At 45.4% G+C, this 120,457-nt stretch overlaps 1 protein-coding gene and 1 pseudogene across 1 annotated transcript; both read right to left on the reverse strand.

The window, feature by feature from the left end:
* Nucleotides 1-38,063: 38,063 nt before the first annotated feature.
* Nucleotides 38,064-104,216, reverse strand: ACSL3 (acyl-CoA synthetase long chain family member 3). Its single transcript, XM_077885377.1, has 16 exons — nt 104,121-104,216; nt 85,184-85,242; nt 65,662-66,079; nt 58,312-58,489; nt 57,027-57,136; nt 56,007-56,145; nt 53,457-53,607; nt 52,134-52,257; nt 51,849-51,920; nt 50,188-50,327; nt 48,703-48,875; nt 46,823-46,897; nt 45,567-45,758; nt 44,328-44,442; nt 42,692-42,849; nt 38,064-38,785 (listed from the first exon to the last, which is right to left on the reverse strand). The coding sequence occupies exons 3-16, from the start codon at nt 66,037-66,039 to the stop codon at nt 38,628-38,630; spliced, it is 2,163 nt and encodes a 720-aa protein (XP_077741503.1). The 5' UTR covers nt 66,040-66,079; nt 85,184-85,242; nt 104,121-104,216; the 3' UTR covers nt 38,064-38,627.
* On the reverse strand, nt 56,195-56,307 carry LOC144306286 (U4 spliceosomal RNA; annotated as a pseudogene).
* Nucleotides 104,217-120,457: the final 16,241 nt, after the last annotated feature.

Genomic DNA, 120,457 nt, shown 5'->3' on the forward strand with positions numbered 1-120,457 from the left:
TTAATGTTGAGATGCATTATTGCCTTTATTACAATTAAAACGCATTATTGCTTTTTAACATTGAGATGCAGGTTTTAAATGGCCTGAAAATTGGCATTATCCTTTCATGTTTGGCTAGTCCCTTCTCCAGCACATGTAAGAGGTTGCTCTGTTGGATCCTTTGAGACACGCCAGCATAGTCGTACTTTTGCACAGCTGGAGACAAAACCACCCCACATTGGCCATAAAGACCCAGTCTGTTCCTATTCTCAGCATTCAAGAGTCTCTTCCACAGAGAGAAGACAGAAGGGAGCCAAAGTCCCAATGTTGACGTCTCTTTTTAGTTGATTTTCCTTTAACTACAGCTATTGATTCTTTTCTAGCACCAGAGAAATCGTTTGTGGTCATGTCTATATGGCGAAAAATAACAGACACTTTCTCAAACACTAGCTAGAACAGTTTTAATAGTTTCCATGGCCAATGTGAATCATACTGCAAGTGAGGCAATAATAGTTTGATGCATATTTTTCGAATTAACGAATGGATGGATGGATTAAAACACGGAAAAACTCTGGAAAAGTCTAAATGACCTGGAATCCTCAATATGGTGAGAGACATGACAAGGGTCCCATCTGAATGTCATCTTCTACGGGACAGAAATGGGATTTTTTTTTTCAGAAATGGGATTTTACTTTAGCCAAGGCATTTGAAACCATGTGTTTTGGATAATCTTCTTAGACACAATCATTATTTGTATTTTAAGTCATTGAATGATTCTCAAGGACTTCATTCTGGCAAAAAGAGACATTGTTTATAATTCATCAGATGCATGTCACAGTATTTTGTATTCTGTAATTTTATCCTGAAATCCCAAGAGTCCCCACCACAGACTCTTTCTTTGTGGTACTGAGAAGTTTTTAACAGTGTAGGATTAAAGAAAGACTCTTCCAAGGGCACGTGACCACTATTGGAGATCCCACAGGTTCCGTGTGACTTGTTCCCATAGGATCACCACATACACATGTCATTCGGTATGGTTTATAAAGCTATAGGAGTTCAGAAAAGATAGTAATCAAATAAGGTCGCATTTAACTAATCTCTTTTCTTCTCCCACTTTCATCTCCTCTGAACACATTCAGGGATGCCTTCCATGACCGATGAGATCACGTGTGCATGGTTTATTCATCTAGGTCAATGTCATGAGAAAAATACCCAAAAGGTGTACAGTTACAATCTAATCATTGTAGTCATAATGTATTCAAACTCTTATGCTAATTTTATAACAGCCAAATGGAATTTGAACAGTGCAACTAATCTTCCTTTCAGGTCATTCCTATTACACACCACCCCACTGACCATCTGGCAATTGATTTCAGGGAATTATTGAACATTATTTTATAGCCTGCCCTGAGACCACCAAGGGAATTTGACAGAAATGGAAAAACAATTATTAATTTGTAGGCCTAATATTCATAGATTTCTAAGACTTTTAAAAACTATTCTTTCACCACACATTTACTCAGCTGCTATGTTCCCTTCATGGGACAATATATCAGACATCAAAGAATGAATAAGGCATACCCCTCAAGAAACACAGCACTGAACCAGAGGAGAAGCAGTGTACATGACCTATAACATAATGCCGACTGGTCGCCGTGGCCAAATGTCACTATGAGCGCTTTCAATGGACTCCGTCTAAAGAGAGATGTGCTCTAAGTGTATGATACACACCAGTTTTCAAAGAACTTGTTATAGCTCCTTTATAAATTTTGCATTGTTGCATGTTGAAATGATATTTTAGATATATTACATAAGGAAAGTATGTTATTAACTTTGCAATTTTTTCACCTCTTCTCATATGGCTACTGGGAAATCTTAATTTTATGTCTGGCGCAGTTTATATTTCTATTGGACTGCACTGATATAATGTATGTGCTACAGAAAGACTATTGTGGACAGAGGAAAAGCCTAGATTCTGCTGGGCAGAGATTTTGAAATTTAATGTTGGTCTCTAAGGGATGACTTTAAAAGAAGTTTGAGGAGAAAAACAAAATAGAAGAAGTCTGGGCAGCGTCACAGAGGCCTTAAAATACTTGGCGAGTCTTGGGTAGACCCGTGTGGGAGAAGAAGGGAAGCTGGTACCAAGCTGGGAAGCATATGGAGAACCACACGGGTAGGGTCTTGTCCATCCTAACAAAGAATCCAGCCCGATCCAGTGAAATAAGGAGCATCATCAAAGGTCTTTAAGCGGGTGGTTGACATGATCAGGCCTTGCTTATTCTAGGAGCAGAGAGAAGAGGCCAAGGAGGGTAGGTACCGGGAGAAGAAAGACCATTAGAAAATCATGCCAGGAATAATGAAGAGTTTGAAGAAGAGCAACGACAGGAAGAGCAGCCATGAGTGAGACATGGCAGCTAATTCTCAAAGCACCAAACGATATGGGGCTTACCTTGAGGCCAGAAGGACCGATTTTACCTTCCAAGCTTATGCTTATTTTCTATCTGCTAACAGCCTTTATTCTCATGGTCAACCAACGACAGAGGTTAAAATTACTGAGAGTCCTATTGCTTTTCAGACAGATTCTCTTGAATTCATGCCATTTCTAGTTCTTCAGGCATGCGTTTCATTCATCCTGAGTCCACAGAGACTGTAACAGCAACTTCTTGCTCAGTCATTCCATGTGGGTGCTTCCTCTTGAGACAGGCCCTTCCTTTTTCTCATGCCGTGCTATTGTTGCAAAAGACCAGACCATGTGGCCAGCCCTGGACTTGAATTGCTCTCCTTCCACTTTCCTTTTGCACAAAGGCCACTGAAATCTGTTCTATCATTCCTCGTTTGTTTACATAATAGCTACTTCAGTCTTCTGTCATGTTTTCATTTTCCCTTGGGGAGGAAAAATGCTACTCTCCCCGGGATTCATGAGAAAAAATGAGGAGTATAGTTCAATTAGCACTCGTCAGAAGCAAACATTGGCGTGTTCCAAGTAAGTAGCAAGACTTGAAGCTAGCAGAAAAATAAGTGGGGGCTGAGAAGGGGAGACGGAGGGCAATGGCACAGCAATAGTTTAGCCTAGTAAAGAGAGCTAGAAAGAGAAAGTGAAATATGTAATTGTATTGGGAAAAAAAGGAGTAGATGAAATGAGATTAAAACATATGCTCACGTACGCGCACACACGCACGCGCACACACACACACACTACAGCCACTGGCTATAGCTATAAAAATAAGAATCTTCATTTTTTTCTTTTTAATCAATATGTGTCTTTGTTCTCAAGAGTCTACTGGATGATCACCATCATTTCCAAATCTCCACAGCAGCTTTCTGAATGGAACCTCTTAGAGAGTCATGTGTAACAAAACGTGAAACTGACTCATGAAGTGAAATATCCGATTTCCAGACATCTCAGTGTATGACTCAAGTAGCAAGACCACATGATCTGATCGTAAGAAAGTGTAGGGGATTCCATTCTCTAAAGTAAACACTCAAAAGTATTTTGTACTCAGCTACTGACCAGCCAGGATATCCTAAAATACTGGTGGAGGCTGGGAAGCTGGAAACTGCCTAAATCAATCAGGGTTTCTTGGTTGCAAGCAACAGAAACAGACTCTGGCTGCAGTACGTTAAAAAAAAAAAAAGACAAATATTGAAAATCTATTGACTAATTCACAGAAGTGAAGGAAAAGCAGAAAGGTCAAATTTCAGAAAAGCCAGGAATCAGGGAAGCTCTGGAAAACTAGGTAGCAGGAAGCAAGGACTAATCTTTCTAGGAAACTAACATCAGTATTCATCAGGTCAACCCATAATCGTTCACATCACTCCACGTGATGTCTACACTCTAGGGAAAAAGCTTTTTTATCAGTACAGCTTGGATCACCCACCCACTTCTTGTCTAGGGAAGACCAGATTCCTTGACTGGCAGTTCCCTCCAAGCCTGAAAGCATCAGAGAAAGCATAGCTGAGTCCTCTGAAAGTAAGAAGAAGGGGAGCTGGGCAGGCAGAAGCAGCAGGTGTCCTCTACAGGATCTATGCCTTTTCTTTATGCACGCTACCCATTATTCTCACCCACCCACCTACGTGGTCCAACTTCAACCCACTTTCTCCAAGAAGTCTTTTCTGGATTTACAACCCCTACTGACCTCTTTCTCTTCTGAACATATACAATTCACACAGTGATTCATTCGGCAAGTATTTTCAAGCCTTCACTTTGTGCCTGGTGCTCACTCCATGGTGGCATACCCACTCTTCTGATGGTCCAGCTTCTCTCCATGATGCTTTCAGGTATAATTGTTCTCATTAGGGAACTCAATTAAGATAGTACAGCATTTATCTGTCATTTATCAATCTTTGTTACTATGATAGGTATCAACCTTAGGCCAAATGCTATAACTTAGATACAAGCTCTGAAATCATTTTAACAACCTCTACTACCCAACTACTGATAAAACCAAAGAGCTTAGCGATGCTTGCTGGACACATCAATTTGAACTCTAAGTGCTACAAACAGGGATCCTGAATTTGCACTTAATTTGTACTTATTCATCCAATCAATGAAAATGCCATTGAATGTTTTTTTTGTATAGGACACGTCCCTCAGCAGAGGTGACATACAACAGCACACACTGGCATACTTGTATCAGTTGTTAAAATAGTGAAAATTCCCATGCTGGATAGTAAATAGCCAATCCTGAGCCTCTAAGCACCTTATTACCATGCCACCCATCTCGCTTGCTATGACTCCACCTTCCCACGGTCCAGTGACGAAGGGTTCATCTTTGGCACAGGACCCCACTCCAGCCCTCAGGCCAGTGTCTGTTCTGATCCCTGTTGATAAATATTTCTAATATCACCCTTGTTTTAAGTACAATGCTGGGTATAAAGACAAGCAGGCTCTGTCTTTAAAGAACCTGAAGATGAGTACCACTAGCAATAAACAGGAACAAAGTAGACAAATCTTAAAAATCTTGTGTTGAGCAAAGGAAATCAGATAAAAAAGAAGCCCATATTGTATGATTCCATATATACAATGTTCTAGATCATAAAACAAATGACCTATGGTAATATAAATCAGAAGAGTATTTCATGGGGTGGAATGGAGGAGGAGAGTATGTTTAATGGCTTAAAATCTGTTTACTTTGTCGTATGTGAATTATATACATCAAAGAGTGCTTAAAGTCCAACAAGGAAGATAACACCTCCAAAGATTAGTTTAATGCCTATTAGAAAGCCAAAGTCCCATGAGAGGCACAGCCAGAGCCTGCACAGATGAGTGGTTATAACCATTTTCTCTTGGGCTGTGCACAACTGTCTAGATTTAAATCTTGTTCGGCATGACTGCAGGGAGGTTACTTTAGCTCTCTCAATTTTCTCATCTGTAAAATGGTGACAATAACACTAACAATCTAGATGTTGTTGTGAGTCAGATGTGTTACCCATTGAAAGAATTGAGGACATTCAGCATATGGTAGGTTCACAGAAAATGCTCACTATGAATAAGGTAATTGTTGGACTCCGTGTGAGGAAATTGCATCCCACTAAGAGACCACTGAGGAAGTAGCATTTGCACTAAGATTTGAAGAACTGATTATAAAATGTGACCACAGGGAGAAAAGATGCCATTATATGTGTGTGTGCTCATCTGGCCACTCCCATCCAAGAATCCTCTGCAGTGTCACCTCCTCAAGCAAGGGAGTGATCATCTCTTTGGCCATGGCATCACCCTATCTATATACTCTCATGCTGCACTCACTATACTTGCATTTAATAAAAAATAATCTATTAGTATTTAAGTATATATTTCATATTTATCCATCTTTTCCAGTAGACTAGAAGCTGCAGCTGGTCAAGATGCTCACTTCTATATTCCCAGGCTCTAGCACAGAAACCTGCAGGAATTATTATTAGTAAATGAATAAATAATAAATACATCATCTATTTTATATAAATCAAGTTATAACTTTACTCCATTTGAGCCAATTCAAAGTATGTTTATGTGAGGACCGGGCAGGCCAGAGTTCCTCTGTGGCTTTGGGTGCTAGCTCTCCCACCCTCTCCAGGTGAGCCCTGGGCAAGTTAGTGAAGTTCTTTATATGCCAGTCTCCTCACCTATAGACTAGGGGAGTTAAGAGTTCATCTACTTTGATTTGTTGTTACAAATAAGGGAATGTCTGTAAAGCATTTTTCACTGTACCTATCACATGGTTGGCACTCAAAAAATGGCAGTGTCATTATCATTCCCTTTTCCAATCTGGAGAGCTACATCACTCCACCCAGGATACCATTATGCCAAAAACATCAAAAAGTATTAAAACATTCCTGACTATACGCCTCCTTCTATCCGTCTTCTCAAATTCCTCCCCCCAAACCCCAAATGACAGGATGTGGACTAAGGCTGATATGCTTCATCTTCATCATATGTAGCTCACCCAAGAATGCATTGCAAAGAAATTTATCCCAATGCCAATCATTTGGCTCCCTTTTCTTTCTCCAACCCCAAGATCATATTTTCTTTAAATTTATTTATATGTTTGAGAGACAGCAAAAGAGAGAAAGAAAGCATGAGTGGAGGGAAGGGCAAATGGAGAGAATCTTCGAGCAGACTCCCAGCTGGAGCGCAGAGTCAGCCACGGGGCTCATCTTACAACCCGTGAGATCATGACCAGAGCCGAAACCCAAGAGTCAGACACAACCGACCGAGCCCCCCGGGTGCCCTAAGATCATATTTTCTAATGCTTTCCAATAGTGAGTTTGTGAGTTTTACAAAAGTATTTTAGAATGCATCAAAATCTCATTTTACACTTACATCAACCTTATTATAATATCTTTCGATATGAAGTTTAAAAATGAGAAATTGATGATATAATCTGTCCCAAGTTGCACATAGAGCAAAGATTGGGGCCAGAATTCCACAAATCCAAGTTTGCTGACTTCTGAACCCAACTTTCTTCAGCTTCCAGTCTAGAAGGAAGTTTCTGGAAATTTCTATAGTAAAATAATGACCTGAATGTCCTTTGGTCTGGCGGGGTATGATGAGGCTCAATGCCTGATTTTGTCTGACCCCCAGGTCTAAGCTCCCGGGAAATCAGATTGTATGTGATAAGCACAGCCTGAGGCTTCGAGATTTTAATTAGCCACTGGCCTAGTATGAGTATCTTGGAATAACAGCTCAGCTGAAGAAAGTCCAATCTCCAGGCAAAAAACATCACTGGAAAAACTCCCACCTTGAAGAGGTGGTGAGAATCCGTCACATTAGTAGAGAAAAATAAAAGTCCTAGAGGTGACAGTCCCCATGGTGGACCAGCTCAGATGATCTGGCCACCTGCCGGGCTCTGCTTCCATTTTTTTTTTTTTTCCCCTGCAATAAATTATATGCAGCTTCAATGCAGTGATGTCATTTTCCTTTTTGTCCTTGATTAATTATCTCCTTGGGTCACAAAATATAATAGCATGTTTTACATATATACATTTTCGAGTGTAATTGTAAGAGTTCTTTTTACCTTAAGAAAGATACTGCGTTCTTCTGCGAGGAAATCACTGTGAAAGCTGCTAGTACTCCTCAAGTCACAGCTGGGCACTCAATAAATGCCCAGAATCTGATGAAATTTCTTTCTGGGTGCCTTTCAGGGCTTCACAACACGCACCGAGGCAAGCTTTGCTCCTGACCCCACCACGGTGCTAAATACACTCCATGGCAGAGCTTTCTCGAAGCCCTAGTCACTTGCCAACCCATTTTCTGACACATCAAAATACCATTAAGTAGAGTTCCAAAATCAGAATAATTAGACTATTTTTTACCACTGGAGAAATAAAACTAAAAACAACTCGTTAGAAAGGTTAAGAAACAGCCGTCTTGAGGGTTATCCAAAATACCATATCACTATTCAACATTTTCTCTGGGATGCTTTCCGTCTAAATATTGCAAGAAAAAAAATTACTCGTTCTACACATGAATATACATAGGGTCACAGGCTGGAATGTCACACACAGAAGCACTGACAGGGTCCCCCTCTGAAAAGAAGAAGGTGGACCAGACTGATGCTTCCCCCTTGGCATCTTCCCTCCCCAGAGCTGCCTGAGGAAATGCCATGATTTTAAAACGAAGTCTGTTTTTTGCCCAGATCCTAAATGTCTTTATTTGCACTCTGGAAATGCTGACGTCAATTGCCTTACAAATCCGGGGGTGGGGGTGGGGGTGGGGGGTGGGGGGAAGATCCCAGTTAATTGTAGTTGACAAGACAGTAGCATCTCTAATCATAGTAGGTACCAGCTTGTCCGCACGGTGGCCGTCGCCATAGTGACTTGTAAGGAAGGACAACATCTGCAGCTCCAGAAATTAAAGTGTCATGAACGGAGAGTGACTGCGTATCACTTAGCCAGGTGACCCCACACGGCAGCTTAGCCGGTGATTGGAGAGGGCTCCACGTCCCTCCAGGAGAAGCTAATAATCAGGTGAAATGGCCTCTGTGAGACCAGTTTTCTCAGGGCTTTTGCTTCTAGATCCCAACAGACTAGTAAACGGATCCCTTGGTCACTCTCAAGAGCAATTTTTCAGCCTTCGCTTTTTGGACAGTTTAGAAATGTTATGTCACGATAATTGACTCCTCGAATCCCTTTAGAGCCAAGTTTATAGTGACCTGTCCTATCCGTACGATAGCATGAACCACATTCATCTTTCCCCTTAGATGGTCCGATTCCAAAACAATCACACAGGGAATCGAAGTGTGCATTTTCTCACCTAAGAATATATATATATATATTCAGCACTTAAACAAATGAAAACAAATAGATGAATTTGTTTAAACCATTTCTACATGATGTAAATGTGTCTACAAATTAAAGATTGTTGGTAGAGTTTACAGAGCCCCGATGCTCCCTTCCACAGTGAAGGAGAAAATTGAGTCAGAAATGATCTATGTATGGTCGGCCCAGCTAGTTTCAGTGGCTCACAAGCCATACTCAGCTCCTCGGAGGCTTTTTATGAGGCAAATAGGCATAAGAATCAAATCCCTTCAGAGAAAGGATGTTAACTTTACTATACAGCCAGGAGAGAAGGAGTTCAAGTCTTAAGGACAGAAGTAATACTCTCCCTATATAAGACTAGACTGTGTTGTGAAGAAGAAGCACCACACGCCTTCTTTGGCAGAACATACTAGAAGGCAGTGAAATGGATGAGGAGGTTGGAGTATAGTGCTTCAACCAACCCGCACAGTGTTACCCTAATCCCATCATATATCCCAAGAGAAAGGGTCTCTGTAAAAATTAGAATATGGAAATATTAAAAAAAAAAAACGATGGAAAGCCTAGATTCCCCACAAAACCTTGCCCCAAAATGTACAACAGAAACACTCTTTTCGGCCAAGCTGAATGGCGTTTTTGCCTTTTATCCAGAAAAACAACAAAGGTCATGCAAGGGAACTATTATTCTTTCCTATCTTGGTACAAACTTTGGGGAAGAAAAGTGCACATTCGCAACCCGACACACAAATCTACATGTGCACGGTGGGTCCATAGGCCTTGGTGTGGCGCTGACATTCGGGTCCCAGGATTCAGCGAGTCTAGTATTTTTGTTTCTGTCAATATTTCTCAGTTGCCTGGGATAACCTGGAAGTTTCTAGCCTCTTTTCCCCAGTGGTTCTGTGTCAGGGAAGATAAGAGGAAGGAAATGAAAAGCCCTAACTGCACCTGCTGGCAGAGGAAGAGGCAGCAGAGGGGTTGCGGCTGAGGCCGGCAGGCAGTCCCCTGTCACCCGAGGGTCACCTGAGGTCCCTGCAGAGCGGAGGGCGCCTCCAGCCTTGCCGCCGGGGCTCTTGTGTCACCTGAGGCAGGGCAGACAAGACGCCGAGGAAGCCAGCATCCCTCCCGGGCTGGGCTCAGCACCTCGGAGCTCGCGGTCCCCGGCCTCGGCCTGGACACGGACGGACGCACCACGCGACACGCTAAGGGCAAGAGCCCCACGGAGGCTTTCAGAACAGCTGCTGCGACGCCCAAGTCCACAGAAAGGCCCTGGTGGTGGGCGGGGGGGGGGGGGGGGCCTTTTCATCACATGGTGTGGACCGAGCCCCAGGTGCCTGGTGGACATGAGGCCGCATGGAAGCGTCTGCTCTGGGATCACAGAGACGCCGGGACCCACAGAACCACCACGACCCAGGACAGAGGCAAACAGAAAATGGAAATACTGTGCTGCAGACATAACAGAGATCTCAAGTTACTCTCCAATATTACATTAGTTAAGGGGCTCCTGGGGGGCTCAGCGGCTGAGCATCTGCCCTGAGCCCAGGGCGTGACCCCGGGGTCCTGGGATCGAGTCCGCGGCGGGCTCCCCACAGGGAGCCTGCTTGTCCCTCTGGCCGGGTCTCTGCCTCTCTGTGCGTCTCTCATGAATAAATACAGAAAATCTTTAAAAATATATATATTGCATTAGTTCTGAGCCTCATGCGGTAAAGACCCCCTGCGTCACCCTCTTCTATGGTCCAGTTCCTAAGAGAGACGCTGGCGCATAAAAGTGCTCAAAACATTTCACAGGAAGAAACAAACAAATGCAGAGGACGTGGCTGACGTTTCCTCCACAACGAACTGCTCGTCGCAGAAGCGGCGCGGGCCGCGGTGGGATGTGCGCTCGCTGGGCCCGGCGTGTGGCCGCCCGACGCCGGCCGATCTCTGTCCCTGTGTCACCAGTTGGGCCGTAAATGCAGCGCAGGGCCTGGGGAAAATGTTCTGCTAACGGGAAGTTTTTGAGTCTATCGACTCCTTGGGCAGGCTGCACATGTGCATACTTTATTATTTAATTCTCACCTTGCGGGATCCCTGGGTGGCGCAGCGGTTTGGCGCCTGCCTTTGGCCCAGGGCGTGATCCTGGAGACCCGGGATCGAATCCCACATGGGGCTCCCGGTGCATGGAGCCTGCTTCTCCCTCTGCCTGTGTCTCTGCCTCTCTCTCTCTCTGTGTGACTTCATAAATAAATAAATAAATAAATAAATAAATAAATAAATAAATAAATAAAATAATAATTCTCACCTTGGGCTGGCGGTGGGAAGGTGGGCCCCAGGCAGGAGAGGCATCACGGGGAGCGGGGGGGCACCTGGAAGGTGGGACGCCGGCAGCACCTGGCCACTGCTGACATGGAACCGTATTTTGCCCAAATTCCAGTTCCAGGAACCCCAGGACCTTTGGGTGCCTGGCCCTGGAGGGAGCGCAGTGTGTGCAGTTATTGCGCACAGACAAGCGCCCGCTCGCGGAGCCCCCTCCCGAGCGGGAGCCAGGCTGGGGACACCGTGGTCCACCCGGCCCCACGCCCCGGGCTGGCACCTGTGCGCGGGGACAGAGGCGGCGCCCCGGGCTGGGCCCAGGCAGCGGCGGGCCACAAGGGCCGAGGCCCCAGCACGCGGGCCGCCCCCACCCTTCCCTGGGCTCCGGGCCACAGACGGCCGCGAGCCCCACCACCCTTCGGAAATCCTGGGAGCTGCTCCCTCTGGCCCCGAACCCCACACGAGCATAAAGACAGAGAGACTCGTTTCCCTGCCTCTGGGCCCCCACTGTTCGGGGCCACAGCCGGATGTCTTCCGAGTCCCCCCGACCCAGGCCCGAGTGGTCCACACTCTAGAGCTTGGCCCTCTACCCCGTTCACACCGAAGACGGGGGAAGAATTCCCCAGAGGGAAAAAAATATCACTTCCTCATCACAAAAATAAACTTCTGATGTTTGTCCTTAGGCTTGATGTTAAATGACATGACGTGTTTTTATGCCTTCGGTGACTGTTAAATACCCACTTTGTACCCAGCCCTCGGCGCTCGAGATCAAGTGGGCAGAGCACATCTGGCCATATGCTCCTTGGCGTTTCATCCAGACCGGAGCAAGGCATTGTGCGCGCAGTGGAATGAACCCCTCATTGTCCCCGGAGATACCGAGGAAATCTCCTTGGAAGCGGTGACGTTTGAGCCGGCTCTTAAGTGACGAATAGTAATTCTCTATGCAGTCAACAACAACAACAAAAAGGAAAGCACTTAGGAGGCTAAAGTAAGATTTCTTAAAATAAGAGAAGATGGGGAGTCACTTGCGTATTTAGGAAGCTGCATCCAGCAGCTCCCCAGAGGGAGAAGCCGGAGCCAGGAGGGCCCTAAGCTCTCTAGCTAGAGTCCCGGACAGTGTCTCAAGGAAACAGAGAAATGGAAGAGTCTCAAGTTAGAAAGCAGCCTGATCAAATCTGCATATTAAAAGGGATCCCAGAAAAAATAAATAAATAAAATAAAATAAAATAAAATAAAATAAAATAAAATAAAATAAAATAAGGGATCCCAGGACGCCTGGGTGGCTCAGCGGTTGAGTACCTGCCTTTGGCCCAGGGCATGACCCTGGAGTCCCCGGATTGAGTCCCACATCAGGCTCCCTGCAGGGTTCCTGCTTCCTCCTCTGCCTGCCTGTGTCTCTGCCTCTCTCTCTCTCTCTCTCTGTCTCTCATGAATAAATAAATAAAATATTTTAAAAATATATTTAAAAAATAAATAAATAAAATAAAAAGGATCCCTCGACAGATGATGGATAAAGAAGCTGTGGTCTGTGTATACGATGGAATATTACTCGGCCATCAGGAAGGATGAATGCCCACCATTTGCTTCGACGTGGATGGAACTGGAGGGTGTGACGCTGAGTGAAGTAAGTCAGTCGGAAAACGACAATCATCATATGGTTTCACTCATACAGAGAATATAAGAAATAGTGGAAGGGATTATAGGGGAAAGGAAGGGACCTGAGTGGGAAAAATCAGAGAGGGAGACAAACCATGAGAGACCCCTAACTCTGGGAAATGAACAAGGGGTGGTGGAAGGGCAGATGGGCTGGGGATGGGGTGACTGGGTGACGAGCACTGAGGGGGGCACTTGGCGGGATGAGCACTGGGGGTTATGCTGTATGTTGACAAATCAAACTCCAATAAAATATATATATGTATATATATATGAAAAAGGAAAAAATAAAATTTAAGAACAATAAATAAATAAATTAATTAATTAATTAATTTTAAAAAAGGATCCATCTGTCTGGCCGCGGTGCTAGGGATGATGGGGCTGGGGCCAGAGCAGAGACAGGACTACCAGGGAGGACACGCCGAGAGGTCCAGCCCGCGAGGGTGAGGCTCTGCGAGGCAGTGGCGTGAGTTTGGAGGAGGCAGCCTTATCTTCTTTGTGGCTTGGTGCTCGAGGTCATTTTTTTTCCCTGATACTACGATGTGGAGTCGGACAAGAGAATAGCTTCATCCTGAGGCAAAGGCTGTGTATATTTTTTTGCTCATCTTTATTAAAAATTATCTTGTCCTGAGCCTGAACTAGCCCCTTCCACACGAAGTGAGTGGTGGTGGTGGTGGTGGTGGTGGTGGTGGTAGTTCATCGTTGTTTTTTTTTTAAAGATTTTATTTATTTATTCATGAGAGGCACAGAGCCAGAGGCAGAGGGAGAAGCAGGCTCCATGCAGGGAGCCCGGTGTAGGACTCGATCCCAGGACCCCAGGATCACACCCTGAGCCGAAGGCAGACGCTCCACTGCTGAGCCACCCAGACGTCCCGAAAGTTCATCATTGTTGGTGAGATGGTGGTGACGGTGACATTGACGTCCATGTACAATATGAGATGAAACTTCAAATTATAGTGGATGAAGATTGTGCACCAATTATTCTCTTTGAGGTTATACCTTCAGGGATAAAGTGACCATTTTTGGTTGAGGCTACTCTTGCCCTCAACTAGGATGCCCCCCAGGTGAGGGGAGGAAGGACGGGACGGAGCCGTGGGCCCGATGTGTACAGGGTACAGCAGGAACGAGATAACTGGATACCACCCTCCGACGGCCTGGGCGTGTGCAGACTTGCCTGATTTTTATAAATGTAATTGAATCTCCCTCCAATTCTATTCTGGCTATCAGCTAACATTTTTTGACCATTTACAATAGGTCACAAACTATTCTAAGCTCTTCACATGCACCATCTCCTGTAATGTTTTCTAACGATCTACGGGTAGGTTTTCTTATGACCCCACTTTGCAGAAGCAGAAGCTGAGCCCCAGAGCCACTGCATAACTCGCTCAAGGTCACACAGCAAGTAATCCGTGATTCCCTGCAGGCCTGTTGACCCCAGACCCTTGACTCTTTTCCTCAACGCTGACACCGCCACTCATACGTGGGACAGAAGTAGGAGCAAGACCTTTGTACACATCCCTATCCAGGTGGCGACGCTGGAGAAGGGCCAGCCGGGTAAACAACGGTGAAACTCCGAGGTTGCAGAAAGTCAGAGGCGCACGTTACCTTCCAAGAGGCCGTTGCGACGTGGGGACGGGAGGGGGTCTTCCCAGGGCCACACAGAAGTGGCTCCCACGCTGCAAACTGAAATGCTGCAAAAAGTCTGCTATTTAAAGCACTTTGCTGGGGCGTCTAAGGGGGCTCAGTTAATGAAGCGTCTGCCTGGGGCTCAGGTCATGAGCCCTGGGTCCTGGGATCGAGGCCCCACGTCGGGCTCCCTGCTCAGTGGAGAGTCTGCTTCTCCCTCTCCCTCTGCTGGCCCCTCCCCCTGTTGTATGCTCTCTGCCAAATAAATAAATAAAATATTCTAAAAAAAATTTTTTTTAAAAAAACACTTTGCTGAGTGAGGGGGAAAATCAAAGCTCTTCGAATGAGGCATCAGAGCTACTGGAAACCCCACAAGAATCATCCCTGAGAGGAGCCTCTCTCCACCTCTGCTCCTCCTCCCGAGGACGCGGGCGAGGCCCAGTGACGAGGCCCAGTGACTAGGGGCGCAGGTGGAGGGAGAGGCGAGCGGCGGGCAGCGCCCGTCGGGAGCGCGGGAAGGCGTCGGGGGAGGGCAGGCGTCCAGAGGAAGTGGTTTTGTCCAAGCTCATCACGAGTAACAAAGGCTCTGGGAACACGACGGCGCCGTGGGAAGGTGAGTGACCCAGAACTTCCAATCTGTGCTCCTTGGGATCAGAAGACGTCTACGGACTCCGGCGGTTGTCACATTGGAGCCCCAGTAGATAAACAAGCCTTCCACATCTTAAAAATCTTCATGTTAGTCCAAAATCCAGCCTGGGCCCCTGGAGGCCCATTTTGTCGTGGCCTCAAGGCTCCTTCGCCCTCCCGGGCCTCGCCGCACGGACGTCGGCTCTCCAAACAGGCCGGGCCACTTTCGAAGACTGGAAGCAAAAGCAAGAGCAGAAAGACATGACAAGCACGCTTGGTGCGTTGCCAATGGAAGTTGTTCGTGTAAGGCGGGGGCGGTTCTCGCCGTCCGATCGCGTGTGAAAATCACGATCACCCGGGGTGCAAGAGGCTGGCGGGGCCTACGCCACCAGGCAGGTGGCCTCTGGGGTCCCCGTCGCCCTCGGCCTCAAGGCAGAAGCAGGACTGGAAAGGACGAGAGTCTTCTAAAGTTGTTCCGTGTTCGACCCCGGGGTCAAGGTTGGAGCCAGTGGGAGAAAAGCTAGTTAGCAATGTCACTTTCTTTAATCCGAGTTTTTTTATTTTACTTTATATGGGAACTTCTCTTTAATCTTACAACATGGAGACCTATTTTTAATCTTTTGAAAAACCCTTAAATTAATATTTGAGCCATCGGACCAGAAATAGAAACATGCTAGGCTCAGGAAATGATCCTGGATTCGTCCTGTATTATCTTGTCTTGTTTTCTTTTCAGTTGTTTGGGGTTTTGGGGTTTTTTTTTTGTTTTTTTGCTTTTTTTTTTTTTTTTTTTTTTTTGTCGTCCCTTCTGAACCTCTTTCCCTGCAACTTTTATCTGCAACCTGTTCGGTAAAGATGAGAGCAGCCCACTTTCGCAGATGAAACTGAGGGAAGGCTCTTTCCCCCCAGTGAGAGGCGGCCTCCCTCCATGAGCACAGGCTTAGCAGACCTACGCAGGACGCAGGACGGGGAACTGCTGTCACCATTCACACGGTTTTATCGTCTCTCCATTAGCCAGGTTTGAAGTCAGAGATAGTCTCGACTCTTCTGTCTTTTCACTGTCACCCTGAAATTAAGAGCGATTAACAGACAACCATTACACCAGGACAATATTCCACATCTGCCTTTACATTTACCTTTCATAACGTGAGCTGTACATTTGTTGGGTGCGTATGTCCACACTCCACACGGCACGCTTGGAATCTGTGCAGGTTTTTGTTTATGGGTAAAGCTATTAGAGAATGATAGTGAGGACGGGGAAAAACGAGTGGGGCGAGGAGTCTCAGGCCAGCTCACGACATCCTGGGGCACCTGGGGAGGACGGGGACAGAGGGTCTGAGCGCAGGAGGCCTCGTGGGACCCGCTCCCCGCCCTGGGTGGTGCCCAGCGTGCTCGTGTCGGGGCGGAGGCAGGCGGAGGAGCTGAAACCTGGCCGGAGGTTGTCCCGGAGGCCTTTGGCGCCCTTTGACCCAGTGCAGAAGCCACGCCTGTGAGCGCAGGGTCTCGGCAGGGCAGGCGCCCCCGGGCAGGGAGCAGAGCGGCTCCCGCAGGGGCCCAGCCGCACCCACAGTGGCTGCACAGCGGCTCCCCTGCCCATGGGGAGGGCCAGCGGGCACCCGGAGCGAACCGGATGGACGCCAGGCTGCCCCGACAGTTACAGCTGAGCTGCCTGTGCACGAATACCCTCCACGTGTGTCAACTCAGATCACTAACAAGCAGTCACTCCACCCTGTTTAAAACCTAGCATGCACTCCTGAAGCCTGACTTCTGCACAATGACAAAATGGTGTCATCTTGTTTTCCATTTAAAGTCTAAAATCGTCTGTGGCTTCCTGGAGAACGTGGTGTCCAGGCATCGGGGGTGGGGGGAAGCCTAAGGACAAAGACCCAGACATCTAATGGCCCAGGGTGCTCCCCAGGAGCCATCTCCACACTGAGCAGTGGGGGTGCCATCATGAGACCAGATGTCCTGGGCCGTTTTTCCAGCTGCAACCAGACACTGGTGCAGGCACTGCCTCTCCTGGGAGCACCATCTCGCCACCTGTCCAACTGTGGAGCCCTTGGCCATCGTCAAGGTGTAATAAGCTGAGGTGGCTTCCAAACTGTCAGGTGGGAAAGACCGTATCTGAACACCCGAAAAGTTTCCAAGCCCTTCCGCCGGAATGTCACGGCACATTTCCCATCACTTCATTTTTAAAACTATCTAAATGGAAGAGAGCAGTGGAACTCGATGGTCCTCCTAGGACATATATTTGCTAATTAGAAGAGCATCTACACAGACCAGAGAAGCAGCGCTAAACACATCTTCCAGATGCAGGATTCGCAAGTCTAGGGCCTGGAGTATGCAGACTGATCCACCGGCCTGGAAATTCTCAGGACCATACGGTTCAATCCGGCTTAAAACCTACTGTGCTGGCCTAGGCGCCCAACCGCCCAATCGCATTACCCCAAAGCACCAGGCCCCGGACACCGCGATGGGGGCATCGGCAACCCCCCTCCCCCGCCCAGGAAACACTGCTGGGTTTTAAAGTGCAGTGAGACCCGTAGGGCCATCAGGCTGGAGGCAGTCCGGACCATACTGTAGCTCCCAAAGACTCGTCACTACCCGAGATGATCTTAAAGTCCTTAAAATACCTTGGAATTCCCACGCCGTAATGGTCAGCAAATTCGGTGTTATGTATATTTCTCTTTTTTTTATTAAAGATCTTATGTATTTATTCATGAAAGACACAGAGAGAGGCAGAGACACAGGCAGAGGGAGAAGCAGGCTCCATGCAGGGAGCCCGATGGGGGACTCGTTCCCAGGACCCTGGGGTCACGCCCTGAGCCACAGGCAGACGCTCCACCGCTGAGCCCCAGGTGCCCCAGGTTAGGTATATTCGGTCCCCGAACAGTTCCTCCTTCCCACCTGCCCTCCCGGTCCCACTCCAACCACAGTATCCTCGTCCTCCTCTCACCCCCACCTGACTTCTCCCGGGCCCCTGATCTGCTGGTGGCGCCGCAACCGCCGCGCACAGGAGCTCACGTTCGGGATGGGGGAGGCCCCTGATGCAAACACAGGTCTGCAGGTGCTTCGCCCCGTGCAGTCCCCGCAGCCGTGCAGGCGGCTTCCGATCCGCAGGAATAACCCAAAGGGCGGAAGCAGACAGAGCTGAGCACCAACACCGCCTTGCTCGTCCTATCGAGCTTGCGTGGCTTCCAAAGTATTTGTTGAGCAACTTCTATAACCAGGCCCTGTTTCGAGTGGGGAGGACTCGACAGGGAGCAAAACAGAGTCTGTCCTAACGCTCTGGAAGCTCCTGGAGGCACTGAGGAGCCAGGTGCACCAAAGGCTCTTACAAACAATTGTTGAAACTCGCCCTACATCGCATGAAGATGTGCAGGTGGGATAAGAACACTTAACAGAAATGTTAAAACAGAAAGTTGAAACGTTCAACTTAGTCGGGGCCCCGGAGGGCTCAGGGGTTGAGCATCTGCCTTTGACTCAAGGCGTGACCCCGGGGTACTGGGATCGAGTCCCGCATTGGGCTCCCTGCTCAGAGGGGAGCCTGCTTCTCCCTCCGCCGTGATCTCTCGCTCTCTCTCTACCTCAAATAAATAAATACTATCTTTTTAAAAAATGTTAAACAGAGAGGGGGAAGCAAGCAATACAGGGAGGGATGTGGAGGCCAGTTGAGAGCGGTTCTTAATTACTTTAGATAAAAAAGGACAAGGACAGCGAGTGGGGAGGACAGTCTAGCCCCACAAGCAGACAGAACCTACACAGCAAAGTCCCGCCTTCTTCCCGGGTTTACAAGTGAGGCGGGCGACCTACAACTGGCTGGAGAAGCCCCAAGGTCCCTCCGAGCGAAGCGCCAGCATGCTCAGCATCCGGGGAGAGCTGGGGATTCTTCTCCAGGCCCCCCAGGATGAGCCCCCCACGGGCCCATTCCCGCCTGGCCCAGACAACGGGGTGACCGTCGGAGGCACCAGGGCAAACGCAGAGAAGAAAGGACCAAAGGCAGAAAAAGATGCTGACAGGTGCCCGAGGCTAAGGGACACCACTGGCTCTTCAACAAATGATCACGCAGAGCAAACCACTTCTGATGAGCCCGGCGCCCGGGGCAGGTTTCTGGGATGCGGCACGGGGATGGGCTCCTGTGCGAGCACTGCGCCTCCTCTGGATTTCTTTCTTTTCTTTTTTTTTTTTTTTTTTTTTTAAGATTTTCTATTTATTAATTCATGAGAGACACAGAGAGAGGCAGGGACACAGGCAGAGGGAGAAGCAGGTTCCCTGCGGGGAGCCTGATGCTGGTCTTGATCCTGGGACCCCGGGGTCACACCCTAGGTGGAGGCAGGTGCTCAACCACTGAGCTCCCCCCACCCATGGGCGCCCCCCTCTTGATTTCTCTAGCAGGTCAGCGAACAGCTTTCTCAAGACACCCACCCATTCTTCCCTGCTGGGTGTCTCCTGCTAGGCTTCTCCCCACGGTGGGCAGGGGGCTCCCTGAGGCACCAGGCCACTTCACCTGGTTTCTGCCCCAGCCGGAGCCTACGGCCACCAGACCTCCGCAGCCGTGGGGGAGCAGGTGTCCCCGCAGCCGGAGAGGACTCCAGTCCCACCGAGTCCCACCGTCGGGAGCCTGAGGCCTCACTGCTTCTCTGAGACAAGTAAACATCAAGTGTTTAAAATTCAAGCAGCCGTCTGAGCCCCGCGGCGTAGACAGCAGGCAGCAGAGGATGCGGCCGGAGCCCAGGGCAAGAGACGCAAGGTCGCGCTGCCCTGGGGTCCCATTAGTGGAAATACAACTTACAGGAAGGTAACGTCCTTCCAAGATGTTTGGAGGTTTCCTGGGTGATCATAAAAGTGCTGGCGGGCAGGCGAGGTTTTCAGAATATACGGCGGCTGCCCGAGAGCAACCGGGTTGGCGATGAGGCCCCCGTGGGCTCAGGAGCTTTCCTCGCCTCCTTAGCTGCTAATTAAGAAACCAGCTGCGGGTCAGGGGCTTGATGTTACCTGATGGGCCTCGGCCAAGCCTCGGTGGCGGTGGCCAAGAGCACTGGCGTGTTCTGGAGTTGATCTGGAACTGGGTTTCCTGCGGGGATGAGCTCGGATCATGTTATTCTTCCCGGAGCCTCTCCGCGGGCGCACGGAAGCCGCAGCTGAGCCCCAGGAATGAAGGCTTGGACCCTCCCGCATCCCCGGACCGTAGCCCACCAGCCCCCACCAGCTCAGCCGTCCTCGCCCGCACTTGGGTGCTGACTGGTAAGACGTGCGAGATTTGCAGGGCCAGGCTGCGGTGTGCCCGCTGCCTCCATCGCCACGATCACGTTAAAAGCTCAGAAAGGGCGGTGTACCAAAGGTGTTAAGAAAATCTAAATTTCAAGTCCGGCAGATCTGGTTTGACAGCTCACTTAGCCCCACACCAGCCTCAAGTAAGCTTCTTAACCCCTCTGAGCCTCCCTTTTACTCATCTGTAAAATGGTAGCAACGACAGTACCAACTCGTGGGTGCTTTGAGAATTAAACGAGATAAAGCACGTGGAAGGTTTAGTGCTGTGTCTGGTTCCTCCTAAGTGCTAATGGAAATGCCTTTATTATTCTCTGAAAACATCTTTCTAGTCAACCCTCTTTCTTTACAGAGTATAAACCACTTTGCAGTCATTGTACCACCCAGGGGGGAAAGAAGGGGTCTCTGCATCTGGAGGAAACCACAAATCAGATGGTCATATGTACAGATTTCTACCTTCCAGCGTAGAAGGCACTTTTTGATGGAGGCTGGTCGGGATCTCACAGGGAGCCTTTAGGCCCACATAGGACACATTCCTTGTCGCGCATCATTATATGGTGATAGTTCCAAAGTAAACCAAGATCGTTGAAGAGTGGTCCCCCATCAGTCTTGTTCTTTCTACTGCTAATGGAGAAGGATCTCTGAGATTGATGCCAGCATGTTGCCGCAAGAATAGACAGGGCAGGCACAAGGCCAACAAGGGATACCCTCCAAGCCGGGTGGGATTCACCAAGTTTGCATCATCATTAATGAAAAATGGCTGCAGCGGCAGAGCCATTCCTGGGAAACTCTCGGCTTTGCCCATCCCTGAAGAATAGAGTTATCCAGCCTTGCTTACCACACTCTGAAGGGTATGATATGAGAGATGGGCATTTCTTTGAGGCTGACAGACCTCAGAAGAGAGAAGGCCTGAAGTCGCATCACTTCAGGTGAATGACAGGTGCACATCAATACACAGAAACCACTTCGGTAAGCAGAGTCCCAGTCACTGGTTCTGACCTAGGCTGACCAGGTCGTCTGACACAGAATCATGGACCCAAGCACCAAGGGTGCTGAATGCCTGTGTTCACGGCCAAGACAAAGGGGAAGAATAAAAGAGAGAAAGGCAAAAATTTGCCACATGCTCAGGAGAAGTCATCCTAAAACAAAAAGCCAAGATATCGTTCTCAGCTGTCCCTCTGCTTTCATCTTACCATCTTCATTTAGATACCAATTTGTTGATTTTAAAAATGGAAAGTCATGGTCATCAAGTTACAGAACCTCATCCTTGTCTAAGACCTAGAACTCCTTCATGTCTATTAAAATTGGGCAAATAACTGCCAAATGCCAATGTGGAGTCCAGGGCTAGTCAGAACCACGTGGGGAACACTTACAAATTACAGATGCCATGAGGTTTCCCCACATGGACTGAGCTAGAAGTGTAGGGGTGGACCCATTTACTTAAGCACCCTGGTGATTGTGATGAGTGACCAACTTTGAGAACCCCTGGAATAGGCCATTTCATGACCAGCTTTACAGAATTTGCACCTAACACCAACTCCTCATTAACAGTCTTTCTTATAATACACCAATGGGGAGCTTGCCTCACAAGTTCCAAGAAGAAAATGTGACACCAAAAGCCAGTCCCTTCTACTTATCCAGGGGTTTTCCTGCTCCTTTGCTGCAAAAAGTCCCTTCCAACAATAGACAGAGCTAAAAGGCAACCTACAGAATGGAAGAGGATATTTCCAAATGACGTATCCCATAAAGGGTTGGTGTGCAAGATATCAAAAGAGCTTATCAAACTCAACACCCAAAACATAAATAACCTAATTAAAAATGGGCAGAAAACATGAATAGACATTTTTCCAAAGAAAACCCACAGATGGCCAACAGACACATGAAAAGATGCTCCACATCACTCATCACCAGAGAAATGCAGATCAAAACCACAATGAGACACCGCCTCACACGTGTCAGAATGGCTAAAATCAACAACACAAGAAGCAACAGGTGTTGGAGAGGACGTGGAGAAGAAGAAATCCTCCTGCTCTGTGGGTGGAATGCAAACTGGTGCAGCCACTCTGGAAAACAGTGTGGAAAAAAAAAAAAAAAGAAAAGAAAACAGTGTGGAGGGTCCTCAAAAATTAAAAATAGAACTACCCTACCATCCAGCAATTGCAGCACTAGGGTGTTTACCCAAAAAATAAAAAAATACTAATTTGGAGGGATACATGCACCCCGATGTTTACAGCAGCATTATCTACAAGAGCCAAACTATGGAAACCGCCCAAGTGTCCATCAATTGATGAATTAATTAAGAAGATGTAGTGTGTGTGTGAGTGTGTGTGTGTGTAATGCAATATTATTCAGCCATTTTAAAAAAAGAATGAAATCTTGCCATTTGCAAAGACATAGATGGAGGTAGAGAGCATGATGCTCTTGCAGAGCAAGTCAGGCAGAGAAAGACAAACACTCTATTGTTTCACTCGTGTGTGGAGTTTAAGAAACAAGACAGACAAGCAAAGGGAGAGAAAAGAAAGAGGCAAACCAAGACACAGACTCTTGACAATAGAGAACAAAGCGATGGTCACCAGAGGGGCAGGGGTGGGGCCATGTGTGGAATGGGTGATGGGGCTTCAGGAGGGCCACTTGTGATGCACCCCAGGTGACATGTGGGAGTGTTGAATCACTATCCTGTGCACCTGAAATTGATATTACATTGTATTGTCAACTAACTGGAATTTTACTAAAAACTTAAAAAAAAAAATTAAAAAAGGCCCTTCCAAAGTCCTAAGGCCTTCCACTTAACCTGGCCTTTCCCTTGAACTGTATCTGGACATCTCCCCTCTGAAGTGGAATCCAACGACCCCTTCTCATGCTGAACACGTTTCCTGTTGAGAGTCTTGTAAATGCAACATGAGTTTGTCCTCTGACCGTAGTGGCTGAATGTCCAGGAAAAGAATCGCTCCCATAGGTGCTCAGTGAAATTCCTAATGAGCCCGTGGAGTGGCTACTGCTTTAAAGTGAGAGAGAGAGAGTGGGAGAGAGAGCGGGAGAGAGCTGTATTTCAGGTGTGTGTGTGTGTGTGTGTGTGTGTGTGTGTGTTGTAGGGGAGAGAGATCTTGAGTCAGATTTAAGCAAAGCAATAAATTAATCTTTTATTCCAACAGGGGAAAAACAATCTGACCTTGTATCTGGAAGCGGGGTCAGCAGGGGGGAAGACAAGCTTCTCTTTTAACTTTTCAGAGCGATGCCAGGGGTGGGGAGGCTGGAGAGGTGAGGAGGGCAGAGGAGTAGTTTCACTTTTTAATCCCAGTTTTTAAAATGGTATATGCCGTGTATTGTGGGGCCTCAACCTCCTGAAATCATCTTTCAAAGGAAAAAAAAAAATGCTGTAATCTCTAGTCTTCCTTTGTGGGGAAGAAAGATGTCATGGAAACCACGCCTGTGCCTAAAACTGTCTCCTTGGCTCCAGATCTGGTGTCCACGCAGAGGCCTTTCATCAAGAATCCGGAGCCTGACCCCCGGCCCCGGGCCCACCCAGCCTCAGCGGCTCCCGATACTCTACCCGAGCCTGAGAGTCACGTTCTCCAGAAGCTTTTTCTCCCCTTTCCCCCTGAACGGTGGCCCCTGGGACCCCGAGCAGCGGGCTCGGCCCGGAGGCAGGGCTTTCCGGAGACGTTTGGGTGGGCCCGAGCGGGAGACGCGGGTGAGGGGTGTCGGCGGTGCCGAGCTAGGTAGGCCCAAGGGAGGGCAGGGCAGGGCAGGGCACCTGTGCTCACGGCAACCCCTGTGCCCAGCTGCTCGGGGGAATAACCTTGCCTTTGCCCTGACGCATCTCCTCCGCTCAGACACTCATCCCTGATCCACCACCAAAGCCTGTGGACCCAAAATACACCCAAGTGGGACCACTTCTCCCCACTTCCCTGCTGTCACCACTGACGGCCTGGCTACCGTGGTCTCTCTCCTGGAAACTTCCCTGGCCTCCACCCTGGTCTCCCCACTTCCACCTCCAACCCCTCTCAAAACGGCGGCCAGGCCACGCCACCTCTCCGTGGGGACTCCCCCAAAGGCCCCTATCAATCCCAGGGGGAGAGCCAGAGTTCTCACAGCATCTTCACGAGCTTTTACATGATCCACCTGCTTCCAAGTCCCCCCCCGCCCCCGTCTACGCCAACAGTGCGTCTACGACTCGTGCCCCACCCCTCGGCCCCTTGTGTCCGCATCCACACGGGCCTCCTGGCTCTTCCTTAGTCTGCCGGACACAGTCCACCTCAGGGCCTTTGCCTTTGCGGTGCCTCTCTCTAGAAGGTTCTTCCCCTGCAATCCCCACAACTTGCCCCATCAACCCTTCAGGTCTTACTGAGATGTCACCTTCTCAGAGAGGCCGTTGGTGGCCACACTCCGTAGAGCCGCGGGCTTCCCCGCCGCCTGCTGCCTTCCTGCCCCGCAGCGGGCAGCTCCGCCTGGCGAGCTGCTGCTTCTTAACTGCCCGGTTATCTGATCCTCCCAACGGGCCGCAAGCCCAGCCCTGGGCTCGGTTCTCCCCTCGCTGCGCCCGCAACACGCAGCAAGCGCTGTCCCCACAAAGGCCCGGGCTGAAGGACAGCCGAGCCCCCGGCGGGGCATCGAGATCCTGCAGGGCCAGGGGGTGCTCGCGTGCCCTGCTCGGTGTCGTGCTCTCCCCGTGCTTTCCCTTCTCCCGGACCCTGGTCCCTGCATAGAGCAGGTGCGAGATGAGGAGCTTTCATACAAAATAAGTGAAATTGCTCATTTCATTTAATTTATTGGGAACTCGATGTATTTTTAATCAGATTTTCAGTCTGAATGCTTAAAATGTCAAAGAGCATCTTTGCTGGGCCAAGGCTCCCCCCACCTCCCTCTCCGGCGCACCAGCCACCGACTCCGACCGCCAGAGGCCACCAACGGCCGGCGACAGGCAGAGCACGGGCTTCCCGCACCATCTTGTGGCCGACGGGGGAGCGACACTGCTGCGGGCTCTGTCCCGTCTGCTCCCTGCTCCGGGCCCCAGAGCAAGGCCACTTCTCTTCTCCCCATTCCCCGACGTCCGGAGCGCTTTGGGTCGGGGATTCTCATTCTTTTTCAGGGAAAAAAAAAAAAAATGGAGTGTCCTGGTGGCCCAAAGAGAGACCAGCAGGCCCCTGTGGCTTGGAGTCTTCCCACATGGCCCCTTCACCCGCACCCTCGGCCCTGGGTTGGGAGGCACCGAGGGTAGCGTCGGTCTCTAAGATCCGTGTCCTGGGACGTGTGACGTCACGGGCAGCTCCCCAAACTCATCTGCGGGGAGTTCCGACAGGTGCCTTTCATTCCACAATCAGAACTCAGACTTTTTTTTTTTTTTTTTAGATTTTATATATTTATTCACAGGAGACCCAGAGAGAGGCAGAGACCCAGGCAGAGGGAGAAGCAGGCTCCCTGCGAGGAGCCCGACGCGGGACTCATGCCCAGGACCCCGGGGTCACACCCTGAGCTGAAGGGAGATGCTTAACCACTCAGACACCCAGGTACCCCAGAACTCAGGGTTTAGATAGAAATACTCCCAGGAGAGGTAACAACTTAAAATTTCCAATCATACCCACCTACAGACTGGTGTGGAAGGGTGAGGCGGAGGGGAAAGGTCTGAAGGTGGACACCAAGGAGCAAGGCCTGTGACAAGGAAAGCCAGCAGAGCCTCTAAATTCGGCCCCACACCCCTCACGTTGTGTCCCCCTCCAGTGGCCTCTGCTTAGCAGGGTCTCAGGGCTCCCTCCCTCAAGCATCCATCCAGGAATAGGGATTAGGGGGCAGGGGAGGTCGCAGGGGGGTCTTCACTGGTGAGAATTCTACGTGAACATAACCTTGAGGCGGTCCCGTTACTCCCAGGAACCCCAGACAGTACTGGCCACCGCCACCCCAAGTTGTCCCCGGGAAAGGCTGCAGATGAAGAGCTATGATTTGAAATTAGCCCATGAATTGTCTGTTAGGGCTTGCACTTCTGACATCTGAGAAGGTTTCCTGAATCACGTTGGCCAAGGTTGGGGGATGGTTTGTGTCTGTGACATCAATAAAGCAATGAAAGAAAGCATGTGGAGTTTTCAGACCAGTGAGACTTTAGGCCACAATAGCTGAATTCCCATCAAAAGGAAAAGGGAAGAGAATAACCATTATTAAGAACCTATTTATGGAGAGGTATTACATACCTTTTCTCTATTTTTTTAAAGATTTTATGTATTTATTCGAGAGGGGGAGAGAGAGTGCGTGCTTGCAAGGGCGCAAGTACAGGGGTGGGGGGAAGCAGATGCCCACTGAGCAGGGAGCCCGATGTGGGGCTAGATCCCAGGACCCTGGGATCATGACCTGAGCAGAAGGCAGATGTTTAACTGGCGGAGCCACCCAGGGGCCCCTCTGTACCTTTCCATCTAAATTAATAACTCTCTTCAGAGGCTCTGTGACCGCGGGCCACTCACTTAACCTCTCTGAGCCTAGGCCTTCTCATCCATAAAATGATGCTGATGCTGTGAAGAACAGTCTGATGGTTCCTCAAAAAGCTAAATACAGAATTATTGTAGGACCCAGCAGGTCCACCCCGGGATGCACCCAGAAGAATGAACGCGGGAACTCAGACGATCATCTGTACACCAAAGCGCAAAGCAGCATTTCTCCCCATGACCCAAAAGGGGAAACAACCCAAACATGCGTCAAGAGAGGACTCAGTGCCCAAAATGCGGTATCAACATACAGAGAATCATTATTCAGCCTTAAAGGGAATGGAATTCTGATGCGGGCGACAAGGGGAGGAATCCTGACATGACACGAAGTGAGATGAGGCCGACAGGAACATGTGCGATGGCGCCTCTAGGAGCAGCAAGAATGGGCAAGTTCAGCTCATAGGGACAAAAAGTAGAATAGAGGTTAGTTACTAGGAGCTGGGGAGGGAAACGGGGAGTTAGTGCAGCGGGGGGCAGAGTTTGGTTGGGGAAGATGCAAGAATTCCATCAACGCACAGTGGCCACGGCGGCTCACGTGGATGCACCCAGTGCCGCAGCCCAGTCCACTCGAAAGTGGTGCAGATGGTAACTTAGCTGTTAAACGTATTTCACCACAACAGAAGCAATGGGGCTGAGTTGCTGCCCCAAGCCAAGGCTTTCCTAGCTCTGCATCAATCTGTGTCCTTTCCGCCATGTCCTCTCATTCCAAACGTTCTGAACTGTGGTTCTGTTGAGGATCAATCTGCAAAAAGTGTGAAGAGATGCCAATTAACTGGGTAGTTTTCTTGGTCCCTGAAGCGCGAAAAGGAAAAATAGTGCAATGGATTTTTTTCCAAATATGCAATATTACTTCTGGCTTTCCTCCGGAGCTGATCCCACCCCAGACCAGCTGTCTCCCCGGGGGAGGGGGGGCGGAGGTGGGAGGGCAAGGCAAGCAATTTCTCTTCTTCCTAGTTTTGATGAGAAAAGTCTCCACAATGTACATTTTTTTTCCTACTTACAATGTAAAAGGATAACTTTTTCCTCCAATGCTAATTGAGATGGAACATTCCAAGACCGAGAAAATGTCATGCTTTAGATGATGAGTAAGCTGGACATCATGGGAATGACAGTTGCAGGACACAGCCATTTGCCAAAAATGTGACCTATGGGATTTAAGGACCATGTCACGCTGCTCTGCTTGGACGGTTTTTATTTGGATGAGATTAAACCACCAATTTAGTTTTCTTTTGAGGGGGAAAAATGTTCCGAGAAAACCAGGGTGTGTAGAGGGGGCTGTGCACATGCAAGTGGACACACACTCACATGCTCAGAGCCAGGCAGAAGGAGGGAGAGGTGGCCCCTAACTCAGAGAACTCGGGAACTCACAGAGGAAATAACCTAGTCTTCCTAGTGAACAACAACAATGACAAAAAGAGCAAGAGAGAAAGGGAAAGGAATAGTTAGAGGCCCATGTTACGCTTCCACCTGGAAGAAAAGTGAGCCAAGGGGACTCTAGCTTTGAAAACAAGTTAGAGAATATGAATCTCCCCATGCAGGGCATTTACTCTACGGTCTTGTCACGTTCCAATCCAGCGAAAGAGCGTGGTCAAGACTAAAAATATAAAAGGTCACGAAACGGAGATGCAATTGGCTCTCCAGATGTGTGAGAAGTCCCACTGGCGAGGCTGGAGAAAATTGTAACACAGGACAGAAAGCGGTGCTGTGGCTCTGCTGATAAACATGTAGTGAGCACACACCACCCGAAGGATAGCGGGCCAGGCTCCAGGAGACGACGACTCAAACACTGTCCCTTCCCGGTGCTAGATTCTAATCTACTTTATGTTTTTCAGACATTTAGTCCCATAAACAGAAAACTGCCCTGATCCGAATAGCTAAAGAACTAGTAGAGAAAACAGGAATTCCAGTCTCGATGGAGGGTTGAAGGCGTGCTTTTAACGCACCACCTCCCCCCCTTCCTGGGTTCTCGCTAAAATGGAAGCAAGGAAATGTTAAAGGGCTTAAACCCACGACAGTAAAGACAAGAAAAGAAGAGCTGTTGCTGAGGCGAAGTCAACAAACACCTGGAAAGACAGAGGCTGGGCGGAGGGATGTTAAAACGAAGATGAAGGGAAATGACAACCTCGCATCTGCATGGAAGGAAGGACATTCCGGAAAATAAGCCAAACCCTCTGATGAGGTTCAGAACTCAGACGCAGCAGGCACGTCCAGGTAATGAACTGGACGGGGTCTGAGAAACAGCTGCCCTGCTCGCTGCTTCTGCTCTGTCCGCGGCCCCCCTCTAATAGTTAGATCGCAAATCCAACGGCGCCGCTGGGAGCACCTCTGCACTGCGGCTCTTCGGCCCCTCCACCCCGCAGAGGCAAACTCCTCCAACGGACGGGCTTGCCCACATACAGGATCTTTTTACTGCCTCACATCCTGAATGGACCCAAGGATGACGTTTCAGGATAGAGATTGTAATAGTCACTTTTTGAATGACTCCCACCAATATAAAGAAAAGCTGGATCGTGCACAAGAACTCAAAAAATGAAAACTCTAATTAGCAATTGTACTCAGAAAACAAAAATAGGATGCTATTATATACAGAAAGAAGAAAGTCATAGACCAAAATAAGAGCTACTGAAAATTTTTGAATTATCGCAAACAGAAAATTCATTACAAGGGTTGGGAAAATAAAATCTCTATGACTTCCCGAACATCAGGTCCCAAACTCTCAAGAGATTATAAAAACAAGGAGAGAGTAAAAATAAGAGACCTGTAGACTAATCCATGGATCCAGTATCAGCTAATAGGAGTTCCAGGAAAAGAGACCGGGAAGAGAAGAAATTGTCAAAGAAATGATACAAGACAGTTAGAAGTTAGAGGTGGGAATGAGGAGTCAGGTCGTGAGGAAAGATGTCACAGCCTTGTGACATGCTCAGCCTTGGAAGACATGTAGCATTCTTTTTTTGTTTTTTCTTTTTTAAGATTTTCTTATGTATTCATCCATGAGAGACACAGAGAGACGGAGACGCAGGCAGAGGGAGAAGCAGGCCCCTGGGGGGACCCGATGTAGGTCTCGATCCTGGGACCCCGGGGTCATGCCCTGGGCTCCCGGTGCCCCAATGTGCAGGATTCTGACCAGTGAGAAGCCAGATGTCAGTGCTGAGTAATCAAGGGCCGAGGTGTGGCCAGGGGTGACGGCCGCTTCCCCAGGACGTGGTCTCCAGACACAAAGCCCCTGAAGGGGGACTGGATGGAATCCAGTTGTGAGGAAACAGCCCGCAGATCTACAGATGTGCAGGCCCTGAGCCTGGGACAGAGGGACGCGAGCCTGGGACAGAGGGACGCGAGCCTGGGACAGAGGAGTTTGAGCCTAGGACAGAGGGACGTGAGCCTGGGACAGAGGAATGCTAGCCTGGGACAGAGGGGCCTGAGCCTGGGACAGAGGGACGCAAGCCTGGGACAGAGGGACGCAATCCTGGGGCAGAGGGATGCGAGCCTGGGATAGAGGGACGCGAGCCTGGGGAGAGGGATGTGAGCCTGGGACAGAGGGACGGGAGCATGGACAGAGGGATGCGAGCCTGGGACAAGAGGACGGGAGTGTGGAACAGAGGGACTTGAGCCTGGGACAGAGGGGCCTTCACCTGGGACAGAGGCACTTGAGCCTGGGAGAGAGGGACGTGAGCCTGGGACAGAGGGACATGATCCTGGGACAGAGGGACGTGAGCCCGGGACAGAGGGGCCTTCACCTGGGACAGAGAGACGTGAGCCTGGGACACAGGGATGTGAACCTGGGACAGAGGGACGCGATCCTGGGGCAGAGGGACTCGAGCCTTGGACAGAGGGACGCGAGCCTTGGACAGAGGGACGCGAGCCTGGGTCACAGGGACGGGAGCGTGGGTTAGAGGGACGCGAGCCTGGGACTGGGCCCCACGTGTGGCTCTGCGGGTGGGGTCGGGCAGAAGTCACCCAGCGCCCCGGGCTGAGGGCATCGCCGGGTCACCCCGGGCGCGGGGGGGGGGGGGGGGGGGGGAGGGGCTCGCGAGGAGCAAGGGGGCTGGCGCTGCTCCGGCTCTGACTCCCGCCAGCACCTCGCTCCGCTCGCGGCAAACGCCCGAGGGTCCCCGAGGCCTCTGGGAGAAGCTGGAAGGTGGGTGCAGCCTCGGGGTCAGGCGGCGCCACCACAGCCCCGCCTGTTGGCATCTTCCCTGTTGCAGCGGGGGCGCAGGAGGGCGGGGGGGGGGGCTCGCAGGGGCAGCGGGGGCTCAGGAGGGCGGTGGGGGGCTCGCAGGGGCAGCGGGGGCGCAGGAGGGCGGGGGGGGGGCTCGCAGGGGCAGCGGGGGCGCAGGAGGGCGGGCGGGGCTTGCAGGGGCAGCGGGGGCTTAGGAGGGGGGCCCAGGGGCATGGGGCGCAGGAGGGGGGGCTCCCAGGGCAGCGGGGCACGCGCCCTCTCAGCTCCCGCGGAGGCCAAGGGAGGGCGGGGGGCCGCCCGCTGGACACGCTGCCGTCGGGGTCCGCGAGGTCCCCGAGGTCCCCGAGCAGCCCCTCCGGGTCGGGGGCCGGGCGGCGAGCAGCGGTGCCGACCGAGGAGGAGCACGAAGGCCGCAGGCCCCGGGGGCAGCCCCGGCCCCTCCCCGGGCCTCGAGAGTGCGGGGCGTGGGCAGGGCGCGGCCGAGGGGCTCGGGGCGCACGAGCCCGCCCCGGGTCGGGGAGGCGCCGCACACCCGCCTCCGCCCGAGGCCCACGGAAGGCCGCAGAGTCCCGGTCCGTGGGTCCCGCGGCGGCGGCTGCTCGTCCGGCGGCGGAGGGCGGACGGCGGGTCGCGGGGCCGCCCCTCGAGTGGGCGAGGCGCCCTGGGGGGACGGCGGCGGCCTGGCGGCTCGGCCTGCGGAGCTCCCGCTGCGGCCCGGCAGCCGCGCTCCTGGAGCCCGCAGGTGGGGGCCGAGGCGGTGACCGTGACCCGGGCCGTGGCCGTGGCCGGGACCAGGTGGGGCACGCGGGGGCGCCCAGGGAGGGGCCCGCAGCCCGGGCTCGGAAGGCACCCGGCCAGCTGGCCCCCCTGCCCCGGCGCCCTGGAAGGCGGGCGAGCGGGACACGGGGCGGCTGTGTCACGGGGCTGGCGGAGCCCAGGTGCAGCCGTCGCGGACCTCCGTGAAGCTCAGGAGTAGGGCCGGGAGCTGGGGCGGGAGCTGGGGCTGGAGCTGGGCCGGGGAGCTGGGCCGGGAGCTGGGCCGGGGAGCTGGGCTGGAGCTGGGGCTGGAGCTGGGCCGGGGAGCTGGGCCGGGAGCTGGGCCGGGAGCTGGGCCGGGAGCTGGGCCGGGAGCTGGGGCGGGAGCTGGGGCGGGAGCTGGGGCTGGAGCTGGGCTGGGAGCTGGGGCGGGAGCTGGGCTGGAGCTGGGCTGGGAGCTGGGCTGGGAGCTGGGGCGGGAGCTGGGGCGGGAGCTGGGGCGGGAGCTGGGCCTGGAGCTGGGCCGGGAGCTGGGCCGGGGAGCTGGGGCGGGAGCTGGGGCGGGAGCTGGGGCTGGAGCTGGGGCTGGAGCTGGGGCTGGAGCTGGGCTGGGAGCTGGGGCGGGAGCTGGGCTGGAGCTGGGCTGGGAGCTGGGCCGGGGAGCTGGGCCGGGGAGCTGGGGCGGGAGCTGGGGCGGGAGCTGGGGCGGGAGCTGGGGCGGGAGCTGAGCTGGAGCTGGGCTGGGAGCTGGGCCGGGAGCTGGAGCAGGAGCTGGGCCGGGAGCTGGGGCCGGAGCTAAGGCGGGAGCTGGGGCGGGAGCTGAGCTGGGGAGCTGGGGCGGGAGCTGGGGCGGGAGCTGGGCTGGAGCTGGGCTGGGAGCTGGGCTGGAGCTGGGGCGGGAGCTGGGCTGGAGCTGGGCTGGGAGCTGGGCCGGGGAGCTGGGGCGGGAGCTGGGGCGGGAGCTGGGGCGGGAGCTGGGCTGGAGCTGGGGCTGGAGCTGGGCTGGAGCTGGGCTGGGAGCTGGGGCGGAGCTGGGGCAGGAGCTGGGCCGGGAGCTGGGCCGGGAGCTGGGGCGGGAGCTGGGCTGGAGCTGGGGCTGGAGCTGGGCCGGGGAGCTGGGCCGGGAGCTGGGCCGGGAGCTGGGCTGGAGCTGGGGCTGGAGCTGGGCCGGGGAGCTGGGCCGGGAGCTGGGCCGGGAGCTGGGCTGGAGCTGGGCTGGGAGCTGGGCTGGGAGCTGGGGCGGGAGCTGGGGCTGGAGCTGGGCTGGGAGCTGGGGCGGGAGCTGGGCTGGAGCTGGGCTGGGAGCTGGGCTGGGAGCTGGGGCGGGAGCTGGGGCGGGAGCTGGGGCGGGAGCTGGGGCTGGAGCTGGGCTGGGAGCTGGGCCGGGGAGCTGGGGCGGGAGCTGGGGCGGGAGCTGGGCTGGAGCTGGGGCTGGAGCTGGGGCTGGAGCTGGGGCTGGAGCTGGGCTGGGAGCTGGGGCGGGAGCTGGGCTGGGAGCTGGGCTGGGAGCTGGGCCGGGGAGCTGGGCCGGGGAGCTGGGGCGGGAGCTGGGGCGGGAGCTGGGGCGGGAGCTGAGCTGGAGCTGGGCCGGGAGCTGGGCCGGGAGCTGGAGCAGGGAGCTGGGGCCGGAGCTAAGGCGGGAGCTGGGGCGGGAGCTGAGCTGGGAGCTGGGCCGGGGAGCTGGGGCGGGAGCTGGGGCGGGAGCTGGGCTGGAGCTGGGGCGGGAGCTGGGCTGGAGCTGGGCTGGGAGCTGGGCTGGAGCTGGGGCGGGAGCTGGGCTGGAGCTGGGCTGGGAGCTGGGCCGGGGAGCTGGGCCGGGGAGCTGGGGCGGGAGCTGGGGCGGGAGCTGGGCTGGAGCTGGGGCTGGAGCTGGGCTGGAGCTGGGCTGGGAGCTGGGGCGGAGCTGGGGCAGGAGCTGGGCCGGGAGCTGGGCCGGGAGCTGGGGCCAGGCGGCGGCAGCATTGCGGGGAAGGCCGGGTGGCGTCGGTCCACAGAGGACGGAGACAAGGGGCCGAGGGGAAGCTGCCTTGGAACCCTCCACCCCAACGCCTGCCTCGTCTTTTTTGGATTGAGGGTACTGTAGACATTTTATTTCACTCCTTATTACTGTATTCCTGGGAAGGGGCAGGTAACAAATTCACAAGGGGCTCAAAAAGCATATGAAATTATTGCCGAGTCATCAGGGAGGAGGAGGGGGAGGCAGGGAAGGACGCCGGGGCGGGAGACCCGGCAGGCCCCACTGCCCACGGCTTTCCCCCTGCTCCCCACACATTACGCTCCACTTGGGGAATGAAAAGAATCCCCAAAGCCCCCGGGTCCTCCGGGACTTAAATTTACCCCAGGAGTCAGGATGCATAAGTTCCAAGTAAAATAGCAATGGGCCAGCTTGCGGAACTTGTAGGGTTGATGGCCCGCCCGCGACCCGGGGCCGGCCGAGTGGGAACTTCTCCCCAAGAATGTGAGCAAGGTAAGGGCTCCTGGTTGTCACGGGATTGTAGGGGGCCTGGGGACTGACCTCAATGCCCAGTAATGAAAGTGATGAAAGATGCCGTAACACAACCATGCTGCGGAGTGCTATGTGGCCACGAGAAAGATCGATTTATTAACTAGAGCAATTTCTGCACGCAGGCGAAGCAAGACCCGGGGCAGGTGCTCTTGGCGTGGAAGGGGCAGGCCGGCCGGCCAGGCTGCGGCCAGGCTGCGCTAGTGGGCTGGGGCTGCTGTCACAAGCACGCACACTGGGAGGCCTACACCACGAAAGCCTATTTTCTCATTATTCTGGAGGCGCGGAGACTGGGAGCAACCCGCTGGCAGGTTGGGCTTCCCCCTCCGCTGGTCTTCTCACCGACCCCTGGTCTGTCTCCATCCCCTCCTTGTGAAGACGCCAGCTCCACTGGATCTGGGCCCACTCTAATGACCTCACTCTCATTTAATCTCCTCTTTCATCCTTTTTTTTTTTTTTTTTTTTTTATTTATGATAGTCACACACACACACAGAGAAAGAGAGAGAGGCAGAGACACAGGCAGAGGGAGAAGCAGGCTCCATGCACCGGGAGCCCGACGTGGGATTCGATCCCGGGTCTCCAGGATCGTGCCCTGGGCCAAAGGCAGGCGCTAAACCGCTGCGCCACCCAGGGATCCTATTTTCAAATGCAGTCACATCCTGAGGCCCTGGGGTCAGGGCTTCGAGGGGTGAACTATGATGCCAAATTTTATGACTGCAATTAACCTCAAATAGAAGGGTTTTTGTTTTGTTTTGAAAGCATATCACGATGGGGACGGGACCACAGGACATTGGTACAATCCTCCCACAGGGTTGGCCGGGCCGGGGAGGCGGGGAGGAGGGATGACAGGACAGCACCCAAAGGCTAGAACCAGAGTCAGAAAATCAGCCAAAAGGAAAACAAAAAGGGGCCCCTGGGTTTGTGAGCGATCAGGGCAGGCTACAACTCCCACAAGCACAGGGTTAAACGAATGCGTGACACCTAGATTTAGGACTGCGGCGCTTTTTGTTTCTGCCACAAATTTTTTTATCCCCTCTAATTCAGGCTACAGGAGTATTTTAAGCGCAGAAAATATTTTGTCAGCACTTGATTTTAAATGCTGACAGCAGAGCATCAGTATAGTCAGAATCGTGGTGGAGGGGGTGCCGCGGGGGAGGGGGGTGCTCAGCCAGTTAGATGAGGGCAGCTGCCTTCGGCTCAGGCTCAGGGCTTGATCCTGCAGGGAGCCTCTGCCTGAGTCTCTCCTGTTTCTAGTGAATAAATAAAATCCTCTAAAAAAATCTTCAAAAAAAAACTGGAAAGAAGGCATCAGAAAGGGTTAAGAGAAAGGGAGAACAGAAGATGCTACAGCTAAATGGATTAAGAACAGAATTTCTAAAATAAGTTTTCCTTCAAATGGATTGGCCAGGCCCAGAAAATTCCCCAAACTCATTTTTTAAAATATTTCAAGAATGCCAATTAAAGTTTGATTTTATTATAGAGGTTTTATTTGAAAAAAACAAAATATTGAATTTTAAGATCAGAGGCTTTTTACATACTCTTTATTCTTCAGACTCGATGTCAAATTACAAATAAATAGTCCCTACCACGTGGCTACCTTGCTCCTTGATGACGTACACTTCCTCAGGCAGAAAACCACGATAACCAAGAACACATCAAAGGGGAACTTGCAGTGAATAAGCAGCTGTACAGTGTAGAGAAAGGACGCACTACATCTCAGCGTGGTGCAGTGTGCACACCTGTTACAAACGGGTCCCCTTCACATCAGACACGCGTCATTCTCTTAGAAAAGAACTCACGCATCAGAGACTTAAAGTTGTATCATAGGGAATAATTGCTTTAAAAACTATAAAATGGTGTGTATTTTAGCAGAAAAAAAAAAGTTATTCCAGGATAGTCTAGCTTTAAACATTGCTGAAAAAAATTGCAAGCTTCAGAGAACACCATAGTATTAGATGTTACTTAAGAACAAAGTAGTACTGGGTGGCGCAGCGGTTTGGCGCTTGCCTTTGGCTCAGGGCGCGATCCTGGAGACCCGGGATCGAATCCCACGTCGGGCTCCTGGTGCATGGAGCCTGCTACTCTCTCTGCCTGTGTCTCTGCCTCTCTCTCTCTCTGTGTGTGACTATCATAAATAAAAAAATTAAAAAAAAAACTTTAAAAAAAAAAAAAGAACAAAGTAGTACTAATAAAGTTAAGGAGACCACTTTGTTTTGTTCTGTCAGTAAAAACTTTAATAAGGTTGAATAAAACTTTATGTAACTTGTTTCCAGAAAACAAGTTCTTGGGACTCGTTCTGTTTAGGATCTATGGGCTATATTCAGATGTATTACATTTAGCAACTCACTTTGGCATTTTTCCAGGTTTTCCTCCCCAAGCATCTTCTTGCCAGAACAGTATTTTAATAAAATTATCGTTGTTGGGTGGTGTTTTGGGTTTGGGTTTTTAAACGGTTTCTTTTGGAAAGGGTAATATTAAGATCGCGTTTTTCAAGTCACTCAAGACGGCTTGGGTCAGAGAGTGATCTGTGGGAGAAAGGGGAGCATACTTTATGTACCCTCACACTCTGCTGTGACATCGGACCCCTGGCATCTGAGATTTTAGGACTGAAAAGAATCCTGAAAAATGGGACTGGATGCAGATTAAACCAGACTTAGTAGATGCTTCTGAAAAGAAACTCCTATCCAGAATCAGTGGTAAGCTGGGTATTCCTCTGATGCTGTCTCAAGTCACAATTGTGTTCTTTCTCCTTTGAAGCCGTTACCTTTTTTTCTAAAGGGAGCTTCTCAAAAGTCATCTGAAAGCAAACAGTTATTCTAAAGATAAAGCATGAAAGAAATTCTCCACCCGCCCTGACTTTAGAATCCCAACATCCCGACAGAGAAGCTCCGTTTCATCTTTCGTTGTTTTGCTTCTTGGCAGCCTTCCCAAACTTGATGAAAATTTAAACGATGACAAGGAGAAACACACTCAAAACATATTACAAATATACACAAATACGGGAAAGTTCAAGACAGACACTACACTGCAGTATCTCCAAATAAGATGTGAGCGTGGCATGGCCAAAAGCTCCAGGGCCCTGGGTCTCAGCACTCCCATCCTGCACCGATGGACATTCTTCGCTTGTTGCCGGTGCCTCTCCATGCTGACTGGGAATCAATAACCAATAGGACATAAAAAACATGGTACCTATGATTTTTAAGTCTTGATTCGAACACATCTTCGTTGGTGCAGGCATAAATACTCTCGATCATGCTCAAGTAAGACAAGCAACACAGGTGAAGAGACTTTCTATGCAGGTATCACAGTGCTTTCAGAATCATACATTGTTTCCACAGTAACATAAAAATCTACAGATCAAATCTTAACTCACCACGCGGTATGAAGTTAAATTCTCATGTATCTTAGTAAGAATGCCAGTGTCAGAAGCATTCTCCATGTTCCCACGTTCTAAAGGCTGTCCATAGAAGGGGTCAGGGGCTTTTGTAATAAGCTGCCAACAGACACTGACACACACACCCCAGTGCGAACTATCAAGGGAAAGAATCCTCATTTTGAAATGAGATACAGGATTACACATCTAGAATATCATATAGGGGTGGATAGATCTGCCCATAAACGGGTGGATCGTAAATATCGGCAACTCAATGTACATACAGTTGACGAATACCCTTCTAGCCTTTGCTGCTTAAAGCCTACCCTAACTTTTAGAATTGCTTCCAACTTAAAAAAAAAAAAAAAAAAAAAAAAAGGCCATCTTCCTAGTTTCAGAGCTAACCTAAGACCCTGAATGCTCTGAGGGCAGGCTACTGGACACTAGCTGTCCACGGTGCTACACTGGCTGGGTTTCCTTCTTTACTATTGAACATAACCTCTAGTGCTATCTTGGCCCCTGCAGCCCCAACCGAACTCCCATTTTTTTTCCCCAATAAAAAATATATAGAGAAGACGCTGTCAGGCATATATTCACAAGGTCTCAACCTCTTAAAACATAAGTATGGGTATATTTATTTCTCTCAAATGCATACAAGACAATAATTACACAGCAACAAATCTTTTGTTCAACAATGATTTGATTCATAAGCATCTGAATTTACATAATTTCACATCCATACCTTTGCATTTTTAAATACTGTAAGTAAAAAAGCCCCCCCAAATAACCAATTCTTATATTTTCCTATTTATCCCTCTATACATCCAAACTTTAAAAAGTTACAAACTGAACATTATACAGAACATATAAATCATGTTTAAAAACTTGAGGTTTTAAAATCACTGTTCCCCAAAATGATTCAGAAAGTCCTCATGCTGACGAGTGCAGTCCTAGGTGGTAAGGTCAGTTGGAAGGGGGACGAAAGAAGAGCCAGACACCGGTTTGCTGTCGTAATGTTTTACTAATCCTGTCAGTAAAAACGGCGACGTCATGAGAAGTAACAGTTTAGGTTTACTACGAGGAACGGGGTTTGCCTCACAGGTGGAGACATGCACTTCAAGTATTTTCCTATTTGATCTGAGCTCCCTGCAGCAAGCAAGGCTGAAAGAGAACAACTATTTTCTTCCATACATTCGCTCAATGTCCGCCTGGTAATGTGTTTTAAGCTCTTTGCGTTTCAGCTTGAAGGCATCTGTCACCAGACCAGTTTCGGGGGTCCACGGTTCCGGGCTCAAACGAATTTTTACTGGAATTTCGAATTTTTCTAGACTCGCTGGGATGGTAGAAAAGGAAAAAAAAAAAAAAATGTAACTGCAAAGGCATGAGAAATGTATGATTCTTAGTATAAGAATTCTTAGTATAAATTGTGTAACTTCTCCACTCTTTGAGCACCCAGCAAAATGCACATCTTGTGAATCTCACTTCTAAATAACCCACCCCTCGAAAGGAGAAAAAAATGAGTGGGAAATATCAGAAAGGGAGACAGAACATGAGAGACTCCTAACTCTGGAAAATCAACCAGGGGCGGGGGAAGGGGAGGTGGGCGGGGGGTGGGGGTGACTGGGTGATGGGCACTGAGGGGGGCACTTGGCTGGATGAGCACTGGGTGTTATTCTATATATTGGCAAATAGAACACCAATAAAAAATAAATTTACCCAAAAAATTAAATAAATAAATAACCCACCCCTCAAAAGTTAGAAGTAAAAAAAGGGAAAGAGAGAGAGACATGTGTGAGAATTATAATAGCAAAATACTTGTTTAAAAAATCAACATGGCCATCAATGAGTGGTTATGATATAGGCAGAAGATGAAATAATTCCACCATTAAAAATGAGTTCCAACTATGTGGTACGTATAGGGTGTAAAGATATTTGCAATATATTGGGCTTAAAAAAAAAAGTTCTTTTTTTAAAAAAACAGATAAACTATATGCATGTAGGTGTAGGAGGTGCCGCGTATACACGGAACTATAAACTGTATACCCCTAGGGCCTAAGAGCCACGATTAAGGAAAGGAAATGTCACACACCTATGTTTGGAGTTTAGTACAAGATTACTTGAGAAACTAAGAAATAATCAAGTTTAAAGAGAATCAAATAAATAATAAATAAATAAATAAATAGATAGATAGATAGATAGATAGATAGATAGAATCTTGTCATCGAACCAGAATATTCCGTATAAGTTAAAGGAAAGAATGTGCGGGGCAGCCCTGATGGCACAGCGGTTTAGCGCCACCTGCAGCCCAGGGCGTGATCCTGGAGACCCTGGATCAAGTCCCACGTCAGGCTCTCTTCTCTGCATGGTGCCTGTTTCTCCCTCTGCCTGTGTCTCTGCCTCCCTCTCTCTATGTGTGTCTCTATGAATAAATAAATAAAGTCTTTAAAAAAAAAAAAAAAAAAGAAAGAAAGAATGTGCGCTCACCACTGTTCCTAATCCCCTGCCGGGCCCCAGCAGACTGTCCAGCACAGGGCTGGAGACGGGGTGCGGGGTGGACCCAGGAAGGGGAAGGAGGTGTGGTTTCTCCAGCATTCACTCGACAAATATTTATTGAAAAAGATTACTGTGTAAAGTGCTTTACTAAACACTCTAAAAAACACAAGAACAAGTTTCTGTTCTCAAGCGGTGGGCAGTCTAACGAGGATAAAGGGGTGCACACCCAGCCATGATTACACACTTGCTCACTGCAGTGAAGGCCCTGGTACCCTGGGCGCCAACACATCTATTAACCCCAACTTGTAAACACACAGATACAGCAAGGTTTTCTTCTTCAAAGACTAACCTTCCTTCAGGGGCGCTCCCCGAGCAGGAAATTCACTGTGAGCAAAGGCGGCGGGGCCTGACCCCACACTCAGCGGGCACAGGAGCCTGGGGACTAAGGAGCGCCCTGCAGACCTCGTCGGAGGCTCTGAATCTCAGCCCGCTCGGCACTGCCCTCCAGGACCGGACTCAAGAGCGTGGCAGGCGTGATGAGCCCTCCGGAACTCAGAACATACACACGCACAGCCACACGACCAGCGGGAGGAATGAGGGCTCTATCGGAGGAGCTTTTTTATTTGGTTGTGTTTGTAAAGAGGTTAAAGCAAGTATTTTTATTTTCTTCCTTTTTATTCTCTTATCTATCCTAATAGGTATTAATAAGCTAACTTCATATCCCAGAGTAAGAGTAAAAATCCCTCAAGGGCCTGCATCCCGTTCTGCAGAGAACATGAATGTATTTTCAGCTGCGTGCAGGGCAGTTGTGTCGCCGCAGGCAGGAGGCTTGTTACCGTCTTGACCTAGAAATCAGGCATGCTTTAGGGAGCCGTACACGGCCGCCGAAGGGATGCGCAGTGCGCTGGGAAGGTCAGTTCTATGCACCAACCGGGCGGGCTGGAGTTCCCAGTTGTTCAGCGACACACTAATCCAAGGTGCAGCTCTGAGGATATTCTGTACATATGACTAAGTCTGTAACCAGTTTACTTGACGTGAGGAAGACTGTCCTAGAACACCTTATGGGCCTGGTTTGGTCAACGGAAAGGCCGGAGCTGACGTGTCCCCGCAAGAAATGATCCTGCCTGTGGTGGGACCTGCACCTGCCGCCTTAGGGTCCAGTCCACCCCCTCCACAGGCTGCCCTACCAATTCCCAGCTTGGCCTCGTTGGCCCCAAAGATCACATAAACCAATTCTTCCCAGTAAGTCTCCCTATATATAACCTAGTAATGCTGTTTCTCAGGTGTAAACCCAAAGTAAATGTTGTGTCAGAATGAAGTTGGATCCCTTCTTCACATCACATAAAAATGAACTCAAATGGACCAAGGACCTGAATGTAATACCTGAAACTACAAAACTCTTAGAATAAAATACAGGGTGTGTCTTTGTGAGAGGTTAGGCAGTATTTTCTCAGATGTGACACCAAAAGCATGAGCAACAAAGGAAAAAAAATATTCTTTTCAAAATCAAAACTGTTGTACTTTGAAGGATACCCTCAAAAAAATAAATAAATAAAAATGCAAAAATAAAATAATGCAACCCACAGAATGGGAGAAAATATTTACAAATCACAAATCTGGGAAGACCCTTATGTCTAAAATATCTAAGAAACTTGTGTAACTCAGTAATACAAAGGCAATCCCGTTTAAAAATGAGCAAAGGGATGCCTGGGTGGCTCAGTGGTTGAGGGTCTGTCTTCTGCTCAGGTCATGACTGGTCCTGGGTCAAGTCCCGCCCTGGGCTCCCACAGGGAGCCTGCTTCTCCCTCTGCCTGTGTGTGTCTCTGCCTCTTTCTCTTTTTCTCTCTCTCTCTGTGTCTTTCATGAATAAATAAATACAATCTTAAAAAAAATGAGCAAAATATCTGTACAGACATTTCTCTAGAGAAGATGTGGCTAATAAATACAAGAAAGGATGCTCAACATCAGTAGCCACCAGGCTATTTTAAAATATAAATCAAAACCAAGAGATACCAAACTTTACACCCACTAAGATGCTAGACTCCAAAGACTGAAAAGGATGCACAGTAACAAGTGTTGCGAGGACATGGGGAAACAGGAATCAACACAGTGGAAATGGTAAAATGATGCCACCGTTTTAGAAAATAGTTTGGAAAATATTTGGAAAAAAAATTCTGGAAAATAGTCTGGTACTTTCTCAAAAGGTTTAACACAAAGTTGACCCAGGCCTAACAATCCCTGCATCAGCACCAACCGGGAGAAACGAGTATGTCCACACAAACCCTTGCGTATCAGTGCTCATGGCAGCACGATCCACTAAGTCCCCAAAGGTCTTCGTCTCACTGCAGCCCCCAACACACACGCAAAAAGGGGATACAGGACACATCTGTACAAGCAACTACCAGGACGCTGACAGTATAGAAAATGCAGAACAGAGTCCTGGACAGTGCAGGGTGGGCTGGGACGGCCAAGCTCCAGCTGTGGAAAGGAGAGAAAGGGCCAACCCCGAAGCCAGGAGCTGCAGGGTCAAGGACACTCTGACTGGTGCACATCTGTCTCGGGAGCACAAGGTGGGCGAGTCTGGGGAGGAGCCTGGACGTGCCCAGAAGCCTGCTCTTCTATCTAATGGTAGGAAAATACAGTTGGTTCCTGAGCAGGGAATGATGTCACCTAAGGCTTGCGACAGCAACGGGAGTGAACATGGACATCCCTCCTGCCTCAGCCTTCAGATCTGTGTCACACTCACCTGAAATAGCAGCTTCAGAAAGCACTTTGAGTACCTCGTTCTCCATTTCACAGCTGTTACACAACTCCTCCCAGGTCCCCTGAAGTCCTTTCTTTCGAGCGAGTTCCGTTAGTTCCTTTTGATTTGGCACAATGAACCCGATGACGTAAGAATGGTAACTGAAATACATAAAGGACCACTCGGCTAAGGAGCTAAACGGCACACGGGCACATGGACGGCGTCGTAATCAATACTCGACTGCCTTAAACCACACGCGTGACACACATTTGGCACCAGCAGAGTTAGCTCGCCCGCCCGACAGCCACTTCTCAGTCCAATTCATAGCACGTCCCCTGCTAAATAAGCCTTAATCTGATATTTACTGACAAATCTCAACTATGTGTAACTGTTAGAAATAGGTCCATACACATTTCCTTTAAAAAAATCACACTTAGAAAATTCAACCTTTAAGAAAATCAGTAATTCACGTCAAGTTAAACAAAATTAAAAACTAATGTAAATTAGAAATTGTATCTGGGGTGCCTGGGGGCTCATCGGTGAAGCACCCGACTCCCGATTTCAGCTCAGGTTGTGAGCTCGAGCCCCAAGTCAGGCTCCACACTCCGCGCAGAGTGGACCTGGGATTCTCTCTCCCCCTCCCTCTGCCCCCACCCCCCCGGCTCATGCACTCTCTCGCTCTTAAATATTTTTAAAAATATACTTAAACATCAAAATTTAAAAAAAGAAATTATATGTATAGATATTTGGCAGCAAAGGAATGTGGCTATATTTAATTTTTTTGTTTATCATGAAAACTGTTGCTAGAGTAACTTTAGGTCTGCCTGCGGATGGCAGTAATAGCAAGCGGCAGCAGAGAAGAAGGGCCGTCTGGTTAACATCACGCGAGTAAAATCCAGAACTGTAGCATCCCTGAAGAAAAGATCTCATTGTTACTTAAAGGACAGAATAATTTATAATTCAATAGAGTCAATCTTTAGAGTCTGTTTCTAAATTGGTTCTTTTGGTACCAGATTTTATCTTTTCCTAATAATTGCCGCGTCAACTGGTGCGGTGAGGATCCTCGGCTGGCCACGAAGCATCTGACCACTGCCCCTGGAGAAGAGTCTTACGGATCACACAGCTGTGCACGTGCCATCAGAGTGTCCATGTAAATTCCAAACACACGTCCAAGGGCACATTTCTGGGATTTTTAACTTTAAAGTCTCCGTCCCAGCTGCCTTCGTATCACTGCGGACTAGGGACGCTGTGTGTGGAGCCCAGCTTGCCCTAACTCAGGGCGGAGCCTCAGGCCTGGCCCAGCCTAGAGCATGGCGGAGTGCTGAGCTCCCCAACTTCCTTCTCCCCTCCCCAGTGCTGACTGCTTCTGGGGCGCTTCCCGTGCAGAGGGGCGGGTGGCTGGGGGTACCGAGGCAGCAGGACGGCTCGACCCCCCGCCACCCCCCACACACACACACAGGACACCGAGGAGGGGGCAAGGACAGCATCCGGGACTGTCACTGGCGCTCCTCAGAAGGCGCCGGTCCCAGGGACGACAGGTAAGGAGGAGGACGGCTCGGTGGGACCTCGCGGGGAAGACCCCCAGGAAGGAGAGCCGATGCCGCAACCGGCGCAGTAAAGCTAAGAGAGCCGCACTTACCTGTTTGCGTAAGCACAGATGTTATCTACGAGGGAGAGGTTCTTCAAAGCCGCCTCGACCTTCCCGAGAGAAACATACTCCCCGGCCTGGAGCTTCACGAGGTCCTTCTTCCGATCTGTCAGAACAGAGGCCGGGAGGGGACACGCGAGCTCAGCGCCACCGTCACGCATACGAACACCGGCCACTCCCTACAGACTGCGCTGGCGGGGACGTTTACTGTAATAATTACGCCAAAATTTAAAGACCGTAAAATCAGGCCCGATTTTTTGTACAATTACATCAATTCCTTCAGAAAAGAAAATTAGCCTCTGGTAGAGGGACCCCGACCAAGAGGGGTGGTTGTAAGGGCTTTAGGCACGTCCCGCCGAACGCCGGTTCCTGCTGCACAGAACACCAGGAAGGCGGCGAATGAGCGGCGAAGGGGGCAGTCACTCCTCTGGGGACGTGCATCACCTCCCCAACCATGGGGACGTGAGCGGCCGCGCCTGCCAGCTGTGGATTTGGGGAGGAGGCCCGGGGAGTGTTGAGGGAAGGTGGGCGGTAGCCTCGCTCTGGGTGAGGGTGGAGGGCGGACATATGGGGGGGGGGGGGTGACGGGGGACGGACGAGACCGCACTGAGCCCCCGGGACCTTCAGCAGCCCAGCCCTGCACATCGACAGAGAGCAATGCCTGCAACAGGGTGACAGGAGGTGCGGGCCTGACCGATGAGCCCGGTCAGAGGGCGACAGAAAGAACAGAACGGCCTCGGGGCATGTGTCACACGCTCAATCAGGAGCACCGCTAAGATTCGGGGAGCCAACTGAAGGTCTCCCCTCCTCCCAGGTTTCCAGGACAGAACACTGATCGCTGAGAAATGGAATGTAGCAGGGAAGGCAGGGAGCTATTTTTTTTTGCCCGGTGGGTCGCAGTCCTCAGCCTGCCAGGGCCGCCTCATCCTCAAAGGAGGGAGCCCTGTCCAAGGACCTCTAGATAGCAAAGAGCACGCAAAAATAAATATTCCTTCCTAAAAATTTGACTCTTTGACGGTTATCTAGTAATTTAAAGATACCACTGCTATTCAACAGATTTTGGGACCCCCCCTCAAATGTCAAGCTGTAAAACTTCTGCAGTCTCGATTATGAAATACTATATTCCAGGGATGCTACAACGGACCGTGTCAACACTGCAGAAACATCTCCTTTGTAAAACTATCTCACAAACATCTACTGTCAGGAAAAATAAAACATTAGATGGCTCACCGATAATCTTTAAACAACCATCAGGGTCAAACTCCCCAATATCTCCAGTACAGAGCCACCTCTGTCCATTTTCATCTTCAAAGAAATCAGCTTTTGTTTTTGCTTCATTTTTGTAGTATCCTATTGTCACGTTTTGGCCACCAATAAGAATTTCACCCCTAGGGTGTGGTTTATCGGTATTAAAGTATCCACCTAACAAACACCAAATAATTTAGAGTTAAGTCAGTATTTTTATTCCTATATACATGTGAAATTTGAAACTGAGTTTCTAAATAGGGACAACACCTGATTTTAATCCAATCAGAGTTTCCCAAAGGAAATGAGGCAGACAGTAGGAATGAACAATACTCACTAACATAAAACTAGGCACACAATTTCAGTTGCTTAACCATAAGCACTTATGCTTTTAAAATAGAATTCCTAGTAAAAATTACACTAAAAAAATCCGACATCTGTGGTATAAAATAATCACATATATTACACAGGTAAATTCCTTAGGGATTCTGTAGAGATTCTTACATAAGTGATAAAAGTATTAAATCACGTATTCAATAAAACATCTCTGTAAACTGAAAGTACACTATGTTTAAGATTTATGTCTTACAGATAATTTCACAATGATTTCAAGTTTAAATCTGTTGAACATTTTCACTAATTCTGCTAAAAGAGAACTGAAAAATGGCATCGAACCCACAGAATCTTCACTGAGTAAAAGAAAAGTGCATCCAACCAATCATTGATAATGTATATACACTGGTAGTATCAAATGAAATTTTTTAAAAAATGACTAGTATTTAAATGGCAGAACGGATTTTTATGAAATTATAGTAAAAATTTCCTTTTGACCAATCTAGATTGAAGCCACCAGGGAAAGAAAAAAGAAAAAATAGTAAAAATCTCCAGTCTCACATATTACATTTTATGATTTCTGCTTCTACAAAATAAACTTATGATCATTCCTAATTTACTCACTTTATTCATTTAGCAGATTTCTCAAGTTTTTGCCATAATTCTTACTTGCATTCATGTAATAAAATAAGCAAAATAAAAACAACTATAATTCTTCAGAATCATCCTTTAAACAAGTGAAATAAATAGATTCATATTGTTCTAGACAAAACAGTTCTATTATAAACAAAAACAAGCTCTTGCAGGTGATTCTATATTCTAAAATAAGGAAGAAAATGAAACACAATTGTAATTTCAGGGTTTAATGTTATACAGATTAATGCTCTGTGGTTAAAATAGGTTATTACCTTCCTCCCAGTTCTTCAATTTGATTTCACAGCAAACTAATGGTGCTCCCACTCTGCCAGTATTGTAGTCCCATACTAAGATGCAAATGGAAAAAAAGTATTTGATTACAGCGGTGAATCAACAGCTTCATTTTTCTAAATTACCAAAAATGATGATTTATCCCAAAGATCTGACAACCCCAGAGAATCTTTAAAGGCAGGAGTCACAAACTGGTGAACCAAGAGCTGTGTGGCCCACACGGAGTTCTGTTTTTTTTTATTCTGAATCAGTTAGTGACATTTAAAGATCAAGACATTTCACAGAGCAGTGTGGACTCTCCAGGAACCACGGGGCCTGCATTTCCAGCACAGCCACAACGCAGGCCCCGCAGGATGGGCCTTGCCCCTCCGGTTCCCCAGGCCCCCTCCTCACACCCATCATCTACCTCCTCACCTCAGGGCCCCCTTCACTCACCCAAGGAGCTGCCTGGTTCCTGAGTCTGGAGCCCCTATCTTAAAGGACGATGGATCACAACGGGTTACACCTACTCCACTCTCGTTAGGCCTGAGGGTTTTGCAGTACAAATAACCTCGCCCATCTTCTCCCATATATCGGTTTTTCTAAGTGAGGCCTCAAAAGCCTCCCTGACACCAGCTTATGCTATCGCGCTATTTAAACTCCTGCGCAAGAGTTCAGAAGACTAGGCTGGAGACGAAGATTAACTTTCGAGGATCTGGGAAAAGCATACACCTCTATTGTGAATTACAACTGCATTACGTTTCCTCTTCAAAGATCAGAAATAAAAGGCTGATATTTAATGATTTATAGGTTGTTTTATTTCCAACATAAACTTTAAGTGATTAATCACATTCAATATGAATCATAAGAACAGAAACTATAAGGATCCTCAGAAGAAAAGAACCACCACACAGATGCACATATTTCAGATTGCTTGCTTATGGGCACCTGCGTGGCTCAATCCGTTAAGTGTCCGTGTTCAGCTCAGGTCATGATCCTGGGATGGAGCCCCACATCGGGATCCCTGCTCCGCAGGGGAACCTGCTTCTCCTCTGCCCCTCCCCCTACTCATTCTCTCTCTCCCTCTCTCTCTCTCTCTCTATCCCCCTAATAAACAAAATCTTAAAAAAAAAAAAAAAAAAAAAGAAAAAGATTGCTTATTTCCTATAAGACAAGACTCACAAGTAGCTTCCAAAATACTGAAAACAGGAAAATAGAGAATTCAAGGTAAACCTGACAGAAGAATGACACACAGAAACACTCAAGGTAAATGGGGGAAAGTAATCAGTTAAGAGGTTTAGTATTTATCAGGATCTAGAAAATACAGTACTTTTCCTAGTACTGATAAGCAAAATTGAACTTTTCTCCATAAAGGGAGCAAAAGGCACTTTGGGATTCAGCTGGAAACCACCTGGGTAGTGGACCCTAAAATTATATTCTCTAATATTGAATCTGGGTTCTCTCTCACTTACACTGACCACCCCCATAAACCACTTCAGAGTTTGAGCTTTAATACACATACCTAAACAGTACAAAACATACTAATTTTCTTCACAAAGGGAAATAACTGATGTAAGAAAATAAATGTATACAATACAGCCAATGCTTGTTACTAAAACTTCTTTTCAGATGCTAAGTAGCTTTTAATATGACATATCGTAATCTGACATGAAAGACTCCTTTACTTATTGACTATTCGATGTACCCAATACATTCTAAATACTTTATCAATAATCACAGTACTTAGAACTTATCATTATTCTGCTACACAAACACCTTAACCACTCTTGCCCTCCCTACTGCAGAAAACAACCCACACCAAAAACTGCCCTAGTTGCACCGCAGCCTCCGTTGCACACACCACTTTATGGGTAACACCAACCTTCTGTAATTGTGCCCGCACCACAGGACTCGGTGAGTCCATATCCCTGACCAACGGGACAACAAAAACAGATGTTCATGAATCGCTGTGTGGTTGCAGAAAGTGGAGCACCTCCACACAACAAAAGCCGAATGTTTCCACCTAACAAGCCTCGAACTTTTCGGAAAATAAACCTTAAAAAAAAAAAAAAAAGAATCAGAATCACACATTTTTAAAGCTAAATGGGATTTTCCAAATCATTCAGACTAATCTCCCAATTTTGATATGTGAGATTTTGAGTTAGGCCACACACCAAATCAAGAGATTCTCTGACCTACTTAAATCTTAATTTTTGTTAAGTTTGACCAAGTAAAGGACGTATGATTTTCAAGAACAAATTCAAGTAATATTTGAATTCAAAATTGTCATGTTTAATTTAGTATAATAATGGCAAACCATGTTTATGGGCAGAGTAATTAGTTTTATATTATATATTATACATATTAATATTGAATAATCCTGCCGCATCTTTATAAAATTTAGCACTAAAAGCAAATTATTTTTTTCTTTGGCTTGTTTCATTAGAAATGTGTACATAACTGCAGCACCTGGGGGCTGAGGCAGGTAAGTGTCTGACTCTTGGTTTCAGTTCAGGTCATGGGCTCAGGTCATGATCTCAGAGTCATGGGGCCATGGATCGGCCCCGTGTCTGGCTCTATGCTCAGGGTAGAGTTTGCTTGAGATTCTCATTCTCTTGTACACTGCTTGTGCACTGGCTCTCTCAAACAAATTTTTTTTTTTTTAAAGAAATGTGTACATATTTGTGCAATCTCTTTTTAAAATTTCCCTGGGTTCTGAAGTGTTTTAAAATGTCTGCTAAATTAAAAAAAAAAAATTCAAACATCTAATTAAAATGTTTTATTAAAAAAAATGTTAACAGGCTTTACAAAGTAGTTCATATCTCACTAAGAATTTAATTAAAATGAGGCAGAAAAAATATATTAAAAAGTTTCAAATAATGTGGAGCATCTGAAAGCCTTATTAATATTTCCCAAAAAACAAATTAAATGTCATACTTTGTTTTCTAACTTCTAAACTATTTTATAATTAAATCTACTTACTCTATTAGCACTACAAAAACAAAAAACAGGTCTGTGGTAAAATCCATCATTTAACACTTTAAACACAAAACATTTACTCATATTTGCCTGCCATTTTATATTCATATTGAAATAAATTTAAAAGTAAAGAGAAACTATTTGTCAAAATAACTAAAATCACACACGTGTCCCATAGAAAATAAACACGCACTATTAAATACAGTAAAATTGTAAGTGAAACATTTTTTCAAATAACACTGCAATCTTTTTAATTGTTCATATATTCTTATGCAAGATGGATTTTTAGAATCCCTTTGACTTTTTTAAACCATTTTATTTCTTCTAACTATCTCAATTAACTGGGATATGAACAAAGATTTAAGTCCCCAAAGAGAAGGGAACTTACCTGTCACACAGTGGAGTACCATGCCCTCTTGAAATCTGTTCCATTTTGTAATTATAGGCCAGAACAAACAGATTGCGTTGGAAACTACTCATTTCATTCACTTTATTCATGACATTTTTGTAGATCCGATCCATGATTTCCTAGATATATAAAAATGAGTTAATACAGCCAATAATGCTATCAGCTGCCTTACATATTTTACCTTAACACCAGATAAATACTTCTATCAGTATAGACACATTTTAAAATATATAGTTTTTATCAGGAACAAACTTTTAAAATAGAGCCACAGCTAGTTTAAAAATGAGTTTTCTGAAGAAATAACTTTTCACAGCACAAATGTACCTAAATGCCTAGGAGTTGTGGGAGGGGAGGGGGATAAAAACCTTTGGGCAGTAATAATATCATTGATTCTTTATATTGCTTTTGCTTGTTTATTTATTTTGGAAAAAGTAAGCTCACTACACACAAATGAATGACTATATGAAATGGTTTGTAAAATTCTAACCTTATAAAAATAGAGAGAACCACATTCTTTGTTACAAAAGGATACAGGGTTATTCTGTTTGGTTGGTTGTCTTTTAATGCTGCAGCACGCACGAAGTTTTCCTTGTTTGCACTGCATTTTGCTTGCTAGGCCTATTACTATAAAGTCTACTTTAATGGCTTAAAATTAGTTTTTCCTCTCTGATTTTAAAGATTTTATTCATTTATTCATGAGAGACAGGTGCGCGCGCACACATACACACACACACACAGATCAAGAGAGAGGCAGGGACACAGGCAGAGGGAGAAGCAGGCTCCATGCCAGGAGCCCAATGCGGAACTCAATTCCAAGACTCCAGGATCACACCCTGGGCCGGAGGCAGGCACCAAGCCGCTGAGCCACCCAGGGATCCCTTCCAATTTTAAACTGTATTTCATTTTACACGAACTAAAAGTTTACAGAACTAAAGAATAAAAAATACTACACTAAGGAAACCATACACCTATAGAAACTATCAAACTACTGGTCATTTATATATTTGGAGTAACTAAATAACTTTATAACTTTGCTTGGATAAGAGTACCCAGGTATCTGGTAATAATTCCCAACACTTTCAAACAATATCAGAAGCCAAATAAAACTTATATGAAAGAGACAGAAAACCGTTACTGTCCTGTTTCTACTCATCTTATTCCCAGTACCCCCACCCCCATCCCCCAATGCCTGGTATGTTAGGTGCATGGTGCTGCTCAGGTCATTTCAAGTTGCACCAACTTCTCTGTCCCTTCTTTTGGACGAGGCCAGACATTCCTGGGGACTTGGGAGGTAATTACACAATTTGCTTAGACGAGGAGGAAGTGATATCAAACCTCCCCCCATCTCCTGCTGGGCTTCAAGTTTCTACTAACAGCAAATGTATCATAAAAATGATCTGAATAAGAAGCCATTTAGGGAAAGGAGCTGATAATATCATAGAGACACTGAAACTAACTTAAATATTTAGTTAAATTAAAAAAAAAAAGCTTGGAAAAAAAGACAATAAATCTCATAGAGCATAATATAGATAATCAATAAGGAATAAAACCTACGTAAACTGCCTTATCAACTAGCATTTATATTCTGTAGCAGACGACACTTCTTTAGTACTCAACATTAACTAATGGTCAATTCTTACCGGAACAGCTGCCATCAGTGTTGGTTTCAACATAGTTGTATCCCCTTTGCTTCCTTTTTTTATTTTTGAAGACTAGAGAGAGAAAAAGTGATCTATATAAAATGATCCTTATTTTAGAAATTTGGTGGAATTCTTAGGCCAAAAATATATATTATAAATTCATCAATTTATGTATTAAAAGGCAAGCAATTAACTTTAAAATGAGTAATTGTCATCCTTAAATGTAAATGTGTTTAAAAATTATAATTTTTTTTTAGTATCTGAAGTCACAAACGTTGAACTTACCTGATCTGCTAAAGTCTGTGGTGAAGAGTAGCCAATGCGGCATCCGTGAGAAAGACAGACAAGCTCAGCACTTAATTCTAAAACATGGGCCAGAGGCAGATAGCCAATGTAGACATCTCCCTCCCTAAAAGAAAAGGAGATATAAAAGAGTAACCGTCAGATGTCATCTCTGTTGGAAGTGACTGCAAAGCGAGCCCGCCCATGTGAGAGCACCCGTGTGTGCAGGTACGGGAGACAGGCAGACACTGGAGGCGTGTGTGTGTGTGTTGGGGGGGTATGTGGGGGTGGTGAGAAGAACGACAGCTCAACCTCAAACCCAGGAGGCGGCCACGGAGGAAGCGGCTGGCTCCCTGAGCGCTGCAGGAGCAACGTGCTAAAGCAGAGGGATGGGGGCTGAAGGGCCAAACAAGATGACTTCTTTTGAAGGACAGAGGAAATCATCCAAAGAGGAAATGATCCTTAAAGCTGGTGGGCTCCCAAACAGAAAGTTCCACGACTTAGAATAGAATCCACAACTGCTGGGCAGGAATTTTACAAGAGATTCCAGTTTTGAAAGTCACTTAGAAATAAACTATTCTGTATGCAGGAAAGTGTGTGTGTGTGTGTGTGTGTGTACTTTAAGAACTGCCCCCCGCCCCCACAGGAAAGGCAAACTAAGACTGACCCAGGAAACTACTGCTTTTAACTTTTCCCGGAAGTTATCCATTCATAAGAGAAATTTCTCTCCATCCCTAAATTCAATGCCACAGTAACCTGGGAGTGTAATTTCTGTGCATAAGGGAATCAAGAATACCCAACCAGTACCACCACACCAGACCATCCACTGAGGTAGCGACCCCTCTACACCCCCTCACCTTCTCATTTGGTTTCCTTTTTAGTCCCCTTCCCACAGTACACCCACCCTGCCCTGTTACTGCTGGTCTTAAAAGAAAATTAGAGACTGAATAAAGGTCAATAAATACTGGAATATATGAAGCTATTTGTTCACCTGAATTATACCATGTTTAGGTATAAGAATGACTACAGCAGCAATACTACCAATAGTTTGTAGTTTAAGGGATTAAATAGTTTAAGGGATTTAGGTCAGTTAAAATTTATACTTTTAGAGTAAAACATAAATATTGACAACGCTACATAAAACTGTTTTAAACCTTGCAACTGTTTTGTATTTTAAAGTCCCCCCCCCTCCCTTTTTTTTGAAGGAAAGGCCTACTGTAAACAGGCAGAAAGACAATTTAGCCACACACTACTAAGTGGCACAAACGTCAATGTAACAACCAGCATCTAAGGGACTACTTCACAGGCATTTGCCAGGTGACATACCCCAGTCCTGGAATCCTTTCTGCCATCCCGGTTATACCAGCAATGATGTTACTGTGGGAGATCATGACTCCCTTTGGAAGTCCTGTGGACCCACTCGTATACATGATAACTGCAATATCTAAGGGCATTGGTTTGCTCTGAGGTTTGTTTTCTGCATTGGAGAAAAAAAACACACACACACATACTTCTGAGAAATTTAGTCATATCATACATTTTTTTAATAATCATATTTGATAATTCAACAACTACTAGTTGTATTCATTCAGAGGTCAACAAAACAGACCAAGTCCTTGCACTTATGGGACATATGTTCTACTGAGAGAAACCATAAACCTATAATGTAATATGAACTAGGGTGGGGCAGCCCCGGTGGCGCAGCGGTTTAGCGCCGCCTGCAGCCCAAGGTGTGATCTTGGAGACCCTGGATCGAGTCCCACATCAGGCTCTCTGTATGATACTGCTTCTCCCTCTGCCTGTGTCTCTGCCTCTCTCTCTATCTCTATGAATAAATAAAATCTTAAAAAAAAAATTACAGCATTAAAAAAAAATTACAGCATTAAAAAAAAAAAAAGAACTAGGGTGAAAAATCAAGCAACACAAGGTGAGATGATAGTAGGAGCCATTTAGATGGAAAGGGTCAAGAAACACTTTCCTGGCATGTTGGTATTTTATAAAGACATGGACACTGTGAGGAAGAGAGCCATGGAAACCCTGGATTTAGGAGACTGTTTCAAGTAGTAGGAAATAAGCAAGAGCAAAGGCCCTGACGTAGCCACATGACTGGCAGGTTAAGACCAATGAGCAAAAGGGAAAGTAGCAGCCAGGACCATATCATGCTAAGTCTTCAAGGCCATGCTAAGGACTTTGGATTTCACTCTGGGATAGAAAGCAACGTGTTTTGTTTTAAGATTTTATTTATTTGAGAGAGAGCAAGAGCATGAGCAGGGGAAGCAGCAGAGGGAGAGGGAGAAGCAGGCTCCCCGTGGAGCAGAGAGCCTGATGTGGGGCTCAATCCCAGGACCCTGAGATCATGGCCTGAGCAGAAGGCAGACATTTCACCGCCTGAGCCCCCCAGACACAATGTTGTTTGGAACAGGGGCTTGTCGTCACCAGCGACAAGGGTCACTCTGGCTGCTACGTGGCTGCCCGACTTGAGAAAGGGCAGAAAGGCGGTGGGGAGACAAAAGGCTATCCTAGTGATCCAACTATGAAGTAAGCATGGTTGGGCCAGGTACCTAAGACATTTGCTTAAAAAAAAGTTCTCTGCCTCCCAGTAGTGAAGCTGACTTGGCTACCATCTGAACGCTGGATTAGAGGACAATGTCCTCCGTTTGCACAAGCCTAAGGGTGGCACCCAACGTCCTACAGGTGACCCAGCAGGAAGGCAGAAGTGTGGTCAGGGAGGGCACCGCCCGAATTAATCTGGGACTTCTCCAAAGTGTGGACTTCCTAAAGAAGTGGGGGGAAACCATTTTAAACGTGCTGAGCTTCCCTTCCTATATGCGCAGATGTATTTCATGACAATGGTCTCCATTCCCGTCCTGTCCTCCTAGCCTAGCATTCAGTCCCTCGTCCCAAGGCACCACTCTCCACCGCCCCCTAGAAGCTGCTCTAAGGTGGGCCTCCTGCAATCCCTGCCTCACCGACTCCTCCAGGGCACCTGCTCTTGCTGCCGACTCCTGCCTCACTGAGGGGCCTCCCTCCTTCCTCTCTGACCCACCCTCCGTTACTCTTGGAGGCACCACATTCTGTGGGTGACCTCACCTCCTTCCACGGTTATACTTAAAACCTAACTTCTGGCTTCTCAATCTCGAAACTGCAAACTTAACTCCACAGTATGTGCTACGCCCCTCTAAATATCCACATGTGAGGGTCTCCCCAGCACTTAAAATTCCATATGCCCAGCATTTTATTCAGCAGAACCCCATTCCCATTCCCAAGCTGAGTGCTTACATCTAATCAAACACTGAGTTTCCAGCTACAAAGGAAATACAGTCCTAGCATCCTAGCAGCTCTTGGGATATTCCTAAATATCTGCACACTTTCTAACATTTTCTGACACTTCTTTGAGAGGAGGAGCTTTGGGGTCACCATGCCTACTTAGGCAAAAACCCTTCAGTTGGAGAACAAGATGATGCTCCCTCTGGAAAAGGCAGAGTTGGATCAGGGAGTGAAGGAGGGGATCTAGGTTTAGCCGCTCCGGCTATCTGTTCCTACTCACAGAGAACTCACGGAGCACTAGTTTAATGGTATTATTTATACAACTGACTTTAAACCACCAAAAGCTGTCACAAAAGAGAAACAGGAAACCTGTATAGAGTAAAAGGTATTTGAAATTCATTTCACATAACTGCTACTTTTAGAACATTAACAAATTAGTATTTGTGTTCTTCCTTAAACCCTTCTTAAAAGGGCATGTATGAAAGTATACCTGGAGTGACCTTACTTCCCAAAGCAATGGTCTAGAAAATGGGTCTGTCCCTGGTCTAAGTTCAGGATCTGCAACACGTCTAGAGAACACGGTCGCTGCAGAACGGCCATACGGCGTACCTGTGCTCGCCTTGGCTCCCAGAGCCTGCACCGCAGCCATCGTGTGCACAATGACGCCCTTGGGGAACTCAGACCACGTTGGTGGCTTACCGTCCACGGTGATGATGTGCCGCAGGCGTGGGACTAAAGAAACGATATCCTGGAAAAACACGAGCACTCGTTATGTTCATGAGGAGGTGCACTGGTATGAAGAACACTTCTTTCAAGTCGTCACGGCGGGGTATTGGGAAAAGTTTTCAATTAGCAATAATCGCGCCTCGGATAAACCTCATTGGCTACGATACTGCCACTGCGCAAAGCTAAGAAGAACACTTCTTTCAGAAGGAGAAATACTACTCTGAAATTTAAATTGCTATTTTATAGCATTAGATTCACTGTCTGTACACTGCTCTTTGGTAAAATCCTAATCCACAGTGTCCCTTCCTTACACAACAGGCATATTATCAGGGTGCCTGAACTACAGATTAGCCACAAGTTCTGCAGGTTTTTAAGAGGCTCCTAAAGACATGAGGTGAAGTGGAAGGAATTCACTTATAAATGTGGGTGTAAAAAACCCAGCAGATATTACTGTTTTTACGGGAAGTCGTCTAGAGACTTTCAAAACCTCCTTCTCCTACAGTTTCATAAAGTCTTTTTTTCCCTGTAAAAAATTCTAAAAACTCATAATGACTCTGCTTCAGAAACAAAATAAATGAATCACCACTTTAGAAACAACCCTTCAAAATTATAAATTTAGTGAAAATAGACTAGAAAACAAATGAGCACAAGAAAAGGGAATTCCTTCACCTTAGACACGGGCATACCACGTTAATAATCTGTAACTCTCTGCGCTAATACACAAATATATACCAAATATTTTTCTTTTCTAAAGGAAAGGAAGAAAATAGGATATTCCTAAAAGTTTACAAAGATATTCAGGATTTTAAAGATCATAAAAGTATCAATATTAGAGCTCATGACACTGAAAAGTCTAGAGTATTCTAGAGTACTGGACAGTTATAAAATAACCATAGTCCTCACCTTCAACTTTGTTTGCAAGAGTTCTTTACTGGTAATGATGTTGGTCACCTCTGTTTCATTTAATCCATGAACAATAGCTGGACCTCCTAGAGTAGCGTACAACGTAACAACTAAAGGGAAAAGGAGGGCAAGTCAAATATCTGAACATTTCAGGATGCACTAAATGCAAATCAAGTCTCTGAAAGCAGTCATGAATTCTAAGGGGATAATACTGAACTCTAAACTGTCAGACCCATAGTTTATTATGTACCTCTTCTTGATTTTCTAAATAATTTCTATATGCTAATAAATACGCCCACTCACTCAACCCTTTCCTTAATGTCCCCCAAGATTGCCAATACTCAAAAAATATTTTTTTTTCTTTTTTAAGTTTTGTTTCACTGGCAGATGTTACTACTCTGGGATGTCACAAGGCAAGGAATTATTTCTCATTCCTACAGTGTCAAAGCCATAGTTATTAAATATTTGGTACTAAAATATGAAAAATACGTAACAGATAATGCACTGATTATCACATTGAATATCAGGCTTAACGTGTTTTATGTTAAGAAAATAACAAGTGGCACTACAGCTTATTCCAAAGTAGAAACCTAAAGGAAAAATTCTTAGCAATGTTGAAATGTAATAATAATTGTGGACTTTTACTCTTTTACTTGCTTGCTGCCTAACCCACAGAAATTAGACTTAAAGTGACTTTAAGAGATGCCAATTCTTTTAAAGCTTCCCCAAAGCAGCATAAGCCCAAATCTACGGGGGGGGGGGGGGGGTGCAGTTTAAAACCAGGAGACATTTACAGTAAGAGATCTGGTAAAAGCATCTCTTAACCATCTGAAAGGCTCAGACAACCTCTGTACCTAATGTCACATTTTGGCACCAAGATCTGTGAACTAAGCTTCCAGAACTCCCTCACAGACTGGGGCATCAGGACTGCCACAACCCGGCTTGTGGCTCCGAGTATTGCAGTTTTAGAGCTCAACTGCTGTTACTGATGGAAGTGGCAGACAAAGTGACACTAACGTCACAAGAGGATTCCTGAGCGAACCAGCAGGGCAACAATGACTCACAGGTGCAGGCCTAGTTAGCAAGGCCTCAAGGCCCCTACTAAGAGGTTCCAGGCCCCCTCCGATACCAACTGCACAACTTGCAGAACTCTAAGTTGTAACAGAATTATCTCCTGATTAGATGCAAGGTGACATTTAACTTCAGAATTTAATTTCTAAAGAGTGAAATATTCATGATAAACAGCATCCCCTCCCCCCCACCGAAGACCAGAAAGCCTACGTACGCTGAAAATTATACATAAAGCACGCCTGCGCAGCAATCATCCATTCGGCCCTGGTTTCACAGAAGATGGCGATGTTGGTCTTTGGTTTCTGACCCAACATCTGTAAGCCATTTCCAAAATTAAAAGCTCTAACGAAGACATCTTCATAGGAGAGCCAATTATAGTTTCCAAGAATAACCTGATAAACAAAAAACATACAAATACCTTTTAATATTATTCTCTAGAAAGAAGCCAACATTTGTCCCAATTTGACAAAGTAGTTAGGTTTCCATGTAATTTAATATTTTTTCCTAACAAAAAGCTAGAAAGTAAATTTCGAGCTTAAAAAAAATCTATTTTGAAAATTAGCTATTTTGTGATATTTTCTATGACAAATTATATGCTAAATCCTTAATTGTAATGGGAGGTTATTTTCAAAAATCTTCAGAATTTCACAAGATTTTAAAGGTCACCTTTTTTTGTCACAAGATCATATATTGATAATTCGTTTACACATCAGTCACTTAAAATTAGCTTAAAATTTAGCCTAGTATGCAGTACTAATGATATCAAAAATTTACTTTCCCTCTACTTAATGAATTCCCAGATTTCAATACCAAATGGTACCATATGATTTACAAATAAATTGGCCAGACCCAAGAAAATACATATTTATGGCTGTTCAATTTTTTAAAAAGATTTTATTTATTCAGAGAGAGAGAGAGAGAGAGAGAGAGAGAGAGAGACAGGCAGAGGGAGAAGCAGGCTCCATGCAGGGAGCCCGACATGGGACTCGATCCCAGGTCTCCAGGATCACACCCCAGGTTGCAGGCAGCGCTAAACGGCTCGCTGAGCCACCCGGGCTGCCCCGTGGCTGTTCAATTTTAATTGCTGTCTCCTGTACCTAACTCTGAATAGGCCAAGTAAACAAGTCTCTACTTACAAAACCAGGACTGGTTTTATTATTCATCAAAGTCTTTCTGTCGAAGCCTTAAATGCCCACTGGCACCACTAGACTTTAAGTATTTCATTTGTGGGCAGCCCCAGTGGCCCAGCAGTTTAGTGCCACCTTCAGCCCAGGGCATGATCCTGGAGACCCAGGATCCAGTCCCACATCAGGCTCCCCGCGGGGAGCCTGCTTCTCCCTCTGCCTGTGTCTCTGCCTCTCTCTGCATGTCTCTAATGAATAAATAAATAAAATCCTCAAAAAAAAAAAAAAAAAAGGTATTTCATTTGTGCTTACCAGAAGTACAGGTAACATTACATCCTCATTACTAATAAACTTTTTTTAAAACTAGCTAATACATTTTTGATTAGGGATTTTCTCCAACTTAGATTAGTCCATAAATCCCCAATTACACACAGATTGGATAAAAAGCTCCTTGTATTGCACATATATACATGCAGTTTCCAAACAGGACTGTTTCACTCATGTCTCACACACTGTAAAACCACCTAACCACATGCATTTTCAAAAATGCATCCAACATTTCAGTGTTCCAGAAATAAGAGATTGGGTGAAGATAGAAATGGGGAAAAAAGGATAAATGCTGCCCCCTAGTGTCCTATTCCATAATGGACTTCGGAAATAAATTCTTCGATGGCTAAAGCAACCGGATTTAAAAGACTTATTGAACTTCAGTGGCCTCAACCATCACCTCACCCTGCACCCCCATGAAACGCTCAGCACAGGGAGCTCCAATGACTTCGAAAGGAGCTCTGTGGGGGTGAGAAGACAGACGAGAATTTGGCCCAAATGTGCACGACCTGAATACAATTATTAAAAATTTTACACTCCACAGATCAGCATGAGCCACCTCTTTAGATTCTAGAACCTAGGGGATCCCTGGGTGGCGCAGCGGTTTGGCGCCTGCCTTTGGCCCAGGGCGTGATCCTGGAGTCCCGGGATCGAGTCCTGAGTCGGGCTCCCGGCATGGAGCCTGCTTCTCCCTCCTCCTGCATCTCTGCCTCTCTTTCTCTCTATGTCTATCATAAATAAGTAAATAAATAAATAAATAAATAGATAGATCTTTAAAAAATTTTTTTAAAAAAAGATTCTAGAACCTAAATGATGAGCTCTGTATGTTTCAAAAATGTACATATTCTGAAAGATATTATCTACATAATCCATATATTTAAACCCATGTGATAGGGCCACTATGTGGCAAGGAAATAAAATCATGAGTTTAATTCAAGTGTAACTGAACTGAATTTCACCTAATTCTTTAAACCACTGAATCTCCTAGTCATGATCTTTCCCGTAAAGATTAAAGGCCTCCACCTACTCCATAATTTTGAAAAAAATTCCAATTCTAACTCTGTCCCCAAGGTTAGCTTAAACATGAGATTAAACCCATTTATTTATTCCCTGTCCATACTGCTGAAGAACACCCAACCTCATTCTATCCAGGATCATACATCTCACCATCCAGCAATCCTACCAGGATTCCCTGGTATAGTCATTTCCTCACCTCTGAAATGGCTACTTGAACCCTCTCTACTCAAATATCCTTCACCCCCTTCATCCCTCCTCCACCTCCAGGGGATAACATGGACTCATACATCACTCTCGGGGTTGAATGCCTTCTTCAACTTTGGGTCCCGCATGCCTCCCCCCGGGCTCATTCTGGTTTTTGCCCACTGCACAAAAGGTTCATTACCCAGATTTTTGCAAAGCTGGCTCCTTTGTTGCTAAGGCCTCCACTTGGCCATAACCAAGAGATGCGTTTGGTTTTCCCAACTCTGAGTCAGGCAAAGAATGACTCGAGTGGCTTTGTAAAGGATGACCCTGGACCTTTAAGCAGCGTCCTCATTTGTTAACGTAGGGGGAGAGTGAAGATTGGCCCTACGGTCACTTTCATATCTCACATTTCATTGGCTGTATTTTCATGCTAGGACGGGTGTGACATATACATGGGTCCATATCACTGTTATCACTCAGACACGACTGCCCGGGACACGGGAACTTAATAATTTACTTTGTTCAGAAACAGATGAAGTTAGGTGGTTCTGATGATGCTAATTATGAGAGCCTCATCTCACAAGATCAACTATAAAAATAAAACAGATCACATGTAGAATATTCTGTAAAATAAAAGCAAACAAATACTTAACCGTTCAGGACCCTGAAGAATGAGACAATGGAATAAAGATCAGGTTTCAGGGAGCTGGGGGTTTAACCAGTGCAAGTACAGGACTTTTCTTTGTAGCCATTCAGAATAGAAATACCTCAAATTACACACTTCCCTGCCTGCAACAAAGTACACCCAGCTTCACAGAAGCTTTGTCTCTGGGGATGAAGACTATTACAATGTACTGTGAGGGAGCCCAGAGGGTGAAAATATTCAGCAGGTCTGGGGGGCTGGTAGCGATCCCGTGGAGGACGAGGGCGGCTAACCTTCGCCAGTGTTCCCTCTGCGGTAACCATGCTGCAAGAGCTTACGGGACTCACGTAACTCAAGACACGGCTACTCTTAGCATCTCTCTTACAAATGAGGATACTGAGGCATTGAGAGAGTGAGCCTAACTTACTCAAAAGTCACAGGGCCTAAGTGACAGGACTAGAATACGAATGCAGGCAGACTCACTCCGGAACCTGCGTACTAAATCACAGCGCTCCAACTGCGCCGCAGGAAGGAGACCGGACAATGGTACCGGCAGGTGAAGACGGTGGCCTGACACTTGTAAAGGATCGTTTCAACTGCTGTCTGTGGGTGGCAGTGAAGGCCAGTTAAAAAGGGAGGGAAAAAAATCAGACTCCTGGTTAAAAAAAAAAAACCATTTGGTACACAGTGGTGCCTTTCACAAACAGGGGCTGACCAGAAGAACAAGCAGACAGGCAACCAGTTTGGGCCATGGAGGGTCTATAATCAACAAGACACAAGTCCTGGCCAAAAGACTGACCCCTGGTTTTCACGTAAATTACGATGTAAATGTCTTAACCATTCAGAAAATAAATATCACACATATGCAAGTAGATTAAAAGAGAGAGAGAGAGAGAGAGAGGAGACTCTGGAGCAAGAAATAACAAAAAGTAGGCACCAAGGAAGCAGAAAAGAAAGCTAAGTCAATTCCTATGAACAGAAATGAGTATTTCTATTATCATTTCGCAACCATTTAGGAGGAAGGTCATCGTGAAATCTTCTCTTTCTAAGCACCGTGATTACATAATCCCGTCTATTTTCTTCTCTCTGATGTGTGTAGAATACATAAGAAAAAGAATCTGAAGTGGTTCTGGTAGTTAGATTACTAAATGTTAGAGCCGGCCTTGTGCTCCTTTGTTTCACTGTAAACTTATTTTCATTCTTTGCAAACATGTTCTATTTCAGGTACAGGTAGTATTTTTAAGATGCTCTGGACACTGACCCTTCACCGTTTTTCATTTCCAAAGACCTCAGGACGGTGCACTGGAGGCTGGGAAGGCTGGTGGCTTCAGGCGCTGCTGACACACATGCTGCTGTAGTTTCTAAGGCCGGAGGTAACTATGAACAAGCCTGCCAAGCCTGGGGAACACACGAGCCCTGCCTCCCCGCCCCGCCACCCAGAAAAGTGTCCGTGAGGCTGACCGCCACGCTCTTGTGGGCACACCTGCGGCACAACCACCACCCCGGCCTTTGCCTCTGCTTATCTTCCTTGGGAGCTCAAAACAGACTCAGGAGAAGATGGAAACAAAGCTTCGGCACTCACTGAACTGAAATAAAGGTCTGGGATCTCTGTTTCAACCGTATCAGACAGCTTCTGGGGTTAATCTCCAAAGCTCGCACCCCCCCCCCCAAAAAAAACAGGAAGGAAGGAAGCTTCTAGACACTGCCGCAGCACCGGCTGGCTTTCCCAATCCCAGAGCATCCTCACCCACGGAAGTCCACTCCGTCCGACGCCTGCCCGCAGCCGCGGTCCTGCCTGTGCTGCCGAAGCACACGCTGCCTCTGGCAGCCGCCAGCTGTGAACAAGGCACCCAAGGGCGCGAGCAGCCCAGCCTGCTCCCGGCTCCCGGCGGAGGCGCCCGCCACCCAGGGTGTTCAGCGCGGCGACCGCAGCAACACCGACCGACAGAAACTCAGGTCTTAGCTAATCACGGGCAGGCCACGCTCTTCTTGAGAAAGGCTCACAAAAAACATCTGCTTCATTTACTACCCGCGAAACCTAAAAACCAACCTGACTTTCCCAGTGAGCTGAATTTCAAATAAGAAAGACCTAACATTTTCTACTATCAGGGGTAGTAGACTTTTGGACTCCCCAAAAGTCTGATGTCACAAACGCTAATTTGAAGGCAATTGTCAACGATAGGCAGGCCTGATAGTGATGTAGAAAAGGCCACGGATTACAGTTTTTTTCACCTTCTAACTTTCTTCTTTGAGTTCAAATGCTCCCCTGTTGATAAACGATGCCGACAAAGCGCTCCCCTCCCCACCCGACAGGGAGGAAAAGCCGAAAACACGAACACACAGCTGAGAAAAACACTTTCCCTGTGTCCACTGTGCTATCTGGCCACATTTAAGGAACAACTGTGATAGCTCTAGGGTTGAATGCGTCCTAATCACACTGATAACCTGAATCAGGAAGGAATTTCATATTTACCATATCGATCTCCTTTGTACATACTTGGAAGCGAGTCTGCTGCTCTAAGTACTGAATGAAGACTGAAAAAATAGCACCAGTCCCATTAATGTCTGGAATATGCCATTCTGGAGAAAAATTCAACCTTCTGCTAACACAGGACTTCTGTAAGACATGCTGAGGTTAAAAACCAGGGAACCCAATCTTTGAACTCAAATAGCATTAGATCAAATAATAAAAATGAATGTTTTTAAGGGTAGGCAGAGGAATGGAAAACTTTAGCATCTAAAAAAGCCTAGTGTTTTCCATACCTTTGATAACCACCAGATCTCTCAAAGACAAATCAAGGATGGTACACCCTCAAAAGCAGCAACTAAATATGACCAAAAATCAGACACCCTTATGATAAAATGTATTTGCAAGTTTTAATCTGTAGGTTAGAGAAGAGTAAGCAAACATGCTTAACAAGGACTTCAACTTCAAGAAACGTGCTATTAACTCTCCTGGTAGACCTGAAGTTAACTTAGGAAAAAATTCACTTAAGTGAGGCAAAACTAAGTCAGCAGCAGAAACTGAGAATATGCCTTAAAAGGCAAGTGACTCTATCGCTTCCCCAAGCCAACTAGGAGACTGCAAGGGGCACTGTCAACACGGCAGGCCAAGCAAGATAAATAAAGGGATGGACACCTCCAGACAATGTTTTTCATCTCTAGGACTGACTGGCGTTAACCTGCTGGCCATCTCCTTTATGTTTAGAAGAAAAGGACTCTGGAATTTGTGTGGGTTGGTGCCAAAATTAATGGGTCATTAAGGTAAATAAATAACACCCCACCCCACCCCACCCCCCACCCTGCAGTCACAGGAGCAGCTCTGGGGATTTCATTTATGGTGTGATTATTTGAGTTTTCCTCTAGGCCCTAGAGTTCCTTCATAATCAACAGAAAAAAGGCAGCTAGAGTCAGGATGTAGCTGGAAAAAAGGAAACAGGAGGAAAAACAACTCTACCCACACGCGTAATAAACCTATAATCGGACCAAATTGTCAGTCCATCGAAGGTGGTTACAGATGATCAACATGGTAACACTAACCCCTAGGGCTATTTTAAGTCTTAAATAAGCTGGTACATGTAAAGCACTTACAACAGCCTGGCTCGTTACAAGTGCTAATAAAATATCAGCAATTACCATTGTCTTCGTATTACAGATAAAGAAACTGAGGCAAATGTGTTACATGACTTTTCCAATGACATAGCCAGTAGGCAGCAAAACTGAGCTCCAAACCCATAGTCTGGATCTGGAATCCAGGTTCTCAACCACTATGTCACATTGCCTCTAAGGATGTCTTGACTCCTGTCTCAAATCACCAATGGCAGGTGAAGATGTCTGTATCTGTGAAAAGAACACTCGAGCATCTGCCACTACCAAGGTATGAAAACATTAAGCACCTACTGGAGCCTACGTTAAAATCAGAAATGGCAGGCCTCCCATGCCAAAATCCAGAACCATCTCAAGCACGCACATGGCCTGTGGAACAAGCAAGGAACATGGTTTCTGACCCCAAAGTGCTCAGGACATTATAGCCACGCCACAGAAGACATTCAGGCATGGTGGGCATTCCCGATTGTCTGACAAATCCAGGCACATCCGTGCGCAGAGGAAACGTACAGGTACGCGCAGAGGAGCGCGTCCCGCCTGCGCAGCCACCCCTCCTGCCGCACCAGCACCATCCAACAGAAGCGGGCTGGGCCTGCCCCTGCTGCTGTTGTCAGCGAGCATTTTCCCCAGCGGAAATAAAGGCAGTGAAGGGCCACCTTACCTTCTTAAAAATCTTTCCATTTGGTTGTACTTCATCGTCCTCGCTTAAGATTTCACGTGTTCCCAAGAGCTTTTTGTCCTTAAACTTGTTTTTTGCATACATGAAAACTTTATCTAGTGTATCACATCCAGGGTATAATACTGAAGCCAAACCATCCAAACTGTTAATAGATCTGTATGCAGACTCAGGTTTTGAATTTACAGGCTTTGCTTTAATTTTGTTTGATTTTTCTTGTCTTGTCTCAAACAAAAAATAATACGGAATGTATGTTAAAACAGTATAGAGTGATATTAGAAAATGTATGAAATACAAAAGAATGGGGTTGATGGTCTGCTTTAGCTTCATGGTAGATGGTTTTGAAGATATGTGGTTATTCATAAGTGCTCAAAAAGTGGAATTAACAGATTTCCGTAAGAATCTAGGAGGAAGAAAAAGAAAGATATTAGTTCAAAATCATTTTAAAATAACCGTAGATAAAAATATCTTCATATTATATAGGCAAATAAAGAGATTTTTCCCCCCAAGGAGCAGCCGCTAGTAATGGCCTCGAGCAATGTCCAGTCCACTCCTGATACATACAGTACGAGTGAGTCTCTTAAAACTATCCACAACAAAAATTACCACGGAGAAGTTTCCACCTCATTCTGTAAACAGGTGGCTTTTCCAACCTAAACCCAAGCATCCACAAACCCTTCCCGGTGGTGAGAGGGAGCCAGCCAAGGGCCTACAACAGAACGGAGGACAAAAATGCACCCATTTCCTGTTCAGCCCTGAGGGATGGCAAGGGCTCTGCACAGACACCGCCCCCCTCCCTCACAGCCCCGGAGGCCTCCATTCCAGAAGCACTGCATTCTTTCCAGTGAGCTCCAATCTCACTCTGGGCATCAGTGAGGAACCAGAGTTGGCAAACGACACAGAATTCACTTCCCCTCGTGAGATTTTTCACCTTAGGCAAGTTAAACTGTGAAGTGAGAAGGCAGGAAACTGCCCATTTCTACTTTGCATTCATCAGATTTACTGACAACCTACTGCACGCCAGATGCTGGTCTAAGCACAGGAACTCTTAAGAGTGAACAGTTTCAGGGCCTCCTCTCGTGGGGACCACATGGCCCGGGGAGAGCAGGCCGGCACATGTGCAGGTGCACGCCAGGGGACGGGTCTCAGGGCCTCCTCTCGTGGAACCCACACAGCCCCGGGAGAGCAAGCCAGCACATGTGCAGGTGCACGCCAGGGGTCAAGGCATCCAGAGGGAGGATAAACCCAGGACATGAACCCAAAGCCAACGGGCAGGGCTTACAGGCCATCCACCAGGGCTCCCCACTGGAGACACCTGGGCAGGGCCTACGAGGAAGAGGGAATGAGCCAGGTGCCCCTCCCGGGGAAACAGAGCACTCCGGGCTGGAAACAGTATCTGTGGGGCAGGTGGGTTTAGTATCATTTTGGAAGAAACAAAACTGAAGCAAGTTACTCCTTATTCTTTCCAGCTCCAAACCCAGGGTTATGATTTCTATTTCTATTTCTATTCTCATCTTCTACCCCAACCCCACAGTAGAGAAATTCGATTCCAGGCACACGTGGCCAAGAAATAAATGTGAGGAAGCTGTCCTGTGGCTACAGCAAGCCAACAATACGAGGCTCCGGTCTGCCCCTGCCTTGGCCTGCTCATAAGGCCAATGCAGAGAGAGGAGCTCAGAACAAAGATGAGCAGTGGCGACAGTCACAGGCCGGGCCCACAGTCCCACAACAGAGGGTGAGCTGCCGTTCCTGCCCTGGGCCCACAGGCCAAAGCAGGCTGTGAGAACAGAGGGCCCCTGAGCAGTCCCAGTCCCTAAGCGGCCCGACTCTAGTTGGAATACAGAACACGGAAGCCCAAGCCCAGTGGCTCTGCGGAGAACCAGGGAGACACTGGTGATGAGCAATCACAATGAGGCTGGTGGTTCCACGAGAACAACAACAGGAGCAGACCACATAGAAGTTCAACAGAATCAGGGGAAAAGAACATAAGAAGAGCCTGGAGAGCTCAGAGACTGGCCTCAAACAACCTCTACAAAGGCCACCTGATGTAAGGGAACGACACTGAGGGGCACTTGAGGGCCCAGGGCGCTGTTCAACACAGCAGCATCAGCGAGCGGCAGGAGCACTTGACGGGATGAGCACTGGGTGTTATGCTATATGCTGGCAAATCAAAATCCAATAAAAAATATATTTAAAACAAAACAAAACAAAACAAAAAGAGTCTTACTCAAACCCTGCTGTCATCCCCTAAAGAGGACACTTCAATGGAAGTCATTCCCAAGGCTGTGCCCACTGAGGAGTGACATCAAAGGATGGGGGGGAGGATGCATTGAAACTGAAAGTCACTAAACAAATTAGAAAGTCACTAAACAAACAGACAAGCCAGCAATACAACAAGCAGCCACGGAAATGGGAAGAGGGGAAATCGGCATTCAGAAATACTATGGGGACGCTCAGGGGGCTCAGGGGTTGAGAGCCCACCTTTGGCTCAGGTTGTGATCCCTGGGTCCTGGGACCGAGCCCCCTGTCTCAAGCCCCAGGTCTCAACATATTTGCTTCTCCCTCTGCCCCTCCATTTCCCCGCCCCTCCCTCCTGTTCATGCTCCAGCACGTGCTCTCTCTCTCTCTCTCTCAAAATCTTTTTAAAAAATATAGAAAATAAGATTGACATTTAAAAAAAATTAAATGTCCAGGGGTGCCTGGCTGGCTCAGTCAGTAGACTGAGTAGACTCTTATTCTCAGAGTTGTAGGTTCAAGCCCCATGCTGGGTACAGAGGTTACTTAAAATAATTTTTTTAAAAAAATGTTTTTAACCCAACTCTGCAATTCTACAAGCTAAGGATTATCTTGTAATTTGCCCATCCACAGCTAGTGAGAAGCCAAGACTCCCAACTAATCCCCAGGCGCTGTTCACATTTCCACAGTGTGTTCTTTGGTGATATAGTGTGCAGTAATTTGGAAAAAAGAGCCTGAGAAACCTAGATTTGTGCCCTTATGGGTATGAGGAGGCACCATAGGTTTCTATAGAGGAAATCAGCACCATGAAAACAAATGATCCTACTACTTCCAAGACATCAGAGCTGCAAAGAATAGATGAACCCAGGAGAAATGATGTTACCTCATGAGGTGCTCTCCCTGAAATTTAATTTCATGTATCTGTGTTTTGATTTTAAAACGTTGTAATAAAAAAAATTTATCTGCAGAAGATGATTGTATAAGATGGTGACCGTATAGAAAATCCCAAAGAATCTAGTAAAAAACAGAGCTAACAGTTCAGCAAAAGTTGCAGGATGGAAGACAAATACTAAAAAAAAAAAAAAAAAAATTCCAACTGTATTTCTATATACTAGCAATAATCAGAAAATTAAGTTAAAATGAATGTATTTACAACACTATCAGAAATAATACTTAGGATAAGATATAAGAGGTGTAAAGTTTGTACTATGAAAACCATAAAACATTATTAAAAGATTTCAAGACCTAAATAAATAGAAAACATCTTTGTTTATGGACTGTAAGACTTAATACTGTTAGAATGACAACATTCTCCAAACTGATGTACAGATTCAGCACAATCCTCACCAAGGCTACTGGCTTTTATACATAATTTTATAAGCTGATCCTAAAATGTACATGGAGATTCCAAGTAGCCAGAAGAGCCAAACAATCTTGAAAAAGAACAAAGTTGGAGGGCCCTTACATCTCCATTCCAAGACTTAGTACAGAGTAATAGTAATTGAGACAGAGTAGTACCACCTAAAGGGGGTGTGGGGGGGGGGGACGAAATTTTCCATGGATGACATCATGTACTTTGAACAAGCACCCAAAGCAGCAGGTGTTCATTGGGGACCAATGAGTCACCAGGGGAGGTGAGGAGAGGAGGGTAGAGCATTACAGTCAAACTGCTAGCAGAAACTTCATTTGCATTTGAGTGCACACTGCACTCCGGTGTTTTAGAAAACAACTACCAGCTCAGGGCAGCAGAAACCAGAGGTGAGGCAACCAGGTACGAGAAAGTTGAGATAACCCTTCAGTCCTTGGAGTAAGGTGGCTAGGGGGTGCGAGGGAAGCCAGCAGCTAGGATTCCCAGCTCCCGACCGCCCAGAGGGTGGCAGCAGCAGCTGTTCTAGAGCCCTCCCCAGCGACTGCAATCTTTCTAACCCGGCTCCTAGAGAATAAAGCCACAAATGAGAGGAGCTACAGTGAAAAGAAGGCAAAATGGTGTGGGTGCCTTCGACTGAGACAGACATGGAAGCAGCAGCTGGTCAGCAGTCGGACAGCTGGTGGGAAGGAGACGAACACAAGGCTCGAAAATGAGGAGTTTACAATGTTCGTGAGTCATCCAAATATATAAACTGTGAAGGTTATGAGGGATCAGAGCTAGAAGCCCACATTTTGGAGCCATAATCAGATGAAGGATGAGAATGTAGGAAATCTCCAAGATCAAGTTCAAGGACAGAAAACTTTGGAGAGAACCAAAGCCTAGACTGAGCAGGAAACTCCCACTGGCAAGACCAATAAAAGCAGAAGACCTGGAGATCCGTAGAGGGCCGCAGGTTCGAGAGAGCCAAGGAGGCTCCGTGGCATCGAATGCAGCCTCCATGTGCCAGCAACATGCAATTAAGATGTTTCATTTCTCTCAAAGTCTTCCAAAAGAATCTATCCTTTTCTAAAACAGGGTCAAGTACAAACCGCTGGCCAACTGCATCCTATTTACTGAAGGCGCTGTGGAAAATCTACAGAACTAGGAAAGCAGTCACGGTGCTCTAGTACGTGGCCTCATCTTACAGTGACTATCACTTTTCAGAAAGAAAACCTGAACAATTAAATCTGTTCATCGTTTCCCTCACGACTTCAAGGTTTCGAGTCCATCTTAAGAAGGCCTCGTCCATACCAGGGTTAAACCAATGGTCTCCTAAATTTTTTCTAGTATTTGCATGATTTTTACATGTAGATCTTTAATCAATAGGGAGTTTATTTTCATATATTGTTTAAGGGAGAAAACTAACTACTTCTTTTGGATGAACTACCTGAAGTGCTTATTAAATAAACACCCTTGGGACCCCTGGGTGGCGCAGTGGTTTAGCACCTGCTTTTGGCCCAGGGCGCGATCCTGGAGACCCGGGATCGAATCCCACATCGGGCTCCCGGTGCATGGAGCCTGCTTCTCCCTCTGCCTGTGTCTCTGCCTCTCTCTCTCTCTCTCTCGCTCTGTGTCTATCATAAATAAATTTTTTTAAAAAAATTTAAATAAACACCCTTTTCTCAGTTACTAAAATGTCATCTTCAATAGTAAGTCCTCGTTCACAACTGGATCTGTTTCTATATAGTCTGTTCCTTGGATCCGTCTACTGCTTTGCCCTACCTCCAAACACAGCGGATTTATAGCAGTGCTTCTCAACTGTGACCCATGGACCAATCATATCAGAATTACCTTAGAGAGTATTGAAACAGAATAGTCTTCTGACATGTAGTCCCCTTTTTAAACAACAACCATATAAATTTTATGTACACTGAGAACTATTTCAACTATCTAGTAAGACTTCCACTTATGCACGTTTTTCAAAATTTTCTTACCAATTCTTACAGATTTATTCTTCTAACATAAATTTTAAAGAGTTAACATTTGTCTGGTGAAACAGTTTGAAAATCAAAAGGAAAACAAGATTCAGGGAAAAAAATAAGTGACAAAATATACAAAGAGCTCTTATAAATCCAAAAATAAAAAAAATCAAGCAACACAGAGGAAAACAAATGAGAAAACACAAATCATTAATCCAAATAGTATGTTCTCCTTTAATTTAGAATTAAGATTAAAATGAAGCCTTACTAATTTTCATCCAATAGTTCCAGTGCTAACGACTTCAAGACTGTAATATCCAGAGTCCACTAAGCAACCTTGCAGTACTTAAGACACACACAAACCCTTGGCAGTCCCACACCCGGAGCTCTATTCTACAGAAAAGCGAGCGCGTGTTAAGTGCGTATGAATTAAAGACTCAATCATTTGTTTATTTCTCAAACACGTACTGAACACAGACAGGATGCATACCACTCACTCTTCCAGATTAGAGTCAGAGTCATGAACAAAACATAAAACAGACCACGAAAAATAAATAAAAATAAAAAAATAAAATAAAAAAAAACAGACCACGGACCAACAACTAAACATCATGAGGTAGGAACAGCTAGACACACATGCGGAAGTTAAAGGGAACAAACAATACTGGGGGGCAGTGGGGTGGAGAGGGCTGAGAAGATGCCTGTCCCGGGGCTCCTGGGGGGCTCAGTCGGGGAAGCTTCTGCTCATGATCCTGGGTCCTGGGACTGAGCCCCACAGCGGAGGCTCCAGCTCAGGGAGGTCTGCCTCTCCCTGTGCCTCTCCCCTCCCTGCTTGTGCCTGTGCTCACTCGCTCTCAAAATCTTTAAAAGTAGAAGTATCAGCACCTAAGAGTACAGGAAGATAACTGGAGTAGGCGACAGCTCCCAGGCCACCTGAACTCTGAGTCCTGGATGTAGCGGGAGACCCATCAAGCTGGTTCCCAGCCAAGTTCAACCAACCGGTGGAGCGCAAAGGTGAACCAGGCAGGGAGCAGATTAACCAAGGAGAGGGTTTTACCTGACAAGTCCCTGAACAAAACACAGGGGAGGGGAGGAAGACGAGGGAACGGAGACTATTTCCATGACTCATCAGGGAGATTTAGGCCCATACGGAGGGGAAGGGTTTGTGAAAAAGACAGGCCAGGACATCAGATCCTGGGTCTGGTGATAGAACTGTTGGAGCTGAGGTACAAAGGGAGTAAAATGAACCGCAGGAGGCGGTGGTCTGAGTAGGATGCTTGGAGCTCTTCCCGCAGAAGGCAGGCCGTCACTGTTCACAGAGAGGCCCAGGTTGTAACCTTGGGGAGAGGGGTGGCAAAGGCAGACTGGGGTATGGGATCATCTAAGGACAGGAGGTGAGAAATGCAAAGACCACAGTATCGGAAAGATACTGAAGCCAGTAAGAATCTTGACAGGACAGAAGCAGAGTCACAGGAAGCCTGATGTTCAAATATGTCAGGAATAGTAGACAGATGACTGCACCAGGAAGGGAGAGTAAGCAGTACAATCTAAAGGCCAAGCTTGGAGGACATGCCAGTACTGTTTCAGAGGCAAAAAAACTGTTAAAAGTAACCAGATTATGTCCAAGGTGCAGTCACTCATACCAAGCCTCCAGTGGGCAAACCAAAACTGAAATTTCCATAGTTCACAGAGAAAAGGAAGATCCAGGGCAACCAATCGGCGCTTGCCCGCTGAGCAGAAGTTACCTGCACGGACTCCAAGTCAGCCCTTTGCTCCATCTAAGGAAAGGAGCCCTGCTTTTACCAATAAGCAAATGCCCAGTCTAACTCCCTCATCCCTCCTCACTCTGATCTATAAAAACCTCGCCTTTGAGAGCTCTTCGGGGTTCCTTTCTATCCACTAGATTGGACACTGCCTGATTAATGAAGCTCTGAATAAACCTACTACCTCAGTAAACTGTCCTTGGAAAATATTCTTTTAACAACTAAAAACAAAACAATCTAAATCAATCAAAGAACAGCTGAAGAATATACACATCCACATTATGGACAATAAGGCAACCATTAAAAACTAGTTATACGTACATGCAATTACCTGGGGAGACTCCCATGTACCTTGCTAATTCTTTTTCAAAAAAAAAAAAAAAGAGAGAGAGAGAGAGACAGGCCTGCGTGATTTTATGTCTGACAACAATATGGACAAGACAAGGTTTTTAAGCAATTATTTCTAAATATTTAAATGAAGCTATAATGGGTCGAAGTACATTAATTTTCCACCATGAAGAATATAGTAATTTCCATCTTTACTATACTCTCAGAACTGCTAATTAAAACAAGTTTAAACATTAAAAGAAAATGACCTATTTACACAATGACTGATGAGCAAATATAATCTCAAATGTGAAATTATGTGATTTTAACTAGCAAGATTCAAACACTTGAAATGTGTTTTTGAAATTCTATGTAAATGGTCCATTGTGTTACGTCAAAAGACGTTATTTACATCTTGCATCATTTTAATAAGGTGTTTTAAACCATAATGACCAAGTTTAAGGAAAATCTTTCCCTGAATGGCCTCTACTACTTAAGAGGAAGAACACAGGAGACCTGGGTATGAGGAGGAGGAGGAAGGGCAGACAGGATTTTGTGTAATCGTCAGAAAACTGAGGGCAGGAGTTCAGGTTAAGAAATTAACTTTGTGTAAAGTAATTCAGATTAAGGCCCACCTACAAATCACCCTCAATTAGTACACTTAAGGGATACATGAAATTCTGATGTTAAGATAAAATTTTATGTTTTTGATGGTTACTAAAGGAGTATTATTGGGTTCCTGGAGACTCAGTTGGTTAAGTGTCTGCCTTCGGCTCAGGTCAGATCTCTGGGTCCAGGTCTAGGGATCGAGCCCCTGGTTGGGCTCCCCGCTCCACAGGAGTCTGCTTTTCTCTCTCTATCCCCCCCCCCCGGCCCCTCCCCACTGCTCATTTTCTCTCTCAAATAATAAAAATCTTTTTTAAAAATGAAAATAAGGAAAAAACAAAGGAGTATTATCATAGAGATTATATCTGCTCATCCGTCATTGTGTAAATAGTGATGGGTCATTTTCTTTTAATGTTTAAACTTGTTTTAATTAGCAGTTCTGAGAGTATAGTAAAGATGGAAATTACTATATTCTTCATGGTGGAAAATTAATGTACTTTGATCCATTATAGCTTCATTTAAATATTTAACTATATTAACTATAGTAAATATTAACTATACTAACTCCCACGTAAAAAAAAAAAAAAAGGTACAATACAAATCATATAAAAAGCTTCCATAGACATGTATATTTTAGTAACAGGGAAAAAAAAAAACTATTAAAAAAAAAAACCAACTATAAATGCCTGTATTGTAGGGGAGCGGGAGACCAGCAGGTGGCCACAGGCATCCCGTTCATATTAATAAATGGTTTTATCTGCTTAGATCTAGTTGCAGCCGTCTAAACAACTCCAAGAACCTCACAGGCTCAGGAGAGATACAACACAGCAGTATCTCCATCCACTCACTTCCCCGAGCTGGAGGACTCAACGATGGAAATCCAGTTTAGCTCAGGCCTGGAGACCTCTGCAACGCTCACAGGAGGGAGGCCAGCAGACACACTACATTATCCCATTACCTGGCTACAAAAGCAGGTCCTGCTGCCCCTCCCACTCCCACCCCATCCAAATTGCCACCTGTAAACCTCTCCTTTCAGAACAGGGCAGAGCCCATCACTTGGAAACTCTTCTGCAAATCTGCTGGGAGAAAAGACGATACTCCTGGAATCTTTTTTTTTTTTTTTTAAGATTTTATTTATTTATTCATGAGAGATACACAGAGAGAGGCAGAGACACAGGCAGAGGGAGAAGCAGGCTCCATGCAGGGAGCCCTATGTGGGACTCGATCCCGGGACCCTGGGGTCACGGCCTGAGCCGAAGACAGATGCTCAACCGCTGAGCCACCCAGGTGCCCCTACCCTCAGATTCTTATTTCCTATGTGTTCCTTACAGCTACAACACCCAAACACACATCAACACTATTCATATCTGGGAAAAATAGAGTTTAGCATCTTATCTCTGAGGAAGTACGAATAAGTGGACTGCAGAAGGATGGGCATCAAGGAATCAGTATTTGCTAGGTGAGATGTGCCTGGAAGTTTTTACCAAGCTTGCAGTAAATGGGGAGCAATCTGGAGTACCAATAATACAAGCACTGCGTAGGGAGCTTTATATCATCTCTGTGTTACAAAAAAAAAAAAAACCATTTCAAACAGATGGTGCTCAAAGACACTTACAGCTAACAGATGAGGTGGGATGTTAACCTTCATGTTTTCGTCACTGCCACCCAAGATTTTTAATTTCTCCACACTCCCTAAACTCCAGGGTTAATACTTTATCGTTAAAAAAAAACAAAAAGGGGGGAAAAAAGTCCTTCACTACTTTGGAGACACTCCTTCCCAAAAGTCACATTCTACAGAAATCAAAAACTCCTTGAAACATTATCTAAATTACTTGAAACTGGGTCAAGAAAGGCAAAAAGAAAGATGTCCTAGGGATCCCTGGGTGGCGCAGCGGTTTAGCACCTGCCTTTGGCCCAGGGCGCGATCCTGGAGACCCGGGATCGAATCCCACGTCGGGCTCCTGGTGCATGGAGCCTGCTTCTCCCTCTGCCTGTGTCTCTGCCTCTCTCTCTCACTATGTGCCTATCATAAATAAATAAAAATTAAAAAAAAAAAAAATGTCCTTCCCAGACAGGGCCCTAATGAGTTGTAATGAGAAATGCAACCAGAATTGGCTCTCAGGACAAAGCTTCTCTGGAGGCGGGACCCTGGCTCTGATGAAGATGCTCACTTCTCCGCTCCCCACGAGTAAAACCATAATAGAAATTATATGAATACATAGCTGGCTCAGGAGAATGGTTTTAAAACATTCACTAAATTTCCTGCCAAAAAATAAAAAAATTAAACTAAAAATTTTTTAAAGGCAGATTCCACCATCAGAGTTTTTCCTACTTCTTACAAATATCAACATAAAGCTTTTTAGTTGCCTCAGCACTACACAATATGGTGGTTCTCACTCTTTACTGACGGAAACACAAAGAACTTCTCCTTCCTAAAACTCCAAATATTAACACAGTGCTTAGCAACTCTGAAAATTTCAACTCTGACCCCACAGTTGTTACAGCTCTACGAATTTATTAGATTGTATGGCTGAAAATCAATGCCACTTACCCATACAAGTACTTCCCTAATACAACAAATAAAATGGTTATAAAATTCTATACTGGAAAGTCTACTAAAAGCATTATCAGAGGCTTGAGTCATTATTATCATCGGAATTAGATTAACTTCCAAATTCACAACTAAGAAATTTTATGAGGAAATAATAGTTATGCCCTTTTCTTTTTAAGAAAACTGACTGAGCTTGTGTTTATTCTAACCACAGGAAATGAAATTTTGGCCCTGAAGACGTACTGGGAGGGAGGAAGGAAAGAGAAGGAAGGAAGGGGGGGAAGGGGAGAAAGAGGGAGGGAAGGAAGGAAGGAGGGAGGGCGGGAAGAGGGAAGCTCAGCAAGTCTTTGCCAGAATCATATTTACATTAAAAATTGAAAAGCAGCTGAACAGTGCCAACTCACTTTACATAACTTTCAGTTATTCACTGTAATTTTTAAACTTTTTCAATCCTTTTATTATAATAGTTGAAATAACAGTAGGGCTCGAATATTCTCTTTGAACCACAAATACACTCCCCTGACTTCCCTAATGCCGATCGAGACACATTTTTTTAAATTTCTTTCATCCTGCTTTCCTTCTCTAGTGTCCAAACCAGATGTTCTTTCCAAAAAAGGGTTGAGTCTTTTTTTTTTTTTTTATCTTATTTATTTGTTCATGAGAGAGACAGAGAGAGAAAAGCAGAGACACAGGCAGAGGGAGAAGCATGCTCCATGCAGGGAGCCCGACGTGGGGCTCAATCCCTGGTCTCCAGGATCACGCCCTGGGCTAAAGGCGGCGCTAAACCAAGAGCCACCGGGGCTGACCAAAAGGGTGGAGTCTTGAAGAAAATCAAACAGAAAACTAAGAAAGGTAATTTATATGTTTCTTAGCTTGATACAGAACAAGGGGTTTTGGTGATGGTGGGAGGGGGTTTCCTAAATTGTTGTCGTGAGTTAAAATACAATGTAGTACTGGTCTCAGGAGGTGAATTCAGTGATTCAGCACTTACGTACAACACCCAGTGCCATCACAAGTGCCCTCCTGAATGCCCAGCACCCATCTGGCCCATCCCTGCCCATCTCCCTCCATCCCTCAGTTTGTTCTTTATTTTTAAGAGCCACTTATGGCTTGTTTCCCTCTCTCCTTCAGAAAAGGTTTTAAACACGCATAAACATGTGCAAATATACACTTACACTAGTCTCAGCTTTGCCAATAGATACTATGAGATCCTGTCTAAATCCATAAATTGTATTTTCTCCTCATTAATGTTGATGGAATTCAAGTAAATCTATTTTAAGATTAAACTGAAGTGCCTGGGTGGCCCAGTTGGTTGGGCATCTGCCTTCAGCTCCAGTCTTGATCTAGGGGTCCTGGGATCAAGACTCACCTCGCATTCGGTTCCCTGCTCATCGGGGAGTCTGCTTCTTCCTCTCTCCCCCACTCCCTCTGCTTGTGCTATCCATCAAATAAATAAATAAAATATTAAAAGGGGGAGCTAAACTATACTGATGCCAAGGGCTCCCAAATCAATTTTGGAGTACGGACAAGTATCAAACACTGAAAAAGTAAATGACCAAAGAATCCCTTTCTATCCATTATCTTCTATACAAGGCACTCTTCCTTGATGGGAGAGGGGCCTGGGGCTGGGAAGTAGAGCAAGAGTTCTTATGCTTCTTAAAAAGACAAGCAAAAAACACTCAAGAGGCAGGGCGCCTGGGTGGCTCAGCAGTTTGAGCATTTGCCTTTGGCTCAGGGCGTGATCCTGGGTCCTGGGATCGAGTCCCGCATTGGGCTCCCCCACAGGGAGCCTGCTTCTCCCTCTGCCCATGTCTGTGTCTCTCTCTCTCTGTGTCTCTCATGAATAAATAAAATCTTTAAACACACACACACACACACACACACACACTCAGGAAGATTTCTAAGGTCCTCTTCCAAAATTCTAACACTTTCTAACCAGATCAGACTGTCTTCATAGCAGTCAAATGAACAGGTACAAGAAGGGAATAAGGAAAATCTACTTCCTTTTCATTTTCTTTCTTTTTTTTTTTTTAAAGATTTATTTACTTATTCATTCAGAGAGAGCAAGAGAGAGGCAGAGACACAGGCAGAGAGAGAAGCAGGCTCTATGCAGGAAGCCCGACACGGGACTCGATCCCGGGACTCCAGGATCACACCCCAGGCTGCAGGCGGCGCTAAACCGCTGCGCCACCGGGGCTGCCCTCCTTTTCATTTTCAATCACGTGAATACACAATCTTCACAGCAAAAAATACTTAAAATATCATCAAAAGACAATATGGACGGCCTGTGAGTATATGCCAGTGCTTAACAGACTGATCCAACAAACATAGAAATGGCTCGCCTCTGTCTGGGTTAAATTTCCTGCCAAGTAAATTTGCTTCAAACCAACCAACACATACACACACACACACACACACACACACACACACGCACACACACATACCAGTTTTAATGCACTGAGCAAAATATGGCTTCATATATTCATCCTCACCTCTTGTGTCTCAATCTACATAACTCAAACAGTAAGAGTCAAGTACTGCTAGATTAAGCAGATAAATGTATAAAGCCTAAAGTCTACACAAAAAAGCAGCTACGTGATCTTTCTATCATGAGAATTTCCCTTCACTCTTACTTTGGTGCAGCCAGGCTTGATAAAAAACAGAAGGTACCCAGTTAAATTTAAATTTCAGAATAACAATGAACAAATTTTAGTATACATATGTCCCATGCAATGTCTGGAACATGAAGTAAAAGAATTATTCAATTTTTACCCAAAATTCAGATTTAACAGAGCGCTTACGTTTCATATGGCAACCCTAGTCCCATCCCCAGTCTGCCACAAAGTAGGACAATTCATTAGGACGACCAACCACTCTGGGGTGCCTCGCTCTGGGGTTTCCCCAGACTCAGGACTTTCAATTCTAATAGCAGGAAAGTTTTAGACAAACCTGAGTAAGCTGCTCTCCCTACAATTCACCCTCTCATGGAATAAGCCCACAAATTGTAGCCTGGATTCTACCACTACTTAATTTTGGTCTTTTGTTTATGAAACAACTTTTCTGTATCTTATTTTCCCATCTGTCCTCATTTATCTCATGCACAAAATTTAAAGTGAGGATAAAATGGAATGCAGCAAATAATAAAGGATTCTGGAAAAATGCAAAGGCATCATAAATGCTAGTTATCAGTCTAGTTGGTTTGGGTACAAAGTACTGTTTATGCAAAGTTTCAAAGCAGATGGGTACTTGGTTTTATTTACATACTTTACATCATCTACTGAGGGTACTATTAACTTGCAACACTGGTTTGACTGCATATAAAAAATGTTCAATAGACTTGCTCCTTTTAGAACTATGGCAATAAGCTCTCAGTCTGATGCTGGCCTTCGCGTTTATTCATTGTGTAAAAGGGGACAAGTCCTGTAACATTCCAGAGCTTCAGGTTCACTGTAGAACTGGAGTGATAATAATTAATACCTCACAAAAGTCCCTTTATGAATGAAGAAAGTAGGTGGAAACACCCTACATAAACCACAAAATACAATGCATGTTTTCGTAGCACTTGAAATTCATTAATGCCAAACTATGTAAACCAATATTTTACTTTCACCATAACTATTTCCTATTTATACCCCCACTGATACTGAAGATGCTGAAGTCACCTGCATGCTTACTGAGAGCCCAAGCCCTGGAACCAAAAAGAGGGAGTCTGACACTTAGCAATACTACTTAATAAAATGTCACTTACTTTCCAAAGCCTCTGTGTCCTCACCTGTAAAATGCAAAGACCACTAGGATTCAGCAGCTAGCACCTGTGAAGGGCTGGTATGTTTGCCTCACCAGAAGCACTCCAGCCTCCGCTGTGGATTACTATCATTTCAGGTTTCACACATTTAAGATTCTAAATGTTAGAAGCAGCTAAAATCATAGCTCCATCCATAAAATTCCTTATAAAATAAGTAAAGAGAATAAGGATACTTAACACATCTCGTATAAGCATCTCTAGTTCACCAGCCAATTTAGGTGATTTCTCCTCTCCAGGAGCTTCCGTTAGATGATGACAAATTTATTTTTAAGAAAATACATATATGAAGATTTTTTTTTTCTCATGGCTTGTACTCCATGCTAAAGTTTAAATATCCTTGGATTTTATGACATGGAACTATTGGATCCCACTCTGTGGACCCCACTCCAATCCCAAAGGTAAAGAATACACATGGAATGTAATTTGGGACCCACTCTGTGTAACCAACTCAATTTCACCTGGCCTCCATACCACTAAAGATGAACCTCAACAAAATTCCCTCTCAGGGTTTTTACAGTCTTGTGTCTATCATTCATAACCGCATGCCAAGACCCAGTGACACACAGGGGGAGTCCCCAGAGGTGGCTCTGTTGTCCATTCATCAACCCTATCGTGTGGTAGATCCCCAAACACTCCCCCTCAGACAACTCACACACACATACACAGGCTCAGGGTTCTGAATCATTTTGCGTCAACTTCCTCATCTAAGGGAAAACCTATTCCTATGCTCCTTTCTACTCACCTTCCAAGTCACATAACTCCCCTCGTCTTATCATATCCAAAAGAAGTGACATGAAATTCTCTATAAAGAAGTGCAGTCTTATCCTAGAATTTTGTTTAAGGTTAATCCATTGGAGGGAAATGGCGGGAATGGCATGTTTAGTCATCATATTATCCAAACGGCAGGGCAGGGAAACCAAACCTAGGAGCCCTACTTCATAGCACGGTTTTGACAAATTCAGTGTGTACTAACCAGCCAAGAATTAAATGCCCTGATTGTATTATAATAATACTGAACAGGACTATTTACCCCTGCAGTACTAATTCTTTACTTATTCCAATTATCTCCAAAATGCTTAATGAGAGCCACCTATATAAATACTTCAGGAGACCAGGAACTGTTTAATTACATAAGGACATCAGCCTGGCTGGCTGATACTTGAGCGTCTTAGTAATTTCAACTCAATCCAGGTAAGTACTTTATTTAGTATTACATGAACCTAAACCTAAGAGTGGATCAGATGTTGGTTCAACTAACAATTTCACTTTTGAACTTAACTATTTTCTTCCCTACAGTAAAAATAGAAAATAAAATTAAAGAAAATTCAAAGGCCAGAAGCTAAATAGTTGCAAACATATGAAACACGACAGCAAAAGTAACGTGATTAAAATGAGCAAAATAAAACATGTTTGAGAAGAGAGAATTCAGGTAAATTTAGCCTTTGAGAATGTAAAGAGATTAATGTGTCAAAATTAAGATTTTTATGATAATTTTAGTTTACACCATCTAAATCTATCCAATCTAAATCTATACCTTTCAATTTTAAGAATTTGTAAATTGTGGGTAACCCCAATGGCCGAGCGGTTTGGCGCCACCTTCAGCCCAGGGCGTGATCCTGGAGACCCTGCAGGGAGCCTGTTTCTCCCTCTGCCTGTGTCTCTGCCTGTGTCTCTGCCTCTCTCTCTCTGTGTCTGTCATGAATAAATAAATAAAATCTTAAAAAAAAAAAAAAAAAGAATTTGTAAATTGTTCATTTAGTAAGATTTCTGAGATATTTCCTTATCTTTTCCTCAATATCCCTCCTCACCCCAAAAGCCCTTTATCTGTATCTTGCATATCAGTTAAAAACAAACTTAAGGGGCACCCGGGTGGCTCAGCTGGTTAAGCTTCCACCCCTTGATTTCAGCTCAGGTCATAATCTCAGGAGTTGTGAGATCAAGCCCCAGGTCAGACTCTGCGCTGGGCATGAAGCCTGCTTAAGATTCTGTCTCTCAGGTGGGGGAAAAAAAAAAAAAAGATTCTGTCTCTCACCCTTGTCCTCTCCTATCTCTATCTCTCTCTCTCAAGAAAAAAAAAAAAAAAAAAAAAAAACCTTAAGAAAAGCAGAATATAATATATAGTAAGAACTTGTAAGTATGTTGTAGAAGTATGTAACTACAAGATAAATAACCTGCATCACAACCAACAGTATATCAACTTAATTATTTGATTAAACATTAAATAGTTAAGAATAAGGTTTAAATATGCAATACTTCCTTTAGTCAAAACTTAAGTCTTTTACTATATTTCACTTTATCCATATAATCATATTCTATTTTTTTTAATTCCTTACATAAATTTTCTCTTTCCAATAAACTATTTTACCACTAATAAAGCTTTTCTGAAACAAGAGGTTTCAAAAATAAAGCTATGAAGATATGATCTTCCCTCTCTTCCATTCTCCAGCATGCCTAGCTTTCTGGCCTCTGCTGCTTTTCCATTAAGTGCTTAAAACCTAGACTGTGTCTTAAAAACAGAAGGCACAAGAAAAAGGAATCTATCTTCAACAGCTATGAGAAATATTTGGCTGAACTCTAGGAAATCTTTTCCTGTTATTCCAAAAAACAGCAAACCTGCTGCTGTCCCCATCCCTTCCAAACTTCAACTCTAGATCACGTTCACATACAAATGGCAATACTCTGAATAATCTCTTCACTGCATGGCTATATGCACAGATAACCCTTTCTGCTACCATCTGAATATGGAACACTGGATCATCAAGATAACTGATGAAGTCCCGAGGGCCATCAGAACTTGTCCACTCTAGGAAACATTTAAATATAAATCATCAGAATCAGACAGAACATACTTTTTAAAATCAATATAACTGAACACCAAGAAAAACATAAGAATAACAGACAGCTGTGCATCTGTAAGAGTTAAGACACCAGACAATACCTATGGTACTGGATCTACATTTTTTCATGTACAATTCTGTTAATGTTCTCCTTTAAATACTACACGCTCCTTCTCGATGGACTACTAACACCATCAGCATTAATATAAAACTAATCAAAATCTGCTTCTCCATATTTTTTACGGTGTTCACAACACTTTATCACACAAAGGACTTGTCCACATGCAAATCAGTTCAATTCTTCCATCATTTCTGAAGTCATAGGCCTTGTGAAGATGCACAGATCCTACATGTGACATGGCAGGGTTCTTATAATTTAGAAAACAAGACCCTGGGTTCCTCAAACGGTCTGAGATTCCCTTTACTTCACAATATACTGCACCTGTATACAGTGACAAATGTCCTCTTCCTTTTTGGGTACCTGATCCAGTCTAAGCAAAATGATGAAAGACAAAGTTACTTTAGTCACTTTGCCATAGCCCTTGTTTCCCATGCACCACTTCCCTACCCCCTAAGTAGATGTACTAAAACTCCAAAATCACTTCCCTGTCTACCCCAAACCAGCCACGCCTCTACAAAGGCAATACTAGCTGCAGTCATGTATATAAACACCTTACTATTTAATACCCATTGTTTAATACATAGTAAATTAGTTGTTTTAAGTAGGCTCCATGCCCAATGTGGGGTCTGAACTCACAACCCAGAGATTGAGAGTCGCATGCTCTACCAACTAAGCTAGCCTACATAGTAAATTATCTTTGCAATTTCAATTTTTATTTATAAATCTAAATTCTTAGCTAGAAATTCAATGTTTGGAGTTTCCAAATCCCACTACCCACCAAAAGAAATTTATAGAGAAAGTACTGTGTTCTAATGTATTTACTTAGTAATTTCAAAGCACTCCTCATGTGGCCAAGTACATGACTCAAGAAAATGTAGGCAAAGAAATATCTAAAACAAAGTGAAAGCACATCAAGGGGCAAAGAATATTCCTCTTCCCATCACACCTGCTTCATTACGAGATGGTCATCTTGGAAATGCACATTAAAAAAAAGGTCAAAAGGACACATTCCAAACTGGGAAGGTATAGTTCCCTCCCAGTAGAATCATGGAAACAATGAAGTTACCCTTTTACTTATGAATTCTATACTGTTTAGTTTTTAACAATAAATATAATATGCATTTGCATTCTTTTTAAAATCCATAGAAAACAAAGAATAATAAATTTGATGTGGGCAAAGACTTTTGTGGGGGGGTGCAAAGATTTTGAAATATCATCTTCTAAAACAGAACATAAATGTCAACATTCATGATTCTAACTGACAAAAATGTTTACTGCTTTTATATTCCCAAAGCATTTTACCAACATGGACTATTCCTTATAACAGTTCTATCCAATTTTACTTATACTTCTCAGATGCTACAAAGTTTCAATTCACTTGATCCTCAAGTTCTTGCCCCAAAATTTCAAGAAACTAATTCACCCCAGAAGCCACAGTAAGGGAAGAATGAATCTTACCACACTCCCACACTCCACCCCACAACAACTATGAGTAACATGCAGAACTTGCTGCAAGTTAACAAAAAAGCCCACTGCTGTTTTCCTGGCCTAGAACCTACAACTTCTGTTAAAATGTCCAGTTAGGAATTTAAAATAACACTAACACAAATTTAAAATGACCAGCACATAATGAAATGGTAGTAGTATTAGCGCTAAACTCCATAAAATAGAGATGTTACTGAGTTCAAACTCTCACATAGATATGAAATTCAATTTGAGTAAAGGAAGATCAGTGATACTGTTCCAATGGGTTTGTACTGAATTAAAATTACTAGGAAAGCTACCTTCTCCTAACTTTCATAATTCTACAATCACAAAATGGAAAGAATTTTTTAAAATCTCTTGACAATTTAGACACACTTAATTTTAACTTAATACATTTTATGCTTAACAGAAGTCTTTTGTTGTTAAAAAATAAATAAATAAACATTTTACCAGTTGACAATGGTAGGAGGTACTAGTGCCTTCAAGATATGCTCCTTTTGTTTCAATACCTGTCAAAACAATCATAAAAAGACAAATATTACTACTTGTAGTCTAGTTAGTCAGAACCAAATATCAGCCTTTTTCTGGAAACACTTTTACTTCCAAAAACTCTTAGGAAAATACCCGCTTTTGCTGAAAACACCATCTATCACACTAGTAAATGACATTTTATCATGTAATATTTCACCAAAAAAGTGTATTACATATCACTACACACCTATTAGAATGCCCAAAATCCAAAATACCGCATCACCAAATGCTAGCAAGAATACAGCACAAGAGGAACTATTCATTGCTGGTGGGAATGCAAAATGCATGGAAGTTTGGCAGTTTCTTAGAAAACTAAACATATTCTTTACAAGATGATTCAGCAAATGAGCCTCCTTGGTACTTATTACTCAAATGAGTAGAAAGCTTACGACTAATGGGAAAAAAAAAAAAAAAAACTACATACAAATATTTACAACAACTTTATTCTTAACCGCCAAAACTTGGAAGGAACCAAGCTGTCCTTCAGTAGGTGAAAGGATAAACTGTGGTGCATCCAGACAAGGGAATATTATTCAGCACTAAAAAGAAACAAGCTATCAAGCCTCGAAAAGACATGGAAGAAACTCAAATGCACATCACTAAGGGAATGAAGTCAACCTGAAAAGGCCAACATAGACTGTACGATTCTGACTCTACGACACTCCGGGAAAGGAAAAGCTACTGAGACAGTAAAAGGTTGCCAAGGGTGAAGGAGGAAGGTGGGATAAACAGGTAAAGCACAGAGGATTTTCTGGAAGGTAAAACCACTCCGGATACTATTAATGGTAGACAGACATCACTACATATTTCTCAAAACCCACAGAACATACAACACCAAGAGTGAGTCCTAATGTAAAATAAGGACTTTAAATGATGACATGTCAGTGTAGGTTCACTGACTGTAATGAATGTACCATTCTGGTGTGAAATTATTGATAATGGGGGAAGCTGGCATGTATGAGGTCGAGGGTATATGGGAAAACTCTGTACCTTCCGCTCAATTTTGCTTTCAACCTGAAACTCACTAAATAATAAAGTTTATTTTTAAAAAAAGGTCCATCCAAACTGTTAAAGCATATACTTGAGTTTATTCTCTCATGATGGTAATGGTCAAGAATAATTAATAAGATTTATAAACAGTATTTCACTGTGCATACAACACTTTCATCCATTATCTCAATGACTTTCTCAATCGCTTATGAAGCAGACAGGTTTGCGGTCATTATAGTCATTAAAAAAATAATTTAACATCATCCCAAACTCACAGAGCCTATGAGTGGAACAGGTAAGTACTTTGACAAAATCTAGCACATCACTACGCATTATTAAGTTCCTTATTCCCTGTAAAGCAGCCAGATTCACTAAAAAAAAAAACAAAAACAAAAACAAAAAAAAACAACAACAACAAAAAAAAAACAGGCCTTACAGCCAGAGATATTCCTGGACCCCAAACCCACAGTGTTTCTCAGGAGCTATTACTCCAAACAGATTCATTCACTTATTCATCCATCCATCCGGGAGGGGTTACTCATAAATGTACCTATTTCTGATGCTAGTTTCCTCATACATAAATAGTGACAACAACATATATAAACAATTCATATCCAGAATATTTGTTCAATTTCTATAAAGAAAACTCAGTAGAAAAAATAACCTACATTATGTCCACGGGAAGAAATCTAAATGCCCATTAACTGAAACAGCCTCACTATCAAAGAACACAAATAAAAACATCATTTCTCCCTATCGAATTTTTTTAATTAAAAAAAAAATCAAACATTGGCAAGGATATAGGAAACAAGAGTGCTCTTGGCTTTGTTGGGGGAAGTGCAGCCACTTTGGAGAACAATTTGGCAGCCATCTAGCAGAAGCTGAAAATGTAAATTCCTATGACCTAGCAAATGCCTCCTAAAAAAATTTGCCCTGGAGAAATTTTGGCACATGTGTATACTTACTTTACCGTATTTTGTTTTGTTAATTAAATGGTCCAACATGATGACAGGTCCCAGTATTTAATTGGCCCTTAATAAATGTTGAATCTCCTCAACAACTAGTTAGTGAATGCCTACTCGGCTCCATACCCAATGCTTCCTATTCTGGAAATGGGCCCATGATACTCAAAAAGCTCCACTCCAGTGGCAGAGACAAGGCAAATAGTCCTGACATGACAAAAACTACTGCATAAGGAGACAGGCTGTATTTAGAAAACAGACAGAAAACACAGTCTTCTGTCTAGGAGGGGTAAAGAAGGTCAGGGAAGGCTAAGAACTGAGTGGATCCACAGATTGTTGGCAAAGGACATAAGAGAGGAAACCACAGGCAGTAATAATAGCATCTGCAAAAGCACAGAAGCATTTGAGAACTCTGAAGTACCTGTAAGCAGGCTGATTGATGACCCCAGAGGTATTGGGCCCTAATCCTTGGAACCTGTGAATGTTACCTTAATTGGGAAAAGGGTCTTTGCAGGATCTGGGAATGAGGGAGCAGTCTGGGGTGATCAGCTGGGCCCTAAATGCCATCACAAGCGTCCTTAGAAGAAAGGAGATCTGACACTCAGAGATGGCAATGTGAAGACTGAGAAGAGATGTAAAGCACTGGCCTTGGAAGGCTGGAGCAAGGCCACCAAATGTAGCAGGCACAGAAACTGAAGAGGCAAGAACAGATTCTTCCCGGCGGGGGCTCTGCCAACCCCTTATTTCAGCTCAGCAAACTTCTGGCCTCTTTGAACTGTAGGATAATAAATTTGTTGTGCTCAGCCACCAAATGTGTGGTGTTATAGCAGCTCTAAGAAACAAAGGCAGGATCTTACTGGCACTGCCCTGTATGCCATGCTAAGTGCAAATGGCTTAGCTATTACCCAAATCTCTTAAGAGCCATCCAGATTTGTATGCAGGAGAATAGTCTATCAGCTCTCTCATATTGCCAAATCTCATGCCAATGTGGGGGATTTATTGGTATGGGGGGAGGGGGTAGGACTAGAAACAGAAAGACCAAAATAAAAAATCCAGAATAAATATGAAGTTGCAGATCACCAGATATTTGATAAGAACTCACAATGAAAGTCATAGATGAAAACTGAAGCAGCAGGGAAAATGACTCAATGGAAACAGACGATGTAGGAAATAGAGGGAATACTTTAAACATATGCGACTAATCTTTCAAAAAGATTTGAGAGGCTATTATATTGATGAAACAAGAAAAGGGCACCATACAGGACTGATAATAATAAAAAGCTCTTGTTAAATAAGAATAGAAGCTGAAATTAAAGTCACAGATAGGGGCACCTGGGTGCTCAGGTGTCTGCCTTGGGTTCACATCATGATCTCAGGGTCCCGGGATCTTATCATCTCTCATCATCTCCCCTCATCTCATCATCGGGCTCCCTGCTGGGGGGGGGGGGGGTCTGCTTCTCCCTGTGCCCCTCCCCCTGCTCATGCTCCCTCTTCCCTCACCTCAAATAAATAAAATCTTTAAAAAAAAAAAAAAAAACCAGATACAGTAGGACAAAAAAGTTGAGAATATTTTCCCAGAAAGGAAAGCAAAATCAAAGAAATAGAAAACTGAAGTCAAAAAGATTTTTTAAGAGTAAGGTTATAGCCAGGGCATAGGAATACTGGGGCAAAGGGGCTCAAGGTTCCAACAGTCCAGGTTCAGCCACTCACCAAAGACAGAGAGAAGCGGTGGGGAAACAAGAAAGGAAACGTATTTCAGAGAAGCCCACACCAGGAACACAGTGGACTCATGCCTCCAAAGTACTGAAAATACTTGAAGGTTTATGCAAGGAAAATGTGGGACAAAGGTGGGTGGGTACATGCAGGTGGGCAGTAAAGGTCGCTGGGTCACTGCCTTGGGATCAACCAGGCAGGGCCTTGCTGGCTCAGGGCACTGCTTGAAGGGGAAGTTTTGGTTCCCATCATAAGATGTTTTGTGCAAGGTCTTAGGCCTGAGTTAAAGAGATGAGCTGGAAAAAAAAATAAGAAAGTTTGAGGTCAAGACTGAGGTAGTCGAGGTCCTTTTGCAATGTATCAAATTAACCCAAAGACCAAGTTCCACTAAAAGGGGCTCTAGAAAAAACAAAGAGAATGAAGAGGCGGAAATTATTGAAGAACTCACGATAAAATATCCTTGAGCTGATGGATGCTAGTCTTCAGAGGGCAAGGGCCCACGGAGCACGGCACAGGTGAAGGCGGGGCGGAGAATAACTGACTTCTAGACACACAGCCTTGTGAATTCGCAGAGCACTAGGTTTAAGAATATCCCAAAAGCTTCCAAAAAACAAAACCCAGGTCACCTACAAATAACTGTATAATTGACCAATAAATAAGGATACTTTACAGAGTAAAAGCATGTGCTATAAGATATAATTTGAAAGTGTTCCAGACAAACCAGGACGTATAGTCTCCCCTCCTATAAAGGAGTAAGAAATCACACTGGCCTCAGATGTCTTTGTAACCCTAGAAGGCCATCAACAATGCCTTCAAAGTTTTGAGGGAAATGAATTTTAAACTAGAATTCTACTGCTAGCCAAATTCCTGATCAACTGCAAGTAGAATAAAGAAATTTTCAGAGATGTAAGGATTCAGGAATTTATATTCTGCAAACATACTCTGCTAAGAAATCACTTTAAAAAGTCCTCCATCGAAAAAAAAAAAAAAAGTCCTCCATCGGGCAGCCGGGGTGGCTCAGGGGTTTAGTGCCATCTTTGGCCCAGGACGTGATCCTGGGGTCCCGCATCGGGCTCCCTGCATGGAGCCTGCTTCTCCCTCTGCCTGTGTCTCTCATGAATAAATAAAATCTTTAAAAAATAAAATAAAAAGTCCTTCACGAGGTGCACATATTCCTTTGATAGTAATTTTAAAGGCAATTTTATTAAAACTAGAACTGACCTACAGTTTTGTACTATTTTACAAGATTTTACAAGTCCACAGGTTAAGGGCTTAGACCATCACTCACTTGCTAGTCTCAAGTCACCAGTTGGGTACAAATCAAGGATTCCTACAATCCCCTCCTCAGGTTCGATAATTTGCTAGAATGGCTCACAGAGCTCAGAACACACATTACTGCTGTCTAGCGGTTTATACACAGCGCAGCTCAGGAATAACTGAATGGAAGAGACACACAGGGCAAGTGATGAAGGACAACAGAACTTCCAAATCCTCTCCCAGGGCTCCACCTTCCCAGCACCTGCCCAGTTCACCATTGTGGAAGCTTCACACTGTCCAGGAGTTTCTATCTCTTGGCCCCCTGCACTCCACATAGGAGGTTGAGGGGTGAGGCTATAGACTCTAATCGACTCTATAATCTCTCTAATCGCTGGGTCTTTCTAGTGACAAGTCCCATCCTGAGACTATCTTGAGACCCCCCACCCTAAACTGCTTCATTAGCATCAACTCAGGCGGAAGCGTTTACAAATAACAAAAGACTCATGGTTCAAGAACTTCCAAGGGTCTCAGGAGCTATATGTCTGTAGTGGGGACCAAGACCAAACGTATTTTCGTATTATACTACAGGATTCTATTGCCATTCTCTATATTGGCAGTTTAAGTGGGAGGGAAAGGTGTGATCATGTCAGTATATGTTTAAAAAGAAGTAAGGAAAATAAATGTCAATTATTAACTTTAAAAGGAATGCCTTACTCAGAAACAAAAGAAAACTTCTTTAACTTAATAAAATATATCCGAAACCAACACCAAATATCATACTTAAAGGTACTTTCAGTATTAAAGGCAAGGAGGCCAGTTGTAACCACCATCACTGTACATTGTTAAGAAGGCTCTAGCCACATGTAGTTAAGTATGGCTTGTCCAAATTGTGCTCTAAATGTAAAATATACATAGAATTACAAAGACTTAGTATGGAAAAAAGTATAAAACATATCATTAAAAATTTTATATTGAAAAAAAAGTAAAAAAAAAAAATTTTTATATTGATTATATGTTGAAATAATATCTTAGATACAAGCAGTCCCCCCACCCTTATCCCCAGTGGGCCTAATACCATAGATAGTACTGATCCCCGTCCACACCGTTTTCTCCTATTCATGCATACCTATGACAAAGCTTTGTTTATAAACTAGGCACAGTAAGATATTAAAAATGTCACAAGGTTAAAAAGAAAAACACAGGCCCAAACAGTATCACTGAAGCCAAACCACCATTTAAGGACTTAATACCTAATCTTACAGTTTCTACCTCTCCAAGAAATGTAGCCTCAATGGGTCAGTCAGGAATTTTCTGATCAGCATCAGTGAGGTAACAGGTCACATGGGCTTTGTCCACACAGCCCCAAAAGAAGATGAGTTTAATTTCCATATTAAGAACCCCTGCCGTTCCCATCCCAAGATCTTGAAACAATCCTTTTCTTTTGTTAAGAACTTTCTCACCCACCCTCTTCCATTTTCTACACCCCCCCCATCCCCGCTCCCCCTACTCACTAAATGGGATGCTGCCTCAGTCATGAATAGTTTAATAAGACCAATTAGGTCTTCAAATTTACTGGTAAAATTTTGTTTTTTAACTGCAATAACTAATAAAATATACAATTATAACAATATATTAGTATATATTATATACTATAATAAAAGCTATGTTAACTGTACTAGAACTAAAATTAAAAACTTGATTTAGAAATGTGAATGTAGTCTCTCAAAACATTTAACTGTACTGTACTCACCTTCTTGTGATTACTTGATACTAATTCCGAAGTTTATCTAGAGGAAAATATTTTTTTAAGATTTGCTAATGAAACTTGAGAACAAGAATACTTAGTACATACTTGCCCTATTAGAGATCAAAACTAACACTGTTTTTGATCTCTAACTGATCTCTAACTGTTGTGGTACAGAATTTTAAAACCAGAAAACAGTCACGAGATTTTTATATTTGACAACAGGAGCACTTCAGATCAGTGGTCAAAAGATTATTCAATACATTAAGCAGCATTAAAGAAAACTCAGCTAAGCCAAAGTGGATTGAAGTCCAAGAAGGACAAGGAGCACATCAGTGAAGCCAACATTCAGCGTGGTAATAACCTCTCTTCCACAGCTCCCATGTCCCAAAGAGGATTTGTTCCTAAGTCTTTTTCTGATTATAAAACAACCTCCAGCATGATCATGGTAGCCTGCACAGCCCACATCGCCTGGCCTGCAACATCTGGGGAGAGAAGCACTGCTCCTGTCTATGTGATGCCGCTTCCCTCCCACCTCTACCCCCAGAGACTTCGGCAAACGTGACACCCACAGGGATCCAGCAGCCTATGACGTAGGAGGCCTGTACCAAAAATATGGACATGATGATCCAATAATATCCTCTCCCGAACTTAGACCTGGGCTTGAATTAGAAGAATCTGGGAGAATTAAAAGAAGCTACAAAGACTACCAACGCAAATTGGTCCTTGGGAGATTCAGTTGAAGCCTCTATGGAAGGTCCTGCCTGGTGCCACAGAGCTGAATCAACCCCTCAGTGCTGACTCCTCCCTCCACTCCCATCTAAGGCAGAGGCAAGAACAAGCCAAGAATGAGGAATCTCAAGGAGCCTGACAGATACAGCACAGGAAAATAGGAGGGAAGTTAGAAGTGAAAATGAAAAATAGAAACATGTAGCAGACAGAATGAGATTGCTTTTTAAGCAAAGCAGTTGACCAAATTTGTTTTTTCATAACGTTTACTTGGGTTATCCCAGAAAAGAAACCAGAAAGGATTCCAGGCATGTAGTTATTAAAATAACTCAAATGAACAAGGAAGAGATCTAGAGGTTAGGGCACTACTTACAGAAGAAGCAGGACCAACTGTAGAGACTTCAAGGTAAAACCAATAGGACACAGGGAAATGTTAAGACTAATCTATGAAAATTAGTATCAACATTTCTAGAAGGTTGGGTGTCTTGTTATAGATATGAAGAATGTAAGAGGAAGAATAGAAACATGGGGGGGGGGTGTATACGGACAGGGATGGATATTAAGTTTGTGGGAATAACCAGAAGAGATACTCAAGATATTGTCAGAAATACAGCACTTGGGCCTCCCAACAGAGCTGTGGATGCTGATTTTAGAACCATCACTGACCCTATTCCTATTGGAGTCAAAACCATGGAATCCTTCAAAAATAGTATATTCACTTAAAAAAGATTAAGGACAGACACTACAAAAGCCAGTTAGAAAGGTAAGGAAACCAAGAACTGTGCCCTAGAAACCAACAGATAATGAAGGTCGATGAGGACACTGTCAGGAGTGTTAAAGGCTTTAAAAAGGCAACAAGTAGTCATGATATTAAAATTCAAGAACCTGGCCTGGCCTGAGACAACCTATCACACCTTCCTATCTTCTTTATCAGGAAATTTCTAAATTATATCTGTATATATCACTCAGCCAGCTAGCTATTCAAATGCATATTTTACCAACAGGAAGTCTACTCTTTCAGCATTCCTGAGCTCACACTAATAAGCACACACTGGTCATTTTGTGTCAGGTTGTTGGCTTTCCAAAATTTTTTCAGTGTTATGTTCAAATCTTTCCCCTTCATTTAATGAACACTATCTCGTGTCCTTTACTGTGCAGGGATGCAAGGACCGATTCATTCAACAAAATAGGAGTTATCTTCTATATACTGGGTATAAATAAAATACAAATATACTTGTCCTCACAGAGCTCTTTTCCAGGGGAGGAATACATTAAACATACCCCTTGAGGAGCCCAAAAGAAACACATCCAACAAGGTAACATATTATCTCATAAAGCCAATTTAAAATTAATAGTAAGAAACACAAAGCTATAATTAATCACCTATAGTTAACATGTCTGTCTGCTGGCATCACACAATATAAATAAACATTAGTAATTTAAACATACATACAGTCAGCTCTCAGTTATCTGGAGGCTAACTATCCATGCATCAAGAGCAATTCTCTAATACTGACTCAGGTTTCTGGGTTATATATCAACCAAATTTCTAACATGTAATCTTCTAATACATGATATAGTGTAAAAATACACGGTTTAAGACTTTTACAAACTAACCCGAGTCATCACACATGCCAGTTTCACTATGTCCCCCATTTTTCAAATGAACTTGTAGACATGCTCCCTACATCTAACACCTCTGAATCCATTTCCCAGAACCAACTAACCCAAGCTCTTCAAACTCATTCCATCCTCCATTCATCTCTAAAGTTTCCCCCAAACTAATAAGCCTCCAAGGAGGGCCTAGCTTTTTATCTAGGAGCCCAGTCTCTAAACTTTAAGAATTATAACAAGCCCCTTGTGGTAAAAACTACTGGTATTCCAAACATGTCTACCCTTAATATTGTCTATATGTACTGTGATCCTAGCATACTGCAAACACTACGAATCATGCAGAAAATATGGAAATTTTAGAAAGAAATAAAGTTTCTAACATTCCTTCCTGTACCCTAGAGATGGGCTGCATACACCTTTGAGAGTATAAGTACCCTACGAGGCCAACCTCACCCTTATCCTAAAGAAACCAAAGCTCAGAGGTTAAGGAATTTGCTCTGGTCACAAAACTAAAACAGTGGAACTAGATTTGGGGATTCAAGTAACAGAGTGGTCACAAAGCCCAAGTCCTTCATCACTCCTCTCTACTCCTTCCTCACACGTGGGGTCCCATGAGCTCCCTCCTTGACATTACCTACTCCCACCCAACTATGACCTCCCACCACCTTCCACCTCAAGATGCTACTGGATAGAACAGGTATGCCTTTTATGCCTTAGAAAAGTGATATACAAACTAAACACTTTGAATTTCTAAGAAGAGTGCTGTTCTGTTAAAATAAGCATCAGTCTACAAAGACTGGCCTATTTCAGGGTAAACGATGAATACAAATTCTCAGACTCTAGCACACTAGCAATATGGAAAATTATAATACAAAAGGAAAATGACTCAGGATATGTAAAAATAGTATGTAAAATATGTAGATATGTAAAAATAATAATAATGACCAATGTGGTTGTGGTCCATGTGGTATAATTTCAATTAATGTGAATTCTATTTATGTTAAAATTATATCATACACAGTTCTAATATTAATTAATTGTAGTTCATTCTAGTCTTCTGTGGAACTAAAACTCTTAGAAATTTAAATTTAAATTTCATCTTAGAAGTCAACATGAGGTATCAAGCCCAGAGATCAAATCAGTCTCAAATGGGAAGAGAGGAGTTTCTGGTTATTTTAGCGTTACAGTAAAAAACCTAAAGTCAAGAATCAGAATGAGGAATACTGCAAATCCTGATAAAAGTAAAAAAAAGAAAGAAAAAGAAAAAGAAAGAAAGAAGAAACTTCTGTGGTTGAAGGAGAACTTTTTAATAATGTTGGCCAGGGTGTTATTGAAATTTTACAACCCAGAAACATCAATGCAGAAAAACGACCTATAACATATCTACGAAATCAATTTAGAACTAAAATAATATTCAAAAAGTTAAGAACTATTTCAGCAGTGCAGTTAGTATCTAATAAAACTCATGCAAACACCCCAATTGTGAATTCCAAGTAGTAAACACATAAAATGAACACACAGAAGGAAATGCACAAAGCTAATAAAGTTTCAAAGGAACCGAAGAAATATAGCATAGATAACAAAAATCCTGAGGCAAGTAAAAGGAAGCAGAAAGGAAGGTAAAAGAAAAAACACTGGTGGAGCAGCAGATGGTAACACTACTGAGCAAGAAAGGATTCTAGACAAGGAAACAACTCCAGAAAGGCTAGATGGTGTGGAGACTGCCCCAGCGCCAGGCTCGGCAGGGGCAGGGCCACCCCAAGTCACCAAGGCAGGCTGGAAACAACTTGGGCTGGATCCCAAATACTCTTCCTCTAACAACTCAGAACTCACTCGGTTCTCTCCACTTGCTGGCTGCTCAGTCCCTTTCTACTCCTAGAAACTTCCATTCATTCAAAAATTACCTTCTGAATTGAAGGAATCAAATAAATGAGTTTATACAAGTCCTTAACGGTCTCTGTTCTCCAGGCCTCTGTTATTTGCTTGCCCTCTGGGAGGTGATTTATCCTCCCTGCTTCCCTAGACCCCCTAACTCCTGTGGGGAATGCCTCAATTTTATCTGTCGGGCCTGCTCTTGGCAACTGCCCTGGACATCCCATTTGAGTACATTTCTCAAACACAACTGCGTCTTCAAATCCAACTCCTGTCTCCTTTTGCTCCTGGTCACCCTGGCCAAACATGACCATTCTGTCCTCTGTATTGCTCACTCAACATTAACCACATCTTGTAAGTATCTTCCCGTAGATTGAACATTCTTGTCCTTAAGAAAATAAGACTTCCTACTCCCCCTTAAATAATGTACACTTTTATTATAGGATGAGTTCCCTCACACATCAGATTCAGAATACCTCGTTACTGCTCAGCAAAAAACGGCTTCTGGAGGACGGAGAAAAACAAAACAAAACACAAAGAGACACAAGGAAGCCCGTGGGAGTGACAAACATGTCAATTACCTTGGTTGTGATGACGCTGCACAGGTGTATGCAGGAACAAACTCAATTGTCTACATTAAATATGTGCAGATTCTTTCATTAAAGAGCAGAGAAAGGAAGGAGGAAGAAAGGTAGAACAAAGAAGAAAATGGGAGAGGGGGGGCAGAGGAGGCAGAGAAATGAGGCAAGCAACCAACACAGAAGGTCACCTGTGTACCCTAAACTACCATCTGCTGTCTCCCTCAACGCTCATGATAACTTCGCGAGGAGAGAATAATTAAAATATTTATGTTAAAGAAACTGAAATGAAAGGCTTAGAAAAGTTAAAGAACCAGCTCAAATTTACACAGCAAGCTTTATACACATGGTTGGCAATGATTCCTTCTCCACTCAACAGCAGAAAGCTGATGATACAGGATAATTAGTGTGTGTAGGAATGCTACCTGAATCATTATCAACGTCTTACTACAAAAGGTATGTAAAACAAGAGGAAACTCTTGAATGAGTTTCTTGAATGAGAGGAAGTTACTTGAATGAGAAGTATACCATGTCAAACTACTTTCAATGTCTTTTAGATACATTTCCAGCTAATTAAAGCACAAGATAAATCCTAAATTACTGATGTTAAAATATAACAAACTGGCAAATGTCTCTCAATTTTCCACAATTCACACTATCCCTTCCCCATCTCCTAATAAGCCAATACAACACATCAGACATTTCTTTGAAGTGTATTTGTAAAGATAATAATGGTGCTTCGGAAGGCAATAAGAAAACTAGACTTAGAATACATTCCATACTCTGAAATAAAATAGTTAATATTTATTGATTATTGACTACATGCAGACACTTACCTCACATAATCCTTTATAACGATCTACAGGTATACTCCATTACGATCTCTGTTTTATAAAAGAAACTGAATCACAGAGGTGCTAAACAGGCCAAGGCCAATAGCGATTAAGTAAACCCGGAACAGCGGTTTAGTGCCACCTTCGGTCCAGGGCCTTATCCTGGAGACCCGGGATCGGGTCCCATGTCGGGCTCCCTGTATGGCGCCTGCTTTTCTTTCTTTCTCTCTCTCTCTCTTTCTCTCTCTCATGAATAAATAAATAAGATCATGAATAAATAAATAAGATCTTAAAAAAAAAAACATAAACCCGGAACTCAAATTCAAGCCATCTTCACTCCAAGTCCGTATTTCCTAGTCACCAAATTACAGTGGCAACAGGTACATTTTAGAGAAAAATTATGAAACAAGTACTAAAATACAGAACTGGCTTAATCAAAAGTAGAACTGATAAAAATCTCTCAAGAGGAAGGGCATGAGTGAATTATCCCTACAGTCATTACTGGAATTTAAAATGAAATGATATTAGGTACATATCTGCAGAATTGCCTGAGAACAAAAACAGAAATAAAAATGAAGAAAGTCAAACAAGATTAATTAAAAGTTACTAAAAAGAACTTTAGAGGAAAAGCACCCACTGTGGTTTGTACAACTAAGACGGACAGAGAAGTACCTTAAGTCAAATAAGGACAAGATTAGAGGACACCTGAGCTAGGAATGTACAAAGAAAAAGGAGCACAGGGAGGACTCCAGGGTAAAAAGTGGGATTAAAGGGACGCGGGGGGGGGGGGGGGCTGGCTGGCTCCGTGGTTGAGCATCTGCCTTGGGCTCAGGGAGTAATTCCGGGGTCCTGGGATCGAGTCCTGCCTGCATCAAGCTCCCTGGCAGGGAGCCTGCTTCTCCCTCTGCCCGTGTCTCTGCTTCTCTCTCAGTCTTTCATGAATAGATAAATAAAATCTTTAAAAAAAAAATGGAATTAGACAAAGAATGGTGTTCAGGAACACTTATGCTAATACTCATAATGCCAACAACAATAGTAAACAGCCTAAAGGCCTACCACCAGAGCAAAGGGCAAATAAAATGTGGTCTAGTCCTAAAACGCAATACCATGTCACAGTGAAAATAAATGAGCTAAACAGACATGTACATAACCACTTTGATGAAACTCATTGAGGAAACCACAATGATTAAGTGATAAGGAGTGAAAAACTGTATGTTGCACAATCCTACAATACTATCTATCCGGAAGTTTAAAATCACATAAAGTGAACAGTAAAACTGCGGACAGTAAAATTGTAGAGAAATGCCTACAAGTAATAAAATTCAGATCAACGAATTCACAGTAGTGGTTAACTGGAGGATTTGGGGGCAGGGAGTAGGTTTAACTGGATTAAATATTATAAAATATTTTTCATACAGAAAGACATACAGAAAGCATATCTATTATTTTAACAGAAAGAAAACGAAGAAAATGATATTAGTAGATTATAGCATCCCAAATTGCTTTATATCCCCGATGCAAAAAATTCTAACATGGCAATGATACTGAGCCCTGAAGGAATGTTAAAGGAGGATGTGACCTTAAGTATTCACATTCAAGTACAAGAAGAAAACTCTAGTTTAAACTCCCTCCATTTAGGTTGTTACTCTCTATGTCCCCCTGTAAAGGAGGGCTTTGGGGGGCAGTAAACTATGTGTAATTAAAAGAGATAAACATTGTCCCTGTTCCTTTCCTGGTATAATCCTGTCTTCAGCGCTCAGTAAGATCTCAAGCCAAACTGTCGCCCCAGACAGGAGGTGCACGGCCTGCGCTAAGGACATGGACTCTGGAACCAAACTGCCGGAGCTGAGATCCAGCACACGCTTAGGCAAGTCGCTTTAGATCTCCCGTGCCTCAATTTCTCATCTGTGAAATAAGAATGGTTGGGAAAAAAATACTTATATATATATTAAAAGTGAGAAGAAAATTGCAGCAGCACCTGACCAGAGGAAGTACTATAAAGGTGTTGGCTATCAGCCTTATTCCAAAGACCATTAGTTTAGAAGAAGAAAAACTAGGCTTTGTACCAGAAGAGTGTAAATGGGATTTCTTCCTACGTAGGGGACAGGAAAATGAACAGCTTTTCCCCTCTTGAACAACATTATGATAGCAAGTGTTTTTAATTTTTCTAATATTCTCTGATATTATTATAACATTACCAATGTGTACATATTTGTAGACATACACACCCAGACCAAATTCAAAGTCAAACACTCTATTCCTTGGCTCCCTTGTTGCTGTCAGCCCAACGCATTCTGGGAAACCGGGCTATCCTCGCCACCAGGTCTCCCCTTTTCCCTCCTCTGCTCTGTCTGTACTGATTACTCCACACTGCAACACACCTGCTCTCAGACCTTCTCTGCCTACACCATATAACGTCCGTACACTTTTCCTTCCATGAACCATGAGGAAGTCTGAGAACAGACTACCAATCATTTTCAAATTCCCAGTGTCTTGCCAAGATAGGCACCAAATAAATCTATGAATGAATAAAGCAGTGTCCCTGTGTATCTTATAACAAATATCTTCACAAACAAGTGGAAACCTGTAATTGGAGGTGGTTTATCCAAAAGGTTATTCAGGTATCTTCAGTGCTATTTAAGAATTAGCAGATCATGGGCAGCCCGGGTGGCTCAGCGGTTTAGCACCGCCTTCAGCCCAGGGTGTGATTCCCAGGCCGGGCTCCCTGCACGGGGCCTGCTTCTCCCTCTGCCTGTGTCTCTGCCTCTCTCTCTCTCTCTCTCTCTCTCTCTCTGTGTGTGTGTGTGTGTCACGAATAAATAAAATCTTTTAAAAAAATAAAAAATTAAAAAAAAAAGAATTAGCAGATCAGTTGAACCCACTGAATCATCCACCAATTCTTTATCCCTCAGAGTGGGAAACCTTAGTAGAAGTAAACATATTCCAGTAAAAACAGAAGCTAAACTTTTAAATAAAAAGAACTAAGTCATTTAAAATGTCAGGGAAACAGAAGTAGTCTAAAAACTTTCTTATGAAACTAAAAATAGCATGTAGAAAAAATCACAAGATTTAACGTTTACAATGTCTCCTTTTTCAGGAGAGAAACAATAATCACAAGACAGATGAAAGTATATACCCTATTAAGGTAGATGAAATCAACACTACATCACATATTAAATCAATTTCACACAATGCGTCCATAGTGAGGTTTTGTAAAGACCGTATCAGTGAGCTAAAACTGGACTTGATTTTTCTTGGCAATTTTTTTGGAAATGCCAGGGCTCGAGGATAAAGTACTGATTAGTATCAGATCAGTTACAGACCTGTCTAGGGTCACTACAGAAGAGGGGCCCACCTTCCAGCTAAGGCACAGGCCTCACTGGGATCCCACCCCCTCCCATCTATCTTTTCAGGAACTTTGCACAAATAAGCGAACACTTTTCTCATCTGTATCCAACTTCTCCATTTCAAAGAACACCCACATTCCCATCAGCATTTAAACTTAAATGATAAAATCAAAACCCTTAGAAAATGTCCTATCTTGCCATCTCCATTTCCTTCACCTTCCAGTCACTTCTGCTCTCCACCTCACCTCTACCAGCAATGTGGGTGTGAAAGGGAATCCGTGACCCGGAGTAGCTAAATCCTTAGGATGTTACTCAACTTCCCTCCCACAGGAGCTTCCTCATTGGCTACAGGGATACAGCTCCCAGGGGGCTATGGCCCCACTTCCCCAGGCCTCTCAGCCCCCCTCTTCCCAGCTCCATTCCAGGCCTCCTCCACTTCTCATTCCTGGGTAATCCCACAGCAAGCCCAGGGGTCTACACCACCTCTATACTGGTGGCTCCAATCACTGGGATGTCTTCTCCCAACCATTAATCACCATGTCTGACAATTTTACCTCCAAATTTCCTTCTCAATATTTCTGCTGGTGATATAAGGCTCTTAAGAGGATCAAATGGGCTAACATGGTATTACTTTGAAAAAGTAGGGGGGACCGGGCATGACTTCAGTCTGAGTATTAATATTCATTACATTTAAATCTCCTTGAAAACAAGGACTTTGTCAAATTCACCTTTTTTTTTATTCCACATGGTACACCTAGCAGTGTTCTGCATGCAGATGGCATTCAGTAAAAGTACGGCAATGAATTATTTGTATTGGCTTAATACACATTCAACTGAAATATTCATATACTCAACGGCTTGTATTTCCCAAACCACATAATCACTTTGTCTCCTAAGAGGCAAGAATTTTAAGTGTAAACTACCCTGGATACCTTTGATAGTTATGATGCTGTTTAAGTTAGGAAAACCTATCACCTTTTTTGGCCTGGCTTTCCAGGCCAAGTCCAAAGCTTACGTAAAGATTCTGGGTTCCCAAATGTTTGTGTTCCAAAGGGAAAATTTAAGTGTCACAGAACAGTTAGGCTGTAAGGCAGAATGACTGCTTCAAAAGTTCTATCTCATTTTTCTATCTTGTAATGTGAGCTACAGTGATATTCTGGGTAGGAGCAGACACCATGAAACGAACAGAACATTACTGTTCAAAAGTTCTCAAACTCTTGCATTAGGTACATTTAATTACAGACTCAGAATGCAAGGCTGTAAAATCACACCATCATCAATTCAAAAACTCCCTACTTTCCACAACCCTCATTATAATCTTTACTCATACACTTTTCCTTCATTGCATTTCTCATAATTTGTAATTATATATTTGTCTGTATCATGATTTGCTTCCTATCTGTTTCCTCCATGAGGGCAAGGATCACACCAATCCCGTTCACTGCTATACTCCCAGCACCTTACATGGTACCTAAAATACAACATGAGCTAAAAGGCTCTAGCTGAGCAATTAATTGAATGAGGAATGGAAATAGTCATTTAAGCAGAACCAGACAGCAGGGAAGCACATAAGCAATGAGAAAGATCCTGAGGCTTTAAGATCTGACTCTCCACGACACCCCTCCCCGAAAAACCAGACACCCGGCATGATTTTCTGCTCCTAATTTATCCAATCCTTCATTTCTTCCAACCCTTTTCCTTCCTTTTTTCCTTCAAGAAGGACATTTAAGGGATCCCTGGGTGGTGCAGCGGTTTAGCGCCTGCCTTTGGCCCAGGGCGCGATCCTGGAGACCCAGGATCGAATCCCACGTCGGGCTCCCGGTGCATGGAGCCTGCTTCTCCCTCTGCCTGTGTCTCTGCCTCATTCTCTCTCTCTGTGTGTGACTATCATAAATAAATAAAAATTTTAAAAAAAGAAGGACAGGGATCCCTGGGTGGCGCAGCGGTTTGGCGCCTGCCTTTGGCTCAGGGCGCGATCCTGGAGACCCGAGATCGAATCCCACATCGGGCTCCCGGTGCATGGAGCCTGCTTCTCCCTCTGCCTGTGTCTCTGCCTCTCTCTCTCTCTCTCTCTCTCTCTGTGACTATCATAAATAAATAAAAAAAAATTAAAAAAAAAAACTGTTTATAAAAAAAGAAGGACATTTCAGACTCAAAGAATATTTCAGCTTTAAATCCCGTCCAAACGTCTGAACAAATCCAGCATCGGAGACCCAAAAACATCAGGTGACTCGTCACCTTGACCCTTTCCTCCTATAGGAGCATGAAAAGTGTGAAGAACCTGCCACGGTGACTACACAAGTCTTAGTCATCCCTAAGGGTACGAACTGCGGAGGAAGATGCCAGAAAACAAAAGAATAAAGTCTGAGCAAATGACCACCACTGTCTCACAACACCGCTGCCCTCCCATCACCCTCGAACACAGTTCTGGGGCAACTCTGCCACAACCTTCAACTCCCAGGACTAACCTGGGGAAACAGAAGAGAGGTGCTGATCACCACCAAAGAAGGTCATCGTGAAAGAAGGTCATCACACGACAGCTCCCCCGGCCCACCCGAGGGAAGGGTAAAAAAAAAAAGAAAAAGAAAAGAAAAAAAAAAAACGATTCAGCCAGCCACCAAGGAGAGGCAGCAGGATGCAGAGGGCTGGATTTTCAGACAGGCCGGTGTCAAGCCCGGCTTCTCTCCCTCGCCGGGGTCCCGGGCAGGTTCACGTGTCCCAACCGCAGCTTCCGCAGCTGTGGACCGGGAACGAGCGCCGGCGCGGAGGGCTGCGGGCGGGCAGGGCAGGGCAGGGCAGGGCAGGGCAGGGCCGGGCGGCCAGAAAGCCCTAATAAACGTCAACCGCTTGCCATTGTCCTCGGCTGATCGCTGTCGCAAGGCCCACTCCTCCCGCGGCGTCCATAGGATTTTTAAGGACGTCCGTCGCGGAGGGGCCGCAGGGACCAGACAGCTCGGGCGCATTTTCTCAGCGGGCGGATGGGCCAGTTGCGCGCGCGTCGGAGATGCTCGCCCAGCACGCGGGCCGCCGCCTCCCCGCAGGCCGCCGCGCACAGCCCACCCGGGCGCCCCCGCCGCCCCCGCCGCCCCCCGGGCCGCCGCGCACCTTCCTCCCCGCCGGCCGCGCCGCACCGGGCTGCGAGCGCCCCCCCCCCGCCCCCGGTCACGGGCGCCCCCGCCCCCCCGCGCCCAGGCCGCGCCGCCCCCGCCGCACTCACCGCGTCCTCCGGCGTCGGGCCCACGCAGGCCCGGCTGCGCCCCCCGAGCGCCCGCGCCCTCCCGGGGGGGCCCCGCCGCCCCAGCCGCCGCCCCCGCCGCCGCCCCAGCCCCAGCCGCGCCGCCACCGCCGCAGCGTCGAGCCCGGCGCCGGCCGCCCAGCGTCTGTTGAGCCGACCCGCCCGGGACGCGCTCCCCGGCCGGCGCTCGTTGCATATGCAGGGAGGCCGCCGCCCATTGGCCCGCGGGCGGTGGCGCGTGCGGGGCTGGGCCTATCGAAGCCCGGCCGGGAGCGCGGCGCGGCCGGCGGGGGCGGGACGGGGTTACTACGGGTCGTGCGCGGAGCCGCCGCGGCCGGGACGCAGCCGCCACGGGCGCGGGGCGGGGGGCGGGGGGCGCGGGCTCTGCGGCCGCGACGGGCCCCCCCCGGGAGGGCGGGACCGGGGCGGGGAGGACCGCCCTTCCCCCCCCCCAAAAAACAACTAGAAACGCAGTTACTGCGGAGATCGGGAAACAACATGCGCGGTATCGTCATCCTTACCCTGTTCTCGCACACATCGTCCAATTTTGTAAAACGAAACGATTTTCGGGGATGTCTGAAGCGAGAGGGGCTCAAAGATCCAAAGCAAATTCCTCTACTATTCCTCATGCTTTGGCTTCCCTTATAAGACCCAGCAAAGAGCCATCTTCTCTAAAGGCACGCACTATTTATACAAGACCGACGTTTGTTTTCAAAGGCTGAAGTTTACTCCAAACTATTGTCTTTGGACATTCTTCTTCTGAATCTGAAAGTGTTTGCGTGTTTTTGAAGAGTTTATCCATTTTAAATACCACAAAAGGAAAAAAAAAAAAAAAGACACGAGTGCAGGTACACTGCCTCCCCAAAGCAAACACATGCAAACCAAAACAGAAATGGCTAAAACAACTGCAGGGCTCTATTTTGAAAAGATGACTTTTATTGCCCTAGTGGTAGAAGAGTTGGGCTTTTTCTTTTTTTTAACCCAACAAAATATTTAGTTGGTCTGTGGACAAAGTGATAGCATTAAGTCAGATTTGATACCACAGGAACTGAAACTGATTTGGAAGGTTCGGGTTTTTCTTTTTTGTTGTTGTTGTTTTTAAGCAGTGAAGGAGCTAGAAATAGCTACTTGAATAGTAAATCTCTCTACCATGCAAAACTTTTAAGTAGGTGAAAGGTGACGTTTCTGAGCCAGCCTCAGGCTAAAAGCAAGGGCGCACTTCCCCAGAGAATTTCTAAAATCACAGAAGGCGTCTGAACTTGAACTAGGTGGAGTGATGATGCACGGAGCAAAGAAAGCTCACCTTACCTTGGGCCCCAGGCCAATTTATCTACCTAAAGGAGTGGATGCTTGACTCAGCCAACCTGTTCTTCCACTAGAAAAGATGTTCAGTGGCTGCTGGTCTATAGAAATGCTATCAAAGGATAGACTCTTAAGGTGAATGGAATGCAGAATCTTCTAAAAAGACCCCCAATCTTCTGCATGCAGAGGGAAGTAGAGTAGAAGTGGTAGTTCCAAAACCAGGAAAAGTCTCTAAGAAAATAGGTAATTTCCAACCGAGAAAAGCAAATATAAATATATATGTATGAATATATTTTTTTAAAGATTTTATTTCTTCATGAGAGACACACAGGCAGAGGGAGAAGCAGGCCCCGTGCAGGGAACCGGAAGCGGGACTCAATCAGGGACCCCGGGGGTCACGACCTGGGCTGAAGGCAGCCGCACAACCGCTGGGCCCTCCAGGGATTCCCACGTATATACATATTTTAGGAAGACCAGTACTAAACCTTTTTTCCATCAAGAAGCACAAAGTAGACTAGTGGAATTCCAGCAACATCTTAACATCTTTTCTTCATTATCTCTCTTCATTTTATAAAATGTAGGTATCTACATACACATATATGACCTATTTCTGTGAGAAAATGTTCCTTGGAATTAAAATTCTAGGTTCTCATCTCGTTAGCTTAGGCTAAACAGAAACTTAATTTTTCTAGTCTCTAAAAAGTTCTACTTTTTATTTAAAAGTCTTACTTTTTTAAAAGAAAAGAATTTATTCATGAGAGACACAGAGAGAGAGAAGCAGAGACACAGGCAGAGGGAGAAGCAGGCCCCACGCAGGGAGCCCTGCTGAAGGCGGCGCTAAACCGCTGAGCCCCCCCGGGCTGCCCCTAAAAGTCTTACTATTTTATTTTATTTTATTTTACTTTATTTTATTTATTTTTTTTATTTTTTTATTTTTTTAGTCTTACTTTTTAAATGCCCTATGGACACAGATGCCTTCCTTTTGGAAAGGTTTTCGGTATATTCGGCTAAAGGGAAATACGGTTGTTCTAGTCTCTAGAAGTCTCGCTTTTTAAGCAGAATACGCGCACAGTCGCTTTTCTTTTTGAAGGGTTTTCAGTATATTTTTTTTATTTTTATTTAGAGCTTTTGAAGTTACGGAATCTGCCTTCACTTTCCTTACTCCGAAACGGTAACGGCCACTGAAGGGAAACAGCCCCGATACCCTTCAGGGCCTCGGTCCTTCTCCGGGTCGCAGGGGCTCGGGGCGGGCCCGGGGGATGCGCCGAACGCGGGCCCCGTGCTCTGGGCGAAGCCTCGCGGGGCTGGGCCGCAGGGCCGGGTGCGGGCGAGGCCAGGGCCGGCTGGCGGGGCGCGGCCCCGAAACCTCCTCGCGGGGTCGCGTCCGGGGCCTGAGCAGCGCGGGCAGCCGCGGTCGCCGGGTCCTCTCCGCCGGGCCCAGCGGCTCCGACTCCAGGGAGCCTCGCGTGCGGCGACTGCGGGGTCAGGGCGCGGCCCGCCCCCCCCCCAACTGCCCGCTGACCTGAAGCGCCCGGGTCGTTACCGGGTCACGGGGCCACGGCCTGGCTGCAAGGCACCCTGGGAGTGTGGGCGCGGGAAGGGGCGCCTGTGGGAAAGCGCCCCGCGGCGGCCGAGCAGAAGCGCCTCGAGGCGGTCTGTGGGAGCCCGCGGCTGCCCAGGGCGTCGTCGCCCCGCGCGCTCACACGGCGGCCGCCATGCTGCCGGGGCCTCGGGCCTCGCCAACGCGACGCGCCGGGAGCGGGAGGCGATGCCGCGCAGCTCCGGGTCCGGGCGCGCCCCGCAGCCACGAACCCCCCGAGGGCGGCGAGAGGGCACCGGCGGCTGGACCCGGCCGCCTTCCACCTCAGCCCCAGGCCGCGCGGCGGCAGCGCCCCAGACCCCCCTCGGACTCTGTGGGGCGGCGGCTCGGCGACCCGGGGAGCGACCCTTGACCTCAGGTCGGCAGCTCAGGTTGGCCTAAAGCTTACAGGGCGGGGAGGGGCGGGGAGTCCTCTCCGTCAGGCGGTTATTTATAGGGAGTGGAGTAGGAGAGGACCCAGGGATCTTTTTTTTTTTTTTTAATAAATAAGCCACCAGACTTTTTTTTTTTTTTTTTTTAAGATTTTATTTATTCATGAGACACAGCATCCGCTGGAGGTGGGCAATCGATGGTGTCTGCCATTTATTCTTTGGTTAAAAAAAAGAAAAAGAAATGGAATGTATTTCCAGGAATTTTCCAGTCATTGAGTTTCAGAGAAAGAATCAGGACAATTCTAAGAGGTCCTGCGTGTCCAAACCAAACCCTGTGGTCCTGCGTTTCTGGGAAAAGCCCTTCTTTGCCACACAGACGTCAGGTTCAGCGATCGTGGGGTGAGAAATCGCAGTGGGATACCTGGATACCTCATACCCACTCGAGACTGGAAAGAGCTCTAGGGACTGAGGCTTTTCAATGTGTCCTCATGACACCAGATTGCATACATACTATCAGCACATTCTTCAGTATAAAGTGATTTAATTTTGTTTCACTTTAGTGATTAAGAACCTACCACTTTCCTTGTAATAACCATTAATATTCATGAGATACTTTAAAAGTCCTCTTTTACTTTTCTTTTCCAGGCTGAACAATCTTTTTTATTTTTTTTTTTCAAATGCCCTATCATCTATCCCTTTTATCATTTTTATTGTTCTTCTCCATTCTTCATTACTCAGGGGACAAAACATAATACCTAAACTTTAACAAGGGCCTGATGATTGTAAAATATATTGAGAGACTCTATTCGCAGCTCTTACCCACCAGAATTCCATGAAAATGGGCTAAAATTAATGATCTTTTTAAAGGAACAGCACCTACTTTCTTATTCCTAGTTTATTTTGATTAATGATAATTTCCAGTTCAGGCAATGAACATTTGTTAGCCACCATTTGTATATGCCTAAAAGTCTCTTCAAATACATTGCCGGGCCTGTTTGATTGCCACTCTATGTGGGAGATTCTGCATATATCGTCTTTTATCTTTATTAAACGTTTTCTGTAATTTGTCAATTGGCTTGAATCTCCTTTCCATCTTACGAATGTAAAGAACTCTGAATTCAGGCAGTTATAGTCCAGTATTGTTGACTTTCTATTATTTTTTTAAGATAGTCTGGAAGAGAGACTTGATATACTTGATTAAAGAGTGAGAAATTTTTTTAAAAAGTGAGAAATAGCAGTTAGAATTAAGTTTGGCTACACGTAAGATCAGAATGCAAAATAATAATGGCTGAAGCATTCAAGGACTTTAATTCCACAAAAGGAGTATGGCAACTCCATGAAATCATCAGAGACCCAAGATGTTTCTCTCTCTCTATGCTATTCCTCATGTGTGACTTCCGTGCTCAAGGCCATAAAATACAAAATAACTGCTGGACCTGCAGCTCCTGGCATCACATCTACCTTCCAAGCATCAGGAAAGAAGAAAAGAAGAATACAAAAGGATGCAACTCCCAGTAACTCTCTTTAGGCGATTAAATTATGGTATTGTTTTTCCCACACATCTCACCTTACATCCCATTGACCAGAAAGACTGGGATAGGAAATTTCCCAGAAGCACACACATTACCACCTTAAATGAAATCATGATTCTTTTACTAACCATGAAGGGAAGAAGAGTTATCGGGTAGGCCACCCACAGTCCACCCCTTGATAAAGGTGGAGCAAGCCACGGAAAGCACAGTATGCTGAGCCCTGAACTACAGACCTTTAACCTGATGTTGCTAAAGTTCTTCCTGGGACCAACAGAAGTGCTCCTGTTTGTTTCCGCCTCTGATTTAGAAGTTTGTGACAATCGAGAGCAATCGTTCCACATTTTTCCTGATAAGGAGTTGAGTTGTGAAGTGAACAAATGATCCCCAGGCTTTCCCTTCTGTCTTAACTTTTTTCACAATTCCTTATTGAACTTACTTCTCATTCCTTTCATCCTTTCTGCTTCTCTTCTCTGGTCCTGCTATAGAATCTTTATACCATTATAAACTGGCTGGAAGGCTGGGATTCCATGCCCTAATTAACTGCACCTTAGTTCAACAGATGTGTACATGCACCCGGATGACAGGTCGTGTGCCAGATGCTGCAAATACAGCGCTTAGCAAGACAGGAAAGGTCCTGACCCTTAAGGAGCTTGTCTACTAAGATAGATCATTGTCACAAATGAGTGAAAATAGTAAACACAATAATCACAGAGTCAAAGGTGCTTCTTCAGTTGTCTTTGTGGGATAACTGGAAGAAAGGAGGAACAGAGCGAGGCACTTTTGGATAGAGAGGTCAGGGAAGACGGCCCTGGGAGATGACCCTTAAGCCCTAATGAGGAATCGGCTGATACTTTTGGCCAGAAAATCATCTTCTCGCTCTAGAGTGCTTCGACCAGAGACTAGGAATGTATTCTTGTGTCATGTGAACTTGACCTGGCCTTTTTAGAAATCCTGTCTGGTTTGCAGAATCAATCAACATAACAGGGAGCACAGTCCTATCCTATAAAGGTTCATTAGATCTTGCTTTATCATTTAAGGCATTTAACTTAAATGTCAAGGGCTCTGTGAAGCTCCCAAGCAAAACTACTGGTTCTATTCTCTGGGCTGTGTTTGTGCAATTGGTTGGTTAGATAGGCCTCTTTCGATTCCAAAGAATAGGAAATGGAAATTAACCTTGCTTAAGCAAATGGAATTTATTGGCTCACAAAATTAAGAGGAGTTTATCTGCCCTCAGGGACAGCTTGATAAGGAGCTCCAAAGAAATCAGAGCAATTTTGAGTTGCTCCATTCCCAAAGGTCGGCTTCCTCGGTGTTTGAGGACCTTGGGACGAGCGAGATGGCTAGAGGTCCTTGCCAACTCCCATCCCCCTGGAAATTCAGTGTCTTCTCAAAAATCTCATTTCCTCCTGAGGTACTGCGTGTCCCTCCCTGCCCAGTCTGCATGCCGGGAACATTCTGCTCTGGCCTGACCTGCCTGACTTGCTCCACCGTGGGATCCTTCAGTGAAGTTCAGGAGTCCACACCTCAAAAGCACCGAGGCAACGTGATGGGGTGATAGATGCAGATTTTCTACAGAGAAATCAGTTCAGTTACTAGTCCAGATGAAAGAAACCGCCACAGCTTCACGCCTCTTGTGCCGTGTGATGGTCAGTCGTGTCTTCCTCTTTCTCTGACTCCATGATGAGCTATTGGAGAAGAAGCACATCTTTGGCTTTTCATCCCTAAAAATCTATTCAGTGTGCTGGTAGATATACTACTTGCACCATGTCAGCTCACTAAATATTTGTCGAAATCAACTGTTAAATACTGTGCACACGTGCATAAGTTTAAGGGGCTCCATACCCGAATGCTAGTAGTCACAGGACATTTAAATTCCTCACAAGACACCGAACAGTTTCTTAGTTTGACTGACTGTCCTTACAATACATTTACTTCCAGGACTTCCTCTGCGACTGCTTTAGCTATCTTAATATTCGTTCTTTCTATAATGAAGTCATACCTATACATTTTTTTCCCAATCATACATTCCAATCCACGTTTGACCATTTCATAAGCCTTTTAAGCCCTTCCCATCTGCTCAAGGTTTGCTGCATGCAATGGCAGCGTCATTACCTGGGAGCTTGTAAGAAATGCAGCATCTTGAGCCCCAGCCCAGACCTACTCAAACCAGATCCGCATTTTAACAAGACTTTTCAGGAGATTCATAGACACATTAAAAATTGAGAATCACTGGTCTCCTGCTCTATCTAGTGCCATCCACTGGAGATCTCATGGGAGCCACATATGTGGTTTTATATTTTCTGGCAACCACACTCAAAAAGTGCCAAGAAAACACCCAAATGAATCATAGTAATATATTTTATATGACTCAACTGTTCCTACAATGTCATCATTTCAACTTATAATCAATATAAAAAAATGATTAATGAAATACTTTGGGGGCTACTCTTTTAAATCAGGTGTTTATTTTATACTGAGAGTATACCTCAATTTGGATTGGCCACCTTTCAACAGCCATAGATGGTTAGAGCCTGCTATATTGATCAGCACAGCTCTGGGTCGTGAGATGCAGGAAAACAATAGACCAGACCACGTGTGTTTCACTCTCTACTATATCCCAGGGCCTAACCCTGTGCCTGACAGGCAGGAAGCACTCAATGTTTGTTGACTTAATAAATCTACAAGAGAGGGGATGCCTGGGTGGCTCAGCGGTTGAGCATCTGCCTTCGTCTCAGGTCGTGACACTGGGGTCCTGAGATCGAGTTCCATATTGAGCTCCCCGCAGAGACCCTCATTCTCCATCTGCCTGTGTCTCTGCCTCTCTCTGTGTGTCTCTCATGAACAAATAAAATCTTTAAAATGTAAAAATAAAAATAAATTTACAAGAGAGATAATTAAAATATTTAACAGCACAGCAAAAGCACTGACCAAACAGTATAGGCCCTTGTATAGGAACAGTATAGGTCAGCAGCCAGTACTGCTGCACTGGTGGGAACTAAAATACTATTAGCCAAGAGCATGTGACCTGGTCGAAACCCTTCATACCTCAAATGAGAACACGGAGTCCAAACAGGTTAAGTGATGTATGCATGGTCACACATTCCTTATTGCAAGAACTGGGATTAGACAAACAGCTCTCAACTTCCCACCCAGAAAGGCTTCTGTGATATTCATTCATTAGTGAGCACCTACTGTGTGCAAAAGCACCACGTTGGGCTGGTGGGGGAAGAAACATAAAGAAGAATGATATTCATGTGCTTCCAAGAACACCCCGGCCAATTAAGATCATTTTCAGGGATCCCTGGGTGGCGCAGTGGTTTAGCACCTGCCTTTGGCCCAGGGTGTGATCCTCGAGACCCGGGTTCAAATCCCACGTCAGGCTCCTGGTGCATGGAGCCTGCTTCTCCCTCTGCCTATGTCTCTGCCTCTCTCTCTCTCTCTCACTGTGTGCCTATCATAAATAAATAAAATTTAAAAAAAAAAAGATCATTTTCATTTTCAGTGGACCAGAAACCTCAACTCAAGCTGATTTAAATAAAAAAAGGCATCCATTCAGTCCCGTAACTGAAACCCTGGAGATAGAGTTTCCTTCTGGTGCAGCTTCATCCAGACTCACTTGTCAGCGGGCTCCTCAGCTTTCCTGCCCCCTCCAGGGCTGTCTTCCTCCATGGGCTGACTTCACCAGCCATGGTTCGCCAGGCTCTATACCACCCTTCCTCAAATCGCCACATTAAGCACAACAAGGAAGAGCTATCTTTGTCAGAAATCCTGGGAAACCTCTCCTTGCATTGCATGCCCTTGATCACAACCAATCTGCTATGGTGACCTCAAAACCGGCTCTGTGTGCAGGGAGATAACATATACCTGGTCCAGTTAGGCTGGGTCCGTCCCCAGGACTCAGTGCGGGGTCCCCAGGGGTGGGGTGGGGGGCAGCACGTAGGCCTGCAGTGAGGAAGAGTTTGGACTAAACTTAGCTCGCACGCGGTAGATGCCGCTGGTGTGCAAGACACAGCAGGGCCTGCTCCAGAACCTGGTGTTTAGGGTAATTACCCAGCCTTCGAAAAGGTGGAAGCCAATCTGAATGTCTCTTCTCTCTCTCCTTTCCGTCTTTCTTTCCTTTTTTCTTTCATTCTCTCTTTCTCTGTTTTCTAAATATTCTACTTATTTACTTATTTGTTGAGAGAGAGAAGGACGGTAGGGGGAGGGGCAGAGGGAGAAGGAGACACTTTCAGGGGACTCCGTACCCAGCATGGGGCCCCACACAGGGTCAGATCTCACGACCCTGAGATCACAATCCTGAGATCAAGAGGCAGACGCTTACCCAGCTGAGCCACCCAGGCATCTTTTATCCTCCTAAAAGTAGAAACACCAACAGGCAGAACTGAGAAGTATGGTCAAAATCAAAACAGAGACGTCATTTTAGTGTTTTTCTTTTGCTTCTTAAAATCTTGGCTTAAAACCTTTTTTATTTGAGGGATGCCTGGGCGGTTCACGGGTCGAGTGTCTGCCTCCAGCTCAGGGCGTGACCCCGGGGTCCTGGGATCAAGTCCCGAGTCCTGCATCAGGCTCCCCATAGGGAGCCAGCTTCCCCCTCTGCCTGTGTCTCTGCCTCTCTCTGTGTGTCTCTAATGAATAAATAAATAACATCTTTAAAACAAAATAAAAAAACCCACCTTTTTAATTTGTTTTTCTCTTACTATGATACAGTTTTAGTCCAGAAATGTTCCATGAAGTAAGACTATGCCACACATCTGGCTTAAAAAAAAAAACAAAAAACAAAAAACAAAAAAACTACACAAAGATCTGCATCTTACTACTTTATGCCAGCTTATACCAGATCTCTAAGAACCTACACTTGTCTAAGCTCTGTAAACAAATACGAAAACATTTTCTGTGCTTTATATTTTATCTGTTTTATATACTTTCCATATTATTTCTAAGCCGTAACACTCTAGTATCGATTATACCTTGCTAGTATCATCTAGTATCATCATACCTTGCTTAAAAGCATGTTTCTTAAACTAATATAATTTGTGAAAGTCTCGAAGGTTAACTAAAAGTATAGTGGGAGTCCCTCGTCTATTTAGGGACACCTACCTGTGACTTTAATACCTTGCTACTTAAAATGTATTTCCACGGACCAGCAGCATCCACTTCAGCTGGAATTTTAGTAGAGGCACAGACTCTCCGGCCCCATCCGGCTCTACTGAATCAGAATCTGCATTTTTAACAGGAGCCCTCGGTGGTTCCCCAGTTTGAGAAGCACTGATTCACCACTGGTGTCAGATCATCTACCACCAGTTGCAGATATGCTCGCCAAGAGAAGAGAGCCAGTCCCCGAGAGAAGGAAACCGCTGGCCAGGGGAACAGAGAGAGCAACTCTGATTTCTGGTGCCTTGGTACACCAAACAGGGACACAATGGAGCTTTCCACCGATGGGGAGAAAGCTGGGATAAAGGTCATGGAAGGACAGACCTGAAGTTGATCATGACTGTTTGCTATTCATCCAGAAGCAGAAGCTCCCAACGCCCCCGCCGAGCTGCACTAAGAAAAAAAAAAAATTTGTGTGTAAATGTATTAAAGAACCACGTTCCTCCAAAAGTGACCCACAGTTTTCTTGGACAGGCTCCCTGATTGCCATGTCCTTGCGGGCCTGAGTGATGCTAGCGAATACCCATGATGGCACAGCGTTTTCCCAGCCTCATTTTATTTATTTATTTATTTATTTATTTATTTATTTATTTATTTCCCAGCCTCATTTTATACCAGCGTTATTAACTCAAAGATTCAAAGTCACCTACCACACCGTGTCTTCACTACAAAAGTTACAAATTGTCATTTCCCCGCTTTCCAATCAGCTACTTCTAGCAAGGACAGAAGGAGGTAAACCACCACATGGGCAGTTAACGAGAAATTGTGGCTTTTGATGAGCCTTCCTAATATAACCCTTCCTTTTCTTTTTTCTTTTTTTGATCTCCATGTCTAGTATGGGGCTTGAACTCGTGACTGCAAGATCAGGAGCCACCTGCCCTACTGACTGAGCCAGCCAGGCGCTGCGTCCAGTGTGGCTCTTCTAACTGCCACTAGCCAAGTGGCTCTGAAAAATAATAGTTTCCCTTAATACTTTAGGATATGTTTACTACAGGTAATGATGTGACAAGCACACTCTCACGGGGGATAAAGACCTTGTACATGAAACGTCAGAGCTCTGTGTTAACCCACGCGATCACGTTAAATTCCAGCTAGATTGTCTATAAAAGATCACCTCTCGCGTACACATCATGTTGTCCTCCGGGGAGCTCTTCCTTTCTATGAAAAGCCACCACTTCCCTTTGGGAAAGGGCCCCTCCCCACTCTGTGTGTTTCTGGCCACAGGGCTTGTCACCAAGCCTTCCTCACTGGCCTCGGGAACCAACCTGCCGATCAGAACAACCTGTCCCTAGGGGCACCTGGGGGGCTCAGTCGGTTGAGCATCTGCCTTCGGGTCAGGTCATGATCTCAGGGCCCTGGGATCGAGCCCCACATGGTCTCCTTGCTCAATGGGGAGTCTGCTTCTCCCTCTGCCTCTGCTGCTCCCCCTGCTTGTGCTCGTTATCTGTCTCTCAGATAAATAAATCTTAAAAAAAAAAAAAAAAAACTGTCCCTCAAGCCAGGGGTGTTGGTTCAAGGGCAGTCACGTGACCCAGGGACACCCAATCAGAGTGCATCCCTGGCATCTTTACATCTTTGTCCAAGGAAAGAGGCTGAACTGGGATGGTTTAAGTCTAAAGTTTACCATGTCCCAGTCAAGCCTCTGTCAGAAGCCATCAGGCCAACACAGCTTCTGGGAAGAGATGGGGGTGAGAAACCCCAAATCTGGTAGTTCTTTTTTTTTTTTTTTTTTAAGATTTTATTTATTTATTCATGAGAGACAGAGAGAGGCAGAGACACAGGCAGATGGAGAAGCAGGCTCCATGCAGGGAGCCCGACATAGGACTCGATCCCTGGTCTCCAGGATCAGGCCCTGGGCCGAAGGTGGCGCTAAACCACTGAGCCACCCGGGCCGCCGCAAATCTGGTGGTTCTTGAAGTCAGTGCCCACCCACCACTATTTTGACTGGTGAAATGAGTGTGTGTGTGTGTGTGTGTGTGTGTGTGTGTGTTCGCTTAAGCCAGCCTCAGGTCGTTCAGAACTCACACACCCTAGTTTACAGACAAAGTGAAAGGAGGACTTCAAAATGAATTTCACTGAAGCTCAAGCAAGTGGCTTGTTACTGTTGTGAAGTGAGGTTCTATCTTGCGTCAACAGAATCATTTAGCCTTTACCAGGAGTCTGGTACCTTCTATCTCCCCATCTCCGTAAAGCAGGGATCCTATTTCCAGGGCTTCCTTTTCTTCCTGCACTAGGTCAGGCCAGCTCAGCTTTCTGCATAAACACAGCAAAAAAGAAATGTAAAGCCGTGTTTCCTCCTAGACAGATCTGCCTGAACGGCCCCCTCCTCCTCTAGCCTGGTTAACCAGCTGGGGGAGTGCTCTGACATTTCCACCGACTATTCCCTAAATCAAAATGTTAAGATGGAAAAATAGCATTTATGTACTGAATCGGTGTTTCATGTACATGTTATTTTAATTATTAAAAGAAATACTCCCGTGACACAGCACCATCCTCCCAGCCTCAGAATCGGAGAAGCAGGAATGGAAAAACCGGGAAGTCAGTGAGGGGTGCTGGTTCCGTGGCCCCACTGAGTGCTTTGCCCCACACAAAGCAGCCCCACCCTCCCTATTCAGGCTCCTACACAAAGATTTCCTGCCCCTCCTCACCCGCCCTTTGAAACTTGCCTATCCTGTATCTCATTACCTAGAGGCATGTTCTTTGTTTTTGTTTTAACTTATTCCTCTAATCTTACGGCATGGACAAGGAAAAGTTTCTAAAATATATTGCTGTTTTGCAAGATACATAGTGAAAATGAAGAGAAAAGGACTGGGAATGTATACAACGTAATGAAGGAGGGGTTGAGGAGGAGAGATGGCAGGATGAGGGCGGATTTTCACCTTTGGTTTGTGTATTTCCATATTTTTAAAATCTTTTACATGAAGCAAATATTTGTATAACAGTTACATAACTTTAAAAAAATGAGTGAGGAAAAAATGAGAGAAGCCATAATTTAGCTCAGCCTTCTTTTCCCAGGGTGCTATTCAAAGCAACTTTTTTTTTTTAAGATTATATTTATTTGTTTGAGAGAAAGTGCATGTGATCAAGGGGGTGAGTGGAGCAGAGAAGCAGAGGGAGAGGGACAAGCTGACTCTGCACTGAGCAGGAGAGCCCGACCTGGGCTCCACGTGAGTCTGGATCCCACAACCTTGAGATCATGACCGAGCTGAAATCAAGAGTCTGATGCTTAACCGACTGAGCCACCCAGGAACCCCATCAGTAGTGACCTTTCCGAGAAGATTGCTACACACACAGCAGGGATTTGAAGGCAGGGGCAGTTTCAGATGTCTCTGGGGTTGGGTGACCGAGGGATAGGGGAGGTGTTTCTGCCGCTGGAACTTGACCTTTAGCGTGGATGTGGGCAGACCCTCTGTAATCACAGCCACTACCCACCAGAGAGCCATCGCGAAAAACAAACCTCTGTTCCTCTGCGTGTCCATACTGAGTCATGCGTGTTTAAAGAAAGCAAGCAGACTATGGGGTAGCCTCTGGAGGGGAAGGGTCAAGTTGAAGTCAGGAGAATTTCTGCCTTTTCTGTAATATTTCAATTTCTACAAGAGTAATGTATTAGTAATTAAAAATAATATAAACCAAAGTCAGTTTTGAAACTTTGTGGTGCATGAGAATGGGCTGGATGTACCCCATCTCAGTGGGCCGTGGTTTGAGACCCCGCCCCTCTCTCTAGGGTACTCTTTCCTCTGCTACATGCCCAGAGGGTCATTGGCTGAAATGATGATGATACGGATGGAGGGAAACCCATCCTTGTCACAGAACCACAGAACCGGGGGCCTGTCTCCTCATTTGTTCCCCCTCTGGATTTGCTGACCACCCTGATTTCAGTACTAATAAAGCCTCTTTGGGTTGCAAGTGCCAGAGACCCAAACTGAATTACCTTATCCAAAAAGGAAAATTTATTTTATCGCGAGAAACAAAACCACACAGACTCGGCTTCTTGCAAAGTTGGATTTGACACTCAAACGTTATCATCAGCAATTTGTTTTTCTGCTTTGCAGCTCTTCCTTCTTTTGCATGAGCTGCATTCTCAAGTCTTTTCCCACACCGAGACCAAGCTGGCAACCGGCCACTGTAGGTTTATAATTCTGCCTTATATTTCCACCAAGTAACCTCAGTGAACACAGAAAAATCTCAGTTTAGCTCCAGAGAAGGTTCTGGTGTTTAGTGTCATTGATCTGACTTGGCTCAGGAGCTTTTGTCTGAACCAATTGGCAAGGGAAAGGAAATGATGAAACGCTCTGATTGGACAGGCCGAGGGCCTGTGTCTACCAATGGTGTGGAGGCTTGGCTCATCCCCGCCGGAACCACAGCAATAGAGTTGGTGGAGAAAGGTTGGTGTCCCAAAAAGTACACATGGAAAACATTGCTAGAAAGCAAAAACAAGAAATGTCTACCAGTTCCCCTGACAAGTAATCACACCGAATAATCCAGTTTCATTATCATTACTCTCTTTTTTGCGTCTCTAATGTCTGTCTAACATGCTCTGACTTTTGGTTCCCAACCAATTTGTCTTTTCTTTCCAACCTTGGAGTCTCAAGGAACTCTAGGGCATTGCTGTGAATACCAGGAAGGATTGCCTGCCAACCCCCTATGATCTGGCACTGAGAATAATTTTCCAGGCAAGGAGCATCCATTCAACATGTCTTTCATTCCTTCTACATATCAAATTGCTTGACCCAGTTCCTACCTATAATAAGTAGCCTCGTGAAGGTGCTATCCAAGAAGATCGGTATTAAGACAGTGTGATAAGGAGCAGAGTTCAGCACACTACTGATAAGGCTGATAGAGGAAGGTTATGAAGGAGAAGCTTCAGAATCAGCCCACGGCCATCAGGACATGATTCTAAAAGAGGATATTCCAGCTATGTCCCTAAGGACCCATAGGGGTTCGGCAGAGAGGTGGAGGATGAGGGGATACGTGGACATTCCGCATAGAATAGTACATGTGAAAGCACGAAGGCAAGTCGGGCCATGGTGCATTTTTGGAATTATAAGCTGGCCAGGATAACTGCAACTCAGGGTATGTATAGGAAAGTGGCCCGAGACAAGGCTGTATGTAAAGAGCACAAGAGAACTTGTCACCCACGTTGAGCCTGGATGTTTGAAAGTTATCTTGCAAGCAAGCATTAGCTACTGAAGACTTTAAGGCAGAAGTAAAATATGACCAAGTGTGGTTTTCTTTGTCCACTTTCTGGAGAACAGATTGCAGAGGAATAAGCCTGGAGGCAGGGAGACAAATACAGTCTTTTTCAATGGGTCCTGGTAGGTTTTGATAAGGAGAAAGTAAACAAAGCACAGTGGGATAAAGAAAAGGGAATGATTAGCAACATTTAGGAGATAGAATTGACAGAAAAACTAGGGAGGGTGGGGGGAAGAAGAAGAGAGAGGAGACAATGAGAGGCCAGGAGGGTTCCCAAGATTTCTGGCTTGGATGATTCGGCTGGTCGATGCTGTCGTTCCTGCAGAAATGAAGTGTTCATAAGATGGTGGATACAGCTGGGGACATCCAGTGTGAAATGTCCAGATGTATGATGGATCCAAGAGCTGTCAGAACAGGACATGTGGATGTCATCAGGGACTGGGGGTAGCTAAAGCCATGTTTGTGGATGGGTCAGTCAAGGGTATGGATATTATGAAAGGGGAAGGGGGGAGGACAAAACCTCAGGTATCACCAATGTTTAAAAGTCCAATAGGAAAGAGGAGTCAAAAAGAAGACAAACGGGAAGGGACTGGACACAGAGGATGCAGTAAGGATGCTGCTCACCAGGAGGGGCAGATTCCCTTCTTCATAGCCATTTGCAATTCTCTTTAGGAAAACATGGAAACATCTCCTCCCCACTTCACCCCTTTGCTGCTAATGCTATAGATTGGTCCTGAGGATAACAAAAGCCTTTAGGGTACCTGACTGGTTCAGTTGGTGAACAGACAACTCTTGATCATGGGGTTGTGAGAGTTCAAGCCCCACACTGGGCGTAGAGATTACTTCAAAATAAAATCTTAAAAAAAAAAAAATAGTTTGAAGCATATGCAGAAAATCTGCAGCCTCAACACTATAGCCAGCTTGGTATTGTGACATCATTTTACTCGTTTCTGTTCTCCCATGTGTTAACAGATAATTTTTGCTCACTTCTGGATTTTTGGCTGTTTTCCAGACAACTAAGGTTGCAAATACACAAAACATTCCAGTGCCATTTCCAAGGCACAACTTATCTTTACAAATAATCAACTGGACTCTGCTCAGCTTCCCTTCAGAACCAGGAAATTCTTCTTTATGGGACCCACGGGGCCCTTCTTGCCTACCAACCTGGAT

This window comes from Canis aureus, chromosome 36 (assembly GCF_053574225.1).
Source record: "Canis aureus isolate CA01 chromosome 36, VMU_Caureus_v.1.0, whole genome shotgun sequence".
NCBI lineage: Eukaryota > Metazoa > Chordata > Mammalia > Carnivora > Canidae > Canis > Canis aureus.

Coding starts and splice junctions, on each gene's coding strand:
- ACSL3 (XM_077885377.1), bottom strand. CDS start 66,039: ATGAATAACCACATATCTTCAAAACCATCTACCATGAAGCTAAAGCAG. Junction 48,876..50,187: donor GGTACTCCACTGTGTGACAG/GTAAGTTCCCTT, acceptor TTTTTTTTTAAG/GTTTATTTTCCGAAAAGTTC. Junction 46,898..48,702: donor TGCGGGCACAATTACAGAAG/GTTGGTGTTACC, acceptor TTTGCATCTTAG/TATGGGACTACAATACTGGC.